The sequence below is a fragment of the Gossypium hirsutum genome, chromosome A12 (genome assembly GCF_007990345.1).
Source record: "Gossypium hirsutum isolate 1008001.06 chromosome A12, Gossypium_hirsutum_v2.1, whole genome shotgun sequence".
Lineage (NCBI taxonomy): Eukaryota > Viridiplantae > Streptophyta > Magnoliopsida > Malvales > Malvaceae > Gossypium > Gossypium hirsutum.
In genome coordinates this window covers 107,067,098-107,183,750 of record NC_053435.1, presented here as the reverse complement: position 1 = coordinate 107,183,750, position 116,653 = coordinate 107,067,098, and the positions used below count along the sequence as shown (strand labels likewise).

Sequence of the window (116,653 nt, the reverse complement as noted above, 5' to 3'; positions counted from 1 at the left end):
ATTCTTTTAACAACAACATCCAAATATACATATATATATATAAACAAATAAAAAGAAAAACCCAGGAAAGAAGATTCGAGAGAGAAGAAAATGGATGATGGGAGAGGGAGATTCAACGAAGAAAAAAAAAAGAAAAAGGGTTGTTTTTGTTGTTGGGTATTAAAGTAATGAATGAGAGAAAAGAGAATGAATTTAGGATATATATATTAGGCCGAAAAAAACGATGGTCTAAAAGGGGTTTTGACAGGTAAATGACTAAACCATTAGCTTTTGAGGGACGGCCTCCCTTCAACTATTTATAGCATGCTATAATAATATACTAAAGGAGAAGGATGTTAACTTTCCCGGGAAAGAAACAAACGAGAAAATTTTTTTCACTTTAGCTTTTTTGCTTTGTTTTTCCTTTTTGACTTTACCGGTGACCGGCTTCTCTCCTTTTTTTATGTCTTTTCTTTTTTCTTTTTAATGTCTTTTTGGTCTGGTTTTTTTATATTTATATTTATTTTGGGTAAAATTTATTGTTGGTCATGCAATTATGTTTAAATACCTTTTTTGGTCATTCAACTAATGAGATTTGTTCTTTTGGTCCATTTCTGTTAAATGCCCTTGAGCATTTGGCAGAAAGGCAAAGTAACAATTTAAAAATTAATATAATAATAAATTTAACTATAATTTTAAGAGTTAAATATTAATTTAACCCCTAAACTATACTTTAGCAAACAATGTGGTACCTCAAATTTTTTTTATAAATTTTGTACCTTTATTATCTCTACTATTTCCCTGTCCAAGAAATCATACCAAATCGTTATAAAAAAGTGACATGACATTGATTACCAATTAAGTCATGACAAGTGAGATAATTGAAAAAAAAATATGACATGAATTTCACACTTAAAAGTAATATTAAAAAAACTCAAAACAAAATTACTTTTCGTAAAAGTTCAAATTACAAATTAATTTAACTTCATTACTGCAATTAATCTACAATTATTTTTTTTCTTCATTTCATTAGTGCCTCGTTAGTGTATTCATGTAATTAGTTAATTCTCATTAGCCCTTTTTTTTCTATTTAGTTGTTTTTACTAAGTCTAGATTCCGAAAAACATAGCCGTAATGACCACCGCTAAACACAATCGACTTCCACTCTTCGATTGTTGATAGACACCAAAAATTCACCATTCTATTATTTTGACCTCCTCTTTTCAACTCCAACCTTAGATTTGCCAAAATGAGCCTCAATTTTCTTAGATATACATCCAAAGTTTTAGACTTTCTTCCTCAACTATCCACCTTTTGGCTATCAAATTGATCACTAGTGTCAAATCACGTTTTTATAATGGTTTGGTGTGATCTCTTGGATAGTGAAATAGTAGAGGTACCAATTTGATAAAAATTCTTGAGGTACCACATTTTTTGATGAGGTATAGTTTGGAGCCAATTTGGTATTTAACATTTAAAATTGTGACTAAATTAATACAATATGTAAAAGTTGAGGACTAAATTTATTATTAAATCAGTTTTTGGACTACCACCTCACCATTCCGTCAAATACTTAATGGCACTTAATAGAAATGGACCCAAAAGAAAAAACTTGATTAGTTGAGTGATCATTTTGAATGTTTTAAAAGTTGGGTGGCAAAAAAAATACATCTAAACATAGTTGGGTGACTATCAATATAATTTACCCTTTATTTTTTACTGATAATAGTTTTTATAAAGAATAATATAATTTTTTATCCTTAAATTTGACAACTATGATCACTTTAGTACATCAAAGTTTTAAAAATACAGATTTGAATACGCAATTATTATTTACACGTAATATTCAATATAAATAAATCAGGATTATGATGTGGATAATCAATATTTAGAAAAATATATAATGAAGGTAAACGAATCAAAGTTGTAAATTATAATACAAGCTTGTATTGGCAAAGGTTATGAATATTATGTGTGGAATAATTAGTTTAATTATATGTAGTTGGTTCATTTACTTACTTAATTTATTTAAATTTAATTAAAAAGAAAGATGAATATTTAAAAAAAAATTTATGGCATAATGATAAATTTAGTCATTTATATATATATTTTAATCAATTTGGTCATTTTTGTAATTAAATTTAACTCTCAACCTTTTAAAAATAATTTAATTTGATCATTAATCTTTAAAAAAATTAAATTATTATTATTTTAATGAAATTACCTATTAAAACATTAAAAAGAAAAAGAAAAAAAAAAGGAAGGGTTTTCCTGACAAGTGATTGCTCAAAAGTAGGAAAATATAGAACAATTGGCTTTTAATGATGAAATATCAATCTTTCATTTCATTCTTTTTCCAAATGATAAAGAAGTTTTTATGTGGTGACAATTGGAAATTTCTTTCTTTTTAGAAATTTCAAACGGAGAATCCCAACCAGACGTTACATTTATATATTCTTATGGTCTTTCATTCCTTTTGTCAATTGAAATTAATTAATTACAGAAGTCAAATATGATACAGTAAGTTCATAATTGTAATTAGATTTTATTAAAATTTGTAAATAGTTTGTCGATTGAATATTAACTCGATTGGTATGAGTATTATTACTAATACAGGAGGATTTGAGTTCGAGCGTATTATCCTCTTATTTATAGGTTTGGAAGGAGTTATGTGTAGTTATATACATTGTGTCAAAAAAAACAGATATGTCTGTAATGAGATTGTTTAATTTTTTTTTGTCAAATTGGTATTGATTCCAAAAAAAATAACCCTCAACATTTACACATGGTGTAAATTTTTATTTTTTTTGCATTTATACTTTTTTAAAGAATTTGCTGTTTTACTTTTATTTGTGATATTGAGAGTTAATTTTAAAAGAATGAAAAAATATGAAAATTATTATCTTGAATTTTTGAATGTTTTCATTTTTTGTATCTTTCCGATCAGATTTAGTTGATAGATTTGTTTTTGTTTTTATCTTTTAAGAATCAGACCTAAATTAACACAATATATAAATGTTGAATATTAAAATTGATATTATAAAAATTTTAAGAGCTGTCACGTCATCTTCATGTCCGATGTTTAAAAGTTGGTGATTAAAAGAAAAAAATAATTAATTAAATAATTATTTTATAATTTTCTATAATAAGATGATCAAAAAATTTTATCAATACTTGAGCAACTACAATTATTTTTTTTAACATACAAATCAACCTTCAAAATACTTTCGATGAAATAAGAATTAATCCGAATTTAGAAAATAAAAAAGAGATTCACAAGTTGGGAAAAGAGAAGGTTGTTGAAGAAGTGAGGAGGTGAGAGCTCTTATCATTTATCAATCAAGTTATCAAAAGGGGTATCATTATGTACAATGTTTTTGGGGTTTCTTGAAGAAGAAGAAGGAGGGGGAATCTACCAATAGGCATTGTCTTGAGAAGACTTTCCACCTCAGACTCACATGGAATGGTTTAAATTCAATATTATTTTGCAGCATTTGGATTTGTGGGATACACGCCATGCCACACTGTTTACTCTTTTGCTTTTCACTACTTCATTACTAAGTCTCCATCTAATAAAGCTATAACTTCCCAATGCCCAAAAACAAATATTAAATACATTAAAAAAAAGTAAGCAAGTGGTCCTTGTCAAGATGATCACTTTTTTTTAGGGTTAATATATATTTTTTATAATTATATATAATTTTCATTTCGATGAATATATTTGGTAATTAAGTTTATTTTAATTTTTAAATTTAAATTTTTTTTGAAAATGTGTTCATAATTTTGGTATGCTTGTGAGATCGGCTTGGAGTTGGGTTATGGATGTTAAAATTAATAGGGAACTAATAGTTAAGGTTAAAAATCGAACCAAATCAAGCACCTGACAGTCACCAATAATGGGTTGCGTCAAAATGAACATAGACAGTACAAGGAAGCCTCATATCGAACTTGCATGCTTAGCTAGGATTGTTCGAGACAACCATGGCAGATGGATATTTAGCTACGGTCGCAATATTGGAAAATATAGTGTTGAACAAGCAGAATTGTAGGCAATCTATGATGGACTTAAACTATTTTGGTCTAAAGGGTGGAAACTAGTTGTCTTGGAATGTGATTGTTTAGTTGCAGTTCAAGCAATGATGACTATAAAGGCGTAGTGAACAAAGCACTAATATGCATAATATAAGAGCTTTATGCTCAAGCATGGATAGTTCACATAGAGCATATTTACAAGGAATCTAATGGAGCAGCTAATACTTTAGCAGGTATGATGTTTGATTGTCAATTGGGTTTTTATGAGTTTGCTTCTCCCCTGCTCCCCCTACAATAAATTGATACTTTTGTTTTGAATAATTTGCAATATGATATTTATGTAATTATTGTTCTATAATTTATTATTCTTCTTTTTTTTACAAAAAAAAAGATTTTTTTGAAAATTTCTGTAAGATTACATTTTTAGATTGTTTTATGTAATCATCTTAAACTTAAAATTTATTTAAACTTTTGTTTTCCATTTTTAGATTATATATTATTTAAATTTCAAGTGATGTAGCATTTTTATGGAAGCTAAGTTCAATATTGAAGTAGATCTAATTGTTAAGTTTAAGTATTAAAGTAAACTAAACAAAATATAATCATCAATGTGGACTTAATTGTCAAATTATTTAGGGCTAATTTCACTAAATGTCACCATATTATTGTCTAAATTTTAAATTGGAGTTTAAACTTCAAAATATTGTAATTGAACCCTTAAAATGTTAGTGTTATATTAATTAGGTCATTTCATCGGTATAGTCATCAATTTATGCATCAAATGATAGCTTGAATCTAATGTTGAGAATATATAAACATGTTGATCGAATTCTAAATAACACATGTGTACCTATTGTACAGATAGCTAGCTCATATCTAACATGTTTGATCTAAACTATTCATGCGATAAAATACACGTATTCACATTTAATTCACGTATTTTAAATATATTCATTGTCAAATTCGAACCGATATTTAACTCCCAAATTAAAATCTAAAATTACTATCAATTAAAATATTTAAAAATTTAAAAATAAACCCTTTGTATGAAATGAAATGCATCTTCTTTATTTATTTCTACTTCCTCAATCAGCATATTCTTTTTAAATCCCAACCTCGTTAATCACCTTTTGTCTTCATTTTTTCTGAGGGACACTCCACCAGAAATTGAATTATTTTTTTCTTCTTCTCTATTTGGCATAGGGGATGTCTGGTTGCATTTTCTTGCTTTTTAAACTATAAGACAAATGCATACTTACACCAAACTTTCAAAACCCACAGTCTCATAAGAATTACATGTAACTTTTTTCTTTTATTTTCATATATAGATGGATATGATTCTTTACTTTTTTGACTTCCAATGCATGCATGGTGTGATATGGAGAGCAAATCCACTGTTTCAAGATCATGCCTTGATGCTATTAACTCAAGTCCCCACCTTTAAATAAAATAAAATAAAAAAAACAGTATAATTTGCAACACTAAGATAAATTATTAAATTTAGGCCATATTTTGGCAACACTCACATGGAAAATGCCAAGCAAGCCGACATTCCTAAACCAACTGCCCACTGCCTTCTGTACTGCTTGCTTATTGATTCATTAATGGTCTCTGTTGTTAATTTGCAAGTTGCCTTGTCAATGACAAATTGCATTGCATTATTAAAACCCTATATGAATCAGATGTGGGGTTCACCTACACACTCAAATCATATGCATGCATACATGTAATGTATGTATGTATGTATGTAGAAATGGAACTTTATCAAACTGTTAACCTTTACACAGCATTATATCGTGCAATAATATTACATGCACCAACTTGTCACCATTGAAATATGCATTAGTCTACGTCAATTTTTTTAAAGCTCTGTTAGCTATAACTTTCTTTAAAAAAGGCATATTTTTAAAAAGTTATCTGTGAGTTTTATTTAACAAATAAATTAATCGGTTTTTATCTGAAAAAAAAAGTATAATAACTATTAGCTTATGTGTGTGCCATTAATGAAAACCCCATCAAACTGCAGTCGTTCATTGTGGCAGTGGTGCAAATTGTGATATTGAAATGAACTAACCCTAATGCGAGCTAAAGTGATCACAATAGTATCCAAATGGCCGCATGCTTTAAAATAGGAAAAAGTATTATGGAACAATTAAATTGTATTTTATTTTTTTATTTAAAAAATGAGTAAATTAATTTATGTATGTTTAGATTAAAAAATAAATTAGTCATTCTGTTAAAAGATTTATCTATTTTTTTATTAAAAATTGATTCTTATATATCAATATAAGGTATAAGTAGCACGTCATATATCATTATTTGGTTATTTCGTCAATCACAATAATTTTTAACAATATAAATGGATAAATTTTTTAACAAAAAAAATTTAAAATTTATTTTACTCTTTAATATAATCTACATGAATTTATATATAAATATCACTTAAAAACATATAAAATATACTCATTTGTTAATAAATAGGTGAAGAAAAATGGGTGAAGGAGACAGATTAAACAATGGAAACTCGTGCAACTTTCGAATGATTGTCACTTCTTCTACTTCTTCTTCTTCTTTTTATTTATTTTTATTTTACTTTTATTGAATCTGATGAAGTTCATGAAACCCATTTGATTGTCACTTCTTCTACTTCTTCTTCTTCTTTTTATTTATTTTTATTTTACTTTTATTGAATCTGATGAAGTTCATGAAACCCATTCCTGCAGCTTTCTTCATAATTTCATTCATGCATCTCTAGGTGGGATCTCAGACATGTCCTAATATAATATATGTAGAGAGAGATATGGCAGAACTGAGAGCCAACCCTGACTGGCTAAAACGGGAACCAGTTCGGCCAGGTTGGTCCAGCCAAGAAGTACCTACTGGCTTTGTTCTTGTTAGGCAGTGGTGTTACATTACATATCAGACATAAAAATTAAATAAATAAAGAAATTAGTGGTTCATTCCAAAGTAGGCCAAGAACAAAGGAGGAGGTAACCAATAATATGGCCACACTCTCAAATTTTATATAGAAAAAGAAGAGTGTCCCTTTTCATCAATTTTCAAATATATATATTTTATTTTATTAAACCCCAAAAGTTGGTAAAAGGGCACATGATTCCACCTGTCTTCTGTTTCCATCTCTCTTTTTGATTCCAATGAGATTACCAACTTTTGGTCTCACATTTTTTCTGAATTCAAACCCTTTGATTTTGCTTCATCAAAAGCATTTTCCCAATTCATAAATGGCTCAACAATACCACCCAATTTCTCTTTTAATCTTATGTTGGGCTTTTTTTTTTCTTTTTAATTGAGTAAACATAGTAATCACTTTAAAATATTTTTTTACATACGCAATATTGTTATATTCATCACAGTTTTATTGTTGATATATATACTTTATTCTTTCTCCATGGAGGCTAAATACATCCCTAGCTATCTTCTTCTGTCTCATCCCATTTGATATTTATTAGTTACTTTGACATATAAATCAAGGCCGAAGGTATAGAGGTAGGCTTTGGACTTGGCACTTCCAAAAATAAGAGATATATCATTTAATCCCTTAAAATTTTATGAAATTATATATTCAAACAATGATAAAATTATATTTTAATCCTCTATAAATTTACGATTCACCTTTCATTTCTCTAAAACAATTTTCTAAACTCGTTTAAAATATAAACATGGAGAATAATCCTAAAATATCTCACTCTAAATATTTTAAGGTTTATTGTATATTGTATATTGGGTAACGAATATGGAAATACTTCATATCCATTTTCCAAATAAAAAACCTCAACTTGCCTCCTTTCTTTAAAACAAATCACTTTATTCGGAGCAAAATATTTTTTTTCATCCCTACTTTCATGTACAAACTAAATTATAAATACATACTTAATAATTAAATAAGTCTTACTATTAAAGAGTAAAATTTGAGGGACAAAATTAAAATTTTGATATATCAAGTTTGAATCTCACCGCAAATAAAATGTATGAATTTTTTAAAATATTATTAAATTATCGGCTTATAATTAATTTAAGTGTCACATTTTGTGTGCAATGAACCCAATAAGGAAGTCATTGTCACCAGTGCTAAGATGGTGATTATAACTATTCTTGGGACCTGGGAGAAAATTAAAAATAGGCTTAGCCATCCTTTTCCTTTAAAACACTGCCATATTGTTTATGCATTGGGGCCACCGTTGCTTTACCTAAATAAAAAGTTTGATTGACATGGATGGATTTGCCAGGTTTTGCTTCTTCATTTGTGCTGCTCTTCTCCCAATTAAGTTGGATGGAGTTGGATTAGTTCCGGCTCTGGAGTTTTAGTTCGATTTAGATTTTAATCGAATTTATTTTTTTTTAATTTTTTTCATATTTCAAATGAATTTTCAAATTTTAGTGAACAGTTTAACTCCTGAACAAATTTAATTTATCCTACTTGTGTCTCATTCTTGTCCTTAGTTTCTTTTGCCTTTGTTTATGAAAGTTCCAAGTCAAATATGTACTGCTAACTTGTATATCTCTTTAGCCTCATTTGTGTACTTGAAGTAGCAATTTTCCTTTAGGTTATGAGAATCTAAATTGTATGGCCAACCCAATATGGATGTTCCATTTGTAAGGCTTGACTAGCTATGATTAGCTATTGGTAAGCCCCAATTTTTTAAGTGTATACTTATATATACTATCTACTTTGGGCTTGTATACCTAATAAACCCATTCTTATCTTTGATTCGTTCAAGCCCAAATATTAGCTCAATTAAATCATTTTGTTTTGAATATTTTTAGTTTGGGTAATTCAAGTTGTTTTGGGTTTTGATCTCGAGATTCAGTTTTTTTTTTATAAGGTCAGATCATTATGAGTTGATGTTATTTTAGGTTTTGATTACTTCAAATTGAAGTCAGTTTAGGTTTTTTTTTTCCTAATAACTTCCGATAATTTCAAATTCAAGTTAATTTTGGATTGTTTTGAGGGTTGAACAAATTTAAATTGTTAATTTTTTTATAATTAAATCATGCTGTGTCAAATTTAAATTCAGATTTATCAAATTATGTTTTTTCATTTTGGGTCAAAATCAGTAAATATAAACTCCATGCATAAAAACTAAACCTAGCTAGCTTGTTTAAATCTTTAATAATAATAATAATAATAATAATAATAATAACCTTCACTTAAACCAATACTTTTTTGAATTGGATCGTATTAGTCGGTCGGATCAAGAATCAACGAAGGTAATAGTTCAAAGAAAATCATTAGACTGATTGATCTAAGAAATGGTATAAATCGATTGAACCGAATGACTGAATTGAATTATTTTTTTATCTTTAATGATTTATTCAATTGAATCGAATGAATAGATAAACCAATAACCTAATCGATTTGATTACCAATTCCACTGAAAACCTCGCCAAGAAAGAAATAGAGACCTAATCGTTTAATAACCTGGAAGCTTTGGAGTTCAATTTTCTAATAGTTCATTAACAAGCTACCACAAATTTCCATTGGTGCTCTTATCCAACTTCAAGCAAAAAGATATGCATGCATTGGCTCAATGGCATGTGATTCCCATGGCGACAAATGATGGCCATGGAAGAAGACAAGTACAAGACGGAAAAGGGAAACAAAAACGTCTTGGTTTCTTTCTACTTATCAACTTGAATCACGCAACTTCCTGGTCTATTCATTTTACAAACAAAAAACCTCAAAAAACCCAGCAGCCAAAGTCATTCTTTTGCTGTCTAGACTTTTTATGTCACTGTAAAAAAGGGTCAAAAAAAGCTATTGGATGTAGACCCTGTATGCCCTAATACAATGTATATACAATGCCGTCCATACTAGAGCATTGTTCATTGTTCATTGTTCATGAGGTTTTTACAATGACCCAAAGCTGAAAAATGAAGTAATATTAACATTGGTACTAGAATTGCAGCTACTAATATAGACCTCTCATGGAGGTAACATGGGGGACAGGTGCCTATGCTGATTTAGAAGGAATTTTTTGTCTTGTGATCTCAAAACACTATTGGAAACATTATTGCACATTTCATCATCTATGTCAATATTTGGAGACAAGCATTGTTGTGACATTGTGACAATTTTTAATGTCATGTTAGCTAACTACAGTGACTTAAAACCAATAGCAGCGACAAGTAGCATGTATGAGGTTTTGGTCCCCCCCCTACCTGTAGCAACTTGCAAGGAGATAAAAGAAAAATAAGGTCATATAGATACAGTAAAGCAATGTTATCAAAGCTTGGCAATTTCTACTAGCACAATTTGTCTATGTCTCCCTATCCTTACTGGTTTGCATGTGCAGAACTTTCTCATTTCAATGGCTGAGAAACAGTCCACCTAAACAGCTAAACTTTGAGTTGTAAAACAAGTAAATTGACTGGATATGAACTAGAGAGGAACAGGCATGTTTTGTAAGGGCAGCGAGATCCGTATCTTGGACCCCATGGCTTAAAAGGGGACCAGATTATGTCAATTTTCTTCAAGTTACCAACTTTCCAGTACAATCAGAACACATTATCTTATCATTTGAAGAAACCCCAATTTTTTTTTTTTTCATCCATTGAAACCCATTTCTCACTAGGAGCTAGAGATTATATTTGCAGAATGATTATGCTGCAGTAGTTCTTGCGTTACTTTTGAGGGTGAGCACTGAGCAGACATGTAGAATTATTGTCCCTTATCATGATGATTTCCAACATAAATTTAATTACTAATCCTAGTATCTAGATGATTAATTTGGTTTATCAAATTAGGCAGTGCCACCTATCATGTCATGCATGCATGAAAATCGTATCCTACAAAACTGCTGCAAAATATATCAGCATTGGAAGAGCCCTAAACATGATTATGTTTTGAAAATCCATGCAACATGTTTCATGAAATTAATATACCTTGTTTTTTAGAGTTATTTTACTTCAATAAAATCAAATAAATGCTTGTTAAGTGATATATATGATCCAGGAGGAGGTTTTTGGTAATGGAAAAAGTGAATTTCTGCAAATATATTCAATATTTTGGATTCAAAAGGATGCTGCTGTTATTATACATATGGATGCTCAATATTTATGCAAGCAAAAGGAGATGTATCCTCGAAACAAAAAGAAATTCCTTATCATTTCATAAATTTAAAACTTTACAGAAATAAAGGAGAGATTTCCTTTTAAGTTGTGAGCCCCTACACTTTTTTCCTCATGAGGGCCAGAATTCAATGGCCAAATACATTTTCACAGCTTTTAACATCCTTACAGTACAAATTGTACATTGTCAATGTCAGAACAGAAAAGAAAAGGACAAATAACAAGTGGCCAAGTAATCTTCTTGTGACCACCTATTTCTTCTCTTCATGTGGATTTGAAATGGATTCTAGTCCATTCATTTTCCTGGAAAACGAAACATGAAAGAATATCAGCACTAGAGCTTGATTTTCTAATGGAACAATTATCAAACAAGCAAAAGGAAATTGGAAAAAAAGATCATACCGATTGATTTTTTGCAATGGAGAACTGCCTCATATATTGAGCTTTCAGAATCACATGATTTTCGGTACTCGTCGGCGGAGTATGCGACGCTGATTCGAGGAGATGTTGTGGTTGAATACACCCAGTTCTTCCTTGAATGAACTCTTGCATCAACACTTTCAGCTCTACCACTTGACTTGCTTCCTCTTAATATCCTTCTATATAATGGCCTAACAAAGTTCAAGTACTTGGAAAATATCCGCTTGGACAATCTTCGACACCTTGTCAAAGATGGGTGACTCGTTTTACATGGCGGAACCATGAGATCTGGTGCATGTGAAGTGGTAGTAGGCAGGGATGAAGTCTGTTGCGGAAAGGATCGATTCGAGAACTCCGATATGACTACAAGTAAATTGACCGGAACGAAAAATAAAGTGAACACAAGGATTTACGTGGTTCGGCTTTAATGCCTACGTCCACGGGCAGAGGCGAAAAGAAATTTCACTATAACAAGATGAAGATTACAAGTGTTTTACACTCAAGACACAACCCGAGAACCTCACAACTCTCAACCCCTATAGAAAACCCGAAAGCTAAAATCCTAGCTTTCAAAGAACAAGCTTTGCTCTCTCTTGGTTTGGGATGATCAATATGGCTAATGAACCTCTCTATTTATAAGAGAGTTCAAGGACATAATTGTCCAAAACTTTGGCAAAGATTTGTGGTTGAAAATGGACACCAACAACCATCCACTAATCCACTACCACCAACAACCCACTACCAACAACAACAATCCACTACCAATTTTAAGCCATTTCTTAACAAATCTCCACCTTGGCTTGAAATTTACCAAGCTGAACATCATAGTGAATTCCTCGAACTGGATCACCTCTTCCAAACGCCTCTCTGGCGCTAATCAATCCCGAATACCTATCAAGTCCAAGCAATGCTTGAACTTATATGCAGGGATCACCTTAGTTAACATATCTGCAGGATTCTTCTCGGTAGCAACCTTGCTGATAACAATGTCACCTTGCGTAACATGTTCCCGAACAAAATGATATCTGACATCAATGTGTTTGGTCCGTTCATGAAACATCTGATTTTTAGTCAGATGTATGGCACTCTGGCTATCGCAAAATACAACAGTGAAATCCTGTTGTAAACCCAAACTGCTTACTAGACCTTTCATCCACAATGCTTCTTTCACTGCTTCTGCTAACGCCATATATTCCGCCTCAGTCGTAGATAAGGCTACGGTAGACTGTAACACAGCTTTCCAACAAATGGCTCCTCCAGAATAAGTGAAAACATAACCCGTCAGAGATCTTCTTTTGTCCAGATCTCCAGCATAATCAGAGTCCACATAGCCCGTGACACTGCTAGTGCAGTCACTCTGATCATATACCAAGCATAAATCTGCAGAACCTCTCAAGTACCTGAGAATCCATTTCACGGCCTGCCAGTGTTCCTTGCCAGGACAACTCATGTATCTGCTGACCACACTAACTGCATGTGAAATGTCTGGACGAGTGCAAACCATTGCATACATCACGCTTCCAACTGCACTCGAGTATGGAATGTGAGACATTTGCTGCTTTTCTTCATCAGATTGTGGTGACAACTCTGCAGAGAGTTTGAAATGTGGTGCCAACGGAGTACTCACAGTTTTCGCTTTATCCATGCCGAAGCGTTGAAGAACCTTTTCAATGTAGTTCTTCTGCGACACACGAAGCTTGCCCGCCTTGCGATCTCTGTGAATATCCATGCCCAAAATTTTCTTGGCAGCACCCAGATCCTTCATCTCGAACTCACCACTCAACTGCGACTTTAACTTGTTGATTTCCGACATGTTTTTGGAAGCAATTAACATGTCATCAACATACAGCAACAAATAAATGTGCGAACCATCTGAGAGCTTCCGATGATAGACACAAGCATCATAGTCACATCTTGTGTAACCATGCTGAATCATGAAGCTATCAAACCGCTTGTACCACTGCCTTGGGGATTGTTTCAATCCATATAAAGACTTCTTTAATAGACAGACATGGTCTTCTTTACCAGGAACTGTAAAACCCTCTGGTTGACGCATGTAGATTGTTTCCTCGAGCTCACCATGCAAGAACGCCGTTTTTACGTCAAGCTGCTCAAGTTCTAGATCAGACTTGGCCACCATGGCAAGTAATACACGAATGGAAGAATGCTTTACGACTGGGGAGAAAACTTCATTGTAGTCAATCCCCTCTTTCTGAGTGAAGCCTTTAGCAACCAATCGTGCCTTGAATCTAGTTGCTTCAACCCCTAGGATGCCTTCCTTTTTCTTGAAGACCCATTTGCAACCAACTATCTTCTGGTTACTTGGCGGCTTAACCAACTCCCAAGTATGGTTCTTGTGAAGAGATTCTATCTCCTCACTCATAGCAATTGCCCACTGTGCCGACTCATCACACGTGACAGCCTCATTATAACTGGAAGGTTCTATACCAATGGACTCCGCCACACTGAGCGCGAAAGACACCAGATTAGCGTAACGCGGATTTGGTTTGATTTGTCTCTTCGTTCTTCCAGTGGCAATGCTATATGGTTTTTCTTGAGGTGACTCATCTTCATCGGAATCTTGCACCTCAACTTGATCATCCTGGACTGAAGTACCTTCCGTAGGAATTGGAGCGTCCACCTGACACTCCACCTGCTTCTCAACACCGTGATCTCCCATTCTATCTGACTCCTCCTTTTCCCGGGAATTTGTGGTGGATCGAAGCATGGATGACTCATCAAAAGTCACATCTCTGCTGATGATGAACTTGGACGAAACCGGATCAGGACACCACAACCTGTATCCTTTCACCCCTTGGCCGTATCCAAGAAATATGCATTTCTTCGCCCTCGGTTTGAGTTTTCCCTCATTTACATGAGCATACGCAGGGCAGCCAAACACTCTTAAACCAGAGTAATCAGCAGGAGAACCAGACCATACTTCCTCAGGAGTCTTCAGCTCAATAGCTGTTGACGGAGATCTGTTAACCAAATAACAAGCAGTATTAACAGCTTCAGCCCAAAATTCTTCACCGAGCCCAGCATTTGATCGCATGCAACGAGCTCGCTCCAAGAGAGTTCTATTCATGCGTTCTGCAACTCCATTTTGTTGTGGTGTTCGACGAACAGTGCGGTGTCTCACTATTCCTTCATTTTTGCAGAACTCATTGAATTCACCTGAGCAAAACTCCAAGCCATTATCCGTCCGGAATCGCTTGATCTTCTTTCCTGTTTGATTTTCGATCAAAGCTTTAAATTGCTTGAAGTTGATGAGAACCTCATACTTGCTCTTCAGAAAATACACCCAAACCTTTCTCGAGTAATCATCGATAAAGGTAAGCAGATATCTGTAACCACCTTTAGAAATTGTCGGAGAAGGCCCCCAAAGGTCAGAATGGAAGTAATCCACTGTGCCTTTTGTCTTGTGAATCCCAGTGCTGAACTTTACCCGAGTCTGCTTACCGAAGACGCAGTGCTCACAGAAATTCAACTTTCCTGTACACTGCCCAGACAATAATCCTCGTTTACTTAGCACCGATAAGCCTCTCTCGCTCATATGCCCGAGCCGCATATGCCATAACTTCGTGGTGTCAGAATCTAGATCATCTGATGATGACACTCCCGCAACACCTGTAACCGAGGAACCATCGAGGAAGTAAAGGCCCCGCTCCAAATTACCACGTATCACAGTCAAAGCACCCGAGAATACCTTGAGAACTCCACCTTCAGCAGAGTACCGAAAGCCTTTCTTGTCCAACGTACTCAAAGAGATCAAATTTTTCTTCATTTCTGGAATGTGCCGAACATCAGTTAGAGTTCTAACAATACCGTCAAACATCTTTATACGAACTGTGCCAATCCCCATGACTTGACATGCGTGGTCATTTCCCATTAGTACTGAACCAGAATGCTTCTCGTATGTTGAGAATGCATCTTTCGAAGTACTTATATGAAATGTAGCTCCCGTATCAAGAATCCATCTCCCACCAGCGTAAGAGTCGGATACTGCAAGAACGATCTCGGCATCACTTGAAGAATCTGCATCAGCTACATTCGCACGATCATTTTGTTGCTCCTGTGATTCTGATTTCTCCTTCCTTTTCGGACAATCTACCTTCATGTGCCCGTACTTCTTACAGTAGTAGCACTGTATTCTCTTCTTGGACTGCGATCTAGGATGGCTTTTACTTGAACTTCCACCCTTTGCCTTGGATCTTCCTCGAGCAACCAAGCCTTCGCCTTCATTGTTTTCGACCACCTTACCAGTGATTTTCTTCCTCAACTCACTGGAACTTAAGGCATTTTTCACCTCCTCTAGAGTCAGGTCATCACGACCGTACATCATTGTATCAACAAAATTCTCATACGAGGGAGGCAAAGAACACAAAACAATTATTGCTTGGTCCTCATCATCGATTTTGTTATCGATATTATTCAAATCCATGATAATGGAATTGAATTTATCCAGGTGCTGGGAAACAGGTGTACCTTCCTCCATCTTCAGGGCATAGAGTCTTTGCTTGAGGTAGAGCCGGTTCGTCAATGACTTCATCATGTACTTGCTCTCTAACCGGAGCCACAAACCGGACGCGGTTTTCTCATCCGCTACTTCTCGTAGCACTTCATCTCCTAGACATAGCAGAATAGCACTATGTGCTCTTTCTAGCATGTCATCCTTTTGCTCTTCCGAAAGCGTGCTTGGTAATTTATCTTTACCAGACAATGCTTTTAGCAATCCTTGTTGAACCAGCACTGCCCGCATCTTGATGCGCCATAAACTGAAACTATTTTTCCCGGTAAATTTCTCGACATCATACTTAGTCGATGAAACACTTGTAGCCATAATTTGGAACCTTTGAATGAATGATAATATTTTCTTCCTGATGTGAAAGATCAGACAAAGCTGCAGTCACAGGGCAATTCAGAAAATATTATCACTCCTTCAACTACGCTCTGATACCAATTTGTTGCGGAAAGGATCGATTCGAGAACTCCGATATGACTACAAGTAAATTGACCGGAACGAAAAATAAAGTGAACACAAGGATTTACGTGGTTCGGCTTTAATGCCTACGTCCACGGGCAGAGGCGAAAAGAAATTTCACTATAACAAGATGAAGATTACAAGTGTTTTACACTCAAGACACAACCCGAGAACCTCACAACTCTCAACCCCTATAGAAAACCCGAAAGCTAAAATCCTAGCTTTCAAAGAACAAGCTTTGCTCTCTCTTGGTTTGGGATGATCAATATGGCTAATGAACCTCTCTATTTATAAGAGAGTTCAAGGACATAATTGTCCAAAACTTTGGCAAAGATTTGTGGTTGAAAATGGACACCAACAACCATCCACTAATCCACTACCACCAACAACCCACTACCAACAACAACAATCCACTACCAATTTTAAGCCATTTCTTAACAAAGTCGAACCGGAGACTTCGTACGCCTCCACCTTCGAAGGGTTAATGAAAAAAGGCATGACATGGCCATTGGAAAAGAGCTCATCGGCATGAACAAGTGTGAGGGGAGTTTGTGAAATAGGAAAATCAAACTTAAAATCCTGAGAATTTCTGAAGAACCTCTTGGAAGGTGGCATCCTCGGGTCCATTTCGATGAAGGAAGCTTCATCATATGCATCAAGTGAAGCTCTAAGGGAGCTGTCTACACTATCTAAAGAAGGTTTTAGGTTCACTAACCAACTATATGAAAAGCTTTCAATGGAGAGGGGTTGTGAAGTTTCCATGGCTTCCACTCTATGAAAGGGATGCAAGAGAAACAGAGAAGGGGACTACAAGCAAAGGCCCCAATTCTCATGTAACATATATATACCTTAATATCCCTCCTTCCTAACAGCTTTATATATGGTTTATTTGGCAAGAGACAATGGATTTTAATAATTGAAAAGGGAAAAGGAGAAAAGGAACAGAAAATGTGTAACCCCACAATAGCACTCATATTGTTTTGTTGCATCAAACCCCTTTACCCCACACTTTCCTTTTAAACATTACAAAATAGATGACTTGTTGGCCAAACTTGTAAGAAAGAAATTAGGTTCTTGTACATAGTCCAATCTTTATCTTAAGCAGCATTTTATAAACTAAAACAACTGTCATTTCTCATAAATTTATAGGCTATAAAAGGTGAAACAAGAAATAAAGGAAAAGCAGGTTCATGCACAAGCATAATCCATCCAAGATGCTACTTAAAAGTCTTAAACTACAATAAAGAGTAGCAAATGTCTTCCTAGCTATGTTACCCCGAACTCCAGAAGTGACTGTTGATATGAATATGTATCCTACACGGGTATTCTTGATATCCTTTTCAAGTTTTTTCATATATTTGAGGGATTATACCTTTTAGCCTACTCCCATTATAATTGCATAACCATGGCAAAAAGACAATATCGCAACAAGACAGTGAACATATATGATATTACAGGGCATGGAAAAATAGATGAAATAAAAATGATGCACATTGTCACACGTTTAAGCAGTTTGGTCCTTGAATTAGTTAAATAGATATCTTAAAAATCTCAAGGGGGAAAAAGGAAAATATCACTAATGGTAAGGGAAAAGGCAAATAGAATCTGATATGTTCTATTGGTAAGGAAAATTGAAGGTTTTGCATCCACTACCATTTCTAGTGGTGGGTGAGTTTTGGATATCCTCCTTCAAAACTTGGAAGCCAAAAGAAAATGATATTGTTTTCATTTACCGACAATCTATAAAAGAACAAAATAAACAGACAAAGGTTCCCCCTAGATTTGTCGGAGAATGAAAAGACAATGACCTAGGTTTCATGGCCAAAAGCCAAAAATAAAGAAAGTGACTTGAAACCAACTTGTCCCTACATTGCATCCTCCTTCAGGACAAACAACAAGCAATAAGATAGGGAATTTAATCATTCACAAAGCAGTTTTAAGTTCAGAAAAAATAAAGAATGTTTTTTTGATTTCATAAAATATCCATTACAGCTTTCAAGAAAATCATTGTTTTTCAACTCATCTAACATCCTAACATATATAAATAAAGAAAATTATATAGTATTCTGGGTAAAAAAATGAACAGTGCTAGGTGCAATGACAGAGGATAGTCATCAACTCTTAAAAGATTAGTCTTTATGGACCGTCAAACCATGAAACAGTTATTTTTAAACCAGTGTCATCTAAGTGCCGGACACCATGAAAGAACTTAGTGTGCAGTGAAACTTAGGGACTATTTAAAAGATTGATCCAAAGTGCTTGGACATTTTAACACTGAATTGCAGGCAAAAAGACCTAGCAAATAGATGATGCCCCTATCAGCAAAGATAGTTTATTTTTAGGTATGAATGAGCAGTGAAGCCACTTGCAATCTACATGAGTTTTTTGGCTTAGAAAATCCCAGGAAACCTTCCCTCTTTGATATTGCAGTCATCTGCAGCACCCATCATATAGGAAAATATCTTAATAGAAAATTCAAGATAGTGGAAACATATTGCTTGTATTTTAATAATATCTATGAACACAAAAAGCATTGATATCTAATAAGTTCCTTGCTTACATATAAAGACAAACACGAAAACACCATACCAAGGAACAGAAGTGGTAGCATTCCTCTGTGTATTACAATGGGGCCGATTCAAAGTACCCATTCATTATTGAAATTTCAGAAATAAAATACTAATAAAAATCAAAATCCAAGGAAATTTGAAACGAAATAGATCAAATTTGATAGCAAATTCAACTCTAAAATATAAGAGAAATAACCCAAACTTATAAAAAGAATCCCAAATTCAAAAAGAACGAAAAGAAGCCCAGAAATATTCAAATAAACAGACACAAATAAAACCAACACATAAGCAAAAAAAACACATTAAAAAAGAGAGACTTTAAATAAATAATTGAAAACAAATTTCTTTTAAGAAAAATGTAAATTGCTGGAATTTTATACCAATCACGATATAAAGGGAAAATTATACAACAATTCCCTTCCCTCGAAGACTGAAATGCAAAATTATATTCCATTGCCGGGCTTTGAAATTGAAAATTCAAAGCAAGAATTTAACCACGGTGCTACAATGGATTAGTTGATATAATATTCAAACTATTATATTTAGAAAAGAGTAAAACTTTGAATAAATAATTAAAAATAAATTTCTTTTAAAAAGCGTAAGTTAATGGAATTTTAAACCTATCACGAGATAAAGGAAAAGAAATACATTTCAAAAAACGACTAAAATGAGAAAAATCCGACAATTGCCTTCACACGAAGACTGAAATGTAAAATTATATTCTACTACAGAGATTTGCACCCAGAAATTCAAAGCGAGAATTTTAACCATAGTGCTACAATGGATTAATTTAATTTAGATAATATCGAAACGATTTATATTTAGAAATGAGTAAGACTTTGAATAAATAATTGAAAATAAATTTATTTTTAAAAAAATCCAAGTTAATGGAATTTTATAGGTTTTATTTTCATAAATAATATAAAAAGTAATTAATTACGAAAATGGTATAGGAAACAGATTAATTACAAAAATAGATATTTGTTACAGTGTTCTGTCGGTGCTGTCTAACATATTGACGATATTAAACTAAAGTGTGATAAATTAAAATGTTCAAGGACCTGATATGAAAATTCTCCATTTTTTAAGGATTGCTTCATAAACCATCATTGTTTATTATTATTTTTATTCTCCTTCAACACCAAAAATAAAGAGGTCTTTTATCAATTACCAATAAAATTTTTCTAAAGCCTTTATAATTGTAACTTTATTTTGTGTGTGTAAATCAAATTGATAATAAGGATAATTATAAAAGTTTTAAAAAAATCTTATTATAATTGTAACTTTATTTTGTGTGTGTAAATCAAATTGATAATAAGGATAATTATAAAAGTTTTAAAAAAATCTTATTATGTATAATTTATAATTATTAATTAAATTTATAGTTTCTAAATATAATGTGAGAAAAAAAACTATAAATTCCATTAAATACTATATCAGACATGATTTAAACAGAAAAATTATTTTTTAAAAAATAAATAAAATTTATTTCCAGTTGGAATCGGCTTTTTTGCGAAAATATATTTTAGTAGAAAATTTTGTTTAGATTAATTGGTAAGAGGCATCTCTATTTTTGGTGTTGAAGAGTAATAAAAAGAAAATAATAAACAATAAGGGTTTATAAAACAATTATCCCTATTTAAGGCTTGGTGGCGCAACATAGTCAGTCGCACAGTTTTTTAGCAGCCAATCTAATAGGCAATTTCATATTAGGTCTCTAAATATTTTAGTTTATTACATTTTTGTCTGGTGCCGTTAACAGGAAATCTTAATGCGGGGCCAAGTTCGTGATGGACTCTATCAGTTCTCAGCGGGATCGAGTGGTTTGTCTTCGTCTGCTCATAGTGCTGTTGTTCAATGTTCCTCTACAGTGGATGATGTTTTTAGCTTGTGGCATAAGAGACTGGGTCATCCTGCTCCTAAAATTATAAAGGCTATCCTTGACAAATGTCATATTACTGTAAATAAAAGTCATCTTGATAATGTTTGTGTTATGTGTCAGAAAGGAAAATCTCATAAATTGCCTTTTCCTCGTTCTAGTACTGAGTATGTTGATTTGTTTGAATTGGTTGTTTCTAATGTGTGGGGCCCGGCTGTGGTTCCATGTGAAGGGAATTTGTATTACGTTTCTTTCGTTGATATGACTAGTCGATTTACTTGGATATATCTAATCAATCGTAAATCTCAGGCTGTAGAATGTTTCGGTCAATTTCAGAAGATGGTTCGCACACAGTTTGGGAAGTGTATTAAGAAATTTCAAAGCGATTGGGGCGGTGATTTTTGCGCTTTTTCTTCGGTGCTGGCTCGTCAGGGGATTTTTCATCGTGTTTCCTGTCCTTACACGTCTTAGCAGAATGGTGTCACTGAGCGTAAACATAGACATGTTGTGGAGACTAGTCTTGCTCTTCTGGCCCAGGCTAATCTACCTATGAAGTACTGGGATTATGCATTCTGTAGTGCCGTCCATTTTATCAATCGCTTACCTACTCCTGTCTTGGCTGGACAATCTCCTATCAACGTTTGTTTGGTCATGAACCGACTTATGATCATCTCAGAGTGTTGGTTGTTGTTGTTTTCGGCACTTACGCCCATTTGGTAAACACAAGCTTGAGTTTTAGTCCCAACCATCTACGTTTCTGGGGTATAGTGCGCATCATAAAGGTTATTTTTGTCTAACACCTGATGATAAGGTTATTGTTTTTCGGCATGTCGTGTTTGATGAAATTCAATTTCTGTTTCTGCTCTCGTCTCCTACTAGTGCTCAGACATCTCCGGGTAATCCTACGTATGTTCCTGTTGTTCGATCGTTTACTACTACGGACACTGGTTTGCCTTCTGCACCTCCACCAGAGGGTACTCTAGGAAGTTCTGCTGGTGATTCAGGGACTGTGGTTCAAGAAGCGGCTCCCTCAGGGACTAGTGTTCGAGACGAGGCTACCGCTACTTCCGTTGTTCCTGCTGAGCGTGTTTCTCTTCTTTCTGTTTCTACTACCAATACACATAGTATGATTACTCGGTCTAAAGCTGGTATTTTTAAACCCAAAGCTTTGTGTGCCGATAATATTGACCTTGAGCCAAGTTCTGTTGAGGAGGCTCTTGTTCATCCAGATTGGTGGTCGGCTGTTCAAGCTGAATATGATGCTTTGATAGCTAACTCTACCCTTCTGGTCGAAAGGCGATTGGTTGCAAGTGGTTGTTTAAAATAAAGAAAAATCCTGACGGCACAATTAATCGCCGTAAGGCGCAATTAGTGGCCAAAGGCTGTTCATAGGTGCCTGGCTGTGATTTTACAGAGACATTCAGTCCGATGGTCAAACCCGCTACCATTCGTGTTATTCTCTCTGTTGCTGTAACAAAGGGCTGGCCACTCCGGTAAGTCGATGTCAATAATGCCTTTCTGAATGGTGATCTAGTTGATGACGTGTACATGTAGCAGCCTCCAAGTTTTGTGCAACATGGCTCTAGTGGTGAGACGCTGGTGTGTCATCTGACTAAAGCTTTATATGGTTTACGACAAGCTCCTCGTGCCTGGTTTGACAAGTTAAAACAGTTTCTTATTTCTACTGGTTTTACATTGTCCAAATCAGATGCCTCGTTGTTTGTTCGTTCTACCTCTGATTACACTTTGTATGTGCTTGTTTATGTGGATGATATTGTTATTACTGGCAGTTCATCTGATGGAATAGATAATTTTGTCCAGCAGCTACACAACAAGTTCGCTCTAAAGGATATAGGTGACCTTCATTATTTATTGGGGCTTGAGGTCAGTCGGTCTTCCTCTGATAGTCTTCACTTATGTCAGCGCAAATACATTCGCGAACTTCTTGCCCGGAGTTCTATGTCTACTGCCAAAAGTGTTCATATCCAATGGTCAACTCTTCCATGTTATCAAAGGATGAGGGTGATTATCTTACTAATCCAACCGAATATCGTAGTTTAGTTGGTGCTCTTCAGTATATTGTGTTAACCCAGCCTGATATTGCCTATGCTGTTAATAGGGTGTGTCAGTTTATGCATGCTCCCACTAATCTGCACATGGTAGCATTAAAACGTATTCTTATGTATTTGCGTGGTACTCTTTCTTATGGTTTACTTTTTCGACGGTCTGAGCGGCTTTCGTTGGTCGATTATGCCGGTGCAAATTGGGGGCTTAATTTTGATGATCGTTGGTCCACTGCGGGATTCTGTGTGTACTATGGTCATACACCTATATCTTGGTGGTCCAAGAAACAACAAGTTGTCTCTCGGTCTACGGCCGAGGCTGAATATCGTAGTTTAGCTGCTGCCACTAGTGATGTTGCTTGGCTGACTTCTCTCTTAACAGAGTTAAAACTAAGGTCTGTTGATCCTCCGACAGTGTGGTGTGATAATTCAAGTGTCGTTACTGTTGCAGCCAATCCAGTTCTGCACTCCAAGTTTAAACATGTTGAACTTGATCTGTTTTTTGCCCGGGAAAAGGTGGCTAGTGGCGAGTTGGTTGTTGGTGAAGTTCCTGCCTATAACAGCCTAATTTTCAGTGGTGTCGAAACAGTGATTCGAGATCACTAAATCCGACAAATGAGTAGGAAATATTATTAATTTAGTGAGTATAAGTTAAATGTGAAGTTAGGAAAAATTTTGAAATAGTGAAATGTACAAAATATATATATTAAAATAATTAGAATTGAAAACGAGGTATCAAGACCTCGGGAATTTTAAATCGAGCCATAAATATTTTTATAAATATTTATGGAGTGTTAATAAGTTAGTATTAAAGTTTCGTCAAGAAATTTTTAAGTACTGATAGCTAATTGAACAAAAAGGACTAAATTGTATCAAATGCAAAGTTGTGGGAAATGATTAAATAGCTTAAATGATAAAAGAAAGAGGGTTTAAAAGGAAAATAGACCCAAGTTCTATTTGGGCTGGACGGCAAGAGCATGAAATCACCAAGAAAATAAGGGCAAAATTGAAAAATTGCAAAATTTACTTAATAAAGCTAGGACTAAAGTGGAATTATCTAGATTTCTCTTTATTTTTCTGCATTCTCATCAGAAAAAACACCATGGAAGAGTTCCCTTAAACTGGTTTTTCATATTTTTACTGCAAGTAAGTTCAATTCTTGATTATTTCTTGAAATTTTTGTGTTTTTGTGACTTTTACAACTAGGTCCATTTGTTGAATTCATTAGTTCTTGATTCTATGAAAGAAATTGAAAGTTTATATGAATATGTGCTGGAATTATATCATGATTTTGATATAGAATTAGAGCTTTAAATTGTTTATATGCTGATTTTATTGAAAGAATTGAATAGAAAGTGAATGTTTGGGACCTAAATTGTAAAAGAGTTTGAAGTTAGAGTTTTATGTGGAAATTCTGAATTTCAATAGTTATGAAATAACTTATAATGTCTAGGAAAAGTATTAATTGAGAAAATTAGTTTAATTTAGGGGTTAATTAAGTAATGACTGAATTGTATGAACTGTGAAATTTGGGGCAAAATGAAAATCAACATTTTGCACTAAAATAGTTTTGGACAGCAGCAATAGTCTAACTTTGAAAAATCTCCAAAAATTGTATAAATCTAATTATAGGATGAATAAAATATGAAATTAAATCTTATTGAGTCTAGTTTCTTATAAAAGAAACGGTGTAAGCAATGGAATTATAAATCATGAGATGTAATAAGTTTTGTGAGACAATGTCAGAATGATTTCTGATTCCCCTGTTCTGAATTTGGAAAATCATAAAAAATTGGGGAAAAATAATTAAGGGATTAAATTTATATGTTTAAAATCCTTAAAGAGTCTTTTTTCAATAGAAATAAGCAGGAACATCATCCGAATCTCGTACGATGAGATAATTAATTCTTAGTGAAGAAGGGTCGGAACTGTCAGATAGCAGAATAGGGGAAACTTTAAAGAATAAACTGTACTTATTGGCTAAACCAAAAATTTTGAAAATTTTATGGTAATAAGATAAGTAAGTATAGTTTCAGGGAAAATTAGCGGATCTTAATTTCGAGTTCTGTAGCTTAAGATATAAATAATTTAGTGACTATGACGCAAATGGACAGTTTTGAATATACATAAGTAAATAGTGAAATTATTGATAATGTTACTTGTTGCATGTTATATAAATTAAAGATGTGGAATGGAGAGGAGGAGGAGGAAAATATGTATGAATATTCAGCTAGCATGGCTAATTTGTATGTTTTAGGCTCATGGATTAAATTGAATAAAAGTAAAATGTTATGGGCAATTTTGTAAAAAAATGTTAGAAATGACCAATTTGCATGAAATGGATTATTTTATTATTTAAATTATAAAATTGAATGAAATTATTAATTTAGCTCAAGATCAGGGAAAAACATGTTTTAAGGATTAAATTGAAAAGTGTTGAAATTATGAAAAATTCTGACATTTTATAGAATTCATAGGTTGTTATCAATTTGTGTGAGAATAACGGCTAGAAATAAGGATTACATTGCAATAATTTTATTTTATTTTAACCTAAGGATGAAATCGTCATTAATTAAAAGTTTATGGGTAAAATGATAATTTTGTTTAGAGCATTAGTTGAATGTATTATAACATGAAATAAATGAAAACGACGATCAAATTTCTTTATAAAGATCTTGATGACTTGAATACGAGACTTGAACGTGGAAAAGAAAAGATATCGGATTAATGAAATATCTGATAAATGAATCGGTAACTCGGTAATGCTCCGTAACTCTATTCCAGTGACGGATTCGGGTTAGGGGCGTTACACTGCCTGTGAACAAGTAGCCGATATTCTCACTAAACCATTGTCTATGTCGTTCTTTACTCGGTTTCGTAATTCTCTTCGGGTCGTTCCACTTGAGGAAGTTGGATGAATGTTATAGTATCAAATACACATGTGACTAGTGTGTAAATAGCTTAGTGGTTAGGCAGACAGTTACAAAGCTGGTATTTGTTATATTTCTGTTGGTAGCAGTTTAGACTTCAATTTTCTATATAAGCTTGTATTGTAAACAGATTAAAGGTTGGTTAAAATTCTTTACCTTGTGAATAATTCTTCTTCTCTGTAGTTCTATTTTGCTGTTCTTCCAGTATTCTATCAACTCGAAAACCAAAATGCAAAATTATATTTCACTGCTAACTGCTAAAGTTTGAACTCGTAAATCAAAAGCAAGATTTTAACCACAATGCTATAGTGGATTAATTTATATAATATTGAAACGATTTATATTTAGAAAAAAAGTAAGACTTTGAATAAATAATTGAAAATATTTTTTAAAATGTAAATTAATGGAATTTTATACCTATCAAGAGATAAAAGAAAAAAAATACATTTCCAAAATGGACTAAAATGTAAAAAATCTGACAATTCCCTTATCTCGAAGACTAAAATGCAAAATTTTAATTCACCATTCGGGATTTGGACTCAAAAATTCAAAGCAATAATTTTAACCATAGTGCTATAGTGGATTAATTTATATAATATTGAAATGATTTATATTTATATTTACGAAAATTACTTTATCAATAAGTACAAAGGTAAATTATAGTCACTCAATTATAAGTGAGTTTTCGTTTTGATTGCTGACGGTTTTGAAATTTATTAATTTTTTTAATTACCTAATTGTTAAGTGATGTTTTTTAATTGGTATAATGATAATTTTAATACTCAATTATTACAATTTTTGTTAATTTAACTAAATGATTAAAAATTTAAAATTCTTTTTAAAATTATAAAAATTCTAAGAATTAAAATTTAAATAAAAGTAGATAAAAATTCAAAATAGATAAAATGAGGGATAAATTTTTTAACCCCTCTAAAATTTCTCTTTATAAAAATTTCTAGTACCTATTCTTAAAAAAAATTAACAAAAAATATTGATTATATTTTAAACCCATGCTAATTGAGTTGAAAAAATTTTACATTTACCATTCAATCAAAATTTTATTATACATACTTTCTTACCTCATTTATTAATAATATTATTGATTAAAATTGCATCACAATTACGAAATAATTTCTAATAATAATAAATGAACACCGATATTTGTGATCTAAAGATCACACATTTTAGCTCCATTTTGCCTCGAACAAGCAATTGGCCTGGGCCGGATTGGCCCATTTACATTATATAATATTGATGGTACTTATTTAGAATTTTAATTTGAAATTTTAAATTAGTAACACATACAAGCTATCAAAGTTATCCCCAACAATGTAAATGCAAATTTTGATTTTCAATGGTTTCAATTGTTGGCCAAGTATGCATTGTCATTAACATAATTTTTTAGATAAAATATAAATTAAGTTTTAGCTCGGTTGATATGGGTACTGTTGCCAATGTAAATATAAGAATGCGTTGAAACATATTATTCTCCTATTTATGAGTTGGGGAAGAACGATGGGTTGTTCTAAGCATTATATAATAAAAAAAAAAGATATGATCAGAACCTATAATGATATTATTTAAAAAAAAAGAAGATAAAATTAAATAATTATTTTTTATTTATTATAAGAAATTTATATAGTTTTGACACATTTATATATTAGATTTATATTCGAGTTACTTTTTGGTATTACTTTATTTTTCTCATATTGTATTTTTTGTTGTAGTAAAATATGTATTTATGTTATATTTTTGTATTATAATTTAAAATTTAGTTTTTTTTTAAATATGTCCCATGTTTCTATATTATTTACAAATTTAGAATTTAGTTTATATATTTTTATTTTTAGACTACTTTTCAAATTTCAAAATTTAGGTAAAATGGTTAACACAGATAATTTTTTTTTTTGCTAAATTTGTTAGTATGACATTTTGAAATAAAAATATATATTCACTTGATAGCAAAGTTTTTAGAATCGGACTGGTGGTTGAACCGATCAAGCCCCTTATTCATTGGTATGATCGGTTCGATTAAATAAATTATTAAAAAATATTAAAAATCGATTCAACTGATTCATATTGGTTCTTGGGTAAACCGGTCCAATGCTCCTCTTTGGATCGCTACCTTGACCAATTCCCGGTTCAATCGATCTAACCGGCTAATCCGGTCTAGTTCAAGCAATCTTATTTGGTAACCATATAACTGAAAAAATGACATTGTAATGAATTTAAATTTAATAAAATAATTTTAATAGGGTTATAATTTTAAAATACGAAAAATAGAAATACTAAATTGTAAAACTAAATTTGAAGGCTTTGAAACTGAAGTTCAGAAATTATTAGCTAGTATACCAAAATTTCAGCCAAATCAGGACTTTCAATCAATAATGATTTTGTAAGACCTAACTCTCATCTATCCAAATAAAAGAAAGTCAAAAGAATAGATTTTAAGACTAAATAATTCATTGCCATAAAAAACATACAACCGAACAAACAGTAAAACTACTGATTGGGTTATGTTTTTTACTGAAATTCAAACAAATTAATATTTTTATGTAAGATAAAAATATAATTTAGTTTTTTCTATTAAAAATTTATTTAGAATAGTTTAATAATAATACATGACATGTTATGTGTAACTTATGTTAACATGCATGATTAATTCTTAATAATAAAAATAAATAAAAATTTTAATAAAAAATTAATTTATTTTTTAATCTAACTTATAAAAATTAAATATCAATTTATTAATAAAAACAAGAAAGCAAAATGCAATTTACTTTTATCCCCAAAGAAGCTGATAAGTGCACTGTGCCCATATTCACGTAACCTCAACAATGTCAAAGCTGTGAAAAAATAATAAAATACTGCTCATCATATCATGTAAAAACATAGCTTTTTGACTTTTGAGTTACGTGTCAATGGCCTTTGTCCTTTCGGTTGCTCACATCTCCAGGACTGGACACCACAAATGGTTAAACACGTGGCACTGTGTCCACTTCCGTCACTAGCCGACCATTGTTTTTTTTCAAAGTTTTAGCTCACCCACCTCTGTACATGTGGTTAAATGATCTGTGCCCCACAATGGGTTCTTTTCACCTTTTGCTATGGTTCTCATGCAGTATAAAAGATTGCCATTCCCAATTTGAAAAAGCTCTTGATTTTTCTTTTAATGGTGTTTTTACTTGCCACTGGGAATCTCCATGGCTATTACTTGTGTGCTGTTGTTTTTCGTGGTTTTGGTTGGATTGTCGGGGGACTGCATTGCTGGCCAAATTGGTTTAGGTTCAAGGTTACTGGCTAGTGACCAAGGACCACCTTGGGTTTCCGATAATGGAACCTTTGCTTTTGGTTTCACCCCGTCGGAGACTCGTGACCGGTTTCTGCTCGGAATTTGGTTTGCCGACCTTCCTGGAGACAGAACCATGGTCTGGTCTGCTAATAGGTATGTTTTTACTTTATAGTTTCATTAATAATTCTTTGATTATGTTTAAGCTAACTTTTCATCTTTATAGGAACTCTCTAGTCACGAAAGATGCAATCGTGGAGCTAGACACCACCGGAAACCTCGTACTCATCGACGGGGACATTACCGTTTGGACGTCGAACACGTCGGGAAGCCGAGTTGAGTTCGCGGTCATGTCGGAATCCGGCAATTTCATTCTTTATACTGCTAACAACCGCCCTGCATGGCAGAGTTTTGCGTATCCGACCGATACGCTTCTACCTAACCAAGCCTTGACGGTGTCACTTGAATTAACATCATCGAAATCGCCGTCTCACGGTGGCTATTATGGACTCAAGATGCTTCAACAGCCTACTTCGTTAACCCTTGCCTTAACATACAACTTGCCTCACTCTATTGATGATTCCCCTGAAGGTTACACAAACTACTCCTATTGGGCTTCGCCGGATATATCCAATGTCACCGGCGATGTTGTTGCGGTGTTAGATGAAGCAGGAAGCTTCGGAGTTGTGTATGGACAATCATCAAATGGTGCAATTTATGTCTACAAGAATGATGGAGACTATGATGGTTTATCTTCGGCTACGAATAAATCAAATGTACGATTATTGGTCCTAAGGAGGTTGATCATCGAGACTAATGGCAATCTACGTTTGTATAGATGGGATAACGATGTTAATGGTTCACGTCAATGGGTGCCTGAATGGGCGGCAGTCTCGAACCCTTGTGACATTCCCGGCATATGTGGCAATGGAATATGTAATTTGGATAGAAGCAAGACAAATGCTTCTTGTACATGCTTCCCCGGTACTTCTAAGGTAAACGGTGCAGCCGGTGAATCCTATTGTTCGCGGAACTCATCAGTGACGGAAAACTGCGATCGTAGGAACAAAAACCGGACTTTGGACTTTAAGATTGCAACGGTACAACAAACCAACTACTACTTCTCTTACGCTTCGGTGTTGGCTAATTACAGTGACATTGCCACTGTCTCGAGGTGTGGTGATGCTTGTTTATTAGATTGTGACTGCGTTGCATCGGTTTACGGGTTGGACGACGAGAAACCGTACTGCTGGATCCTTAAGAGCCTGGACTATGGAGGATTTGAGGACCCTGGTTCAACCCTGTTTGTGAAAGTCAGGTCCAATGTCTCATTGGAACCAGGTGGTGATACAGGAGGGTCTGGCTCTGGTGATGCTTCGAATGGTCACGAGAAGGTTTTGGTTATTCCAATCGTGTTAACCATGGGTGTCCTCATTGGCCTATTGTGTCTACTATTGTATTACAATGTTCATAGGAAAAGATATCTAAAAAGATCCATTAAAAGCTCTTTGATCTTGGAAGGGGCTCCGTTGCATTTCACCTACCGCGATTTGCTGCTTCGTACTAGCAATTTTTCTCAGCTGCTCGGAACAGGTAAAAAATAGTAAATAGATTTCTTTTAGTTATACAAATATTTACAACTGTTGTGATCTTTTGCAGGAGGATTCGGAAGTGTATATAAAGGAAGCCTTTCGGATGGAACATTGGTTGCTGTGAAGAAACTCGACCGTGTTTTCCCGCATGGACAAAAGGAGTTCATAACTGAAGTGAATACAATTGGATCTATGCATCATATGAACTTGGTTCGCCTGTGCGGTTACTGCTCCGAGGGTTCACACCGGTAAGTCATCTGAAATTCCGAATCACTTATCGTTCTCTATTCAATTCGTTTTAATCAAATAGGCAGTTCAGTTTCGTGTCTATTTATGTGTTTTTGTTGGCAGTCTTCTGGTTTATGAGTTCATGAAAAATGGATCCTTGGACAAGTGGATATTTCCTTCCTATCAGTGCCGGGATAGGTTACTGTATTGGCCAACTCGGTTCCGTATTGCTGTCGCGACTGCACAAGGGATTGCTTATTTTCACGAGCAATGCAGGAACCGAATAATACACTGTGATATCAAGCCGGAAAATATCCTTTTGGACGAGAACTTTTGCCCCAAAGTATCGGATTTCGGACTAGCTAAGTTGATGGGAAGAGAGCACTCACATGTTGTCACTATGGTAAGAGGTACTAGAGGGTATTTAGCACCGGAATGGGTTAGCAATCGTCCTATAACCGTAAAGGCCGATGTTTACAGTTATGGAATGCTACTTTTGGAGATTCTTGGTGGCCGAAGAAACCTTGACATGTCTTACGATGCCGAAGACTTCTTTTACCCTGGATGGGCCTATAAGGTATATACCCTTTAGTCCTAATGATCCATCCTCGAATCTTATACTTATTATATCACCAATTATTCCCGTAGGAGATGACAAACGGAACGCCACTTAAAGCCGTGGATAAGCGACTACGAGCTGCAGTCGACGAAGAAGAGTTGACGAGAGCATTGAAAGTTGCCTTTTGGTGCATACAAGATGAGGTCTCCATGAGACCTTCAATGGGGGAAGTGGTGAAAATGCTCGAAGGATCAATGGATATCGGCGCACCGCCGATGCCTCAAACAGTTTTGGAACTGGTCGAGGAAGGGTTGGAACAGGTTTACAGAGCAATGAAAAGAGATTTTAATCAATCAAGCTCGTTTACGATGACTACCTGTACCGGTACATCATCTCGAGCTACCTGCAGTTACTCCACAATGTCACCTAGATAATGACAAAGATTAACCAGATGCTTAAAAGGTGTCTAAAAGGTTGTCTTCAATGACTTAATGTTCTAGTTTTATTTTTTTGGTTATTAAATTATAATTATAGAAGGAAATTCATTTCATTGTTTGTGTGGGTTCTTTTTCTCAAAAGTAAGCCAACCCTTGTTATTAAGACACTATCTGCGTCCGATTTTCATATTTTAAATTATTTTTTATTTTTGTCTGTCCTAATCATTTTTAATTTTTTTATAAGTTTTTTTATACATTTTATAAAGTTAAAATATGATGAAAGTTTTCCTATATTCTTTATATATTTGAAATTTATTTTTTTATTTTTATTTTTAAAATTTTAATCATTTTATTTTTTAAATTAAAAAAATAAGTCCAATTGTTAATATTATAATTTTTTTATATTAAATTTAAATTTATTACAAAATTATCTTTTCTATTGAATTTTTTTTATATCATATCTCTAAACAATTAGATTTAAAATTTTAAATCTAAAAAAGGTAAGTCTCAGGTCTCATCTGTCTGTATAATTAGCAAAATATCATCTGGAACCCCACACCGAAACAAAAGCTATAGACTTTGGATAACGAAGGTATTAACCAAACTAAACACATATAAAAAAAAAAGTTAAATTATCTAAAAAATTTTAAACAGCGTTAAGATTTAAAGTGATTTAAATAACGAAAAAATAATTTAAATTCAAATTTTAACCAAAAAAATAAGAATCAATTTTTAAAAATATATAATTTAGGGTGCAATTTAATTAAGCCAATTTTGAAAATATCATAACTTAAAAAAGCTAAAATTTTGAAAGTAATAAAAATACCAAATTAAAGCCAATTTTTATAAGATACAGGGATTAATACCAGAATTTAGGTGCAACTAGTCTTTTATTTGCAATAAAATGAAAGACTCTGTGGGATCATTAAACTCTGTTCTTAACCCCTCGAATCGCCGCTTTACACTGAAAACGTCATACGCGGATATTGCAAAATAGCCCTTTCGTTTCATGTGTTTTTTCCTCGTTGACCCATATGCAAATTCTATCACGTCAAGCACAAATTAAAGAGACTTGCACTAACATTTTCCCATTTTCACGAGGTTTTTAGTCTTTACCTTTCTTTCCCAGAAACAAGCATGAACAAATAAATACAATAATGCAACAACAACAACAACAAAAAGTCTGTTTTTCCCATTAAATCTCATCTTCCTGGAATTCGCATTTGAAGGACACCAGGAAATTGAACAAAACGCGCTTGCATATCTAAAAAGTTCTCTTTTTCTTTTGTATGTTAGGTATCTCTCTCTCTCTCTCTCTCTCTCTCTCTATATATATATATATATAAGTGTTTTACACCGTATTTACATTGACAGCAAGCAGCACAGCTACTATATTCACCATGGCTGAACACCTTGAACAGCTTACCAAAATCTTCAAAGAATTAAGCCTTTTAGCCGAGAAACAGAAGAGGAATATGCAGGTCTATCAGAAGAAAGCACTGCAATTAACCATTGCTTACCTTGTTTTCCAAGCCATAGCTTTCATCTCTATTACCAAACAAGCTTATTATTCTTCATCAGGTCATTGCCATAACTTGTGGCTGCCTTTTGCTTTTTCCATGCTATCGTCTTTAATGTATTTTTTGGCTTTGCTGAGTACACTCGCGGGTTCCTACCGAGTTGGGTATCAGCTGGACTTGAATTTAATGGAGCAGGAGATTGTGAGTAAGCAAATACGTGAAGCTGAGAGATGCATTAAGTAATAAAGTGCTGTGATGATGATATTATAAGGTTTCTTTCAAGTTTCTGCAGAGCAAGGTCTGCATACATGATTAAGCATGATGGGGTTTCATGAAGAAAGAATAATACCCATTATATTTATATATATTCTTTTGATTTATTCTTTTATAGTATGATTAGAATTATGATGATATCCAACCTAAGTTTTGAAAACTATGTTTAGTGAATGAATTTAATTAGTCCAAGTATATTTTATCGGAAATATCCAATTTTAATTTTATATAAGATGTTTATATTTTAGAGGTTGGGGTTGAATTTATGCTGATGCTTTTTAGCATAATGTATTTTCGTCAATCATCTATTTTTTTAATATAATACGTTTAAATGCATTTAAATTTAACATTCATGTCAATTAAATTAAAACGTAATTAATAAAATTTTTAAAATTTTAACTTTATAATTTAAAGATGTTGAATTTATGAATAATTTAGAAATGAAATAAAATAAAACTACCAACATTTGGTAGAATGAGAATGAGAAATTATTAAAATGCATATAGAAATAGAAGATGATTGGAAAAGAAGATAATTGGATAGTGAAAGAAAAATGAGTTTAATAGAAAAGAAAATATATGAAATATTTTTAATAAAAATAATTAAGTTACTTCAATTTTAAAAAAGAACAACCGAGAATTGGAGTGAGAGGAAAATCAACAGTTGCGTTTCGTTTTAAAAAATGCAATTTTCATTTTCGTTGATGTTTTCTTGAAAAATGAAAAAAATTTAAAAAATGTGCATGATTATAATTTTAGAAAATATTTTTTAAAAAATTTAAAAAAATATAAAAATTAGAGAATGGGTTTGTTTTGACTAATAATACGTGTAAAAAAAAACTACATCTTCTTAACTGTTTGTTTTTAAGCACTACTAAACATGCTTATAATTAGTATATATATAGTATGTTTGGATAACCGCTATATTTAGTGATCCCATTGAATTGAGTGTAATTGAAGTACATCAATTACACTATTCAATTCTTAAGGGGAGGATGAGAATTTGAATAATTATGTGATTGATTACAAAATAAATACATTCAAATTTAATTACCTTACGATTTTCTAAATATTCTCGTACACAATTTAAAAATTTTTTTGACGAAATTTTATTTCCTATATATTTTGAACTACTAAATTCACTAAATTACATATATATTGTAAATTATTTATATTATATTTAACTAAATTACATAACTAAATTATCAATTGATGATAACAAGAATATATGTATAATGTCAGAGAGAATAGCCCAACAAAAAAGGGACGCCGATAGGGCGGGCCATGCAAGGTATTGGCTAAGGTATTGGCTAATTTTTCAAGCTCAGGTTTGACTCGAAAATGAACTTATTTTTTGCTCAAGCTCGATTTAATTTTAAAAAAGGTAAATTGGACTTGATTTGGGTTGCTTATATTTAAATTTTCAGATTAATTTTTATTTAAAAATGAAATTTTAAAAAATATAATACACTAAATGCACTAAAAAGTTAAAATAAATGTTTTCTAACACATTAAAAATTATTTATATTAAAAACACAAATAAATATAATGAATATTTTATTGTATTAAATATAATTTTTAAAAATTTATATTTGGGATGTGTTATTTAGTTGGGTAAGTTTGCTTTTTTTAGGTTTTAGGTAATGAGTTTAATTGTTATTGGGTCAGTAATTTAATATAAATATAAATATAAATATATATAATAATTATTTAACATATATAATTAATATAATATTTTTTATAATATAATATATTCGGGTTGGATCAGACCAGGCTAAGCTCGGGGCCAAAAAATCTTGCCCAAGGCTTAGCACAAATAGAAAATAGGTCTTAAATTTACCAAAACTCATTTTACGGGTCTCGTATTTTATCCGAACCTCTTATTTTTTGAGCAAGCCTTTAGGCTTGAGCAGGTGGCCCAACTTATGAGCAGCTTTATTGCTAAATACTTTTTAGGTATTGTTACTTGTTTATAATATTTTTTCTCAAATATCATTGATACTTTTATAATAATTATGCTTTTTAAAATTTAAAGTTATTTGTGTAATTACAATTTATATTATCAAACATCACATAAATTAGACTGTATCAATAAAAGTCTTTAGATAAATTTATTTTCTAAAAATAAAAATTATAAAATTAAAATTTTACCTTAAAATGAAATTGCATTAATTCAAACCTATATAAAAGTAAAATTATTAATTTTTAACCGTTTTTTAAATATTAAATATGAAATTAAAACATAACTAATTAACTCAATTAACCGTTGATTGAATCTTAGCTCAACATAGATATTATTATCAAAGTAAGAAGATGCTGCATTATTTTTTTATTTATGGGTTTGGAACAGGCTATAGATAATTCTAAACTTTGTGTCAAAAAGTAATAAATATGGTTAAAATAAATAATGAGATTATTAAAAAAATAATTAATCTGAAATAGATAAACTTCATTTTAAGAAATAATAGATAATTGGTTAAAAGGAAAAATATAGCAATAGCTAATGGTAAGTGTGTATGGTATGCAATAGCATAAGATGCTTCCAGCAATTTAACCAAACAAATAGTACATAAAAATCATTGTTTATTTGAAGCACCGAATCCCTAATTAAATTCCCGTCGAGGAATCCAAAGATTCTTTTCTTCAACCAAGTTTCAAAATTCAAGGTCTAATCTAATCTGTACGTTTTGCTTCCCATCGACGTTCGACTTCCCTGTAATTCTTGTAAGGTACAAATTTCCATCTAATTTCCCCAATTTTTACATATCTAGAATGACAATTACACCAAACCCTAGATAATTAATTTCGTATCCTTCATATTCATGCTTCGGCTGAATTTTTGTTTTCGTAAATTTTTTATCATAATTCAATTAGTATTTGGTTGATTCATGGATTCAACAAGTTAATAATGCTGAAGGTTATCGTTGTTTCTGTAGATAGTATAGGATGGAGAATATGCAATATGCCGAGGAGCTTGTGAGGGAATTTTTGGTCTTCAGAGGATTTACAAATACATTACAAGCTTTTGAGACTGAGAGATGTACGGATATTGGTAAAATGTTTCAAGTTTATAAGATATTAGACTTGATTTTCACCGTATATATTCCTAAATTTCATGCCGAAAAATTAGTTGGTTTATTTAGTTTCTTTAAGCAATGCTTTTCGTCGTGGTCTGAGACTACGATGCTTGATACGTTCTCGAAATTGGAGGGCTCTGTTCTTCGGTGTTACATCGTTCATGCATTGCAATCTGGGAGGAAAGATAAAGTTGTGGAGTTTTTTGGAATGAATGGGAATGATTTGCTGCTAAAGGGTTCTGATTGGACAGCTTGGTTTGGTAGGTTCATTTGTTTTGGCTTCTGTGTATTGTGTTTTCTTTTTCTCTTGTTGATTGATTCTGTTGAGCATGCAATGCAGCCATTCCTTATGTGAAGAACCCTAGCATCGATCCTCAGTTTCGTGTATATTTCTCCAAGGAATGGTATGAAGCTCTCCGTCTTTCTGTGAGGAACTTTTTCAGCGAGATCTTCAATGGTACTCATATCCTTTAGAATTGATACTTTCCTTCTGAAAACGCTCTGCATAACTTGTGTATGTATTATGTAATCATGTGTAGATTAACAGAGAGCCCATAGGAATTACTTATTGGGGAAGTTTTCTGCATTTTGAAATAAAATTGGTCTTGAAAGGTTTTGCCTCAAAAGCTATCCATTGTGGTGATGTTTTTGTTGCTAGTAGATATTAGTATGAGCAAAGCCTTGGATATATTAACTTTTTCCTTGACGTTAGAGTGATTCAATTAATGATGGGATTTTGACGAATGTCCTTAACCAAAGCACGCCTTCCTGCCCTACTGAAGATCAGTTCAGAAAAGAATACAATTAGCTGTCTTAAGAAAGAAAACAAGCGTCTTAATCAAAAGTTATTGCAACTTCAGGCCTTACTGGAGGAGAAGGAGGCACAGTTAGGTCTATCAAAAAGGTAAAGGATCTTCTGATTTTGCTAGATCATGATAGTACTTGCTGCATTACGTGGTTAAAGATGATTCTATTCGAACACATTATGATACCAGTATTGCTGCATGAACATTTCATAGGAGCATGGGAGCAGCTAACAGTTCTTTTCAATCAAGTGGCATTGATGGTGAAAATTTACGCCCATCTTCAAGTAGTGAGGACATTTGTGCTCCTGCAACCTCATATTTGGGTAGAATACCACAGAGTGAGGAATGTGCTGCTGCTGAACCGACCAAATTTGCATCAGCTCGTGTTGAGTCGTCATCGAGGCAAGATTCATACTCTGCTTCAAGTCTTCATGCTTCATCCGGTGGAATCGACGATACTGCTCAAAAGTTGTATGGTAGCCATTTTGATGGTAAGTGACATTTGTTCATCACTTGTATTTTCAGTGTGCTGGGAATTGTGGATAATGAAGTAGGTTTGTTTAAATGTTCCTTTTTCCTCTACTTTAATGGGTTAGGTATGTACCCAAAAAAAATGGGTTAAGTTATCCTGATGTGATTTGACAGAGAATGGCAGAGAAATGCTCAGAGAAGAAGAATTTCCTGAAGTGAGTGTTGAGTTTCAGGTAAGTTCTCTGTTAAATATATTCAAACATCATTATTGCATACACTTTGATTTCTTGCTCATTTTTTCGTATACGTGAAACTGTTGGAACAACCTTATTTCACAACCTTATTTCCAGGAGACATTTTTGGGCCACACAAGTCCAATTACTCGGTGCCGGTTTTCTGCATCTGGGAACAATATAGCTAGTGCATCTGTGGATGGCACTGTCAGGTATGCTCTTTAAAAAAAACTGATATGAACTTGTAAATATTTAGAATAGCGCACTTTGCTGCCTGTGGTTGCGTTTGGGCTTGTAAATTTGTCTATCCTGCCCAATTGTTGATGAATATCAAATATAAAAGAACACAAAATGGAAGGAAGAGTAGTCATCCTTACAATCTGACAATTGACTAACACCATTTAGATGGGTTACATCTGTGTGCAGGCTGTGGTTTTTAACAAATTTGTTTGTCAGATACCTTGGTTAAATGTACTTGGAAAGATAATAAGATGTCATTTATACTAACTATTGTGCTCTGTTATTGTCTGCGACTTCTTATTTACTTCCTTCTCTCTTTGTTTTTGATGAAGGATATGGACATATGACTCATCGATTCCAGCATCTAGAAACGCGACCATCTATTGTGGAGCCGAGATAATGTCACTTGACTGGGAATGCAAATCTGACCGTTTGGTATGTAACTATATTATTGTTTCATGGTTGTACTTGTAGTTTGATTGGGGGTAATGTTATAATTGTTGCAACTTAAAATTTGTTGTTCCTAAAGCTTCTCATAGGCACTGCTGATGGAGGCATTAAAGCATGGAATGTTGATGCGAAGAGAGTTGTCTGTGATCTGAATACAACTGATGCATTTCCAAGGTACTTCTTGGAATCCCATGTTTACTGGTTTATTAATTTGTTTATACTTGTTCATCTTTTCTTTCTTCTTTTTTTGTTGCCGTCTTGCAGTGTCTTGGATTTAAAGTGCAGCCCTGTGGAACCAATATTTGTTTCTGCTGCATCTTCACGAAGGTAACTTAATTTATAACTGCCTGGTTACTAGATTTTAACGTTCTTACTTGACTGAAATATGTGAAGCTACACAATCAAAATATTATATGATGAGCTTCTAGTTGTTGTCAAGATGGTATTCATGGTGCTAGGGTTTAATTTAGGTACAATGTTATGTTGTTACTTCTCATGGATCAAGTTTGATTATTATTATTATTTTTTAAAAAACATTACGTGCTACTGGTTACTATTTGTGTCAATAATTTTATTGAACATATGATGATCTTATTTTGACTGGGAACCGTTTCTTTTTTTAATGGGCTTTTTGAACCCCTAAGATGGTCTGGATACTCCAGATTAGGTGAAGTGCTGAACTGTGTATTGCCACAATTTCGACCATCTAGTTCCTGCATGCAGGCTTTGCAGTTGAGAATAGTGCATGATCGGGATGTTTGAAACACAGGCTTAAATAGATGTACTCTTCTTAATTTATATGTAGAGGTATATAATGCATCAGAAGACCTGCAAGTAGAGCTATTGTATAGATCCAGCATTACAAAGCCTCTTGTTTTCAGAAACATGCATTAGTAACATATTCATTCTTGTCACTTTGTGATTCACACATAATTTTGGTTTTCTTGAGCAGTTATGCTAGGTTGTTAAGTAGTTTCTTGTACCAATATATCATGGTGGGTAACAATTAGTTAGAATCCATTGGAAGATTGATTGCCCATCATCATAGTAGGTCTTTTGCTCTCCCATTAATTTTTTTTTTTTAAAAATTGGCCATGAGATTAGTTGGACGTTTTCTTCTTTCAGGCTTGGGTCAACCTCTATTGACTCTCTGGGGTATGCTTCATTGACTGTATGGAACATGAAAACATGGAAAGCTATGGTATGCGGTTGTATATATAGAGAATGCTTATTGATGATTATTGGCTTGTTTAAAAATAATTTATGCCTTAATGGACTTCAACTTCAATGAAGACAGTCCTTCCTCTCGGTGAAGATCCGCCTGCAATTACTTCTCTATGCTTCAATCATAACGGGAAGATTTTAGCTGCCTCTGCCACTGATGGAATGATTCACATGTTTGGTATCCTTTTCTTTATCAGCTCATATTTGTATGTCTGTTATGTCCTATTGTTCAAGTGGTCATGAATTTTCATATTAACTAAAGGCACCTACCTCCAAGGATTACAGTACCTTTGTTAGAGAATTGTCTTAATTTGATCGTGTCATTGCTGTCTTCTGATAATAGAACCTAAAATGTAACATGAATGCTCCTTGACTGGTGAAAGACATGTCTGCTGGTCTTCAAATCACCGGGTGGCCAGCACATGATTCTGCAATAAGCTCACTTCTTTTTGGGCCAGATGAGACGAGCATTTTTAGCTTGGGCTCAGATGGAAAGGTAATTACTATCTAAGCTAGACTCTGTTCAATCTATGGTTTTATGTTTAAGCTAGCAGATTCACAGATTGATTTTGCAATGTCAGATATTTGAATGGAGCTTGCAAAACCAAGGTCGTGTCCTTTGGTCAAAAACTTCTAGCTGGTAATTTTCATTTCTTATTGTCGAAACCACCCTTAAAGATCATTTGCATCCCCTATAGTGGGCTCTAAGTAAAGGGAAAAAGAAAATAATTGAAGTATCCAGCATTCCATTCAGGTTGTGCATTCCACATCTCTATTGCCTTGAAAAGCCCGTCACCTTCATTGAGTGCATTGGTTGTGGTTGCATCATCAATCTGTTTACATGAGTTAATGGAGCCAAATGTAGTAACATGGATATTATGCTCTGTAGGTTTTCTGAACCCCAGTCGTCAAAATATTGTAGACACGAAATGGCATTGGATGCCAGCGGTAGGCAGCTGTTAGCAACATCTGGTTCCGTAAGAGCACCCATATATCAGGTAAATTCTTCATATTTGTTGTTAAACAAGTACACACACGTGTACCACCTCCTAATACAAGCGTGCATGCTCAAAATTGTGATTTCCCGATATTGGTCTTTCTTATGAAAAATCTTGGCTGGTGTCCAAACTAATCATTGCAGTGATTCTGATATAATGTTTCTCTAGTTCCTTAACACTGGCAGCCCTTACAATATATATGTCCTTTTCTTTCCTCGTTTTTATCATGGATCAGGTACAAGGCCATTCAAATGGGTTCAAAACTCTTCCCCATAGTGCAGCCATAACAACCGTGGATTGGCACCCAAGCTTGCCTATTTTCTTGACCGGATCGGCAGATAACTCAGTTCGAGTAACTTCCATATTGTGAAGACACTTTACTTGTATTATATAATCCCAATCAGGTAAATGAAACCTAGTTATCGGCCTATTGACAAGATATAAATATTTTTCCATATTTTCGTGCATGTTTGAGGATGCCTGTTTGTTGCCAGTGTTTGGAAGAGGTAATATCGTGAGTGATGATGTAATTCATTGAATTGTTTGTACCTTTATTTACTTGTCATTGTAAAACTTACAGAGACAAGGCCACTTCATGGCAGCACTGTTTGAAGGTTCCGGTTAATCTTATATGAAAAAAAATCAGTGTAAAGTAAAATAGCTTGTATATTATCAGGAAGTTGACGATCTCTTCCTGTCCTTAGCGGGTGCAACATACATTCGCTCGTTTCATTATACTAGGCTAGTGACATTAAAGTTATTGATGAAATGACATCAATATTTTGAAATAGAGCAAATTGCTCTCTTTAAAATCCATGTTCATTTTGAAAGGTAACAATTAAGGGCAATTGATCGGAGTGTTAATGTCTTTTGTTAATTTTACATAATTTTGATTAATATAGCAATAAATTTAGCTCTTAATATTTACATATTTTGTCAATTTGATTTTTATTTTAAAAATTTCAACCATTATTTACACAAATGTTGTAGGTTAAATTTGTTAAATCGAGATCACATTGGCAAAATGTTTAAACTTTGAGATATTAATCAAAATTACATATAATTAACTGAAATTATTAATGGCAAGATTAATTGTCTTTAATTATTTACTTTTAAAATTAATATTATGAATTAAAGTATTCCGGTTATTTTTAAAAGGATCAATTTGCTTAATATCAAAATTAAGAGAGATTAGATAGGCCTTTTTACCAAAAGTATCCAAAAACACTAAAAATTAAACATCCTATGAGAGTGCTCACAAGCTACTTAAGTTCAATTCGAGAATTATTAAAATTTTTAAACTCAAATCAATAATTTTCTAGTTAAACTGAAGCTCGAACTATCAATTAAGCTAAATTAGAGCTTAATAATACTTAATTTAAATAATTTGCAAAATATATCAAGCTTTTTATATTATTAAAGTACATTATTATCTTTTACTATATATTATTAATCCTAAACTCAAGCTCGAGTTTAAATATAAAAATTGATTAAAAAAAACTTAATCAAGCTCAAATCAAATATTGAACTTTATATTTCTAATTCGAGTTATTTGAACTCGAACTAGACTCAATTACACCCATATGTAAGCAAAAGGTTCAAGTGACTAAAGAGCTAACTACAAGAGAAATCAAATTTAACAGACGAGCGGGGATCCACTTTTTATATACAATACAAGACTTAAAAGAGACTAATCATCATCTTCAGCATCAATTACCATTCTACGTCTCCTTCTATAGATGGAGGCTTCCACAGTCACTGCATCATCTCCTGAATCAGCCAACTCATCCTCTACTTGCTGATCTGCCGACTCCATCTCAATATTCTCAGGTGAAGGATTTACAGCTTCTGATGTGCCTTCTTTGCTATCATTGTGAAATGTGATATCCATCTCAGCAAACTGGTTGTTTTCATCCCTAAGAAAAAGAAAAATAATAATAATAATAATAAAACAAGAGTTATGCTCTAATTGAGATCACTTTACCCTAAAGAGTATTTGCTCACAAGTTAGTAGCCAGAAAATCTTCACTTTTCTCTCTTTTTTTAATCAACAGATTCACTTTGCTGGATAATTTTATGCAAATACTATATTATAAAGATGAACTCTTGATGAGGTGGAATGCTTACCTTTCAGTTACATCATTTGCAACTACAGCTCCAGAAATTTTGTACCTCTCCCCAGTAGCTACTGCAGCAAGCTTCTCATTATTTGACTTCGAAGGAAGCTTTCTGGTTTTCCTATGATTAACAGATAAAATTATTGGTACAAGAAAAAAGAAATATACAGTAAACTCTCTTGAAATTTATGTGTTGCTTATTATGAGCAATATATATTTGCTTGAAATTAAAAGAGAAATGCAGAATTACAAAACATGAATATTTGCTTGCTTTTTATTCCATATCTATTGGATTTTCTGTGTAAACTGGTTATTACAAAGTATTCCATACCTATTGCATTAATACGGAAACTGGTCATTAGCAAGCTTACTCTAAAAGCTCTGTTTAATCAAATAGAAGGTTTTATTGCCAAACAATGTTAGACATCTGAAGGTCCAAATTATTACAATATCAAGGTCCAGAATTTTAAATTATTTTCCCTTTTGCTTGTGTGAGTGTAATGAATGCTGCATTCGTGAAGGAGTATCGAGTTTGTGCGTGTGATAGTTTCAGAGTGAGATAATTACTTGAAAACAGAGCTTAGAGTTTCATCATCAGCGTCATCTAATGCTTCTCTTTCCATGTTCTGTCCTGGAAACTCTTGATTGAACAATCCGCCATTGTCCTTCTTTCTGCTTCCAAAAAGTTCGACGGTAAAAATGAATGTTAATAACTATTTGTACTCCTATTGATCTCACTTGGCATACAAAAATCAGATTCACTTCTGAAATCTATTGTTAGTTTTGATGGAATTGGCTGGTTAGGTTTTCATCTCCAGAGAATTTTTGGCATAAAAACAACTATTTGTACTAGCATTGGCAGCAAAGAAACAGACAATATTCAACTGGACATGCTGTATTAAATCCAGCAAATTTTGTATGGCTAAAGTTCTGCTGAGTTTATAATGCTGAAGGTTAACCATTCATCTCTGAGGTAACTGCAACTAGCAGGTAGAAAGCATTGAAAGCATGCTAATAGGAAATTGACAGAAGTTCATAAAACAATGGAGCCATGAAAATTGAATGATTTAATGCACTAAATAACAGATAAATAGATAAGCGTGTAGATACCTGTTCTTAAATGATAGCAATGTCTCATTGTCCGAGTCATGCATTTCATTTGCAGATAAATCATTTAATTCCTCATCCCTCAAATGCATATTCTCTTTAGACTTTTTCTGCCTAGGAACATATAAACCGAGTTGCTTGAGTTTGCGTGAAACTTGGGCAGCAGTAAACTTATTATCAGCATCCAATGCATTTGCGATCATGTAACTACATCTCTTATGGTCTTTAAATCTGCATAGAATACCAAATTGCCATTTCCTTATCACGAATGTAAACAGCCATTTAATAGTACTTGATGTTCATCTTTATTTGGGCATATATAGTTTCTCTTTTATTTTTTGATGTAAGAATCAATACTAGGGCAGGAAATTAAAAATAGAATAACATACAAAAACAAATTAATTCATTGGAAACAAGAATATAGGAAGAATACTAGTAAACTGATACTCACTGCTCAAATAGATCTTTAATCATTGCCTCCTGATCCTTGCTAAAGGCAGAGACTCTTTTCCTGGTGTTCCTGTTTAGAACAATAGAACATAACTTGAAGGTAAATATAACAGATTCATGCCAGGAAAAATTCTTTCTGTCATTCCTGCATGTCCAAAGCTGTAACTTCAAGAATAGAACACCACATTGTTGCATCAAAAGTTGTTCCTGAAACTCTTTTAGAGTAATTTGACTATAACAAGGAGTAATGATAACAGATACAGAAATACTTACAGAGGTTGCCTCTGTGAACTTCCTTCTAAATTATTTGAATCATTAAGAGTGCTTCCACCCCCTTGTTGATCAGAACTGGAAGTGAAATTTCTACCATCATTCCTTATCCTTTTCTTTGGTGCAACTTTAAGTCCTAACTGTTTAAGCTTGTTTGAAACTTGAGCAGGCAAAACTCCACCAGAAGGATCTAGGGAATCCGCAATAAGACGGCTACAGTTTGGATGATCTTTGAACCTGCAACAAAAGGATGTACTAAGTTTGGTGGAAAGCAAACTAACTTCAGAAACTCCTGAAAGGATGTAATAAGTTTGGTGGAAAGCAAACATTTAATTTGTGCGCCATGAAAGATACCAATGATCATCCAAGATCACATGCTTTTACTTTCAATGGGGCAAGTAGATGCACCATATCTTTGAAGAAAAGGGAAGATCTAAGTGAAAAGGCTTGTCAGAGAGACAACAGGATCGAAACAAACTTACTCCTCATAGAGATCCTTGAGTTTTGCCTCCATATCATCATTGAAAACAAACCTTCTCTTTCTTTCATAAATCATTTCAGATTCATTTTCCAAGGAGTTTTCCCCACTGCACCAGCCAAATACACCAATTGAGCGGTTTCTCAATCAGTCATCTCAGTTCAGAAATTATGGCCAGTTCATATTGTTAATTCAGATGGCATACCCTTCGTTTCTAAAAAGGTAAGGCCATTTTAATGCACCATTCTTATTATAATTGAAATACCAAAATATCCTTGTACAATTAAATTAAATATATATAAGAAAAATTAGGACCCAGGCCAGAAAAAAACCCGTAAGACTTGAAAATAAGCTGACACCAAACGCAAGTTGAATTCATGACTCTTCCACTAGTAAGCTAGCATATGTAAGCCAAATAAACTAAATTGCAAACATCTTACTTCTGATGTCTGATGTCATGAGCGATTACAACATCAGCTTCATCCTCGCCCAGTGCATCTGCTATGCTTCTGCGAACCCATTCATTGGCCACCTCTGAGGACTCAACTTCTGTATTTCCGGGAACACTATCCTGATTTCTGTTTCCTTTCTTCAAATGGCCAAGCTCGTGTAATAAATATTCAGCATTGATGTAATGGCATTCTCTCCGTGTCTTCCAAAAGAGAATTTCAATAAATAGAAGGGGCCGGTGCTTCATTTTCTTTAGCATTTTTCTGACCAAACTAGTAATAAAGACAACAATATCTGCATGGTCCTCACTTGGAGACTTCTGCTCTTCTAGTATGTCATAGAATGTTATAAGGAGTGACAACTGCAAAAAATTGTACAAAATTAAAATATATATTAGGTCTTCTCCATAGTCTCTCTCTGTATATGTATAAAAAGAATGCAGGGTTAAGTTCTGACCTGATAAAGCATTGGAGCAAGCTCAAGGTCATCCGTTATCTTCCGCAACAAGCCTATAATGTATTGATTTGTATTACTTGAATTGCTCCTATAAAATTTAAGTAACCAGCACAAATTTTGGATAAAGCTGCAGTTTGCAAAAGCTGAAATGAGACTAGAAACTTTAAAATCAACTTCGTTAACGGCAGCTGCTTGTTCATCGTCAGAAGAATCATCAGTACAGCGATAAAGATCATCATCAGCATGCCCAGGTGCATTATCATCAACCTGTGGCACATTTCCAGGGCTTCCCATCTTTGTCTCAGACGTTTCTAGCCCATCAACCAATGGAGAAGTATTAGTATCTTCTTTCAGACCAGATGCCACCTTCATTGGGCTTTCCTGTTCTCCCACATATTCTGCTGGTCGTTCACAAACTGAGAAACCATCCACATCAGGTGCAGCAGCATGGTCTTCAAACTGTTTACTTTTGGTAACAGTTTCACTCACTGCTTTCTTCTTCTTTCCCTTCCTTGATTTTCTAGAAACCTTAATCACGTAATTTACATTTCAGTGCACATAACAGAGAAGGATAAGAGAAGAAAGTTCTTCAAATTGATGCAAAGAAAAACTAGAAATTCATAGGAGTGAAGCATGCTCTAAAATCAATCTAGATCTTACGCACAAAAAGGCATGCACACGGGGAGAGAAGTGAGAGGAAATAAAGGTGCATGATAAAATCAAAGGAATTCTTCACAGAATTTAACTATAGAAGGAAAAAGGATAGAGAAATATTTCATACTAAAGAAAGAAAACTTCGTTAATTGCATGTTAGTAGTTAGAGAATAACTGAGTCACATACACGACATAACCCAATAGCTCAGTAATCATTACCTACTAAGTTCTTAAAGACCGTCAATCCATGCTGTCATTATAGCAGATAACCACTTTAAGGGACCAAAAATATAAAGAAATCAATTTTCCTGATTGACAACTGACAGCAAATTTAGCAAACTGTTTAACAATGATTGCATATTTTGCAGTTGTGAGTTTTCCATGTGCCAATGCAGATCATGCAGCCAAGGTCATTTATCTGCTAAGCTATGGCGTAACAGTGTATATCCACAGGAAAATTTAAAGCCTAACATACCCTTAATAAGCCACGTGCTTGAAGATTCTCCATGAGTTGCATAATTACATGCATCATTTCTACCAAATCTGCAAGATCACTGATAAATATAATTATCAGCAATAGCAAAATACTCGAGCAACGATGAAACATTTCTTTTTTTCTTTTTGTTCATGAAACATTTCTTTTTAGTACTCAATGCAAAAAATAATTTACCCAAGTTAAAAAGTTCCTTTGTATCTACAACAATTTTTAGCTGATAGTCGCTATCTTCCCCTTTTTGAACAGTCCTCAAAAGATCATAAACTTGATTAAAAGGCAAAAGAAATTACAGATCAGACCGACATATACCTATTGAACACGTGGTGGTTACCTCATCACTCAATGAATAAAAAGGACATATATGCATATAAAACATGAAACATGAGGGGTGGGGGAGGATCAAACCTCTTTATCAAAGAAGATTGTAGCCTTTCTCAAAAGCAAGCATATTAAATAACTAGGAATAGCTTAAGAAGTCAAAAATTTAAAGCTAAGGTTATTGAAATGGTAACAAACACAATTGTCAATTTCAACGCTAGTTTCTGAGATTGAGAAGAAAACCTTTTGGGTTGCTTGCGAGAGTTGAACATTTTGATTTGATTCAGAATGAACTGGGTCATTCCTTGGTCCGTCTGATCATAAAATAGCTTGTAAAGAAGGATGCGAGCTGTCAGAGGCTCCTTAGAATCTTCTGGAAATAATTTAAGCACTAAATCACACATTCGAATCTGCATTCAGAAAACAAAGGAGGGGAAATATTAAATAGGGTATCACGTAAGCAGATCAGTAAACTCAAACAAGGTAGTCGCTTTTCAAAAGGGTGAACTAAAGTCCCATGACAAGGTAAGAACTGTTCTCAAAATCCCCATAAAAGAAGAATTGTCCGTATCTGAAAGAAGATTAATTTTCCTCAATTAATATGTACGCAAATGTTTAGCTTTTTAAGCATAAGATATAGCAAATACAGTTATAGATGTACCTTAGCTTGCAAGTGCAGAAGAGAGAGACAAATGGACTAATTGACATACCAATATCCAATTCAACAAAAAACAAACATAAAAGCCTATGAAATGATAGCTGATAAAAGTACACATCACCATATTTTTCAAAAGAGAACTTGCTGCAGATAGAAACTTGTAATCATTAGTTTCCTTCAAGCCTTCAAATGCATTACGCCATCTTGAAATCACAAGTTGGAACATTGATTCATTCAATGATGCTGCAATTGGTCCACATGCGTCACCTTGGAAAAATGAGTCATCAGCACAGTTATCAGCAGAAGCTTCAGATGCAGCATTTCCGTTACTTGGCTGTTAAAGGGCATCATGTCCAGGGCAACAAAAGTGATTAGTATAATGAAGCCAGTAACTATGACCAAAAGAAGGAACATATCAAACTACTGCTGAAGGAATGAAACCAAATGCATAAAAACTAAAATCCTTAGAGATTAAGGTTTTACATCTTGACAGTAACTAATCTTGACTTTCAATAAGGTTACAACCACATTACTTGTTTGGGCAGAAAAGGCTACAACAAGATCAATTTCAAAGTTTCAAGAGGAGACTACATGTATTATTCAAGGAAGTTTAACACCAAAAACTGAATAAACTTCAGGGGTCAATAGGTATAAAATGAAACCCATCAAACATGGGCATCAAGAACTGAAAAGACTTCAGAAGAAATATAGTGTCCCTTGGCAACATTTATTCAGAGTTAATTGTGTCCATTACCCCATTTAGGAAACAAACCACTAACCAACCATTAACAAAGAGGAAACTTCAGGTCTTTTAAACCATTCACATCACTCTTTTAATTTATCAGTCAAACCTTCAACAACCAAGAAAATGCACTTGAAAGCATCCAATTAAACTCCCCATTCAGTAGTTAACCAAAAATAATAATCTCTAGCAATGCCCCTCTAAAACTAAAACTTAAAGGTGTGTTTGGATATGAAAGAGGAAACAGGAAAACAGGTAGGATGATAGCAGAAACATTTCATATTTACCCTGTTGTTGAAGTGGAGAATTAACAAGAGGCCCAGCATTGCAGAATTTAACTATGATGTTATATTCTTAAATCCTTCCAATTTGATACATTGTAAGAAGTACGAAAATTAGTTCCAAGGAAGTTGATTCAGCTACACTTCCCAATACTTAAAGCTTTAAACATAACTTTTAATGCATACATGAAACAAAAGTAAGCAATTAACAGCTTTAGATTATGATGAGTGTACTCCAGGAATGAATAATATAACAACCTATGATGATTCACTTGTAAAAGACAATTAATAGAAGAAAACATGCATCTATCAATTACTGCAAGTTTGTCTAAGGATCTAGGGTGTCTAAAGGAAAACAAGTAAAAATTGGAGTATTCCTCACCTTCGAGGCCAAATACTTGTGATACTGAAAAGAAGTAACAAACTCAGCAACCTTAAAGAAAACAATTATGTCACCCTTCTGAACTGTGTGATGTTCCTTCTCAATATCCTCACGAACAGATTTCATCAATACTGACATGCATTGAGTTTGCATTTAATTATCCACAAGAACATGAAGAATAAGGGAAAGAAAGGGAAAAAAAGAGGATAGGGGTAGGGTGGGTCGACAAAACAAGCAGGAATTTCAATTTCAAACTGTGTACCATTGTAGCCTCCAGAAAGGAACTGGTTCACAAAATCATGAAGCAATGCAAGAATATTTTTCCTCATTAAAGGTAGATCACCATGTCCTGTTGAAATCCCATGGCCACTATGAGATTTAAGCAGAGTATTTTGAGAAGCATAATTAGGATTTCCCTTGACCACTACTGTAGAGCCACCCTGTCAGATAAAACATGATTAGTTAAATTTATTAATGCAGCACCTGCTTAGTATCAAAACATCAATGACAATGATACTACATACCACAGTGAACCGTGTAAAAGTTCCACTGAACTGTGAATGACGATTGGTATGCTGGAGTCTTGAAACCCTTCTTTTCTTTGCTTCCTCTTCCATGATGGACTTAAGATCATCAATGCAAGCCTTGGCATCTCCACCCTCCTACCATACAGAGGTCATTAGAAACAAGAACGTGGAAAAGCAAATTACATTAATCAACTTCTTACTCAGATGGTTAGACAAGAATAAAGAGAAACAAACCTCAGAACGCTTCAAATGAGCTTTAACAAGTAACTCTGGGTCTTGACCCATAAATATGTAATGGAAAATATCCAACAAAAGCAAGTTATCCTGACGAAGATAGCCACGAGAACCACCAATCTGCTGAGTTATAACAATAATTAAATCCATCACATTCTCACGGAACAGAAGTTCAAGAAATCTGTCTCTCAGTGATAAAAATTGGCCAGCCTTTTGTAGAGATGAAATATCTTGGATGGCAAGAATGTTGCGAAACAAGGTTAACACCAGCTGGACCAATTTCCAGTCATCCTCCGTGAACAATTCACTGAAATTGAAGAGATTAAACATTTAGGCTGATGACAGCATAATGAATACAAGGAAATTTGATGGCACAGATGATTTAAATGCAAATGAAAAGATGAACATCCTATATAACAGCATCTAATGAGCTTAACTAGAACTTAGATTCTTAAGGTTTCATAAACAGTTAAACTCATTTGTTTTTGTTGATCAACAAATTGGGCAGTTTCTCCAAACAATATATTATTCTTTTCTTTCTTTTTCCAGCACCTGAATTTAAGCAGGCAGTTAAATGGCCTATTGGTAAAAGAAGAAAAAAAAATCATGCTTACCATTCCAAATTTTCAAGTGGACCTTCAAGAAGGGAAACTATAACAGCAACAGCATCACTGCTCGTGAGAGAAAACTTCATATTCCAAAGATACTCTATCTGTTGAGGGATATCACTAGAGGAAGGCTCGATAGGCATTGACAGAAAAACTAAAACTTTCACTGGAAAATGCGAAAAGAAAAAGAACGTAAATATTCACCAATTTAGCATTTACTACATTTTTTGGTTTAAATGGCCAAAAAAAATAAAACTTTAACATCAAATTTTACATACCAGAATTTAACACCAAATTCCGATCATGTTGGCAATGTTCAATGATCGGAATCAAGTCCTTTGAAACTATATTCCATCTACAAACTTGCTTAAATACTTCTCGCGTTTCTGGATCGTCCCGTCTTAAAAATCTCAGTAAGTCCTTCAAAGCATCTGCCAGTAAGTTATTTGAAACAAGATTAGTGGAATCCAATTTATATTCCCTGAATACAAAAGGAATAAATCAAAGAAAAAACCACTTCAATAAAGGCAAATGAGACTACCTAGACAATGCTCCCCCTTTGTGTAGACCATCTGTTTCGTTGTTTCATCTTCTTCTAGGATGCCGAGACTAGCACAGATACTTGATAAGCCCTCCATGTCCATTTTTACAAGGAGAGTAAGGTTTAAAATGGTGATTTGGGGAGAACCTGGTAGAAACTAGTGTTTTGAGTTATAGAGAAATCAGATCTGAGAAAATTTGGGAAGAATAATGATACCTCTAACAAGACTTCTGCTAGAGAAATTGGAAGATGAAGATCGTTGAAGGAAAAAAAATATTACTGATGGATGGTCGATCGATTAGGGCTCTTGTGGCGCCAATTGAGATGCAAATTTTCCCGCCTCTTTTTATATTTTTTTTGGATACAGGATCAGTTGATGCTGTGGTCTAGGGGGAATATGATGGGGGTCCGGCATATTAGTGACGTGGAGTGGATTAAAATTTAACAAGAACAAACTGGATAATAAGAACGGCCCTGACCTCCTCCAGTCATAAGCCGCTCATTAGGCCCATTACTTTTGTACTATTCTTAAATTTGTAGATTAAAATTAAAATAAAATGATAATGGTTTTAATAATATTAGGCTATTAGTTAAAATGATAATAGTGATGATAAAATTTCTAATATGAATTTATTGACACTTTATAGAAGTATCAGTTAAAATCATTTCGTTGTTATTTTGAGAAACTCTTTATTTAAATATATTGTTTTTAATAATTTTTTAAAAAAGCTTGTGCCATTGGTTAATTTTTCTTTAATAAAATCGTGCTATTAGATACTAAATAATATTTTAATAATTAAAATATATTTTTCTTACTCTTATAATATAAAATCAAAAGTCTGAGGAACAAACTTGAGATTCATAAACATTTATACATATAGTTCATTATAAACATTTATACATATAATTCTTTTCATCTATGATTTAATTGCTAAATAAATAACTTACAAATATATTTTTTTTATAGTTTTTTTTTTCATTTATATCGTGATTGTAACATAATTGTATGCGTAATAATTATAATTTCAATTTGAATCGGCTTTAGGTCGTCTTTGTGAATACCGATTATATCCAGCCAATTTAATGGATTGAACTAGTTTGTATCATTTCATGTTTGTTTCTAAGTTATTTTATTTGGATAACAAGTTTCAAACTTTGCAGGTGAAAAACCATACCAGGAAATCTCAAAGCAAACAAAAAAGTGCAAAACCCAGAATAAATAAGACAATCATATGACCTGAAGGAAAGCTACAAAAAAACCTAACTCGAATGCTCTTCTTCGCCGCGATCGCTTGAAATACTAATAATTTGCACGAAGAAGATAATCAGTCGAATGGATTCTCTCCCATTAATCTTCAGCCTCTTACACTTTGCAGACCTGAATGTTGTGAGTGGACTGGAATCGCCAGATGGGCTGTCTGCCACTTTGAACAAGTGCCACCTCTTCTCCCTTCTTCACCATTCCTTGCTTCTGCAGATCAATCATATTAGTTCTAGTATGGTATATAAAGAACCGGATGGTCAATGCACGTAACAGCACCAAGGTGCAGTATGATCAGATGAACCAAGCTCTATATGGTAATGAAGGATTAGAATTGTACGTATAAATCTTGCTATCCAATGGCATGTATCCTATGTTAAAGGTAATAAACCATCCTTTATGCAAGCATTTCAAAGTTGGTTTGGTTGTCATGAAAAATCCTTGGTATGGAAAGCAAGAAAAATTTTAATCAGAACAATCTGGTTTAAGTTTTGATCAAAATAATACGTGAAGGTTTTGAATATTTTAAACTGGATACCTCAAAACAACCACTTGAATGTATTGTCCAAAATAAACATGAATGAACCGATGAATGAACAACTACACCAATAATTAACGACCAATGGAAGGGGATTTCCATAATAAAATTTATGGTAACATCTTACCTGCAGTAATTCTAAAGCATTCTTAAAGGTTTCCTCGGCATCATCAGAGAACTCCATGTATATAGGGCATACTCCTTGATACAAAGCCAATCTTTGTTGTATCCTTTTCCTGCATGGCCATTAAATTCTTGTCGGTTAAACATTCGAGATCACAGCCCAGTAATGGTAGTCTGGTAGATATTCATTTTGGCCATACACTACTAGACAACCATTGCACTTGTGAGTTAGATATTGTCACCTTTCTGGATTAATATTCTTTTATCAAATCAAACCTCAAATGGACAGACATTACATGTCATAGTACAAGACAAATTGGACAGAAAGCTAAAAGCATGGTCCCAACCCCTCATTTGCCACTCCCCCACCCCACCCACCCAGAGAGAGATATTTAACTTTCTGTTCAACTTGTCTTATACTATGGCATGTTATGTCTATCCATTTGAGGTTTGATTTGATGAAGAAATATTTAACAGAGATTAAACAATGGAAACAATTTTTGGATTCAGGATCGGGTGAAACTCACTCGTTAGTGAAGGCAAAAATAGTGCCAGAAGGACGATAATGGCTAAGTAATATAGCCATGAAGCCAGTTCTAGTGAAGACAACAGTGGAGATTCCAAGAGTGTTTGACATCATAGTTGCATGATATGCAAACATCTCACTCATATGGTTCTACAATGAAGTAGTAAATCCAGTCAGAACTGATAGTTGACAAAGAAAAAGAAAGCATTAAGAATACTGACCAAGAAAAAAAAACATGGAAGCTTAAAAGCCTATAGAAAGTGCATGAAGTGTATTAAGTGACCTTAAAAGCTTGACCGAGATTTGGTGGCATTTCACCACCAGATATGGTTGCTTCAGTTCGTAGAGCAACTGTATGCATCACTTTAACAGCTTTCAATGGGAACCTGCAAGAAAGTGAAATCAATTTAGATTGAATTTAGGTGGAGTAATTTACATATACTGTCCATACAAGTAACTGCTCAGGACAGTCAAGAGTAAAGATAAAGCAAGCTGGCACATTCAATATACCAATTTATACGTCTGAAGGAAATTTGCTAAGTAGATATTCAGGTATTTTTTACCTTCACAAACTAGGATCCAAGGATATTCAATAAACCTTCCAGATTACCTCAGGGCAAGTGTCTAAACTAAACTATAATATAGATCATTATATATTAGCATGAGAAAATTGAAATCCTTACCTAATTTTAACAGAAAATTTAATAGAAAAGGGGGGTATGAAGAGGAATAAGTTAAAATAAAATTCTAAAATGCAATGGAAGTAACTTCCTGACTTACTTTCCATGAGCTGTTTCTCCAGAAAGCATGACAGCATCAGCACCCTCTCGAACAGCAATGGCAATGTCAGATACCTCTGCTCTAGTTGGTGTTGGATGAACAATCATGCTTTCAAGCATATTGGTTGCCACAATAACAGCTTTCCCCATGCTTCGACATGTTCTAATTATCTCTTCCTACATTTTACACAAAGGAGAGTTCTGAATTTATAAATAAACACAATTTCATTTCTTTGCTAGTTTAGAAAACATGTTTGATGATTCATCTAAACCCAGTCTTTACAGTTAAATAAAAATAAATAAATAAAAACTAAACCAACCTGCAACAAAGGAACCTCCTCGATAGGAAGCTCTGCACCAAGATCTCCTCTTGCAACCATTGCCTAAAATAAAAGAACATGCATTACTTCTTAAACAGCATATATATCACTGAAGTGGTAATAACTGGACTTTACTTCAAATCAAACTATCTTCCAGACTCCCAGAGCTCTCCGCATCACAGTAAAGAAGATCAAGATAGTAACTAGAAGTAACAGCTAAATGACAAAGTCAAAGATGCTACCTAATATTTGAAACGAATAACCTCATAATAATTAGCATCAATTTTCCTGAATCAAAGATTTTCTTTTTCAGCAAAGATAGAACTAAAAAGCATTAAATAACCAGTAAACTACCTATACCTTTCTATGTATAAATAACCCTAAAATTATCTGCATTAAATATTCATGATGGAAAAGATTTAAGTGATCACCCCATCCGATGCTGTTATAATTGAATGCAAATTTGGAATAGAGTCTGCACTTTCAATTTTAACGATAACATGAATGTCTGCATCACAACCTGCCAAAAATGAAGGGAAAAAAATCATTAGTGGAGAACTTAAAAACATATACCAAGTCTACAGTTATTATTTCATGAAAAAACTAAAGATAACTTACTCTGCAGATAATTCTTCAACTCATGAACAACCTGAGCATCTTTAACAAACGAAACAGCATAAAAGTCAACTTTGTTGTCTACTCCAAATTTTATGTCATCCCAGTCCTTTTCTGCAGTAGACCAATGGAAATAATTAATCCATTGCTCCTCAAAATTCCTCAACTGTGTAAAGGGAAAGTGAGACAAAGAAGAGGAGGAAAGTGGAAAATCTACAAAGCAACAGAAATTACAACAACTAAAATTCAAGGACCAACCAGTAATAGAAGGCAGTGTAGCACTTTTTCCTCGTACATTTAAATGCCTCCTAGACTTGAGCTCACCACCATCAACTACTTCACACTTCACTGAATCCTCTGTCTTAGACTTCACCACTAATGACATCATACCACCTACATCACAAATCAAAAGTCCGAGGAGTATAAATCAACAAATCAAAAAAAAATGTTTCCAGAGATATTTCTAGTGCTTTGTGTTCATAGTAGTCAAGATTGAACTAGAACACCAAATTCTCAGTTTGATAATGAAAGGGTACACATTAGCCTAGAAATAAAATATAGAGATGATCGTATACTACTAATTTACTCAATCAAACAACTTAGGTAAATAAAACAAAAAGCTTCCTCTTTAATGCTAAAGGTTTCCTTGGTGACTTGCAAAAGACCCAAGAAAGTAAGAACTGCATCTACATAGTCATAGTTGCATTTTCGTTAAAAGATCTTGTTCACTTCTCATGTTTCTGTTTTGGCAGAGGACAGACCTAACAAAACACCAGGTCACCCCAAGCTAAATGATATATGCAGTGAAAACTGAAAACCTAATAATTCATTTCTAGATCATTAAATTCTTTCTTCAGCAAATAATCTGAAGACCATGCTACATATTTGTAATCTTACACTATTAACAATTGAATCATAATACTACATATGTTCAGATTAAAGGGAAAAGATGAGTAAAAAAGTATACATTTATAACTGAGAAGCATTTTACTTGAAAAGATTGATATAACTTTGTAACATGCATGCTGGCAACCAATTTCATGGGGGAGGGGGACTGAGATTAACAACCATATAAACCATATAAAAATCATGGTAGCATACCATCAACAAGAAGCATGTCACCCACTTCTACATCATTAACAAAATCATCATAGTTGACACTGACACAATCAGGTGTCCCAACCCCTCTCCGAATTGTAAAAGTGAATTCCTGCCCAGTTGTTAATGTAACTGGTTGAGGCAAGTCGCCACTCCTAACCTCAGGACCCTGATAAACAGAACCAAATAATCATAAGAACAGAATGAATGAATATTACAAAAAAAGAAGGATTAGAATTATCGGAGAAATTTAGATAATATCAGTTGTTTATTGTTGCCAACATCACTGTGTCCAACCAATTATAATGACTTTACACAGTAAAATACCAAACTCATTGACTCAAGCAACCTGAAATAATGGCGTTACACAGTAAAACATAATGAAATTAAGGGAAACTTGCCTTGGTGTCAAGCATGATTGCAATGGTGTTGTCTTTGGATTGTGCATTATATTCCTTCACTAAATCAATAACTTTCTGATGAGATGCATGGTCTCCATGAGACATATTCAAACGAGCAACATTCATTCCAGTCTCGGCCAATTTCCATATCATTTCTCTTGTGTTTGTTGAAGGACCAATAGTGCAAACAATCTTCGTTTTACGTCTAACAACAGGTTTGGACCACATAGCCACCGATGTGTCACCTACTTGCTGAATCCCCCTTAATTGCTCATATTGCTCCTCCCTCTGAAGAAAAGGAGAAAAAAGGAATGAAAGGTTACAGCATATAAGCAATGATTTCCAACAATTTCTCTCCGCAGGTGTCCATGAAAAGTTCTTTGATTATAGATATAATGGCAATTAAAATCATACTAACAATGTCATGCAACTGCAATGCCCTCAAACTATAGAGTAAATAAACCCAAAACTTAAAATTTCAAGTGAGCTAAGACAAATAATTCAGACTTCCTCAATTTAACTACAAAACTAAAATTGTTATAAACTTCAAGGCTCCATTTCTGTTACTGTAAGTGAGGAAACAAGTGCATATCATGCCACTATTCTACATACTTTATGTTAGACCCGCAATATTAGTCACCAACACTAAGAAATTACACAAACAGGACATAAATACATAAATGTCTCAAAATCTAGATAATACAATTTATTACCATATCAAAAATTTCTAAGAACATAAAATACGAATTGCTTGTGACATGGCAAACTACATGAATACAACACAGATACACAAATTGCTTTTATGTTATTCATTTTTTCCATAGTATCCTTGCACAAATATAACCCACAGTAAACCAAACACTGGCTTGTAACAATATCTCACCGGGAAACTTTGAGTTGAGTCCTAACTTTTTTTTTCTGATGGTTTGGTCTCTATTTGTAAACGCAGACTACGCATTAGTGTCAGACTGTCAATGATGCCATGACATCGGTACACAATGGCTAGCAGATTTCGAATTTCACCTTTTTAGCTACGGATGATGCAAATTTCAATAATAATAGGATAATTCATTTTCCACAAACTAAAAAGAACCTCATGCAACTTTACCACGCTCCATAGTATCACTGCATTAATATAATTAAAGCGTAATGCTTTCTTAGCTCCTAACTATATACAAAAACATAAAGTAAGATTTAGAAAAAAGATCGACTCATATTATTTTCCTTTTTCGTGTTCTTTTCAAACAACAAAACACAAAAACAAAGAGTTCGATCAAGACAGTTCCTAGCGGCACAAACCTCAGGCACATCCTCCGGCGATACGGGAATAACTTCAGGTTCGGCGCGTACGGCTCTCCTAGCGGTAATCCGAGAGTTCTTCCCGAGCAAGACTCTCTTGTTCTTCTTCCCGTCAAGTGCCAGCACTTTAGAACCGAAGCTCGCAGGCTTAAGCTTGACAGCTCGCTCTTGAACGGATCCAGTGCCCTGGCTCAAGAATGAGCCGTGGATCGATCTAGTGGCCACCACTTGAGCCATTTGCTAAAAATGAGAGAGATAAGAGAGGAAACGAAAACGTGTAACGGAAGAGGAAGGTAGAGAAATGGCGAGGGATTTTTTTTTATTGGCTGATTTTTATGAAGGAAATTGGAGATTGGAGAAATCGCCGCTAAATTTGGCGCAAGGTGGAAGCTAGGGACTTTAAAAGGAGGCTGCTGAAAAACCAAAGGAGCTTTGTGCTTAGTTTGTATCGACATAGTACGGAGTTTTCTTTTTTATAAAATTAGCCCCCGAATTATGTCATTTTTTCTACCTAGGTATTTAATGTTATTTTTAGGAAATTAGCCCCAAACTAATTTCATCTTATTAGTCATGGCTTTATTAATTTTCATCGTGCTTTGAATTAAATAAGACCTAATTAATAGTTTAGGTATCACTTTTGAAAAAAAATAAATAGGTTCCTATATGCAAAACAAAGTATATCTTAGGGGCTAAATTTGGATTTTATCCTTTTTCGATCATCTCCGTTTTGCTCTACAACTGTTTGGTTTAAAACAGTTGAGAATTTGGAGTTTGAATCACTGAATTATTGGATCCTCTCAAACGACGTCGCTGGCGTGTTATACTGTTGCTTGTAAAAAGTTAAGTTCTACTAATGTTATAATAATTGTGTTGGTTAACTACTTTTCAAATTCAAATCTAGTTAAAGTACAAGTTATCGATAAACCCTGTTTTATATATCTATATATATTAAAAAAAGGTTAAAATATTCTATTAGTCCCTGTGCTTTGGGTAAATTTTGAGATTTAATCCCTATACTTAAAAGGTTAAATTTAAGTCTCCTACTTTTTTTATTTGAAATTCTCAGTCCAATCATTAAAACTGTAATTTTTTTTGTCAGAATTCATCAACTTGAAATTTTTATTAAGTTGTCTTAATATAACATGACATATGACTGACAAAAAATAAACATAAAAAGTTGACAATTTCTTATAGAAAAATAGATTAGAATTTTTAAATTGAAAAATAGGGGATTGAATTTTAAAATTTTAAAATACAGTGATTAAATCTTAATTTCTAAACAAAATTTAGGGACTAACAATATATTTTAACCAAATAAAAATAAGGTTTTGTTTAAAATTTCACAAAAAAAAATACTTACCGCACGCTTCTTTAATTAAAAAAAACCACTTGTTTAATATAATAATATGTGTATATATATTATTATATATTTGATATATATTTGAAACTTAACACAAACAAAACACTTACCCTTTTCTAGATAAATTTAACATGAGTTGAACCTAAAATTTTAACATATAAAATTCTAACAGTGCCATATTTACTTTAATTTAAGTATATCCATCATTATTTTATAAGTATTCTTTTATCATATTTAATATAAAAAATTTAATAATCCCTTATGTTAAAATAGATGTGTACGAGTTAGGTTTAAGCATAATATTAACATATTATAATTGCACAATCTCAACTTGGCTTGAAATATGAACTTAAATTTTTGTCATTCGATCATATTTGTAAATGGTTACCTTAAACCCATTTGAGGTTCAATCATTTTTTAATATATTATATTATTTTAAATTTAAATTGAATAATTATATATTTTTCCATTTATTATAAATTTATATATAGATAACTTAACATTTTTTAATATTTATATTATATAGTATTATATATAACTATATATTTAATTTTTTATTGTAAATTATATGATATATAAAAAATAATATAATATAATATAATATATTACAAAATTAGAAAACAAGTTAGGCTTGACTCGGGCATTAAATGTTCAAATCTAAACTGGACCCATACTTAAATGAGCCTAATTTTTTTTTCACACCTATTTTAGGTGCATATTTTTTTCTCCAAATGGTATTATGCTATATTTTAGTTTACATAAATTTAATGATATATTTTAGTCACTTACATTATCGTATTGTAACATTTTAGTCATTGAGTGTGAATTGGCATTAATGTTGTAACCGTAAACTGGTGAAACACGTTAAATCATCAGTTTAAACGAAAATTTTAGGTTAAATTATATAATTGGTCCCTATATTTTTTTCGTTTTGAGCAATTTAATTTAATTTTTTTTAAATGATGATTTAACGTGCCATGTTAACTTATCGTTACACTATTAACTACAATTAACGACTCAGTGACTAAAATATTAATTACAACATGTTAACGTAAACGACTAAAATATAATATTTCAAATATAAATGATTAAAATGTAATCCGAGAAAAATAAAAAAATTATTTTAATAATTTGCCTTATTTATTTCTTAAATTCTATATGTGAGGGATAATCAATACATAAAGGGAAAATATTGAAATATAATTCTCTCTCAAATTTATTATCCTATTAAAAAAGACCGCGTTAATACGGTGTCTTTAAGAGAGAACGAGAAGTAGCGAGACTTTGCTCACACGCTATTTATAATAGCGGCACTGTAACCATTGTCAAAGAACTTTGACCAAAGCATAACACAACCATACTTGGCTGAACTTTTGATCGTCGGAAGAATTTGAGAAGTTAATACATCCGGTGGAATATAACCATTTCCAGCCGCCTCCGGTGATGCCGGCAACCCTAAAAATATACTTCCTGCATTTATAGAAGTCCATTGGTTCCACGAATTCAAAATGTCTTTGGTGTTGCCCGAAGCGTATTGGCATTGAGCCAGGGGGTTGTTATAAAACTGAATCCATACGTAGTCAAAGAGATCTGTATTAATGGCAGTTCCCAAGTGAGCATCAAGAAATGGACATTGAGGAGCTGTTGTTAAATACACCTTTCTTCCTTGGCTACTATAAGCTGATAAAGAACGAGCAAGGTCATCCCAATATTGACCTGACCCAGCCTCAATACCAAAATCAATTCCGTCCAACACAGCATCACCCAACGGACGAGAAGACGAGGTACCGCCGAAGAAGTTGTTCCATAGATATTCAGCTACGCTTTTGGCGTCTTCTTGAGAAGCGAGTGAGTAGCTTCCCGCGCCACCTCCAAGGGAGAGCATGACTGTTGAAGTTAGTTCCCATGCAGCCCATGCAGATTCAAGCACGTGAAAATTAATGCACTTATGTTATCCGGGTAAAGTATGTGTAAAAATTCATACACATAATTTACCCGGGTAAAATACATGCAACAGGAGATGTTAATACCACTGTTTGTTCTCTGTTACATTTTGTTACTTTCTAACTATGTTTTTTCTTAATTAGTTCATTTTGAATTATGTTTAAATGACAAGTTGATGTAACTTGATAGTTAAAGAGCTGGTTACCAGCTTTGTTCAAGTGTACAAGTTTAGTTTTGTAAGTTCCAATGTAATAAGTGGAGTTAGGTAGTGTTTAGGTAAAGGATTTGTTAATCTTTTGACCAGCCAAATGACTGGTATATGTAATGGCTTTAAGCTAATGTTTCAAGTGAATGAAATCATCAGATTTTCTTCCATATGCCCCATCTTTCTTTGCCTTCTAAAAACTTCTAAGTTCTGTTCTTCATTGTTGACAGTAGCTAAAAGCTTGAACTCCAAGCATTTTTCCTTCATATTTTATCCGGGTATAATACGTTGCTGCCGGTGCTCTATTTGAAATTCTTACTTTACCCGGTTAAAGTACACTCAAACTCCAACAATTGGTATCAGAGCCCTTGTCTTAGTGGACCTGTTATAGTTGAATCACATACTGATGGCTTCATCAAGCTTCTCACCAGCTGCACCTCCAGTTTTCAATGGAGAAGGATATCACATTTGGGTAGTCAAGATGAGAACTTACCTCCAGGCATTTGATCTATGGGAGGTGGTTAACTCAGATGTTGAACCAGAACCATTGAGAGCAAATCCAACAGTGGCTCAAATGAAGCAGTACTCTAAAGAAAAAAGTAAAAAGCACAAGGCTATGTCATGCATTCAAAACTGTGTTTCTGATGTTATCTTCACCAGGATCATGGCTTGTGAGACTCCAAAGCAGGCCTGGGACAAACTCAAGGAGGAGTTCCAAGGTACAGAGAGGACAAGGCAGCAGCAGTTGTTGAATCTGAGAAGGGAGTTCGAGAACTTGAAGATGAAGGAAGAATAAACTGTCAAGAAGTATTCTGACAGAATCATGGCTGTAATTAACAGCATAAGGTTCATTGGTGAGCAATTTGATGAGGCAAGGATTGTGGAGAAAGTGCTCTCTACCTTACCGGAGAGGTACGAAGCAAAAATATCCTCCTTAGAGGATTCAAGGGATCTGACCAGTATCTCTTTAACAGAGCTGATCAATGCTCTGTATGCACAAGAGCAAATGAGGGCCAACAGATCGGAGGAGCACCAGAAGGGTGCTTTCCAAGCTAAGGCCAAAGCAGCCTCGAGCACCTCAGCCTATAAAGGCAAAAAGAACTTGAGAAACAGGCCTAAGCCTGATGCTGCAAGAGGAGAAGATCGACTCTGCAGATTTTGTAAAAAACTTGGTCATTTAGAGGCCAGATGCTGGTTCAGGCCAGATGCTGTGTGCCAACACTGCAAGAAGAATGGCCATGTTGAAAAAGTTTGCAAAGAGAAAGGAAGACCAAGGCAGAATCAACAGCAGCCAAGGGCTGAATCTCAGATAACTGAAGATGGCAGTGACAATGAAGAGCAGGTCTTTGCAGTCTCCTGCTCAGCTGCTCAGAAGAAAGTCTCAAATGGTTGGCTCATTGACAGTGGCTGCACCAATCATATGTCACCAGATGCAGCTATTTTCAAGTCATTAGACAGAAGCTGCAAAACAAAAGTTAAAGTCGGCAATGGCCACTTTATCAAGGCAGAAGGAAAGGGAGATGTGGTTATTCACACTCCAACAGGTAACAAAATCATTTCAAATGTTTTGTTAGTTCTTGAAATTGACAGAAACCTGTTAAGTATAGCTCAATTAGTTGAAAAAGGCTATACAGTGGTGTTCAAAGGAAATGAATGCCAGATTAGTGATCCAAGTGGATCCATGCTCATGTCAGTAGCCATGACAGAAAAGAGCTTTGTTGTGGACTGGAATAAAGGCTTTGATAATGCCTATGCTGTTTCTTCTAAAGACTTCAAGCTTTGGCACCAAAGGCTTGGGCATGCCAACTTCAGATCGATGACTCAAATGATCAGTGAAGACTTGGTTGAAAACTTCACCAACTCTGTTGAAGAAGAAGAGGTATGTGAAGTCTGTCAATTGGGAAAACAAGCAAGATTGTCATTTCCTACAAATCAAGCATGGAAAGCCTCTGAAAAGCTGCAGCTTGTACACACAGATGTGTGTGGTCCTATGAAGACTGAATCTTTAAATGGAAGCAGATACTTTATTTTATTTATTGATGATTACTCCAGGTATTGTTGGGCATACTTTCACCGGAGTAAGTATGAAGTACTCTCAATATTCCAGAAATTTAAAGTTGCAACAGAAACTGAAACAGGCTGTAAACTCAAGACCCTTAGGTCTGATAATGGAACAGAATATACTTCATCCGGGTTTAATATCTTCTGTGATGAAGCTGGCATTAGACACCAGCTCACCAACACTTATACACCTCAACAAAATGGTGTAAGTGAAAGGAAGAACATGAGCTTGATGAATATGGCCAGATGCTTATTGTTTGAAAAAAATTTGCCTAAGACCATGTGGGCTGAAGCTGTCAACACTGCTGTCTACATTCAGAATAGGCTTCCAACCAAAGCACTTACTCACAAGACACCTTTTGAAGCCTGGTTCGGGTTCAAGCCATCATTGGCTCATATGAAAGTCTTTGGTTGCCTATGTTACAGCCAAATACCAGCTGTAAAGAGGGATAAGTTGTCCAAAAGAGCTATTCCTGGTATTTTAGCCGGGTATAGTATGGTTAAGAAGGGCTACAGGATTTTGGACCCTTTAACAAACAAAATTCATGTAAGCAGAGATGTGATCTTCGATGAAAAAGGATGCTGGAATTGGGAAAAGAATGAGCCAGAGGCTGTTTCTGAATAGCTGATGGCTGATCATGCTGAACCTAATCAAGTTAGTCCTGAAATGGACATTGATGACATGCCAGTCAGAGGCACTAGACCTTTGGCTGAAATTTATGAAAGAGCACAAGTTGCCATAGTGGACCATGCAGTTTTGAAGAAGCTGAAACCTTGAAGTTGAAAGGCTATACCGATAGTGACTAGGCTGGTTCAAGTGATGATATGAAAAGCACCTCTGGATATGCTTTTACCCTTGGCTCAACCATGTTTTGTTGGAGTTCAAAGAAGCAATGAATAGTTGCTCAGTCCACTGCTGAAGCTGAATATGTAGCAGCTACTGGAGCTGTAAATCAAGCCATATGGCTTAGAAAGATCTTGGATAACCTCAACTTGCATCAAGAAGAAGCAACAGGGATCATGTGTGACAATCAATCCGCTGTTGCAATTGCAAAGAATCCTGTCTTCCATGGTAGGACCAAACATTTCAGCATTAAGTTGCATGTGGTAAGGGAGATGGAACAAGCTCGAGAGATAGAGCTGGTTCATTGCAATTCAGAAGACCAAGTTGCTGATATTTTCACAAAGGGGCTAAGTACTTCAAGGTTTATTAAGTTAAGAAAAGAACTTGGAGTTTGCAACATGGAAACTAAGGAGGAGTGTTGAAGTTAGTTCCCATGCAGCCCATGCAGATTCAAGCACGTAAAAATTAATGCACTTATGTTATCCCGGTAAAGTATGTACAAAAATTCATACACATAAGTTACCCGGGTAAAATACATGCAACAGGAGATGTTAATACCACTGTTTGTTCTCTGTTACATTTTGTTACTTTCTAACTATGTTTTTTCTTAATTAGTTCATTTTGAATTATGTTTAAATGACAAGTTGATGTAACTTGATAGTTAAAGAGCTGGTTACCAGCTTTGTTCAAGTGTACAAGTTTAGTTTTGTAAGTTCCAATGTAATAAGTGGAGTTAGGTAGTGTTTAGGTAAAGGATTTGTTAATCTTTTGACCAGCCAAATGACTGGTATATGTAATGGCTTTAAGCTAATGTTTCAAGTGAATGAAATCATCAGATTTTATTCCATATGCTCCATCTTTCTTTGCCTTCTAAAAACTTCTAAGTTCTGTTCTTCATTGTTGACAGTAGCTAAAAGCTTGAACTCCAAGTATTTTTCCTTCATATTTTATCCGGGTATAATACGTTGCTGCCGGTGCTCTGTTTGAAATTCTTACTTTACCCGGTTAAAGTACACTCAAAATCCAACAATGACCTTGATTCCTTGGTTTTGACAACTTTTTATTTCACCGCTAAGAGAGGTGCAACTGTTGGATGCTGGATCACAGTGACCGGCCAAGTTGAGTCCAGGAGTGGCACCATTGCCAAAGGTGTTAAGGAAACCTATGTTAACGTATTTATATCTGCCGGTGGCACATGTATCACTCAGGGTACCCTCGTTACCATTTTGGCCCCAATAGATGGCGATGTCACCGGCATAGGAAGTTTCGATTAGTGCCGAAACTAAAACAAAGAAGAAGAGAATTGGTTTGGCTTGAGATTTTCTCTCCATTTTTTTCTGCTAAAGAGGAGCTTACTGAATGTGGTTTCTGAATGTGCTAATGGGGTTCGTATTTATAGTGACTGAAAATGCCACCGCTCGAACCATTGGAACCAAAGTCTTCTTAAGTCTACGTAGAAACTTCAACGGAATATATTCATTATGGCCGTGCCCGTCAAGACCAAAAGCCTAGTTATTCAATGTTTAATTTTAATTTTAAACGCTCGAGATATTAGATATGTAAAAGTCATGTTGAAATCTTAGCTTCTACCAAAGCGGGTCATGTGGGATATGGAATTTTTACGAGTTTACACTTTCCCAAAGATATTATTGGCAATTGTCAAATAAACATACGTCATCGCATTAGGGTTTGGATGATTGAATCATTGCAGACACCATAATTTCTGAGAAAAACCAGATCATATATATAGATGAAAAATTGAATTTGCATATCTATTATGCAAATTATTATAAGAAAGTGTATATATTACGTGGAAAAAAAAGTTAAATTTATTGATATTTTGAATTTATAAATTTCACCCAAAATCACTTACTTTTATCTTATTTTCACTTTAAAAAATAAATTGTACACTCAAATAAAAATGACTATTTTGTTTCAAGAAGAAAGTTTTATTTAAAACTTCAGGTTAAAAAAGAAATTTTGGTTTCTTTCAATTTTGATATTAATTTGGTTATAGCTTAATAAATTTAGCCTAACATTGACATATGTTGTCAATATTATTTACACAAATTATATGAAGATTGAGGCTAAACTTATTTATACTAATTAAAATTATGTACAATTGATGAAAAATATTAATTTTATGAATAATTATTTTTAATTACCTACTTTTAAAATTGACAGGAAGTATGATATTTAATAAACATCAATTTACTGAAATTGAAAGAGAACATAAAGGGTTTTTTTACCAAAACTTTATATATACATCTCACCAAGATTTCTGAGTCTTTATGGATAGACTTCTCCACGGTTGAATTAGACCGCAATTCAAGACTTTTTGCCAGCCCATACTCAGTTTTGGGCCAAGTTAAGCCCGGTCTGTAAATCTAAATTGCTATTCATTTAAAAAAAACTATGGATTTATAACTAATTTTTAAAAAATATTCGTGTATTTTTTATAACTAATTTTTAAAGAACTATTATTACATAATAATTCGACTTGATTGTACGAGTTTTCATGGATTGGGCTAGATTTAGACATAAGAAAATTTTTTAGGTTTGACTCACCTGACCCAAATAATCTATTTCACCATTTAGAAAATAAGAAAATATTTAAAATATAATAATTATTTGATTAACTAACATTAAGAAATTTTAACTCCACAAGCGATATTAAGATTTTATCACATGTCCTATAATTTCTTTTTATTTTTTAAACCGTGCTTGTGACTCAAAAATTTTCTAAACAAGATATTTATCCAATTAATTATCATTCAAAATATATAATTTTATATTAATATTAATATAATTAAATTTAAATCAAAATATTTTATAAATGATCTAATTTAAATATGGGCCGGACGGCATCTAAGGCCCAATTTAAAAGGTTGTTTTACTTCTTGTTTAAGGCCTAATCCTGAATAGAATAATGAATGACAAACAACATTAACACCAAATGAAACTGGTTCATGCTAAATTCCTTAATTATTTATGTAATAATCTTATTATCTCTTAGTTTTATCTTATTATTTTATAGAAGACCAAGTTAAGCCTAGGCCTTTTTAAGAGAGTACAACAAGGACTTCGCTCACACACTAGTTACAACGGAGTTACTATAACCATTTTTATCATCAAAGAACTTAGACCAAAGCATAATCCCACCATACTTGGATGACCTCTTGATAACAGGAAGAATCTGAGAAGTCAACACATTAGGTGGAATATACCCACTACCGGCCGCCGCTGGTGCCGCCGGTAACCCTAAAAATATATTCCCTGCTTTTATAGATGAAGTCCACTGGTTCCATGAGTTGACAAGGTTGTTTATGTTCCCCGATGTGTATTGGCATGGTGGATTGTTATAGAACTGAACCCAAACGTAGTCAAAGAGACCTGTATTAAGGGCAGTCCCTAAGAAACTATCGGGAAATGGACACTGTGGAGCTGCTGTTAAATACACCTTTCGTCCATTATTACTGTAAGCTGATAGATAACGAGCAAGGTCATCCCAGTATCGAGTTGACCCGAGCTCTATATCAAAATCAATACCGTCCAACACAGCGTTGCCGAGAGGACGGGAACGTGAATTGCCACCCAAGAAATTGTTCCATAGATAATCAGCTACGTTCTTAGCGTCTGCTTTAGAAGCTAAAGAGTAGCTTCCGACGCCGCCTCCGATAGAGAGCATGACCTTGATTCCTCGTCTTTGACAATTTCTTATGCCTTGGCTGACGGTAGTGCAACCGTTGGAAGCTGGGTTACAGTGACCGGCCAAGTTTATTTCAGGGGTACGACCATTGCCGAACTTGTTAAGGAAAGCTATGTTAACGTAAGCATATCTTCCCGTGGCACAGGTTGCGGTTAGGGTGCCCTCGTTGCCGTTTTGGCCCCAATAAATGGCGATGCCACCAGCATGGGAAGTTTCAATCAGTGCTGAAACTAAAACGAGTAAGAAGAACATTGGTTTGGGCTGAAATTTTCTTATCATTTTTGCTGTGCTTCTAAATGTGCTAATAAGCTTGAGCTTTATAGAGACTTAAAAGGCAGCTCCATCCAATAGAATCAAAGTCTTCTCTAAGCCAAAAAGAAAAACAAATCTCTGCAAAAATGGAATAAACAGTAGCATAATTTTATGCATCTGTATTATTTTATGCATTTTATCATGATATTTAAATATATTAATGGTTTGTTTTTTTTTTTATAGATTCTATGTTATTGGTACCATATTCGTTTTATTATTTTATTTTATAACATAGTTTACTTATTTTTTTTATTATATAGACGACAAATCTAGCATGGAGTAGAAAAAGAAATTTGACCAAAAAGCCTAACCAATTTCTGTTTAAAGTAAGCTTAGCTTGTGGGGTTGAAGCTGATTTAGCTGACTACTTTTTTGGGCTTTATACTTGTATTGCTTTCATGGAATTCTTTTTTAAATTTATAAATTAATAATTTTGAAGTAAGTAATTTTTAATTTCTTAAAAGAAAGATATAATATAATTAAAATTATGATGGAAAAAATAGGGATAGTGAAAATCTGTTTTGAAAATCTCCATTCTTCTAATAATTTTTTATTTTTTTATGCTAGATAAATATTATTATCATGAATTTCAGCATTTTAATCTTAAAAAAAAATTTAAATTAAAATCGTAAAATTTAAGATAAAATTATTGATGTGATATAGAATTATTAAAAATAAATAATACCCATATTTCATTCAACGGTATATAGAAGTTAAGAATCTTATTAAAATTGTAAGAAAGATCGCTTAAGCAACAAATACCCTGAAAACGAAAGAACTTAAACTTATGGTTATTGATACGCAAACCATGACATTGCAGTATAATCTTTCCTGTTCCATCTCGATGGTATACCTTGAAATGGATTGGTTATCAAGACACATTCTCTTTTAAAATAAAGGGGTTCTCAACTCTCTCCGATCTTTTCACCAATTTTTTTAGGGTACCCATACTATGATTATTCTAAATTTTTTTACAGTTCCTACTTTCTGGGTTAATCAATTTAAATCAATCATCACAACTTTAACATTTTGTAATTATTGTTAAGTGTGGTTTTGATTCTTTTTATGATATATGAAGATCTATTATTTCGAAATTCGTTATTTTTTTTCTGTCATATTTAGAAATTGAAATCTAAATAACGTGTCAGCTCGTTAAAACGAGCTAAAGTCTTAACTCATAAAATAATATGACCAAGACTTGTTGATAAGCTTACGAAAAAGTTTCTAAAGTTAATGCTCCACTATTTATTTATTTTTTCATTCATCTTTTAAGATTATTGACTTACAGAGTCAACAAAATTAGTTAGTCAAGTCAATGGCCAATATGAATATGTAGAAGTGGAGATTATTTAATAATAAAATTTTAAATTATTTGAGGTTTTGGAAAAAAAATGTTTGAAGAACTATAAAAGATTTAAATTATCGATTTTTTACCAGAATGTGTAATATTTTCCCCCAGAAAATTAACATTACAACCCCACTAACAATGATATTTAGATGGATAAGTACTAAGTTAGCCTCTTACCTTTTCAAGGTTTTTCTTAAAGATTATAATTATAAGTAGAATTGTTATTATAAATATAAATAATATACATATGAATTAGATTGTTCGTCGCTAAATTGAGATTCAAATTGGTTGAAGCGAAAATTATCACAGCAGTAGTATTGGTAAATGAGTTTTCATCCCTAAGAATGAAATATCTCCAGCCGATACAAAATGACCTTTCACGTTCTCTATAAAAGTTTATTTTGCCATAATTATAAACAAAATTCAAGGTTAAACATTTGAAAATATTGGAGGAAAATTCTCTAACCAAAATAGCTTAAATAATTACAAAATTTTCTATAAAAGTCTGTTTTGCGACGATGACTATAAACAAAAGTCATTTGTGTTCTGGATAAAAGTCCGTTTTCCAATGACTATAAACAAACATCAAGGTTAAACATTTGCAATGGTGATTCAATTAATATTACATTTTGGGTTTAACTGTATATCACATATATGATGAAATACTGAAGGAAAATTCTGAAACTATTGTTGTTACGGTCACATCAGCGGCTGTCAAACAATTTAGAGTTTAGAATTTAGAAATGTAACAAAGTCATAAATAAAGTAAAAGATTGTTTTGAAGGACGAAATAAAATTAAAGAGACGAAAGCTTTTTGTTTCTTCTTTTGAGGAACCCGCATTATTAAGCAAAACTTCTTATTTGAAACTAAATTGAGTACCAAACAACATAACACCAAAGGTAACTCGTTCATGCTCAATTATTTGTTTACTTCTTTAATTCATTATCAAAATCACTTCCATCCAAGCTCTCTATTCATTCATAGAAATGCTCAATAATTTTAATATAATAAAATTCAATTTTCTAATTTTCTTTTCATGCTTTAAAAAAAACATATCTAATAGAAGTCCGTGTATTAAAAGTTAAATTATATTTTATTCTTTATGTTAAAAAATAAATTAGTCTTTTTATGTTAGATCAAAGAACAAACTAATCATTTTTGTTAAAATTTTTATCAATTTCTACCATGCAGCATGCCATGTATTATTGTTTGGTTATTTCGTCATCTATGCTAACTTTATAACAACACATGAATAATTGTTTTGACAAAAAAAAAACCGATTTATTATTTAATTTAACATACAAAGATTAATTTATTTATTTTGTGAATAAAAAAATATAATTTGATATCCATATCAATATATTCAACTCAGAATATTTGTGTTGAGAAGAGCTTCGAATCCGGCAATTAACGGAAAATAATGGAACGAAAATCAATTCTATTATTATTGTACATTTAATTTTTACAAGAATGAGGCTCCAACTTAGACCGCCCGAACTCAAACTTAGCAAAATTTTAGTCAATTAAATTAAATGCTCCAAATTTCTCCACCCTTTTCCTATATCATACTCGTATGTTTAAGCCAACTTGTTTGATTATCGACATCAGGGGGCGAAGCCAGAAAATTTTTTTTAGGGGAGTCGGATGAAATTTTAATTTTTTATAGTTTATATTTTTATAATTTGTAAATGATTAAATTAAATTTTTATAATTTTAGAAGAGCCAAAGTGTAATTTTACTTTTACTAATTTAAAATTTTTAAAAAATTTCAAAAGCCTAAAATAAAAATTTTCATTTTAAAAGGGCGGGCCATGCCAGCACCCCTCTGGATACGCCCCTGATCTACATACATAGTCAATGAAAACAGTGGGTCAAGTCAATGGACATAACCATTATGCATAACCAGAAGTAGAGATTATTAACAGTCGAAAACCTTAGAATTTTTAATTTCAATAATTAAAATCTTTTAAGTATTAAAAACTTTTGAATACTTTTTTCAGATGGGTTTTTTTGGGGTATTTTTTAAAAAAATATTTGTTGGTAAATTATTGAGAGGGAAATTTAACATAGGGACGAAAATAGTTTTTAAGAAATTGAAATTAAATTAAAAATATAATTACACTATTTTAATATCTATATCATTATTGTAAAAAATGTTAAACTTAAATTGCATTCCTCCCTTCTTCTTCTTCTTCTTTTTTTTTAATTTCTATTTTTCAATAAGTAATTTAGATATTTTTATTGATTAAAATTTTGAATTATTATTATATAAATTAGTAAAATTTCTTAATAATCACCGATCTTCTAGAAATTCATTTGACAAAGTAGCATACGTATATGTACGACCACAAAATTAGTCAGTGTTTCCAGTTGGTACTGATTACCAACTTAAGTAAAATGAGACTTTAAGAAACAAGCTTCGTTTAATAACTTCATTGCACGAATAATTAAAATACAAACTGGTGTAAAAAATAATATAATTATGAAATAAATATGATTTTACTAAATTTTACATAAAATTAAAACACAAACATTGAAAATATATTTTTTTTATTTCACAAAGTAACATTAAAAAATGGTCATGTGCCTTATTATTATTATTATTATTATTATTTTACTATACCTCTATGGGCATTTATCATTCCTTACCATTATTTATACAGTTTAAAAATTTCATTGACAATGCATCAAATATTTTTTAAAATTAATTAGTAATATGTAATCATTTTAAAGAGATTTAAAACATTTCAAATCCTTAGGAAAAAAAAACATGAAAACTACATAAAAATAAATTAGCACAATAAGAAAATGTGAATGTGTGAAACATATCTAAAATCCTTACTTTTGTTTCGACAAAAAAGTTACTCATTTTCTCTTTTCTAACTTAAGTATTAAAGAGTATTCCAGAATACAAGCTCTGACACTTCTTAATGACCCATTTTATTTTGCAGATCATTCTCCTCTCAGCCCAAAACCATTCTAAAGTGATTGAAACAAATGTTCTAATTAGTTTCGTCTCATAAATCAAGTGACATTACTTTAACTAGAAAATTGTGGTTGAAAATGGACACCAACAACCATCCACTAATCCACTACCACCAACAACCCACTACCAACAACAACAATCCACTACCAATTTTAAGCCATTTCTTAACAAATCTCCACCTTGGCTTGAAATTTACCAAGCTGAACATCATAGTGAATTCCTCGAACTGGATCACCTCTTCCAAACGCCTCTCTGGCGCTAATCAATCCCGAATACCTATCAAGTCCAAGCAATGCTTGAACTTATATGCAGGGATCACCTTAGTTAACATATCTGCAGGATTCTTCTCGGTAGCAACCTTGCTGATAACAATGTCACCTTGCGTAACATGTTCCCGAACAAAATGATATCTGACATCAATGTGTTTGGTCCGTTCATGAAACATCTGATTTTTAGTCAGATGTATGGCACTCTGGCTATCGCAAAATACAACAGTGAAATCCTGTTGTAAACCCAAACTGCTTACTAGACCTTTCATCCACAATGCTTCTTTCACTGCTTCTGCTAACGCCATATATTCCGCCTCAGTCGTAGATAAGGCTACGGTAGACTGTAACACAGCTTTCCAACTAATGGCTCCTCCAGAATAAGTGAAAACATAACCCGTCAGAGATCTTCTTTTGTCCAGATCTCCAGCATAATCAGAGTCCACATAGCCCGTGACACTGCTAGTGCAGTCACTCTGATCATATACCAAGCATAAATCTGCAGAACCTCTCAAGTACCTGAGAATCCATTTCACGGCCTGCCAGTGTTCCTTGCCAGGACAACTCATGTATCTGCTGACCACACTAACTGCATGTGAAATGTCTGGACGAGTGCAAACCATTGCATACATCACGCTTCCAACTGCACTCGAGTATGGAATGTGAGACATTTGCTGCTTTTCTTCATCAGATTGTGGTGACAACTCTGCAGAGAGTTTGAAATGTGGTGCCAACGGAGTACTCACAGTTTTCGCTTTATCCATGCCGAAGCGTTGAAGAACCTTTTCAATGTAGTTCTTCTGCGACACACGAAGCTTGCCCGCCTTGCGATCTCTGTGAATATCCATGCCCAAAATTTTCTTGGCAGCACCCAGATCCTTCATCTCGAACTCACCACTCAACTGCGACTTTAACTTGTTGATTTCCGACATGTTTTTGGAAGCAATTAACATGTCATCAACATACAGCAACAAATAAATGTGCGAACCATCTGAGAGCTTCCGATGATAGACACAAGCATCATAGTCACATCTTGTGTAACCATGCTGAATCATGAAGCTATCAAACCGCTTGTACCACTGCCTTGGGGATTGTTTCAATCCATATAAAGACTTCTTTAATAGACAGACATGGTCTTCTTTACCAGGAACTGTAAAACCCTCTGGTTGACGCATGTAGATTGTTTCCTCGAGCTCACCATGCAAGAACGCCGTTTTTACGTCAAGCTGCTCAAGTTCTAGATCAGACTTGGCCACCATGGCAAGTAATACACGAATGGAAGAATGCTTTACGACTGGGGAGAAAACTTCATTGTAGTCAATCCCCTCTTTCTGAGTGAAGCCTTTAGCAACCAATCGTGCCTTGAATCTAGTTGCTTCAACCCCTAGGATGCCTTCCTTTTTCTTGAAGACCCATTTGCAACCAACTATCTTCTGGTTACTTGGCGGCTTAACCAACTCCCAAGTATGGTTCTTGTGAAGAGATTCTATCTCCTCACTCATAGCAATTGCCCACTGTGCCGACTCATCACACGTGACAGCCTCATTATAACTGGAAGGTTCTATACCAATGGACTCCGCCACACTGAGCGCGAAAGACACCAGATTAGCGTAACGCGGATTTGGTTTGATTTGTCTCTTCGTTCTTCCAGTGGCAATGCTATATGGTTTTTCTTGAGGTGACTCATCTTCATCGGAATCTTGCACCTCAACTTGATCATCCTGGACTGAAGTACCTTCCGTAGGAATTGGAGCGTCCACCTGACACTCCACCTGCTTCTCAACACCGTGATCTCCCATTCTATCTGACTCCTCATTTTCCCGGGAATTTGTGGTGGATCGAAGCATGGATGACTCATCAAAAGTCACATCTCTGCTGATGATGAACTTGGACGAAACCGGATCAGGACACCACAACCTGTATCCTTTCACCCCTTGGCCGTATCCAAGAAATATGCATTTCTTCGCCCTCGGTTTGAGTTTTCCCTCATTTACATGAGCATACGCAGGGCAGCCAAACACTCTTAAACCAGAGTAATCAGCAGGAGAACCAGACCATACTTCCTCAGGAGTCTTCAGCTCAATAGCTGTTGACGGAGATCTGTTAACCAAATAACAAGCAGTATTAACAGCTTCAGCCCAAAATTCTTCACCGAGCCCAGCATTTGATCGCATGCAACGAGCTCGCTCCAAGAGAGTTCTATTCATGCGTTCTGCAACTCCATTTTGTTGTGGTGTTCGACGAATAGTGCGGTGTCTCACTATTCCTTCATTTTTGCAGAACTCATTGAATTCACCTGAGCAAAACTCCAAGCCATTATCCGTCCGGAATCGCTTGATCTTCTTTCCTGTTTGATTTTCGATCAAAGCTTTAAATTGCTTGAAGTTGATGAGAACCTCATACTTGCTCTTCAGAAAATACACCCAAACCTTTCTCGAGTAATCATCGATAAAGGTAAGCAGATATCTGTAACCACCTTTAGAAATTGTCGGAGAAGGCCCCCAAAGGTCAGAATGGAAGTAATCCACTGTGCCTTTTGTCTTGTGAATCCCAGTGCTGAACTTTACCCGAGTCTGCTTACCGAAGACGCAGTGCTCACAGAAATTCAACTTTCCTGTACACTGCCCAGACAATAATCCTCGTTTGCTTAGCACCGATAAGCCTCTCTCGCTCATATGCCCGAGCCGCATATGCCATAACTTCGTGGTGTCAGAATCTAGATCATCTGATGATGACACTCCCGCAACACCTGTAACCGAGGAACCATCGAGGAAGTAAAGGCCCCGCTCCAAATTACCACGTATCACAGTCAAAGCACCCGAGAATACCTTGAGAACTCCACCTTCAGCAGAGTACCGAAAGCCTTTCTTGTCCAACGTACTCAAAGAGATCAAATTTTTCCTCATTTCTGGAATGTGCCGAACATCAGTTAGAGTTCTAACAATACCGTCAAACATCTTTATACGAACTGTGCCAATCCCCATGACTTGACATGCGTGGTCATTTCCCATTAGTACTGAACCAGAATGCTTCTCGTATGTTGAGAATGCATCTTTCGAAGTACTTATATGAAATGTAGCTCCCGTATCAAGAATCCATCTCCCACCAGCGTAAGAGTCGGATACTGCAAGAACGATCTCGGCATCACTTGAAGAATCTGCATCAGCTACATTCGCACGATCATTTTGTTGCTCCTGTGATTCTGATTTCTCCTTCCTTTTCGGACAATCTACCTTCATGTGCCCGTACTTCTTACAGTAGTAGCACTGTATTCTCTTCTTGGACTGCGATCTAGGATGGCTTTTACTTGAACTTCCACCCTTTGCCTTGGATCTTCCTCGAGCAACCAAGCCTTCGCCTTCATTGTTTTCGACCACCTTACCAGTGATTTTCTTCCTCAACTCACTGGAACTTAAGGCATTTTTCACCTCCTCTAGAGTCAGGTCATCACGACCGTACATCATTGTATCAACAAAATTCTCATACGAGGGAGGCAAAGAACACAAAACAATTATTGCTTGGTCCTCATCATCGATTTTGTTATCGATATTATTCAAATCCATGATAATGGAATTGAATTTATCCAGGTGCTGGGAAACAGGTGTACCTTCCTCCATCTTCAGGGCATAGAGTCTTTGCTTGAGGTAGAGCCGGTTCGTCAATGACTTCGTCATGTACTTGCTCTCTAACCGGAGCCACAAACCGGACGCGGTTTTCTCATCCGCTACTTCTCGTAGCACTTCATCTCCTAGACATAGCAGAATAGCACTATGTGCTCTTTCTAGCATGTCATCCTTTTGCTCTTCCGAAAGCGTGCTTGGTAATTTATCTTTACCAGACAATGCTTTTAGCAATCCTTGTTGAACCAGCACTGCCCGCATCTTGATGCGCCATAAACTGAAACTATTTTTCCCGGTAAATTTCTCGACATCATACTTAGTCGATGAAACACTTGTAGCCATAATTTGGAACCTTTGAATGAATGATAATATTTTCTTCCTGATGTGAAAGATCAGACAAAGCTGCAGTCACAGGGCAATTCAGAAAATATTATCACTCCTTCAACTACGCTCTGATACCAATTTGTTGCGGAAAGGATCGATTCGAGAACTCCGATATGACTACAAGTAAATTGACCGGAACGAAAAATAAAGTGAACACAAGGATTTACGTGGTTCGGCTTTAATGCCTACGTCCACGGGCAGAGGCGAAAAGAAATTTCACTATAACAAGATGAAGATTACAAGTGTTTTACACTCAAGACACAACCCGAGAACCTCACAACTCTCAACCCCTATAGAAAACCCGAAAGCTAAAATCCTAGCTTTCAAAGAACAAGCTTTGCTCTCTCTTGGTTTGGGATGATGAATATGGCTAATGAACCTCTCTATTTATAAGAGAGTTCAAGGACATAATTGTCCAAAACTTTGGCAAAGATTTGTCCCATTTTATTTTGCAGATCATTCTCCTCTCAGCCCAAAACCATTCTAAAGTGATTGAAACAAATGTTCTAATTAGTTTCGTCTCATAAATCAAGTGACATTACTTTAACTAGAAAATGTAATAGAAAAATGGTTAAATAATGGGTTTGGGTGAGTTTGAGTCTGACAATTTTCAAAATTGAATAATTTTGAATTTGGATTACCTTAAGCTCAAATTAGGCTTAGATATTTTCAGATTAGGATTAACTATAGAGCTTGGATATTCTCATATTTTGAATAATTTGAGGCTTGAGTTTTTTTCGACTTAGATCATTTTAAATTTGGATTTTTTGAGTTTAGATTATTTCGAATTTAAATCGAATTGGTTATGTGTGCTTAAAAAAATTCAAATAATTTTAAAGATTTATAGTCATAAATATTTATAATTAATTACTCTTTTTGCCTTAAATTTGAATATTTTTCAATTTTGGATCAAATCTTTCTAGGGTTATGAACAAATCCATCTTAAGCTAATATATTTATTATATAATTATTAAGACTTTTTTTTATTAATGTTAGATTAAAATATAGTGTTAATTTCTATACAATAATTAAGTTTGAGATTTAATTTATAAAATGTTAAAAATTAATTTTTTTTCAACTTCAAAATTCTAATAAAATTGTTGATGTTATTAGTAATTATTATTTTCCGTCGAAATTTATTATCAATACACTCATTTAATCGTAGAACTCAAAAGCAAATCGTTACAAATTTACTAAAACATTTGTTATAGAATGGAAATTTAATGGTATCAACTATTATATTAAAAATTTTAAAATAAATAAAAACAAAAAAAAACGTATTTTTTAACTTTTAAGTACAAAATTAAATGTCAAACATGGCTACATATTTTTTATTTTTAGTAACAAAATAACCTCCGGCGTTGCCTTCTTTTCCTTTGTAAGTAGGGTGTAATCTAATACAGTCGAAATTGAATATTGAAAAGTTGAAGTTTAAGATTAATCTGAAATTGGGTATTTGATATTTAACTCGCATTTGATTATATATTTATTTTTAAGTTTGAGTTTGAGCCTAATTAAGTTGTTTATCAAATTTAATACTTTAGCTCATCAATTTTTATATTAATTATGTTTATATGTATTCAAATTTGAGGTTAGCTCAATAATTAAGCTTAAGGATAATAATATATATATTAAAGGCAATAATAAAATTTATTAATATATATCAAATGAAAAGCTTGCAAACCATTTGAGTTTAGTATTGCAAAGCTCGAATTCAATTCGATTAATAGCTGAAGCTATTCGAGCTTGAACACGGCTCGATAATTATTAAATTGAATTCAAAAATAAAATTAATCGAACTCGAATAGCTTACGAATATAAGTATCATATTAATACACCGAAAAAGAAAAACATACCAACAGTTTTTTGTCTCAACAAAAATGAAGTTGGTTCCCAACGAAGTTTATGAAACCTTTATTATAGTTCCCTCTACCACTACTCCATAACCGCATTGAACAAATTTTCAACTCTTAAAATTTGGTAATTTTTTTGCTGTATAAATCCATCAATAATCTCTCTTTATTCTCCCATCTTCCACACAAGGAAAAAAAAAGTAAAACAATGGCTACAACATTATCATGGTACTTCACATTGGCCATTTTCATGGTCATTCTAATGGCAAGTCCTAGTTCGAGTTTGGCTAATATGGCTAATATGAATGTAATCGATAAATGTTGGAGAGGGAACCCTCTTTGGCGGAGTGAACGACAACAATTGGCCAAATGCTCTGTCGGTTTTGCCGGCAAAATGATCAACAACATTGGCAAAGACGTTGTGAAGTACAAGGTTACCGATCCTTCCGACGACCCTTTGAGTCCTAAATTAGGACCCTTCGTTACGGAACCACAATGATCAAAGGAAAAGTATGGATCACATTCAAAAACAGCATGACCATCACACTCCAAAGACCACTTCTCTTAAGTAGCTTCACCGCTATCGACAGTCGTGGTGTCGACGTCCACATAACAGGCACTGGGTGCCTGTTGGTGTACCAAGCGATTGATATAATCATCCATGGGCTTCGCATCCACCATTGCAAGGCCCAACCACCTAGCACCGTCATGGGTCCAAATGCAAAGGTGATCCCATTAGGCCAAATGGACGGAGATGCTATAAGATTGGTCACCGCAAGAAAAGTGTGGATCGATCATAATACGTTGTATGAGTGCCAAGATGGCCTCTTAGATGTCACTCGCGGTTCCACCGACATCACCGTCTCAAACAACTGGTTCAGGAACCAAGACAAAGTTATGCTTCTCGGACACGATGATGGTCATTTGAGAGACAAAAACATGAAGGTTACTGTCATTTTCAACCATTTCAGACCTAACTGCAACCAAAGAATGCCAAGGTAAATAATGATGATGGATCGATGAGTTTCATGTTTTTTAATGCATATTTACATAAATTATCTGAAATTGTTATATATTAAATTACATTGCAGAGTCCGCCATGGATATGCACACGTAGCGAACAATTTCTACCAAGGGTGGGAACAATACGCCATCGGTGGTAGCATGAGCCCCAGCATCAAGAGTGAAGCAAATTTTTTCGTCGCTCCGAATGATGCTGGAAACAAAGAGGTCACTTGGAGAAAAGGGGAGAAAGGTTCATGGAAATTTTATTCAGTTGGGGATGCTTTCAAAAACGGAGCATCTTTTAGTAAGCAAACAGGTGTAGGTGGGGCAAAACCTAATTATGACCAGGAACAATATTTTAAGGTTGAAATTGCCGGGTCTGTTAAAGAATTGACAAGTGAATCTGGTGTTTTACGATGCTCCAGGAGTTTAACATGCTAAAGTTGTTGTCTGTTTAAGATCCAATATTTGAGTCTTGATCTTAATACCTTCTTTAAATTGCAATGTAAATTTTAATTAAAAAATTACTAAAAAGCCTATATGAGAAGAAAAAAAATTAATAATTACTTCGAACCGATTATTTGACTCAAATTAACAAAGAGATGCTTCGCTTATATTTTATTTTACGTAAAAACAAGATTGATATTTATACAAGAGAAAGGGGAATATTACTATTCTAGATATAAACTTTTATTCTACAATAGATAATGTACCAAAAAAAGGTTGGTAGAAGATTGGGTTTGGGCGGGCTTGAATCTAGTTATTTTTTATTTTGGATATTTTGGATTTCGGTTTGTAAATTTGTAATGTTTAAAGTTATATAACAATAATTTTAACAATCCACCCATTTTAATGGAAAAATCAAATTCAACGAGGATTTGGTTCATCATACACGCACACGTCACGGGCATCCTGCTTTTTTATGTTATCTGGACTTGTAATTATTGAGAGTGAAGATATTATACATAATGTGACTATTCCACTAAAAAGTTTTCTTTTAGTTCAAAACGATCAATATGTAGAATCAGAACAAGTGATTGCTGAGATTCGCACGGGAACATACACTTTAAATTTGAAAGAGAGGGTTCGAATAAATATTTATTCGTTAAATGAAAACTTTCAAATAGTTTAATGACCATTTTGTAACATTTTGAAGTTGAGTGACCATAATATAAACTTACTAACAGTTTAGTGACCTTGAGTGTAATTCATCCAAAAACATTTTGTCAAAAAAAAATTAATTATGTTACTACTCCTTATACTATGCATAAGTTACAAATCTAGTCCTTATATTTTAATTTGGGCAGTTTTAATTCTCTACTTTTTTGAATTTTAAAATTTTAGTCATGGCACAAACTGTAACATTTAAATCCATTAGTTCTAATTTTGCCATTAGTCTCGTACTACGTGTAAGTTATAGATTTATCTTTATTATCCAATTTAATTTTTTTTAGTCTCTATACGTTTTGAATTATTAAATTTCAATCTTGATTCAATTGGTAGCTGTTAGATCCATTAATTAAAATAATGTGACATTTTTGTGAGTATTATGTAAAAATAGTGAGTTGACATAACATTACACATGTAAAATATATTTATCGCGTAAAATTTCTAAAATAGCAAAATATTACATGACAAATCAATGTACTTAATCAATCTCAGTTATTACTTAATCAATGTTTACACATGTGAAAGTTAAGACCAAATCAATCTCAGTTATTACGTAATTATTAAGGCTTATTTATTAATTTTCAATAAAAAAGTATACCAGCAATCTCTATACCGTAACAAAGTTTGAGATTTTCCAATCGTTGATACTTATAGTACTTAAGATTTTCTGTCAAAATTTACCATCAATGAACTAAGTTAATCATACCAATAGAGAATGGAATAACCCATAGCACACCCTTTCTTAAGTACAAAGAAAAGAACATTTTTGTAAAATAAAAAAAATCAATTTTTTTATTATTCTATGTATTATGTTTAAGGTACAAATTTAGTTCATATATTTAATTAGGTCAATTTGAATTTCGAAATGTTGAGAGAAATGATAACATTTAAATCCATTAGGCCTAATATTATTATTCGTCTCATAATATGTGTGAGTTATAGATTTATCTAATTTAATCCTTTTTAGTCTTTATATTTTATGAATTTTTAAATTTCAATCATGATTCAAACAGTAGTCGTTAAGTCCATTTGTAACATGCTTATGAGTATTATGTGAAAATAACAATTTGATATGACATTATACTTATGATAATCCATTTGTCATATAAAATTTTAGAAATAGCAAAATATAACTTAATGAATGTAACGTCTACCATTTAGTTCATAATTGAAATTTCAAAATTCTAAAATCACATGACCTAATTGACCACATTAGAATACACTAAGTATAAGAATTAAATATGCAACTTATATATAGTACGATGACCACTGGTAAAATTTCACTAGAAATAAACAAATGAATACTTTTTTGTCTCAACAAAAAAGTAGTTACTAACAAAGCAGCCCAAACGATTGGCATTAGATAAAAACAACAATAACATTCACCTCGTAACATTATGAACAAATTTTTTAACTCTCAAATTTGGCAAATTTTTTGGCTGTATAAATCCATAAATAATCTCTTCTCATTCTCCCATATTCCAAACAAGAAAAAAAGAGTTGAACAATGGCTGCAACTTTTTCACGATGCTTTACTTTGGCCCTTTTCATGGTCACTCTAATGGCAAGTCCTAGTTCGAGTTTGGCTAATATGAATGTAATCGATAAATGTTGGAGAGGGAACCCTCTTTGGCGGAGTGAACGACAACAATTGGCCAAATGCTCCGTCGGTTTTGCCGGCAAAATGATCAACAATATTGGCAAAGACGTCGTGAAGTACAAGGTTACTGATCCTTTCGACGACCCTTTGAGTCCTAAATCAGGGACCCTTCGTTACGGAACCACAATGATCAAAGGAAAAGTATGGATCACATTAAAAAACAACATGACCATTACACTCCAAAGACCACTTCTCTTAAGTAGCTTTACCGCCATCGACAGTCGTGGCATCGACGTCCACATAACTGGAGCCGGGTGCCTGTTGGTGTACCAAGCAGCCGATATAATCATCCACGGGCTTCGCATCCACCATTGCAAGGCCCAACCACCTAGCATTGTGATGGGTCTAAACGCAAAGGTGATCCTCTTAGGCCGAATGGACGGAGACGCTATAAGATTGGTCACTGCGAGAAAAGTGTGGATCGATCATAACATATTGTATGAGTGTCAAGATGGTCTCCTCGATGTCACTCGCGGTTCCACCAATGTCACCGTGTCGAACAACTGGTTTAGGAACCAAGATAAAGTCATGCTCCTCGGACACGATGACGGTCATTTAAGAGACAAAAACATGATGGTCACCGTCATTTTCAACCATTTCGGACCTAATTGCAACCAAAGAATGCCAAGGTAAATAATAATTATGGATCCATGAGCTCCATGTTTTTTAATGCATATTTGCTTGAATTATTTGAAAATGTTATATATTAAATTACATTGCAGAGTTCGTCATGGATATGCACATGTAGCAAACAATTTTTACCAAGGATGGAAGCAATACGCCATCGGTGGAAGCATGAGCCCCAGCATCAAGAGCGAAGCCAATTTTTTCGTCGCTCCGAATGATGTTGAAAATAAAGAGGTAACGTGGAGAAAAGGAGAGAAAGGTTTATGGAAATTTTATTCGGTAGGGGATGTATTAAAAAATGGAGCATCTTTCAACAAGCAAACTAGTGTAGGTGGGGCGAAGCCTAACTATAGCCAAGAACAGAATTTTAAGGTTGTCAATGCTAAGTTTGTTAAAGAATTGACAAGTGAATCTGGTGTTTTACAATACTCTAGGAGTTTAATATGCTAAAAGCTGTCTATGTTGGTATCTCAATATCCAAGATTTGAATTCTAATATTAACACCTTTGCTCAAAATTGTAATGTGAATGCTTACTTATATTGTGTTTGGTACAAGAGTAAGGAATGTTATTAACAATACGACAAATTTTAGCTAATAAATTAGCAAAAAAAAAGAGTAAAGGCCATTCAATTTTGCATATTTATCAATAATTTCTCAATTTTTGTAAAGTAAAAAAATCAAATTATATCAAATTAAAATAGGATTGATTTCTCAATTTTAGTAAAATAAAATGATGAAATTCAATATTAGACCTAAAATAATATAGTTTATATGCCACAAACCTAATAGAAAAGCTTTTGGCAGAGCATTGCCTCATTAAATTTTTGTTAGACATTCTCCTATATTCCAAACAAGAAAAAAAGAGTTGAACAATGGCTACAACATTTTCACGATGCTTCACTTTGGCCTTTTTCATGGTCACTTTAATGGCAAGTCTTAGTTCGAGTTTGGCTAATATGAATGTAATCGATAAATGTTAGAGAGGGAACCCTCTTTGGTGGAGTCAATGACAACAATTGGCCAAATGCTCCGTCGATTTTGCTGGAAAAATAATCAACAACATTGGCAAAAACGTCGTAAAGTACAAGGATACTGATCCTTCCGACAACCCCTTTGAGTCCTAAATTAGGGACCTTTCATTGTGGAACCACAATGATCAAAGGAAAAGTATGGATCACAATAAAAAACAACATGACCATCACACTCCAAAGACCACTTCTTTTAAGCAGCTTCACTGCCATCGACAGTCGTGGAGTCGATGTCCACATAACTGGCGCTGGGTGCCTCTTGGTGTACCAAGTGACCGATACAGTCATCCATGGGTTTCTCATCCACCATTGCAAGGCCCAACCACCTAGCACCGTCATGGGTCCAAATGCAAAGATGGTCCCTTTAGGCTGAATGGACGGAGACGCTATAAGATTGGTCACCGCAAGAAAAGTGTGGATTGATCATAACACATTGTACGAGTGCCAAGATAGCCTCCTAAATGTCACTCGCAGTTCCACCGATGTCACCGTGTCGAATAATTGGTTTAGGAACCAAGACAAAGTTATGCTCCTCGGACACGACGATGGTTATTTGAGAGATAAAAACTGTAACACCCCTTACCCGTACCCGAGACCTAGATAGGGTACGAGGCATTACCAAACAAACATACAAACATCCAACTAAAATACGAGCTATAAAATTTCATTTTTATTTCGAAACAATTATTCACATGCACATGGTCCCTTATTTGGGTCAACGAAGCCCAAATCATACTTTAGAAAGGTTTCGAGACTAAATTGAGAACTTTGGAAAGTTCTGAGAAAACATAGAAAATTTTATCATAAAACAGAGTCACACGCCTGTGTGCCTTTGACATGCCCGTGTCCTCAGGCCATGTAACTCTCTATTTATGACGTCAACACACAAATTGAACCGCACGGCCAGGCTACACGCCCATGTCTCTAGACCGTATCCCTCACTCAATTCACCCAACAATTGAACTAATTTTTCCCAATTAACACTTTATTTTATCATTATAAACTATTTCACAACTTTTGATATTCTGAATTTCAACACCAACCTCTAAGTCACAACTTTTTCACAATTAGGTCCTAAATACCATTTTCTATCAAAAATACTTAATAAAACAACCTTAATATGAAATTAGAACTTAAATTTCATTATAATTCATCATAAAATTCCATTACTCAGCCAGGGTAACTCCCAATTTCACCCACCAAATCAAAAACTAATGAATTTTATAAGTGGACGTAATTGTAAAAGTTATAAAAACATAAAAATTATCAAGAAAAAGCAAGAATTAAACTCACATGATGTAAAAATATGAAGAAAAAAAATTTCTCCAGACCTCCTATGGTGTTTTGTCTGAGAAAATATGAAGAGATCTCTAGATTTTTCAATATTGTCTTTATTTTGTATGTTAAAATTGTAAAATTTCCAATTTTGCCCTTATTTCCCTTATTTTTCTGCTGATTTTCTTGCCCTTCCCGTCCAACCTATTCACGTTTAGGCTTAATTTCCCTTTAAATCCTCTTTCTTTTAACACTTGAGCTATTTAATCCTTCTAGCAAATTTTGCATTTGTTACAATTTAGTTCTTTTTATTTAATTGACTACCCAAACGTTAAAATTTCTCAACCAAACTTTAATACTAACTTATTGACACTCAATAAATATTTCTAAAAATATTTATGGCTCGATTTTAAATTTGAGGTCTCGATACCTCGTTTTCAACCCGATTTACCTAATTAATTCTTTTAATTCACCAAATTCACCAATTCACAAATTCTTCTAATTTCTCACTTGACTCATAAATATTAAATTACTATCTTGTTCAATCTTACTTGTCGGATTTTGTGATCTCAATTTACCGTTTCCGACACGACTGAAAATTGGACTGTTACAAAAACATGAAGGTCACTGTCATTTTCAACCATTTCGGACCTAACTACAACCAAAGAATGCCAAGGTAAATAATGATGATGGATTGGTGAGCTCTATGTTTTCTAATACATATTTACATGAAGTATCTGAAACTGTTATTTATTGAATTATATTGCAAAGTTCGCCATGGATACGCGCACGTAACGAACAATTTTTACCAAGGGTGGGAGCAATACGCCATCGGTGGAAGCATGAGGCCCAGCATCAAGAGCGAAGCCAATTTTTTCGTTGCTCCGAATGATGTTGGGAACAAAGAGGTAACATGAAGAAAATGGGAGAAAGGTTTATGGAAATTTTATTCAGTAGGGGATGTACTAAAAAATGAAGCATCTTTCAGTAAGCAAACAGGTGTAGGTGGAACGAAGCCTAACTATAACCATGATCAAAATTTTAAAGTTGTCGATTCTGGATCTGTTAAGGAATTGACAAGTGAATCTGGTGTTTTACAATGCTCCAGGAGTTTAACATGTTAAAAATCTTTTGTGTTGGTATCTCAAAGTCGAGGACTCGAGTTCTAAAGTTAATACCCCTCCCACTAAATTGTAATGTAAATACTAATGCTTTGCTTATATTTTGTTTCGTGTAAAAACAGGGTGAATATTTATACAAGAGAAAGGGGATATTATTATCATATATATATATATATGTGTGTGTGTCTATTTTGACTTTATAAAAATCGAAAAAGAATTACTCTTATTTTATTTTTTTAAAATTGAATTATTGTGCTTTATGTAAATTGATAAGTTAATTTGATTGGATAATAATACTAAATATTAATATTAAATTATTGACTTAAAAATGAATAGAAATAATTCATAGGTAAAGTATTAACAAAAATCAACCATTCAAGTTTATATATTTATAAGATGATTGATTTACAATATTTTTATTTTTTGAAGGTCAAAGTGCAATTTCATTACATATGTTAATTTATAATTTGACTATTTATAAAGAGACTGAATTGAAATTTTTCTATTTTTGGGACTAAAACTCGTGTTTGCCCCCCGACAAATTCGCTTCCAATTATAATGGCAATGGGAGGTTAAGCTCGAGTAAGTACCAAGGGAGTGTAAGCCGGTAGCTGACCATATGGCTAAGAGGTCTAAGGTTGTTTGATTCGATGCATTCGAGATGGAGTCTGCTTAGTAACGATGCATTGAAATAAGAATTGTAGACTGATACTTGCTTTCTACTAAAATATATATAATTTTTAATTTAAAAAATAAAAAAATTTCATTTTTAATTTTTTTAATAATGTATTTCAACGGACTCAAACTCATATTTTCATGCATTACCAACAATACTCATATTAATTAAACTAAGACTAAATTTATATTTCATTTTTAACTTTTAAATATGAAACTAACTCTCAAACTTAGCCACATAATTTTTTTTACCTTGACTAATAAATTAACCCTTATAAGTACCCAAAAATGAAAACATTTTTGTAAAAAGAATCTAATATCTTATTATTCTATATATTATGTTTTGATGATTTAGAATTTTGAAATTTAAATCTTGATATAAATAGTAATATTTAAACTCATTAGGTTTAATTTTGCTTTTAGTCTCATACTATGTGTAAGTTATGGATTTAGCCTTAATTATCTAATTTAATCATTTATAGACTCTATACTTTTTGAATTTTGAAATTTCAATCTTGATTTAAACCATAGCCATTAAAACTATTAACTAAAATAATATGGCATTTCTGTGAGTATCACGTGAAAATAGTAAATTAATATGACATTACACATGTGATAATATATTTGTTACATGAGATTTTGGAAATAGTAAATATAACTTAACGAATTCAATGTATCTTATTTAGTTCATGATTGAAATTTCAAAATTCTAAAAGCACATGACCTAAAATTGACCAAATTAGAATACACTTATACGCAAATTATGTATATTACAAGTACTAATAGCAGAATTTCACCAAAAATAAACAAACAATACATTTTTTTGTCTCCATGAAAATGAAGTTAGTTACTAACAAAGTAGCCCAAGCTATTGGTATTCAATAATAACAGCCATAACATTCACCTCGTAACATTATGAACAAATTTTTTAACTCAATTTTGGCAATTTTTTTTGCTCTATAAATTCATCAATAATTTCTCTTTATTCTCCCATCTTCCACTCAAGAAAAAAAAAGTACAACAATAGCTACAACATTATCATGGTGCTTCACATTGGCCCTTTTTATGGTCATTCTAATGGCAAGCCCTAGTTCGAGTTTGGCTAATATGGCTAATATGAATGTAATTGATAAATGTTGGAGAGGGAACCCTTTTTGGCGGTGTGAACGACAACAATTGGCAAAATGATCAACAACATTGGCAAAGACGTCGTGAAGTACAAGGTTACCGATCCTTCCGATGACCCTTTGAGTCCTAAATCAGGGACCCTTCGTTACGGAACCACAATGATCAAAGGAAAAATATGGATCACATTCAAAAACAACATGACCATCACACTCCAAAGACCACTTCTCTTAAGTAGCTTCACCGCCATCGACGGTCGTGGCGTCGACGTCCACATAACTGAGCCGGGTGCCTGTTGGTGTACCAAGCGGCCGATATAATCATCCACGGGCTTCCATCCACCATTGCAAGGCCCAACCACCTAGCATTGTGATGGGTCCAAACGCAAAGGTGATCCTCTTAGGCCGAATGGGCGGAGACGCTATAAGATTGGTCACTGCGAGAAAAGTGTGGATCGATCATAACACATTGTACGAGTGTCAAAACGGTCTCCTCGATGTCACTCGCGGTTCCACCAATGTCACCGTGTCGAACAACTGGTTTAGGAACCAAGATAAAGTCATGCTCCTCGGACACGATAACGGTCATTTGAGAGACAAAAACATGATGGTCACCGTCATTTTCAACCATTTCGGACCTAATTGCAACAAAAAAGGTAAATAATAATTATGGATCCATGAGCTCCATGTTTTTTAATGCATATTTGCTTGAATTATTTAAAAATGTTATATATTAAATTACATTGTAGAGTTCGTCATGGATATGCACACTTAGCGAACAATTTTTACCAAGGATGGGAGCAATATGCCATCAGTGGAAGCATGAGCCCCAGCATCAAGAGCGAAGCCAATTTTTTCGTCGCTCCGAATGATGTTGGGAACAAAGAGGTAATATGGAGAAAAGGAGAGAAAGGTTTATGGAAATTTTATTCGGTAGGGGATGTATTAAAAAATGGAGCATCTTTCAACAAGCTAACTGGTGTAGGTGGGGCGAAGCCTAACTATAGCCAAGAATAGAATTTTAAGGTTGTCAATGCTAAGTTTGTTAAAGAATTGACAAGTGAATATGGTGTTTTACAATGCTCTAGGAGTTTAATAGGCTAAAAGTTGTCTATGTTGGTATCTCAAGATCCAAGATTTGAATTCTAATATTAACACCTTTCCTTGTAATGTGAATGCTTACTTATATTATGTTTGGTACAAGAGTAGCGGAATATTATTAACAATACGACAAATTTTAGCTAATAAATTAGCAAAAAAAAAAGGCCATTCAATTTTACATATTTATCAATAATTTTTCAATTTTTGTAAAGTAAAAAAATCAAATTATATCAAATTAAAATAGGATTGATTTCTCAATTTTGGTAAAATAAAATGATGAAATTTAATATTAAACCTAAAATAATATAGTTTATATGCCACAAACCTAATAGAAAAGCTTTTGGCAGAGCATTGCCTCATTAGATTTTTGTTAGACATCCTTCTTCAATTATTACCTTGCTTTCTTTATATCAAATTTGGTTTTACAAATTAAGTGAAATTAACTCAATTAGAGGAAGTAACAAAAATTAAATAAAATATAACTGTAGCTCAAACACACACATATATATATATTTTGAGTTCTAATGAATAACTCAGCTTTAGCTATTCAAAATTACATATTGTTTCAAAATGAAGTTTTTGAAAGCAACTATGAAGAGTACATAATAAAGGATCAGGATTAGCTGGAAAAAAAAAGACGAGGCAAAATTAACACTCATTGCCTGGAGAAACAAGGAATAATGATGCCAAAAGACCCATAATTGATCTCTTGAAATGTCATCTTCTCTTCTGCTTGCTCCAGCTTCCCCTTGTCTCGTATTGTGGTTCCTCTGAAACAAGAACTTATGCTCCCCCTAAACCCAATAACATATTTGATCCACACATCCAACTTATTTTCCTTTCTTTCAACCAAGCAAAGGGAGGGAGGGGGTGAAAGCGAGTTTTGGTTTCGGGAAAATTGCAAACTTCAATGTGACTCTGCAGAATGATAATGGGACCAGTATTCCTGCACGAGTTGCCCGAACAATGAGCCTTCTCTCTGTATCAATGTTGTTGGCTCGTCATATTCCACAAGTTTGCCTGAAATACAAAAAAGGAAAAAACATTCATTCACTTAAAAGCCGATTCTCAGAGCTGCATGCAGTGCAAAGTACATTGATATGTAAAGGTCACTTCTCAAGTCAGCATTTTAATGAAACTCACCATCGCTGATAGCCAGTACCATTGTGCAATCCATAACTGTCGGTATCCTGTGTGCAACTGTAATGACAGTACAATCTGCGAATTCGGTGCGAATGGTTTTCTGTAAAATCAAGTCCGTTGCGTTATCAATTGACGCAGTTGCTTCATCGAGCACCAATACTCGACTTCTCCTCAAGAGAGCACGCCCCAAACAAAATAATTGCCTTTGCCCCATGCTCCAATTCGATCCATCTTCCACAACTGAATGACCAATTGATTTTTTTTTAGTAAACAGTATCGCTATAAAGTGAATATGCATACAACAATAATCAGGTTTCAGATGGTTTACCTAAGGAGTCCAGTCCATCTTCTTTTTCCTGAACGGCTTCTCGAAGTTGGCACTTGTCAAGAACCTTCAAATGCAGATGAAAAATCAGTTAATCCAGAATACTTTAGCATCAACAGGAAGGAATTCTTGACAAAAAGAACAGGGGACGAAATTTACCTCCCATATCTCCTGGTCAGTATGTTGGGATAGAGGATCCAAATTGTATCTCACAGTTCCATTAAATAGGGTAGGATCCTGAGGTATTATTCCAAAACGTGACCTCAGATCGTGTAGGCCAATAGTACAGATGTCAATGCCATCAACTAAAATCTTCCCTCCGGTAGGCTCAACCAGACGGAATAAAGCACTGATTAGAGTTGTCTTCCCACTGCCAGTTCGACCAACAATACCGATTTTGTGCCCTCCTTGAAATGTGCAACTGATTCCTCGAAGAACTAATGGTGCATCCGGTCGATATCTGATCTGTTCAAATTAATTTTTCTAAGTATTACTGGTGCAAGTAGATGATATTATGTATATGCAAAGAAAAATTATACCTGCAAATCACGGATCTCAACTTTACCCACAGCAGGCCAATTGGATGGAGGACGATTCTCCTCTATCACTTCAGGGGCTTCACTTGGTATATCCATGTATTGGTTAAGCCTTTCTACAGAAATGATATAATTCGCTATGGTGCATTGGTTTTGAATTGAAAACACAAGGGACATATTCAATGAAAGGCCATAAGAAAGAGCCATGCCGATGAATCCTGCAATAGCACGAGTATCTTTCACTGGTTTTTATGGAAAAACAGTAGCTTAATATTACCAAATGAATGTTTCTCCTAAAAGTATTTATCTTATGAGATTCTTGAATCAGTATAAGCAAGTAAGAGTTCCTTATACTAACCGGAACTGAAAGTCCCAGGAGGAAGCAAAACCATGCAGAGTGCAGCAGAGGCCAAAACAAAAGCACTAAGTGTCTCTAACCGTTGAATCAACCATTCATTTGCTGTAAAACTGTGGAAGAAAGGACTAGCATTAGTGTCAATGAGGTCAAGGCTCGTAGTAAAGAACCGTTCTTCCTCTTCGAAAGCCCTTATTGTGACGGCTCCTGCTATTGACTCAGCCAGATGGTTTGCAACCAAGGATTTAGTTGTGCCATTTATCCTCATCAACTCTTTTGCAGTGGAAAAGTAATAGTTCTACATACAACCATGAAACCTTTTGAAGTTAGTCAAATTTAAGCGACAACGACTTGAATTTGTCATATTCCAACACAGATATTTGTCGTGTTACCTGTAAGCGAATCGCTAAATAGATCATTGGTACCGAAACAAATAGGACTTGCCAGGTAACAACAGCCAGGACTCCAAGATTGCTGTAAGTATTTAAGGTAGCCACAAAAGCAAATATTAAGCTGAATGGTACATCAAGATCAACAATGCTCAGATCAACAGAAACCTGATTGAAAATCAAAAGGTATAAATATGAGTAACACCTATCATTTTCAGTTAACTGTTATATCAATATTCAGCAAGTGAGAAGCTTACCCGACTTAATATTCTTCCTAGAGGAGTGGAGTCATAAAATGACATAGGAGCACGGAAAAGGGAATTTAGTAGCTGCGAAAATAGAGATCTTGAAGATCTCATACCCAAGGTAACTGTGGAAAGAGATCTAGATAGCAACAATAAAGTTGAGAAAACTCCAATTGCCAAGTAAACCGTGATCAAATTCAACGAGCTAACATTAGGATTATCAACATTAGCAGCCATCCAAGAGTTCTGTGCTATTTGACCACACACAAACAAAAGGTGAAAGAAAGTAGAAAGGAAGAAGAACACAAAGCCTTTGTTTTGATTGAGGTACTGTAAGTACGGCTTAAGTCCCGTATCTCCTTTTTCCCTTTCTTCTTGCTTGATCAGTTGGTCGCCCACCGGTTCTTTAAACTCTTTTTCCACATAACTCTTCTTGATCTCTGCAGTGGACGTTCCATGTCCCTTGGCAGGGTTAACTTCAGCAGCTTTTCCACCTCCAGCAGTTTCTTTGTGTGCATTAACAAGGTCCTGAAATTCTTGACTAGAAGCTAATAAATGGTGATAAGAAGCTGCTTGAAGGATCTCCCCGTCTGACATTAACTGCGAACAAAATCAAAATTAGAACAAAAAAGATTGTTGAAAAAAAGAGATGATAGGATGTTCACAGAGAGCACAGAAAAGATAATCCTACATAGTCTAGGAATATATACTAACCAAAACAGAATCAAAAGCTGGTAGGAAATCAACTTGATGAGTCACAAGTAAAACTGCCTTTGACGCAAGTGCTTCCATAACATATTCCTGCAACAGTCTAAGTCAGCTTTGACATAAGTTGATAACAAAAAAGAATTGCTAGGTGATGGTAGATTTTGGTTACATTAAATAAACTTGTAGCAGTGTGAGCATCCACAGCACTGAATGGATCATCCAAGAGATATATATCAGCATCCTGATAGAGAGCGCGAGCAAGTTGAATTCGTTGCTTCTGGCCACCACTAAGATTGACTCCTCTTTCACCAATTTCAGTTTGATCACCATAAGGAAATAATTCAAGGTCCTTCACCAAGGAACACCTTTCAAGCGTTTCTTCATATCGTTGCTTATCCATGGCAGATCCAAATAATATGTTATCTTGTATCGTTCCTGTCTGGATCCAGGCTGTTTGAGAAACATAGGCAATCTTTCCAAATACTTGAATCTGTACGTCGGACAATGGAGCAAATTACAAGCAGAAAAACTATATACTCTTAAGCTACAACGAAAAGAAATGATATTCTACGAGAAAAGGCTAAATTCATTCAGCCCTTTATCAAGTTTTATGACTTACAGATCCTTGGACGTTAGGAACTTCTCCAAGTATTGCGGCCAACAAGGTTGATTTACCGGAGCCAACTTCTCCACATACAGCCACTTTTTCCCCCATCCTAACCTCTAAAGTTATGTCCCTTAGAGTGGGTTTTGAAACATTCTCTTCCCAAGAAAACCCTCCTGATTTAATAGAAATGGCTAAGTCGCCATTCTCCATATGGCGTTTTTTCCGGACATTTCCACTCTGTAGCTCTGGTGCCTCAAGGAACTTCAAAACACGAGCAAATGCCACCTTTGCTTGAATAACTATCCCAATAACATCAGGTATAGCTCTAATAGGATCCTGGACAAGACGAAGTGTGGCCACAAAAGTGAAGACATTACTAGCATGCAGAGGAATATTCAAGAAATAACATGCCCCAAAGGTAGCAGCAGAGACCAAAACAGAAAACTATTATATGCTTTTCGCAACTGCACTGCTTGTAACCACTTGTATTCCACAGCCCTTAATTTTTCTATAACTTTCTTAAAATGGCTCTCCCATGCATATAGCTTCAGCACCTTCATGTTTATAAGAGCCTCAGAACTAGCCTTAAGTCTCTCATCTTGTGAAACCATCAAGTTTCTTTGAAACTTGTGCTGTAACTTGGCCAGTGGAGCATTGCATATGACAGTGAGGATGATAACAACTAGGGCTGCAAACGTGGCTAGTCCCACTGCACGGAAGAGAATCACTAGAGCGATGCACAGCTGAAGGCTTGTTGTCCATGTCTGATGGAACCAGAAAGGAAATTCACCGATCCGATAAGCATCCACAGTAACATAATTTGTTATCTCACCACTCGAGTGCATTGACCTTGCAGCATTGGATAATCTCAGTTGCTTCTTATATATAGCTGCTGTGAGTAAAGACCTTATTTTTAGACCAATTAGTCTGACTCGAAAATACCACTGTCTTTGTGACAGGGATTCTATACATTTTGCACAGAAGAGTGATATGGCCAATACATAGCCTTCATATTCAAAACTTCCATGTCCCTCAGCTACCAAAATGAAAGAGTTAAGGATCAGAGGACCTGAGGACAGCGTGAGTATCTTAAGCAAAGCAAAAAATCCAGACACAAGAATCTCTCTCCAGTGGCATATTATTATGGTCTTCAAAATGGATAGCTGTGATGATGGGTTGGCTTGCTTTTGCTTGTTCAATAGCTCCAAGAACAAGAAGTAGCAGCTTTCAGCTCTCTCCGCCTCACTTAACTTGGGCATATCTTCTTCGGTCAAAGTCTTCTCCCTACCTTTCTTCATCAAAGGATTCAACCACCAAAAGGAGAATTTGCTAAAGCATCCAGCCGTAGCAAAAGGGGTAACCTGAACGGTTTTATCATCTTTGGTACTACCATTGGCCTCAGCAACTAAATGGTCATAAAGGCCACTTTCATCTGTTTTCTGATCACCATCTCCATACTTATATCCCTTGTAAGCACAAAACAGCAACAATATGGCTCCAGGTAATGACAGAGCATCCAAAAATATTTTTGTCTTCACTATTCCGTTCAGAATAACAGCAAAAAGGGACAGCACACAAACTATTACTGCATATATGATAGCGAGAATTGACAGTAATCGAATCGGTGTCCTACGAAACTGGTTACCCCTGAGGCTCACAGTTAAACCCACCAATAACCATGTGGAACCCTGAAACAGTGCCAGAACCCACCAATTCAAAGGCAAAACAGTTTGTGTTTTCCTCAACTTCTCTTCCACAATCCAAACGCCAAAGCACAAGTACACCAATCCAATACCACCATTAACAATAGCAGAAGCTATTTGCAAAGCAGAACGGTTTCGAAAGCGCGCAGGGATGCCAACTGTTTTCGGTGATGGTTTCTGAATCATGTTGAACAAGAGCATTAGTAATAGGAGGATATCGAAACAAATTATCATGGACTGATTAATGCAGGAAGAAGGATTAATGAGATGCCACAAAACCGAATCACAGGGCTTTCCATATCTATCTGAACAAGCAGATTCCCCACAAAACATAGTCCATAAATCCTCCATCTTGCTCTTGTATTCAAACCTGAATATTGCTCAAAAACTCCATATGTTATTATCAGCACTATAACAATACATAAGATCATTAAAACATCAATCATATAAAAGGGAAAAAACAAAACTTCAATCCATATAAAAGGTTAATTACTTTGTCAAATAAAATTCTAAAAAGTTAAACAAGCAATTCAGTCCAACTGTCCCACTAAAGCAGAAAGTGAAGGGAAAAAAAATAAAGGGTCTATAAAGTTTCAAGAGAACATGAACTTGTGAGCAATCATTAGCAGTAGAAAGAGGTTTGAAGGACATTAAAAAATAATTTAATTTAAAGAAAAAACCTACACGACCCCTTATAAAAAAAACACCACGACCCCTTATAAAAAAAACACCCAAGACATCTAAAAGAACATAAAACTGTTTGTTAAAACAAATGTAAGGCAAATACTCAACGTGGGATAAGTAAAAACAACTGATGAATGAAGTAAATGCACCCAAAAAAACCCCATTTTTGTCTTCCCAATGATATAAACATAAAACATTTAAAAAAAAAAACTAACCAGTGAACTGGTGAAGTGATCAGTAGAAACCCAGAATCTAGTCACAAAAAATGCCTTGTCGAACTGCAGAACAAGTTTATTTAGGATTTGGTTTCTAAACTTCGTTTATCTCCCTAGAAAAGGCTGACGAAGAAGAAAAGAAAGACTAAAATTGTTGACTAGTTTATTTGCATTTGACTTGCTGTTTGAAGGGTACGTGTTAGGATCGAACAAATAGCAAGCATTAACAGTAAAGGAAAGAAAGGCGCAAATCAGAATCTTTGTTAAAGAACATTAAAGAACATCAAGACATCATGTCAATATATATTGACACAGAAAAAGTTGTTTCCATGTCTTCTGTTTATGAAAAGGATTTATGAAATTATTTACAGATAATTTAAACGAATTTCAGATCCCAACAATTATTTTTTAATGATTGAGTAAATAATAAAGTATAATTTAGATATCAGTTTGAAAAAATAATATAATTTAAGTACCACATAAAAATAATCTAATTTACCAAAAAAAGTTTATAACGTGAGCCATGAAAACTAATTTCCTTATTTCCTCCGTGGATAATATTTTAATTCAAAAATTTAGATATCAAGTTTCAACCACTTCTTCCATCAATTTATTTTATTAAGAAACGTTTTTATAATCATAAGAATTATACCAAAATGAATCGTGGAATTAATATAATCCCGATAGAATTTTACGTCACTTCATATGTAATTCGATTGACTTGTAAAAATTATTAAAATAAATACATTATACAACAAAATAAATACACAAAATGTAGGCCCGAAGTTAAAAAGATTTTTTAGGGAATAAAATTAAATTATAATTTTTAAAAGTTTTAATTAAATTTTTTTTATTTTTAGGGGTAAAAGTATATTTTTATTTTTATTAATTTAAAATTTTAAAAAATTTAAAAGAGCAAAATAAATTTTAGGGGATCGGGGATCCTATTGGCCCTCTAGATTCGCTCCTGACATAATGAACACAAATATGATGACCTAATGATCCAGGTGTTTACCACATTAGATATGACTTAAGTTTAAGTTACGTTAATCATGTTTATTGTTTTGAATTTATTCTGTTATTATAATTTATGAAAAAAATAAATACACATAATTTAGTTTTCATATGATGTATTTTTTAAATTTCATTATTTCATTTAAATTTTATATATTTTTTATAAATATTTTAATATGTTTATGATATGATGTTCAGGTACATATGAGTGAGATAAATCGAATTTTGATGACGTCATGGCTCACGTCTCTTCGGAATTTGGGTGCGTGTGGCTTTGTCTTTCTATCACGTTCAGAAATTTGTACTTTTTTACTGTTTACTTTTTTTATAAACTATACAAATTCCAACTATTAATTTTTTTTATTTTTGACATTCATAATAAAAAATTTACATTTTAAGTTTAAAAAACTGTATAATAATAAATTTAGCTATCAATTTTTATAAATTATATTAATTTAGTCATAATTTTAAAAAATTAATCGTCAAAACTTATAAATATTCTCAATCTAATCTTAATTCTAAAAAATTAAAAGAACCATATAAAATATATAAATATTTTTTAAAATATATATAAAAATAAAAAAATATAATTTTCAAGAAAATATAATAATACATTTTAAAATACGAGACTTGAACTTGAGATTTTAAAGTTCTCAATACCTCAATCTTGATATTGAACCAAGTCCTCCGTGGCTTCAAGATCTAAATCATATTTTTTAAGGATAAAATAATATTTAATCATTGAACTTATCAGCTTTTCCCAACTTGATTTTTGTTTTTCTTTCTCGTTCATATTCTTTTTGAAAATTGATAATTTTTTTTTTCATAGTGTCATGTGATAACTTAAAAGAGCTATCAAATTTCGAAATTAATATGAGAAAAAAAAATTTAAAGCAATATAATAAAAATTGTCAAAATTGGAGACTAAATGTTAATTTTTATAAACTTCTTTATATGATTAAAAATTGTAAAATTTTGTCCCATATGCTATCCGTAAATTTTATTTCTCGTTTGCTATATTTTTTTATTAATTTAATTTTACTTCGAAACATTGTTACTTACCTCTATATTTTGGTTACGTCTGTGGAATATTTTTATAAGAAAAAACCGACCAACTTTTTGATTTATTTTTCTTGTCGAGTAGCTAAGATTAGATAATTAGGTCTCTTAGACAAGTGAAACCCGCTTTTCTTTATTAAAATATATATTAGGTAATTAACTCATCATTACACCACATATGCTTTTCAACATTATAAAATTTACATTTTTTCGGAGTTTTTTTTATTTAATCATTATTTTTTTATATCTTGAATTAATAGTTTAATTTAAAAATTCAAGCCGTAGCAAATTTCAGAGGCGGGTATAGGAGACCGGTAGGTGTTCTGACCCTCTAAATGAAAATTTTTTATTTAGGCATTTGAATTTTTTTAAAAATTTTAAATTAGTAAAAATAAAATTGTATTTTTACCCCTTAAAATTATAGAAATTAAATTTAATACTTTAAAATTATAAAAATATAGATTATAAAAAATTAAAAATTCATTCGGCTCCCTAAAAATTTATTTTAGCTTTGCCCTTAGATCTAGAAATACGACTTAGAGAAATAGGGTAAAGTCACACTTTTTTTGGAGGCAGAATTAAATTATATATTTTTATAATAGTAAAAATATAATTACATTATTTTAATAATTTATATCTTTATAATTTATAAATAATTAAATTAAAATTTTATTATTTTTTAAAAGATAAAAATATAATTTTATCTTTACTAATTTAAAATTTTATAAATTATAAATAATCTAAATAAAAAAAATTCTATTTTAAGGCCAGAGACCTGGTAGCCACCTAAATTCAAGGACCTCGAATTGACCTTGTTCTTTTTTAAATACAGTCTGGTCGTCTAAATTATAATTTATATATTTAATTAGCATAATTTAATATTTAACTATTTAAAACTTTTAACATGAGTAATTGTCTTTATTATAGTGTTGATATGGTAAATTTGTCGAATTTAAGTTGTTTGATTGATTAATTTCCCTTTTAAAAATGTTATATTATCTCATTTTAATTAAAATAATTAATTGTATTAATAAATCAATTTAACTAATAATATTATAAAAATATAATGATAAAGTTATAATAATTTAAAGTATAGAAGTTAAATTGTAAATTTTAACAAATCAGATAATTCACAATAAATTTAAAAATTAGACACCCATAACATATTATTTTAATACTTGGTGTGTGTGTTTTTTTTTAATCTCGAAATCTATAACTCTCAAAGAATTAAAAAATTAATAATTTTCAATAAATAATATTGAAAATCCCTATTTTAAGAAATTATATATATATGATATTCAAATAAATACACATACATAGGATCTCTCCTATTTTAATTAGTGGTCGAGGGTTCGATCCTCACCCCTGAGTATGGAGCAGCTTTAAAATTTGTGGTTAGTATTTACCCCTTAATAGGCCTACAAAATGTGAATGATTAATTAATGGTCTCGCCCAAGTAAATACTTTAAGAAAAATAAATTATATGTGATTTTTTGAAAAAATAATATATATTTTTTAAATTTTCAAATATGCAAGGTGCCCTTTTACTAAGATAAAATAATTCCACCTCCCATTTATGATTTCTTTTATCCTTTGCTTGTTTCAATTCCCTCCTGCTTTCATCAGAAAAATTACAAATTATTCTGCTCTCAATTGGCTACATAAAGCACCCAAAAGCCACTCTATAATACTAAAAAAGATAATATATTTTTATAAAAATATTTAAAAATGTAAATAAAACTAATATTTTTATTTTATAAAATTAATCAACTTTTAATCATCTCTCAATATTAATTCAATCATAAATTTAAATATTGAAATACAAAAGGATGGAGTATTCACGTTATCGAGAATAAAAAAACATGCTGTACATTGTCGTCCGTATCACTTCGCCATAACTTACTAAATATTGAATCATTTCTGATCACTAAATATTTTAATTTAATTATAATTATTTTAAAATAAAATTTTAACTTTTTCATTTGGAATTTGAGAGTGCATTCAAATTCCTTTTCAACAATATTTCTAGTATCAAACATTAATTTTTGCCCTAATTTTTTTGTGTATACTTTTATGAAGAAGAATATAAACTTTTAATTTTCGTAAAATCAGATAAGGTGGAGTTTGGTTAGATTGATAGGTTTGGAAGGCAATTATGAATTTCAAAAGATTAAAAACGAGTAGGATTTGATTGTAAATTTTATTTTAGGGTAAATTACACTTAAGGTCATTAAAATTATTAATAAGTTTATGTTTTGGTTGGTCAATTTTAAAAAATTACAAAATTATCGTTAAACTATTTAAAAGTTTTTATTTAAGTCCCAAAACTATTCGAAATGTTTTGCTTAAGTCACTAGGTTGTTTTTATAAAAACTTAAATAAATTTTTTTGAATAAATCAGTGATCATTTTGTGACTTTTTATTTTATTTTTAATTACAAATTAACGAAAATTTTATTTATTTAAAAAAACATTTTTAAACACAATAGAATTAAATTATGGTTGAAGTAAAATTAAGTGTTATAAACTCAGGTTTGCTTCAATTAAATATTATATATTAACTTTAAAATAAATTGGCAAAAATAAACAAATATTTATACGTATATATATTTTTCTAATGCTTTTTTTCCTACGTTTTTCAAATTGGCAAAAAAAAAATTCATTTTTTATATGAATTATATTGATAGAAATTAATCTGAAAGATTGCACCAAGTAGGTCGACTCCATATATTTACTTACATATTTTACAACCTTTTTTTAAAAATGTCCATATTAACATTTTTATAATATTTAAATAAGTTATTCAGTAGAGCCTAACACTAAAAACAGCAATGAAAGGTCGATTTGATTTTAATGTAATATAAATAAATTTTTAGTACATTAAAGAAAGTACTCATAAAATCTATCAAATATTCGCTGTACTATTTCAACTTTATTATAAATATAAAGAAACCACAAACTATCAACATCATTGTCCTTTTGTAAGCCGACAAAATATAGGTATTAAAACTTAATTAATTTAGTAGGTAGATCGAACGACAATGGATAACTTATAATTATAAAATGCAATATATAATATATAATAAAAAGTACCGGAGGATAAAAAACTAAAAGGTAACTATATTTAATCTCACTGAATTATTGATAAGTTTATGTTTTGATCACTTAATTTTAAAAAGGTATAAAATGGTCATTAAATCATTTAAAAGTTTTTATTTAAGTCACTAAATTGTTAAAATAGTTTATGTATGGTCTTTTCTGTTTGCATCTCTTACACTAATCGAAAGCTCTCGTTCTCATTCTCTTCTATAGTTAGGTTTTTTCTTATTAAACAACTTTGAACGACACGAGTCTGTGAACCAAAGTCCAAACAGTTTTCTTCTTCGATCTCCAACATTGATCGTTAGGTCGACTTGTTATTCTACTTGTCAATAGGTATTGATCTATTGTACCAATAATCGAATGGTTCATTTGAAGCTTACTAGTTGGACTTTGGGGAAAAAAAACTTAATATCCTAGTGACTTAAATGAAAATTTTCAAATAGTTCAGTGATCACTTTCTAACTTTTTGAAGTTAAGTGACCAAAACATTAACTTACTAATAATTTAGTGATATTGGGAGTAGTTTACTCGAAATTAAAATATACCATAAATTCCTATATATTTCGTAAATTTAGAATTTAATCCTCCTACTTTTATTTCTAGGAATTTAGTCCATCTACTTTTCATATTTCAAAATTCATGTCCAATTGTTAATGTTATTAAGATTATTTTGTTAAACTCATGTTCATTATAATGTCATTTTTTTTTGTTAAAATGCTACAAAGTGAGTTTTTTTTTCAAAATGTTACACCAACAAATCTAAAAAATAAATTAACAATGTTAATAATTGGAATTGAATTTTAAAATTTGAAAATTAGAAAGACTAAATTATTGGAAACAAAAAATATAGAGACTAAAATTTTAATTTATGAAGAGTAAATGGACCTATAACATATTTAACCATAGAAAATAACACTATCAGAAATATTTAAACAAGTTAAATAGAAATTGTGATATGAATTTTTTCTCACATGTATAATATAAATAATTAATGTATAAAAATATTTAATATATTTTTTGAATAAAAAAATATTTAGTATCTTAAACATATATAAAAGTTCAAACTCGATAATTGGATTTAATAATACAACTATATTTTTATGCATATAAATTTTTATTTTTTTATTTTATCAATAACAAACATTATTCTATATATTTAATGATAAAAGTTTTTTATATCAATTAATAATTAAATATTTTTAATTTAATCAAAATTTGATATGCATGTCTACGAAATATAATGAACTATGGATTTTGATTCTTTAATTTTCAATTTTTTTTAATTTCTAATTTTCTATTATCTTTCACCGGTGTTAGGATTTAAAAAAATAATTACTGTCTGTAAAATAATAAAAAAATGAAATATGTGACAATACTTAAAATTTAATTATGAGTTTAATTTTTTTTTAAATCTGATAATTTATCAATTTTATTTGCAAAATTTTAAAAAACTCAATAATTCATTAATGAAATAATTATTTCTAAAAAAAATACATAATCATTCCCCTATCTTTCTAATGAAAAAAATTATTGAAAATTTCCTTTTGAACATAAATTATTATTACAATATAACATAAATTCATCCATAGTTGAATTTTAAATTCGATTTTAGAAATTAAAAATTAAAAATTTATAAATTAAACCAATTGATGTGACCAGTCATGTTCGATTGTGTTTTTTTCTTAAATGGTAATAATATTTAGAATTAATTAGATACGACATGACACGTGGTTTACGGTCTGGCCAGCAGTAGCTACGATCCTCATAATCTGATTAGTGCACTTAATTTGATTAAAATTATATTTAAGCTAATTGAATTTTAAATTTTTTTATTTATTAAATTAAATTACTTGAGAGGAAAAAACTTTAACTGGTCCAAAATATTTGGATTAATTTATTCTTACAATAAAATTATTGAAATTTTGATTGTTCTACCATGTTGTAAAACTTTAATTTCTATTTTTTTTCATTAAACATAAAAGATAAATAAAAATTGATTCTGTAATAAAATAAAATTTCACCACAATAAAACTTTAAAAAAATTTGTGAAGTGAACTCTAAAAAGAAATGATAAAAAAAAAGGATGGGACAAACAAATTTGTTGTAATTATGTAATTATTGTCCCGATCAAATCTAAAAGGGTTAAATTATTTTTTGGGTTCAAGTTAGACTTTGAATTTGATAATTGTTCTCACATTAAGGTTTAAGTTCTTTTCAATCTAAATTAGGCTATAAACTTGGCGATTATTCCCACATTAGGGTTTAATCTTTTTTTTTTCAAGTTAGTCATTGAAAACTCTAAAATTCAAGCCTCAACGTTAGAAAAATTGTCAAGTTCGTACTCCAATATGGTAACAAATGTCAAGTTTAAATGCCGACAAAAAAAATTTAAGTCCCAATATGAGAACAATTATTTAGTTTAAGCTTCAATGTGAAAATAATTGTTAAGTTTAAAGTCTAACTTAAAAAAAAGGTTTAAGATCAAATTTGACGATAAAAATTCCTAATTAATATGATATAGATGTTTTAACAATTTAGTTGAATCTAAAATGTATTTTTAATTTCACCAGTTAACGAAAAAAGGTGTCATAAATATTTTACATTTTATAGTAAAAAGCAAAAGTTAAAAACCATCAAATTATAGAGGATTAAAGGGTTAATATATACTTGATAATTTGTATTTATTTAGTATTTAGTTTTTTTACTTAATTGTTATTTAAATTTAGAAACCATAAGTTAACTCGATACTTTTTTAGGTATTTGATTGATACTATTAAAATATATTAACGTGACACTTATAATCAATAATACGATGATATGTGGTGACCTCATATATTGAGGCGTTATAAAATAACTAAATTGACTTATAATTTTCAAATTTAACTATCAGTTAATCCAAATAATTTCAAATATAAATATTTATAAAATTTTCAAGTAAATATATATTACCCCAAAATTAAGTCATTGAAAAAGGAAAATATAAAAACTCTCTATATAAAGACCTTGCAGCTCCTTTCTACGTAAAAACTGGAATAATGGCAGGATTTGACAGCCTGGTTCCGTCATTAAATGAAATGCCCATTAATAATGCAATAATATTTAATATATTATTTAGTACTCGATTTTGATTTTTTTTAATATTGTATTTGTGATCATTTTCAGTGTAATTTAATATTTGTATTTGTAATAATTATATATTTAAATATTTAAAAGTATAAAGTTAATTTTTTAGTGTTTATTTAAATTTTAGAGTTAATTTGATGAAAATTAATTGCTAATGTTATTAAGTTTAAATTTTTCATGATATTGTTAATAGAATAAATTTAAGGTTAAAATTAGGAATTTGTTTAATTTGTCAAAAATTATCTGATGGATGTGATTTGATTCGGGTTTTAGAGTTGAGTTTATGAAAGTTAATTGTTAATATCATTAGCTCATTATGAATTTTCATAAATCAACCCCAAAATCCAAATTAAATATTAAAAAATTAACATTATTATCATCATGTACTAAAATGTATATATTTTAATCAAATACATGTGCCATATTAAACAAGAAATAATACAAATACTACATAAAAAAGTCAAACTCCAATACTAAATTATACATTAAACTTTTAAACAAAGTAATAAAGATTAAAATAACGACGTTTTCATTTTTTTATTATTTTCATGTAAAATGTTTGTTTCAAACATTTAACAAATTGAATGTTTAAATATTCAACTTAAACTTAAAACAAATTACTTTAACTCAATTGTTGAATAATTTTTTTGTAGATATAATTTTAATATTAAAATTGTTTTTCACTCATTATGTTGAAATTTTAGATATCACGAGGTTTGAACAGTAAACAGTGTTTATTTGAGCCTAAAAGATTCCCTGGGATATCCATTGGTTTTGGCTGTTGGTAATAATTATTAGGGTAAATTTAGCAATGATGAATAAATCCAAGTCTATATCTTAATCATTCCACTTTAAAAATTTATAAATTAATTATTAAATTATTTGAAATCTTTTATTTAAAGTTATTAAAAATTGTTAAAATATTTACTATATAATCTTTTTTGTTTACATTGTATGCAATGCATCAACCGTTAAATCATCATTTAAAACTCACTAATTAAATTTAAAAAAAATTTAACAATATAATAACTATTTTATAATTTTTTAAAATTAAATTAATTAAAATATAAACTTGTACTTAAGTGAAATTTACCCACCTCGAGATGCAATTCAAAATTTTCTTTTTCCTTTCGGGAATAGTTGTGAGGAAACGACGTGGCACGATAACGAAAGGGAAAAAGAAAGATCCTGGTTAGCGATAGGGATTGGCCTAAGCTAAAAGGGCTAGTTCAACGGTGGTTTACTCTTAAAAGGGCTGAAAATAATCGTATAATAGATAGTTTATGGAAGGTGGCATCCATCTCGGTTAAAGACAGCGTTTTTCCCCTGTTCTTGAGAGTGGATTTTTTTCGTGAAATCATGTAATGATAGCCTATTCATAGTGTGTAGGGTCATGTCATGTGAATGTGATCGGGCTGATACACATGTAACATCTCCATTTATTTATGTTTATTTATTTTCAAGTTTATTTCTATTTATTAAAAAATTTAAAATTGCATTTGTTTATTTAAATTATATGTGTTTATGTTTATTCATTTAAGTTAAATAAACATGTTTACAAATAATGTTAATGAATAATAAATAAACAAACAAACAATAAATATATATATTTTTTGTAAAATATAAATATTAATAATTATATTATAAATAAATAAAGCATGCACGCAAACAATGATAATTTTAGTAATATATAATAATCGAGCAATAAACAAGCTTTAAACAAGCTTCTCATGAATATAATAAATTGAATAACTTTAGATCATATCTGATTTATTTAATAAAAAGGATCTTAAAATTTTTGTTTATATTTATTTTATTTAATTTAATAAATAAATATAAACTAAATTGATGCAGATTAAGTCTTAACTTAATTAACATAGGTATTGTTGCCAATGTAAGAGAACGTGAGTTCAAAAACGCTAAAACGTATTATTTTCTAATTTATATGTTAAAGAGAAACTATAAATAATTTTAAGAAAAAAACTGTAGTACTGTAACACCCCCATGTAACACCCCCTAACCCCAAACCGTCACCGGAACAGGGCTACGAGGCATTACCGGATATATCAGACAACTTATGGATATTTTACAATTATTATAACATTCATAGTATAATTGAAGAATTATGTCCCTATAATGGACTTTCGAAGCCCAACACAAGTATTAAAGTGGAATGAAACGGGACTTGTTCGAGTATTCAGGGAAATATATATATATTTTTTTACAAAAATTTCGACAGCATTTCTTCTTAATTTTTACATAAAACCTCCTGCAAATTCAAACCAAAAACCACCTAATCCAAAACCAATGACACAATCAAAAACAATTTAAACCTAAATATATCTAAATCATAACCAATTAATTAACATAGTCATTTAATAACTAAACATTCATAATATTAATCCAAATTAACTAATAACTTCATTCATTTTTTTCATTCCAACTTATACCAAATTATATAATATAATATTTTACCATTTTATCAAACTAATAACAAAATATGGTATACCATTCTTATAACTAACTTTACAAGTATATCTATATAACTTATAAATCACCTAGTACATGCCACTTTCAATTAAGAAAGAAAACATCACCCAAAATTTGCTGGAGTCGGGATCACTCGGATGCTGGACCAGGACACTAGACTTCTATTAACCTACGCACGGAAACAACCGTACGTTGAGTATTTCATACTCAGTGGTATTACCATAATTCAAATTGCAATAGCAATTAAAATAAAATAAAATAAGAACTCAGCATCAAATAACAATTCTTTTTTTTTAAAGTTATCATTAAATAACAATAAATAAACAATCTTTAGCTATTATTCAATTTTAGTTACAAATTACATTTACCAGGTTTTAATCACCACAATCATTTTAAATCCATGCATTTCATTTCCGATCTAAATTTTCAGTCCACAATTTTAATTTCTTTCATATTCACTAGTACAGTCGATCAAATTCATTTGAACTTCTCATTTCAATTATTCACCCTATTAACATTTCGGACTTTAACGGATACACGGATTCCAACCCAAACACACCAGTACGGCACATTGTGCCTAAAACGGTACATAGTACCTGATCAGTATACGACACATAAAGTGCCTAAAACGACACACGAAGTGCCTGATACGACACACGAGGTGCCTGATCGATAAAGCCGGCAAATCCCGTACACTTCCATATCCTATGGCATGCCAATTATATCCGACTTAGCCCGACTAGTTAATAGGGTATTTCAATTCTCAATTCTCAATTCACTTTCATTTCCATTCCAAGATTACTTTTCAATTAAAATTTTCACATTCAAATCAATTTACAATTCAATTATACACACACATTCACCATTCAATTCAATTCTCATTCAACTCCAATATCAATACTTACCTTATAATTCACTTATTAAATATAGAATTGATATACAACATTTAATAAAAAGTAATTTGAATTATAGTAATACAAACCGTGAATTTCTCGTTTTAATCCTCGATAGCTTTCTCCTTTCCTTTGTGCGCCGATGTCTTGGGTTCTTTGTTAACTACGAAAATAATAATAATTTATAATCATCAATATAACACAATTCAATTTAATCCATGAGCCTAAACATGCAAATTTAACCATTTTTAATGTATATATATAATTTCACCATTAAGCTGTCTACTTGAGTCATTGTTACTAAATTATTTATATCTTGAGCTACGAAACTCCAAATTAATATCCATAAATTTTTATTAAAACTAGACTCATATATCTTCTTACCATAAGATTTTCAGAATTTTTGGTCTAGCCAATTAGTACAGTTTATTCATTAAATACTCCCCTGTTATTTCATTTGACAGTTCTGACCTCTCTCTACTAAAAATAAATTATCTCATTGTACAGAACTCGAATAAGGTTCTTGTTTACTTATTTTGAAACTAGATTTATTAAGGAGTTCAAACATATAAATTACACTCCATAATAAATTTTGTACAATTTATAATAATTTTCCAAAGTTAAAACAGGGCATCTGAAAATCACCCCAAACCAGTCTTACAAAATTTCAAATATCTCTTGATTCATCAATTCATTGCTTACAATATTTATACTATAAGTAACTAGACTCAATAAGCTTTAATTACATATTTTGTTCATCCTCTAGTTCAATTTATACAATTTTTAGTGAATTTTCAAAGTCAGACCATTGCTACTTCCCAAAACTGTTTTGATGTAAAATATTAATAACCAAATTTATAATACCAATTCACACCTTATGTCTATTCAAATTTCATTTAAACTCAAATTTAACTATTAAATTTTCAACATATTTTCTTAATTCCGAAATTTTCCTCAATTTAGTCCCTAAAACACAAAACTTATAGCTTACTTTGCAATTCGATCCTTATATCTATTTTAACTTGAATTTCATTCAATTAAACCCCTATTTCATTTTTTTTATTCAACATGAACAATATTTAGAATTCTAATAACTTTCAAAATATTAATTTAATTTCATCAAAACTTTGTTCTAAAGCTTTTAAAACATTAAAATTAAATAAAAATGGCTAAATTAACTTACCTATTAAACTTTCAAACCTTCAAACCCTAATTCTCCCTTTTTCTTTTCTTTCTTCTTTCTTTCTTTCCTTCCCCTGCTTTTCGTTTGCCTATTTTGTTTCTTTTCTTTGTTCTTTACTTTATTTTCTTTCTTTTATTTGTTTTAGTTGCTAATAATATATTATAATTTAATTTAATCAATCAATAACAAATATCTAAGAAAAGCCTTAGATTTTTTATAGTTTATGCCGCCTCATCTATGCTAATTGGTAAAATTGCTAGTTTGGTCCTTTTTATTTTCTATTGATCTATAATTGAACCTTTGCCCTTTATTCAATTTAGTCATTTTTACTAATTACTCTAAATTAAGCTAAATTCACCTAATTTAAACCTAATTAAACACATCGCTAGACTCATAAATATTTCTAGTAATTATTTCGAACTCGATTTACTAAGATGGAGGCCCGATAATGTACTTTTTCCGGTGCCTGTGAATTTTGGGTCATTACACTACCCGTATCTATTGTCGGAATAAGGTACGAGGCATTACCGTAGTTTACTGAACATTTTCAGATAATTCTGAGTCACTTATTATTCATATTTTGAAAATAATCATAACGTCTCTCTATTGGGCCCTCGAAGCCCCAAACATACATTAGAAACCAACCAGAATTAAATCGGGATAATAGAATTTTTTTTTTTTGCAAAATCTTAAATTATATTTTCATCTAAGTACTTACCATTTCAATGCTCCTTTTAATTAAATGTGATACCATTTAATCAATAGTTGACACTTGTCTAAGCGTCAAACAACATCATTGTTTTGCACATATTTCATATAGATTCAACATTGATATACCTATTTTCTCGACATATCACCCTTGAGTTTAATAATTGTCTTTACTTACATAATTTCCTTATATCAACATATCAAAGATAATCATATATGTACATGTCATGAAACATATCATTCTCTTACCATTTCTTCATAAGTATATATCATTCATTTCATTATATCTGTGACAGCCCTATTCTGACCCTAGTCGGGAAGTGATTTCGGGACCGCTAAACCGAGTCGTAGAAATAATTGAATATAATATTTTATGTCTAAAATATGTGATCACGCATGTGTGAAATTTGAATGCTTTGATTTTTTTCAATTTGAATGTGTTTCTAAATAAAAAGGACTTATGTGAGAAGCTTTGAATATATGTGTGGCTTATTTTAAGTGATTAATTATTGAATGGTGCAAATAAATGGGTTTGCATGTCAATTTGCCACTTTTAATGTTAGTGGCCGACCATGATGGTTTTGGTGAGCAAAATAAGCATATTTTATATGTATAATAATGAATTGATATTTTTTTAAGTAGTTTATTGATATAGTCATTATTATATAGTTTATTGATAAAAATAAAATAAGAATTTGGTGAAGTAAACAATAACTCATCTTTGTTTCTTCACCTAGCTGAAATTCATAAAAAGAAGAAGAGTGAAGGATGGTTTTGGGACCGTTCGGTCAATTGGAGGCAAATTTGAAGGTAATTTGATGTGTTTTTCTAAATTGTTGATGAATTTGTGTTTCTCTTCTTTTTCTAGCCGAAACCCACTTGATAAATTTAGTTTATGAGGCATTTTAGATTCGGCCTTAGTGAAAATGAGTGAGGATATTTGAGTTGAGGATAGAAGATAGTAAACGAATGTTCAATGGACAATTTGATACCAAAATTCATATGTTTATGAGCTTGTTTTTGAAAAGTATGTTACATGTGAGTGATTAGTTCATGAAGGGATTTTCGGTTATATTTGTTTTGTATGAGTAATGGATTGTTGAGTTCATGCTATTATGAATAAAATTGATTAAGAGAGGCTTGAGATAATTAAATATGCATGTTGGTGGTAAGATGAGCATTTGGTTTTGGACTTTTAAGTGTTGTTAAATACTTTGAATAATATATATGTAACGCCCCTTACCCGAGACCGTTGCCGGAGTCGAGCACAAGGCACTACTAAACTTATTTGAGCACTTAACCAAATTCAGATAATTTATATCATACTTTTCAGACAAGCTGTCCAACTGCGTCATAGTTGCTAAATAATTCATATCTCGAGTTATAAAACTCGAAATCCAAATCCGTAAATTTTCCCCGAATTTATACTCATATATCTACTTACCAAATTTTTTCTAGAATTTTTGGTCAAACCAATTAGTACAGTTTATTAGTTAAATTCTCCCCTATTTCAGGGTTTGACTACTCTGACCTCTGTGTATTACGAATCAGATATCTATCTATAAAGAGCTTCAATGACTATGCCGTTTGTATCTAATAAAACTAGACTCAATAAGGAATATGTACATATAAAGTATGACTTCTAATTATCTTTGTAAAATTTATGGTGAATTTCCAAAGTCAGAACAGGGGATCCAGAAATGGCTCTGGCCCTGTTTCACAAAAATTTAAACATCTCATAAAATATAGCTCATATACCTGTTTTGCTTCTTCCATATGAAAATAGACTCATCAAGATTCGATTCCATAACTTATTCATTATTTAATTCCATTTATACTATTTTTAGTGATTTTTCAAAGTCAAACTACTGCTACTTACCAAAAACTGTTTTAGTACAAATATTGTTAACTAGTTTATAACATCTTTACTTCAATTCATTCGAATTCTATACATGCCATATAAATCTTTAAACATAAAACAAAAACTACCGGAATTGATCTGAATAGTGTGCCGTGTTGTGTTGATCCGATCTACCAACTTCTCTTTAATTCAATCTACAAAAGAAATTATCAAACACACACAAGTAAGCTTATTGAAGCTTAGTAAGCTCATAGGCATAAAAACACAAATCATATCAAATATTGTACACAATCATATATCTATTAGTTTAACTATTTCATCCTCCAAACCACAATTTCATTAATAACTCATTGGAATAATTTCCATATGGCTACTCACAATTTAACTCCCTTAGGCCCATTTCTCATTTACTTCATTGTCAAATTAGGGAACAATAAGGGAATTGAGTGCTTCATTATCACATTGCCATAGTAAACTATGGACTTTCACATTGTTACGCATCACACACCGAAGTCATAGCCTTGCCATGGTCTTACACGGTTCACATATCATACCGAAGCCATATCCCAGACATGGTCTTATACGGAATCACATTATCACATTATACCGATGCCATAGCCCAGCTATGGTCTTATACGGAGTCACATTATCACATTGCACCGATGCCATAGCCCAGCTATGGTCTTAAACGGGCGCACTTATCACATATTTTTCGTTAATTCATCAGGGTCACAGAATAGAAGCACTCAAATCCATTGTTCCTACTAATTTGTACTTTTAGTTACACATTATTTATTAGTTAATGCAAATTGATAGTATTCATCAACAATAAAATACTTTAACAATCATAAGATTTTCATATCAAAACATTGAACTTTGCCATATGAACTTACCTGGACTAATTTGTAGAAGATATTGAAATTTAGGGACTATTCTGAAACTTTTTCTTTTCCTCGTACTTCTTTGGATTCTTGATCTATAAAATAAATTATTTCTACTCATTAGCATTTATTTGATTTCTATTTCACTTCACAATTTATGCTGTTCAAATTTCGAAATTTCACTTTTACCCCAAAATTTATAGTTTTCACAATTTAGTCCCTGCTCAATTCACCCATCAATTGAACTAATTTTTCTCAATTAACACTTTATTTTATCATTATAAACTATTTCAAAATCTTTTCTATTCTGAATTTCAACAGCAACCTTCAATTCACAACTTTTTCACAATTAGGTCCTAAATATCATTTTCTATCAAAATCACTTAATAAAACCACCTTAATATGAAAATTAGAACTTAAATTTCATAATAATTCATCATAAAATTCCCTTATCCATCCAGGGTAACTTCCAATTTCACCCATAAAATCAAAAACTAATGAATTCTATAAGTGGACCTAATTGTAAAAGTCATAAAAACATAAAAATTATCAAGAAAAAGCAAGAATTAAACTCACATGATGTAAAATATGAAAAACCAGCTTTCTCCAGACCTTCTATGGCGTTTTGGCTGATAAAATATGAAGAGATCTCTAGATTCTTCAATTTTATTCTTATTTTATATGTTAAAGTTGTAAAATTTCCAATTTTGCCCTTATTTCCCTTATTTTTCTGCTGATTTTCTTGCCTTTGCCATCCAGCCTATTCACTTTTAGGCTTAATTTCCCTTTAAATCTTCCTTCTTTTAACACTTGAGCTATTTAATCCTTTTAGTAAAATTTATTTTTATTACAGTTTAGTCCTTTTTATTTAATTGACTACCTAATCGTTAAAATTTCTCAACCAAACTTTAATACTAGCTAAATGAAACTTCATAAATATTTATAAAAATATTTATAGCTTGATTTTCAAATTTGAGGTCTCGATACCTCGTTTTTGACCCGTTTGACCTAATAAATTCTTTTAATTCACTAATTTCACCATTTCACAAATTCTTCTAAATTCTTACTTGACTCATAAATATTAAATTACTATCTTGTTCAATCTTATTTGTCGGATTTAGTGATCTCAAATCACCATTTCCGACACCACTGAAAATTAAGCCGTTACAATATATAAATGGCTTTGATATGTGAAATTCGGCCAAGTGGTTATAAGCATGATTTTAGAAATTCAATGATATTCGGCCAATTTGAATAATTCATGGCACCTCAAGCAAATTAGTTTTAGATGTTATTAAATATTGAAGATTATTTAAGCATATTACCAAATGTGATTTTAGTTAATGATTCGGTTATGAGTGCTGATTTTGTTTTATAATTAGCCGAATGTGTATATGTATGCTATGAGGTGGTTTAGCTTAAAGAAAATTAAGGTGCTCGGAAGGTGATTTCCGTGGATAATTTAAGTAATGAAATTTAATTTCTGTTATGTAAAGTAATGGCATTGCCATTTGTAAATTGAGTAGTTAAAATTGTTGATTGAGCATCAAGAGCTTAAGGGGACAAACTCGGATCGAGGAAAAAACGAACGTAGTCGTGTAGTCGATATAGTCGTATGATAACTTTTGAGGTAAGCTCTTAAACGATTAAGTTAAATTTATGTGTTTAAAGATTAAATGAATATAGAATAAAGTTTTAGTATATGTGATATATAAATATATATATATTTTCGAATGATTAATAATGTTCATAATATGAGCCGAAAATGGCTAGCTTACTCGATTGAATTGTGCATGGAAATGAGGTATATGCTAAAAGAGTTTTAGAGAATGATATATGATCTCTGTGTTTCGGTTAAGTAATAGTAAATAGAATGAGTATGAATTTAATGAGGACTATGTGTGATAGCCAAATGTCTTATGAACTAATATGTGTGAATGGTATTTTGAATACATGAGATAAGATGGAATAACTGAAAGCATCATGAGTTAAGACGTGAATAAAATACTATGAATTTCTTGTAAATGTCGAATAGTGAATACATTTGGCTATGAAATTATGCTTTAAATTCTTGAATGTATTTGAAATCAATATAAGGAAATGATATTTTAATAAATTATGTGATGAAATTACCGAATGAATTATGAGATGAATTGTGGATTAATGTTACAAAGTAAGTGAAACTATTAATGTGATTAGGAAATTGAAGAAGGGAAATTGAGATCTTAGTAAGTTCTTAAGTGTTTGAACTTTTGGAAATTTAAGAGTAAATTGTAATAGATCTGCTTGGGACAGCATCAATAACGTATAAATTGTTGGAGTTGAGTTAGAGGCTTAATAAATTATGTAATTAAAGCTTGATGAGTCTATTTTTAGGGAAAATTAACGGCACTTGATTTGGAGTTTCGTAGCTCCAGTTACAAATAATTTAATGACTGTTGCTCAGGAAGACAGCTTGTAGTGAATTTGTGATTATGTTGTAAACATTGATAAAACTGTTTGAGTTGCTTATAAGATATTGATTAAAACCATATGTGATTTTTGAATTGTGACGTTAGGAAATGATATATGAGTGTTAGATGGATCTTTGATGTTAAAATTTGTGAAATTATAAGTTTATAAGTATTGAATTATTGGAGATGAACATGTCATTGCCGAATGTAAAATAAAATGTTAAA

General features: G+C 32.6%; 9 protein-coding genes and 4 pseudogenes across 16 annotated transcripts in view; 6 read left to right on the top strand and 7 right to left on the bottom strand.

Annotated features, from left to right (window-relative positions):
* LOC107942359 (spastin) overlaps nucleotides 1–285 on the bottom strand; it is a 6,894-nt gene extending 6,609 nt beyond the window's left edge. Inside the window, exon 1 of the mRNA XM_016876009.2 lies at nucleotides 1–285. This exon is cut by the window's left edge and continues 297 nt beyond it. The gene's annotated coding sequence lies outside the window, so the exon portion shown is untranslated.
* A 10,827-nt stretch (nucleotides 286–11,112) lies between these two features.
* On the bottom strand, nucleotides 11,113–17,483 carry LOC107942353 (probable membrane-associated kinase regulator 6). Its single transcript, XM_041083688.1, has 3 exons — nucleotides 16,947–17,483; nucleotides 11,503–11,843; nucleotides 11,113–11,403 (listed from the first exon to the last, which is right to left on the bottom strand). The coding sequence occupies exons 1-3, from the start codon at nucleotides 17,264–17,266 to the stop codon at nucleotides 11,396–11,398; spliced, it is 669 nt and encodes a 222-aa protein (XP_040939622.1). The 5' UTR covers nucleotides 17,267–17,483; the 3' UTR covers nucleotides 11,113–11,395.
* Nucleotides 17,484–29,010: 11,527 nt separating this feature from the next.
* LOC107947327 (G-type lectin S-receptor-like serine/threonine-protein kinase At5g24080) lies at nucleotides 29,011–32,164 on the top strand. 2 transcript variants are annotated; one of them, XM_016881959.2, is made up of 5 exons: nucleotides 29,011–29,391; nucleotides 29,462–30,828; nucleotides 30,895–31,075; nucleotides 31,179–31,632; nucleotides 31,704–32,164. In XM_016881959.2, exons 1-5 carry the CDS (start codon nucleotides 29,150–29,152, stop codon nucleotides 32,046–32,048), a joined length of 2,589 nt encoding a protein of 862 aa, XP_016737448.2. In that variant the 5' UTR covers nucleotides 29,011–29,149; the 3' UTR covers nucleotides 32,049–32,164. The 2 variants fall into 2 exon arrangements, with proteins under 2 accessions (XP_016737448.2, XP_040939621.1); XM_041083687.1 differs by lacking the exon at nucleotides 31,704–32,164 and having other exon boundaries at nucleotides 29,065–29,391; nucleotides 31,179–31,458; nucleotides 31,536–31,631.
* Nucleotides 32,165–36,351: 4,187 nt separating this feature from the next.
* Nucleotides 36,352–42,000, top strand: LOC107947328 (WD repeat-containing protein 91 homolog). Of its 5 annotated transcripts, none has more exons than XM_041083682.1 (16): nucleotides 36,352–36,572; nucleotides 36,780–37,180; nucleotides 37,261–37,383; nucleotides 37,683–37,824; nucleotides 37,940–38,217; nucleotides 38,372–38,430; nucleotides 38,548–38,642; nucleotides 39,003–39,105; nucleotides 39,200–39,294; nucleotides 39,385–39,447; nucleotides 40,246–40,321; nucleotides 40,414–40,522; nucleotides 40,728–40,840; nucleotides 40,926–40,984; nucleotides 41,234–41,342; nucleotides 41,578–42,000. In XM_041083682.1, exons 2-16 carry the CDS (start codon nucleotides 36,790–36,792, stop codon nucleotides 41,710–41,712), a joined length of 1,950 nt encoding a protein of 649 aa, XP_040939616.1. In that variant the 5' UTR covers nucleotides 36,352–36,572; nucleotides 36,780–36,789; the 3' UTR covers nucleotides 41,713–42,000. The 5 variants fall into 5 exon arrangements, with proteins under 5 accessions (XP_040939616.1, XP_040939618.1, XP_040939617.1 ...); XM_041083683.1 differs by having other exon boundaries at nucleotides 36,361–36,567; XM_041083685.1 differs by lacking the exon at nucleotides 36,352–36,572 and having other exon boundaries at nucleotides 37,162–37,180; nucleotides 37,643–37,824.
* An 847-nt stretch (nucleotides 42,001–42,847) lies between these two features.
* LOC107947329 (protein timeless homolog) lies at nucleotides 42,848–52,469 on the bottom strand. 3 transcript variants are annotated; one of them, XM_016881965.2, is made up of 20 exons: nucleotides 52,328–52,469; nucleotides 52,112–52,258; nucleotides 51,849–52,001; nucleotides 51,577–51,736; nucleotides 50,963–51,269; nucleotides 50,726–50,863; nucleotides 50,464–50,641; nucleotides 50,202–50,332; nucleotides 48,918–49,130; nucleotides 48,382–48,548; nucleotides 47,800–47,878; nucleotides 46,671–47,198; nucleotides 46,205–46,575; nucleotides 45,769–45,873; nucleotides 45,290–45,523; nucleotides 45,018–45,086; nucleotides 44,570–44,797; nucleotides 44,027–44,131; nucleotides 43,470–43,580; nucleotides 42,848–43,258 (listed from the first exon to the last, which is right to left on the bottom strand). In XM_016881965.2, the coding sequence occupies exons 2-20, from the start codon at nucleotides 52,212–52,214 to the stop codon at nucleotides 43,033–43,035; spliced, it is 3,606 nt and encodes a 1,201-aa protein (XP_016737454.2). In that variant the 5' UTR covers nucleotides 52,215–52,258; nucleotides 52,328–52,469; the 3' UTR covers nucleotides 42,848–43,032. The 3 variants fall into 3 exon arrangements, with proteins under 3 accessions (XP_016737454.2, XP_016737457.2, XP_016737456.2); XM_016881968.2 differs by lacking the exon at nucleotides 44,027–44,131 and having other exon boundaries at nucleotides 52,112–52,441; XM_016881967.2 differs by lacking the exon at nucleotides 45,769–45,873 and having other exon boundaries at nucleotides 52,112–52,440.
* Nucleotides 52,470–53,224: 755 nt separating this feature from the next.
* Nucleotides 53,225–59,513, bottom strand: LOC107947330 (plastidial pyruvate kinase 2). Its single transcript, XM_016881969.2, has 12 exons — nucleotides 59,072–59,513; nucleotides 57,773–58,060; nucleotides 57,375–57,540; nucleotides 56,532–56,666; nucleotides 56,277–56,387; nucleotides 56,090–56,178; nucleotides 55,659–55,721; nucleotides 55,340–55,515; nucleotides 54,843–54,945; nucleotides 54,561–54,709; nucleotides 54,038–54,146; nucleotides 53,225–53,582 (listed from the first exon to the last, which is right to left on the bottom strand). Exons 1-12 carry the CDS (start codon nucleotides 59,306–59,308, stop codon nucleotides 53,475–53,477), a joined length of 1,734 nt encoding a protein of 577 aa, XP_016737458.1. The 5' UTR covers nucleotides 59,309–59,513; the 3' UTR covers nucleotides 53,225–53,474.
* A 2,184-nt stretch (nucleotides 59,514–61,697) lies between these two features.
* LOC107947331 (hevamine-A) lies at nucleotides 61,698–67,134 on the bottom strand. Its single transcript, XM_041083681.1, has 3 exons — nucleotides 66,520–67,134; nucleotide 65,496; nucleotides 61,698–62,318 (listed from the first exon to the last, which is right to left on the bottom strand). Exons 1-3 carry the CDS (start codon nucleotides 66,814–66,816, stop codon nucleotides 61,720–61,722), a joined length of 897 nt encoding a protein of 298 aa, XP_040939615.1. The 5' UTR covers nucleotides 66,817–67,134; the 3' UTR covers nucleotides 61,698–61,719.
* Nucleotides 67,135–68,455: 1,321 nt separating this feature from the next.
* On the bottom strand, nucleotides 68,456–69,625 carry LOC121211190 (hevamine-A). Its single transcript, XM_041083680.1, has one exon. The coding sequence runs from the start codon at nucleotides 69,471–69,473 to the stop codon at nucleotides 68,574–68,576; it is 900 nt and encodes a 299-aa protein (XP_040939614.1). The 5' UTR covers nucleotides 69,474–69,625; the 3' UTR covers nucleotides 68,456–68,573.
* A 10,641-nt stretch (nucleotides 69,626–80,266) lies between these two features.
* LOC121211188 (putative pectate lyase 2) lies at nucleotides 80,267–81,411 on the top strand (annotated as a pseudogene).
* Nucleotides 81,412–83,731: 2,320 nt separating this feature from the next.
* LOC121211189 (probable pectate lyase 4) lies at nucleotides 83,732–84,877 on the top strand. The gene is made up of 2 exons (XM_041083679.1): nucleotides 83,732–84,429; nucleotides 84,523–84,877. Exons 1-2 carry the CDS (start codon nucleotides 83,732–83,734, stop codon nucleotides 84,875–84,877), a joined length of 1,053 nt encoding a protein of 350 aa, XP_040939613.1.
* A 561-nt stretch (nucleotides 84,878–85,438) lies between these two features.
* On the top strand, nucleotides 85,439–87,648 carry LOC121211480 (probable pectate lyase 4; annotated as a pseudogene).
* A 2,063-nt stretch (nucleotides 87,649–89,711) lies between these two features.
* LOC121211479 (putative pectate lyase 11) lies at nucleotides 89,712–90,668 on the top strand (annotated as a pseudogene).
* Nucleotides 90,669–91,237: 569 nt separating this feature from the next.
* On the bottom strand, nucleotides 91,238–97,935 carry LOC121211187 (ABC transporter C family member 10-like; annotated as a pseudogene).
* Between the last annotated feature and the right edge of the window lie 18,718 nt (nucleotides 97,936–116,653).

Bases quoted from the DNA above. Each gene is read 5' to 3' on its own strand.
- LOC107942353 (XM_041083688.1), bottom strand. From the start codon at position 17,266: ATGGAAACTTCACAACCCCTCTCCATTGAAAGCTTTTCATATAGTTGG. The intron at 11,844-16,946 runs TTTGTTAAGAAA...TCCGCAACAGAC, and splicing joins TACGAAGTCTCCGGTTCGAC to TTCATCCCTGCCTACTACCA.
- LOC107947327 (XM_016881959.2), top strand. From the start codon at position 29,150: ATGGCTATTACTTGTGTGCTGTTGTTTTTCGTGGTTTTGGTTGGATTG. The intron at 30,829-30,894 runs GTAAAAAATAGT...GATCTTTTGCAG, and splicing joins TTCTCAGCTGCTCGGAACAG to GAGGATTCGGAAGTGTATAT. The intron at 31,076-31,178 runs GTAAGTCATCTG...TTTTGTTGGCAG, and splicing joins TGCTCCGAGGGTTCACACCG to TCTTCTGGTTTATGAGTTCA.
- LOC107947328 (XM_041083682.1), top strand. From the start codon at position 36,790: ATGGAGAATATGCAATATGCCGAGGAGCTTGTGAGGGAATTTTTGGTC. The intron at 39,106-39,199 runs GTATGTAACTAT...TTGTTCCTAAAG, and splicing joins AATGCAAATCTGACCGTTTG to CTTCTCATAGGCACTGCTGA. The intron at 39,448-40,245 runs GTAACTTAATTT...TTCTTCTTTCAG, and splicing joins TCTGCTGCATCTTCACGAAG to GCTTGGGTCAACCTCTATTG.
- LOC107947329 (XM_016881965.2), bottom strand. From the start codon at position 52,214: ATGGACATGGAGGGCTTATCAAGTATCTGTGCTAGTCTCGGCATCCTA. The intron at 51,270-51,576 runs GTAAGCATGATT...CTTCAATTTCAG, and splicing joins CCACTTGAAAATTTGGAATG to TGAATTGTTCACGGAGGATG. The intron at 50,864-50,962 runs GTTTGTTTCTCT...TCTGTATGGTAG, and splicing joins CTCATTTGAAGCGTTCTGAG to GAGGGTGGAGATGCCAAGGC.
- LOC107947330 (XM_016881969.2), bottom strand. From the start codon at position 59,308: ATGGCTCAAGTGGTGGCCACTAGATCGATCCACGGCTCATTCTTGAGC. The intron at 56,179-56,276 runs GTAAGTTATCTT...CATTTTTGGCAG, and splicing joins GTTGAAGAATTATCTGCAGA to GTTGTGATGCAGACATTCAT. The intron at 55,722-56,089 runs GTGATCACTTAA...CTTTTATTTTAG, and splicing joins TTATAACAGCATCGGATGGG to GCAATGGTTGCAAGAGGAGA.
- LOC107947331 (XM_041083681.1), bottom strand. From the start codon at position 66,816: ATGGAGAGAAAATCTCAAGCCAAACCAATTCTCTTCTTCTTTGTTTTA.
- LOC121211190 (XM_041083680.1), bottom strand. From the start codon at position 69,473: ATGATAAGAAAATTTCAGCCCAAACCAATGTTCTTCTTACTCGTTTTA.
- LOC121211189 (XM_041083679.1), top strand. From the start codon at position 83,732: ATGAATGTAATCGATAAATGTTGGAGAGGGAACCCTCTTTGGCGGAGT. The intron at 84,430-84,522 runs GTAAATAATAAT...ATTACATTGCAG, and splicing joins TGCAACCAAAGAATGCCAAG to AGTTCGTCATGGATATGCAC.